At 44.2% G+C, this 140,962-nt stretch overlaps 7 protein-coding genes across 19 annotated transcripts in view; 5 read left to right on the forward strand and 2 right to left on the reverse strand.

Moving 5' to 3' along the window:
- Positions 1-542: 542 nt before the first annotated feature.
- LOC119700880 (T-cell surface glycoprotein CD8 alpha chain-like) lies at positions 543-7,472 on the forward strand. The gene is made up of 6 exons (XM_038136563.1): positions 543-1,161; positions 1,747-2,109; positions 2,686-2,775; positions 3,147-3,263; positions 4,231-4,261; positions 6,496-7,472. Exons 1-6 carry the CDS (start codon positions 1,116-1,118, stop codon positions 6,539-6,541), a joined length of 693 nt encoding a protein of 230 aa, XP_037992491.1. The 5' UTR covers positions 543-1,115; the 3' UTR covers positions 6,542-7,472.
- Positions 7,473-9,615: 2,143 nt separating this feature from the next.
- Positions 9,616-15,827, forward strand: LOC119700412. The gene is made up of 4 exons (XM_038135534.1): positions 9,616-10,107; positions 10,688-11,120; positions 11,429-11,724; positions 12,212-15,827. The coding sequence occupies exons 1-4, from the start codon at positions 10,062-10,064 to the stop codon at positions 12,370-12,372; spliced, it is 936 nt and encodes a 311-aa protein (XP_037991462.1). The 5' UTR covers positions 9,616-10,061; the 3' UTR covers positions 12,373-15,827.
- A 2,102-nt stretch (positions 15,828-17,929) lies between these two features.
- Positions 17,930-43,769, reverse strand: RMND5A (required for meiotic nuclear division 5 homolog A). 3 transcript variants are annotated; one of them, XM_038135626.1, is made up of 9 exons: positions 42,661-42,989; positions 38,876-39,018; positions 32,598-32,732; positions 32,339-32,439; positions 26,853-27,019; positions 26,013-26,178; positions 23,380-23,482; positions 21,175-21,329; positions 17,930-19,667 (listed from the first exon to the last, which is right to left on the reverse strand). In XM_038135626.1, exons 1-9 carry the CDS (start codon positions 42,842-42,844, stop codon positions 19,604-19,606), a joined length of 1,218 nt encoding a protein of 405 aa, XP_037991554.1. In that variant the 5' UTR covers positions 42,845-42,989; the 3' UTR covers positions 17,930-19,603. The 3 variants fall into 3 exon arrangements, with proteins under 3 accessions (XP_037991554.1, XP_037991556.1, XP_037991555.1); XM_038135628.1 differs by lacking the exon at positions 42,661-42,989 and adding an exon at positions 39,188-39,403; XM_038135627.1 differs by lacking the exon at positions 42,661-42,989 and adding an exon at positions 43,418-43,769 and having other exon boundaries at positions 18,815-19,667.
- A 5,959-nt stretch (positions 43,770-49,728) lies between these two features.
- RNF103 (ring finger protein 103) lies at positions 49,729-65,819 on the forward strand. The gene is made up of 4 exons (XM_038134851.1): positions 49,729-50,060; positions 52,150-52,289; positions 61,675-61,790; positions 63,801-65,819. The coding sequence occupies exons 1-4, from the start codon at positions 49,835-49,837 to the stop codon at positions 65,365-65,367; spliced, it is 2,049 nt and encodes a 682-aa protein (XP_037990779.1). The 5' UTR covers positions 49,729-49,834; the 3' UTR covers positions 65,368-65,819.
- A 3,398-nt stretch (positions 65,820-69,217) lies between these two features.
- On the forward strand, positions 69,218-84,291 carry CHMP3 (charged multivesicular body protein 3). The gene is made up of 6 exons (XM_038134852.1): positions 69,218-69,369; positions 74,050-74,110; positions 77,550-77,729; positions 80,854-80,975; positions 82,681-82,795; positions 83,764-84,291. Exons 1-6 carry the CDS (start codon positions 69,325-69,327, stop codon positions 83,898-83,900), a joined length of 660 nt encoding a protein of 219 aa, XP_037990780.1. The 5' UTR covers positions 69,218-69,324; the 3' UTR covers positions 83,901-84,291.
- A 1,783-nt stretch (positions 84,292-86,074) lies between these two features.
- On the reverse strand, positions 86,075-116,516 carry KDM3A (lysine demethylase 3A). 4 transcript variants are annotated; one of them, XM_038134849.1, is made up of 26 exons: positions 116,406-116,516; positions 115,683-115,871; positions 113,022-113,171; positions 110,738-110,848; positions 109,121-109,223; positions 108,384-108,508; positions 107,811-107,883; positions 107,642-107,730; positions 105,371-105,522; positions 103,800-104,371; positions 102,340-102,541; positions 100,719-100,933; positions 97,895-98,047; positions 97,586-97,681; positions 97,122-97,249; positions 95,295-95,481; positions 94,642-94,811; positions 93,661-93,897; positions 92,016-92,187; positions 90,990-91,080; positions 90,302-90,432; positions 89,381-89,500; positions 89,156-89,295; positions 87,250-87,426; positions 87,034-87,168; positions 86,077-86,820 (listed from the first exon to the last, which is right to left on the reverse strand). In XM_038134849.1, exons 2-26 carry the CDS (start codon positions 115,851-115,853, stop codon positions 86,740-86,742), a joined length of 3,981 nt encoding a protein of 1,326 aa, XP_037990777.1. In that variant the 5' UTR covers positions 115,854-115,871; positions 116,406-116,516; the 3' UTR covers positions 86,077-86,739. The 4 variants fall into 4 exon arrangements, with proteins under 4 accessions (XP_037990775.1, XP_037990777.1, XP_037990776.1 ...); XM_038134848.1 differs by lacking the exon at positions 116,406-116,516 and adding an exon at positions 116,266-116,390; XM_038134850.1 differs by lacking the exon at positions 116,406-116,516 and adding an exon at positions 116,123-116,215.
- A 17,993-nt stretch (positions 116,517-134,509) lies between these two features.
- The window catches only part of REEP1 (receptor accessory protein 1), a 64,589-nt gene continuing 58,136 nt past the window's right edge, over positions 134,510-140,962 (forward strand). For 3 of the 8 annotated variants that reach the window (XR_005256735.1, XR_005256736.1, XM_038135256.1), the window contains exon 1: positions 134,511-134,723. Coding sequence is in view for 4 of the 8 variants with exons in the window: in XM_038135256.1 (XP_037991184.1) it covers positions 134,692-134,723 (32 nt within the window). In the remaining 4 variants the exon portion in view is untranslated. The other 5 variants (XM_038135255.1, XM_038135259.1, XM_038135258.1 and 2 more) reach the window with 4 other exon arrangements.

Genomic DNA, 140,962 nt, shown 5'->3' on the forward strand with positions numbered 1-140,962 from the left:
TTTACACAAGAGGGTCCTGATGACGTCTCACATCCCCCCAAAGAGCAGCACAGCCTCCCAAGCCAAGTGACAAAGTTCATCTCAGCTGTGCTGCACTGTCCCCAAGGACAGACACTCCAGGAGAAGATGGCTGGGTCATCTCATGCTCTGAGTAGCAGCCCCTACAGCAACTGCATCAAACTCAGCAGCCCCTGGCTTCTGACAGATGAGGAAGAAACGGAGCTTCTTTGCAAAGTTGTAATAAAAAAAAAAACAGAAACAGAAATGCAATTACCAGGAAAGTTCAATCAAACACCAGCCCAGCCCCTTGCACTCTGGTGAAATTATTCTTTCTATGCATGCAAAGGTCCAGGAAGCATCACCCATCCCCATGTGCAAGTGGTCACTTGGAGGCAGCAGCAAGAGCCCTCTCTGGTGAACCATAAAAGGGTTTTTTTGAAGAGCAGAAGACCCTGTGGTTAAAGAAGAGAACCACGAGTTTTAAAAACAAAGAAAAGACAAAACACTTGTGCAAGGGGCAATCTCAACAGGTTCCAGCTCCTAAACCAACTACCTTTCATGAAAAGGCTTTTGCTGAGCAATAGCAAAGAAGAACTGAAGAAGTGCAACGAGAACAACAGAGAAGTACCCATCTGTGTGCCAGCAACCTGTGCTTGGAGATGAACAATACACATGGATCTACACCAGGAACACCCGTGTCACTGTGGGCCCTGCCAGGCACCTGGGATTCCATGAATGTGCTCAAGAGAAGGAGGCAGAATCCCCGCCAAGAAAAGGGTTCTAGAGTCTGCACCAAACAAAGGGTCTGATCCGTGTCTTCTGCACAGAAGCTGTGGGGAGGGAACAGCAGGCTGTGGTGGCTGATCCCACCTCAGCCATGAGCAGCATCACTCTGGATCTCTATGAAAGTCATCCAGAAAAAATCCTTGAGGCACTTCTAAGAAATGAAGAGGTTATAGGGACACAGATTCTGGACTTGAACTGAATTCATCCTGGTGTTGGGGTCCTGATGACATCACATCCTCCCCAAAGAGCGGCACAGCCTCCCAAGCCAAGTGAGAAAAACCATCTCAGCTGTGCTGCACCAGCCCCAAGCACCGACACGCCAGGACACGATGGACACGTCGCCTGCCCTGATCCTGCTGCTCACTCTGGGATTCTGTGAGTATGGACATGCGGTTGTGCAGCTCCTTCACTGGGAGAGGCAAGCAAAACCCTTCAACTGAATCAAAGGCATAGGACTAACAAATTAAAGGGAAGGAAAAATCAAACCAAAAACCACGGACCTTGAGGTGTGCTCAGTACTGGTGGGGGGAGAGGCAGAATCACCTCAGCCAGCAAAGGGCAGCCAGAGGGGTGGCTGCAGCACCACCTGCACTGGGAAGGGAGATTGATCCGATAAGGGGTTCCAGAGGGGAGGGAGAAGGGTGGGAAAAAAGAGATTTAAAAGTTAGTGTTCACAGGGAGCTTATACAGCTTATCACTTCAAAGAAGCAGGGAAGGTGTAACGTCCCTGAAAGGACACTGGAAGGGCAGCACCCATCTTTCAAGCCCAGGTGGCTGATTGCTGAACACCCTCCAGGCACCATCCCAGCAAGGACTCCAAGAAAACCTTCACATCACCAGACTGCAAGGTCTTCCTTTTCCATTTCTACTTCCAGCCCATGGACAGGGAGGGAGGGAAGTTTCCTCAGAGAAGCCTTTGACTCTACCCGAGTGGTTCCAGCAAGGATTTCTCTCCTGCAGGCTGCCCTGGGATTTATGGCCAGTCACTTGAGATAAAGGTCAGGTCTCCCAAGGACATCACCCAGCTCCGGCTGGGACAGAAGCTGGAGCTGGAATGTCACACTGACAAGAGCCATGGCGCATTCTGGATCCTCCGGGACAGCAGTGGGACCCTGCACTTCATTGCCTTCATCAGTTCTGTGTCCCGGGCCACATTTGAGGGGGGTCAGAGAACATCACCTCGCTTTGAGGCGAGCAAAGACAACACGATCTATCGGCTGGCAGTGAAATCTTTCACACCACAGGACGAGGGGAGCTATTTCTGCGTGATGAATTTGAACCAAATGCTGCACTTCAGCCCTGGCCAGCGTGCCTTCCTTCCAGGTCAGCGACACCTTCACCCAGCCTCACCCAGCCCTGCCAAAATGCCCAGCACCTCCAGCCCGTGCCCTTTGTAACCAGCCATCCCTCCCACAAACCCCATTGCCCTGCTTGCTTGCCCAAAGCATCCTCTGACCAATCCACTGCTCCTCCTGCCACAGCCTCCCTGCTTCCCACCTCTCCTCCTGCCACTGCTCCTGCCCAAAGGCAAACATGGCTGGGCATCACGTCCCCATCCCCACTTCCCCACCCATGGCTCTGAAGGGAGAGGGCTAAATCAAAGTCCACCACCACCCCCTCCTTCCTCAGCACACGCAGGTCCCAAAAGTGCCACCAAGCTCAGGGGGCTCAGGCTTTGTGAGGATGGTGTCAGAAAGTGAGAAACAAGGAAGCTGCAGCTCCCTCTTGGCTCTTGGGAGACCCTCCTTGGGGGAGTCCCCCTCCAAGATGGGCTCTATGAAGTTCTGGAGCTGAACTCAGGAGCACCTGTGCCTTGGCAGGGGTAAGACTGCAGAAAGGCAGGAGAGATGTGTTTTATTCTATTTCCCTACATGCTGAGTTCATCCATTTCACTTGTAGTCATCACCACCACGGTGGCATCCAGCACACCAGGATCCACCACCCAGCGTGGCATCACTGAGGACCCCAACCTCACAACTCCAGTTCCAGGTAACCTGAATGCAGGGAGGGAGAGGGGAAGGGCTGGACTCTGGTCCACTGATGCCAAGGGGGATCCTGCAGATATTTTGGGATTGGGAGGGAGAGTGAAAATCCAGAGAGTTTCTTTATCTTTAAGGCTTAAATTCTAATATTTCATTCAACCTAAGAAAGGCTAAATATGACATAAAAAGTCTGAGCATGCCTGGGCACACCAGGAATATGGGGAGGGGAGAGCCTTTGAGGCTGGGATTGCTTTTAGCCTCAGCAGGAAACATGAGAAAACTTTTGCCCACATGTCCTCCCTCGAGTCCCCAGGAAAATGCTGACACCAGAACTGTCTTGAACACTTGGTGGACATTCCATCTTCTCTCTTCCTGCAGAGGGAAGAATGCAGGAAGATCTGAATTTCTTCTGTCACATCTTCATCTGGGTCCCCTTGGCAGGGGCCTGCCTCCTGCTCCTCATTGCCCTGGTGATCACCATCGTGCTGTGTCAACGTAAGGCTCCCCACAACCCTCTCCAGATCCATCTCTGGCCTGAGCCCACAGCCCTGCCCTCAGGGGATGGATGTTCTGGCAATTTTGGGAGGCAGCTGATAATCAGAACACAGCCAATGCCAGACAAGGACCACTGTTAAAATCAGTGTCTGTATTTTAATCCTCATCAATAGGCTTAGAATGAGAAAGAATTATCAACTTAGAATCACACAGTCAGGAAATTATTTATGTGGGAAAAGACTTTCAAGGAAGAAAAATAGATTAGAAAGAGACAGTACTTACTCTATCAACCGTCTTGGCTTGTAAATTGGTGTGTCAGAGGTTAAAGTGCCAGGGCCTGAAACATTCTGACCTAACAGAGTAAACATGCTCCAGCAGATGCTGAGAGTAGCATCTCAAGCTGGAACCAGATCAGAAACTTCATTACATTATGATCAGTGAAAAGCCCTCAGCTGCAGTTAATTTCTGCAGCAATTTCCAAGCTCTTCAGGATGGATTTTTACCTTAGCCTAAAATTAATGGCTGGGCATTTTATTTGGCTGAATCTGCCCCAAAGTACCAACACAGAGGCTGAAATGGGGAAGAGCATCGTTCCCTTGGGTGCACGTGATGTGGCATCACTGCCACTCACCTGCTGCAGAAATTATTGCTGCTGAGGGATTTTCAGCAACGTGCCAAAGTCACTGGAGACAGCAGACAGAAATAATTCACCCTCAGTGTTCCAAGACTGACCCTGCTGCTGCTACTCACCCTAAAGATTAATTCATTAAAATATTTAAGTGGATTACTGGGGTAACATGAGCTGCAGCACCATTCCCTGGCATGGGTTTCCTCAAAAATAGGCTTGGTTTATCTGTTATTAAAGATATCAGCTGCAGGGGAGCACCAGCCCTACCTCACTGGAGTGTTTCTTTCCTGAGCTGTCACTTGGCACCTTTGAACCAAAACATTTTCTCTCTTTTCTTAGAAACCAGAAGACGAAGATGCAGGTGTAAGAGGTGAGTGACAGGCACTGGCATTTTCCTCTTCAACTTGGCAACATCTCACCCTCAAGAGATAAAGGAGGCAGGTGCCAAAAAAGCAACCTAAAAATTCTTCATCTGATAGAAGATGATTGGCAGGAGCCTGAGCAATGACTTAGGGGCAAAAACAGAACAGAAGGTTCTCTATTTTTGGTTTTGTTTGGGGTTTTTTGTCTATTTGGGCTTTTTGTTTGGTTTTACAACTATTAAGTCATTCAAATCATTGAGCTCTGACCCAGCAGCCAACACAAAACAGAAGGACAGGAGGTGTTTGTGGCAGCCCAAAAACTTTGTGCATTACCCAGTGCTCATAACTAACCCCATTGTGTGCTTCCAATGCACCATTCCAAACTTGAGCTTGGGAGTGACCATATTTCACCCTTCCCCTCCCCAAACCATTCATTTGATTTCATTGCTGCCTATTCAGATGTCCCCATGGTTTCCACGTAAGTTCCTGCACCCCAAATCCCCCTCTGCACCATGCTGGACCAGCAGCACCAGGGTTCCTGCCTCTGTTTCCCCACCAGGCATTGAGGAACAGCAGCAGGGAGGCTGTGCAGCCTCACAGGACTCTCCTGAGAAAGCCAGTGCAGCCAGGGATAGATTGAGGGGTAACCCAGCTTCTAGGGCACCATTTCTTCATGCTTTCCCTCCTGCCTCCCCAGCTCGCCCTGGGTGACCAGGAAAACACGATCAGAATGAGAATTGCCAAGTCCTGGTTTGGGAGAGGAAATGCTTTTTGCCCACACACATTTTGCTTCTGCAAATAGACCTCCCTGCAGCTGGTTTGCTCACTTCTCCTGCTCTGAAGGAAACCACTTCTGCAGGCTTTGTGCACCCTGGGGCTTGTGGCAAGAGAGGTATCAAAAAATCCCCAATACTGCTCAAAGGCAACCAGGGCTGGGCCAGTGCTTGGAACAGCTGGGTTGCCAAGAAACTTTGGAACAGCATGTTCACACCTCTGGAGCCTCATTCTTTGCCAATCAAAGCATCTTTTAAATCAGATAAATTCCTGTTCTTGTTATACATCCATGGGTTTTTTTAGTACAAGAGGTAATTGCCATTTAGTTCTCCAAATTATAATAGAGTCCCTCCCCAACATTAGCAGGAAATGGATCCCTATAAATTTATTTTTCTTTCAAAGGCAGGTTGAATTTTTTAAACTGTCTGTAAAATGGAACAGACTGTCATTTTCACAGGGGATATTTATCACACCCAGAGCTTTCCTGATCCTCGTCTGCCTTTCCAGGGGAGAAATGATAAGGAAGAGCTCTTCATGCAGCCTTGTTTAGGAGAATGTTTGCATTTTTCACTTATCTCAACCCCTGTTGCCAGCTCTGTGCAAGGATGTTCTGTCTCTGTGGGGAGAAAAACACCCTGCAGAGCTCTCCCACTTTGCCCCGATGCAGTGGGGAATCAGGAAATCACCTCCTCAAGGATGGCTCTCCTTCAGCAGCCCTAAGCTTGACAGAGCTCTGGTTTGAGCTATTGTACCATATTTCAGTTTTGATTTAGAGAGGAAATTCCTGCTGCTCTGAGCGGCTCCTGCTCAGTGAAAGGCAGCTCTGTGGAAGTTAACAGTGCAATTCACTCCCTTACAAAGCACCCCAGGATCTGGCCTGCCATCCTTGCTGGCAGCAGAAGGATTCATTTTCCACCACCAATGAATCTTCCCTGAAAAGGGGTACCAAATCCCCAACTCATTAGATCAGCATAAAACTCTCAGTTGATGGAGAGCAGTCATTTTTATCATTTTGGTTGCAATTTGGCTCCCTGGAAAGACTCCTTTCAAACTTCTCTGCAGGAAACCTGTTCCAACAAGAAAATAATCTCTCTAAAATTTTAACACCCTGTCTAACTCAAAAAAAAAAACCCACAAACCCTTAGCTCTTCCTTCTTCATTCTTTTCTGAATGTGGAGAAATGCTTAATGAGAGGACAGGAGTGTGCAGAAGTCAGAGGTAAATTTTAAAAGCCCACTTTATTTTTTAATTAATATAAGAATTGACCATCAGTGTATCTTGAGAATATCCTTCTGTTATCTGTCACTGCTTGAAATGGAGGCAGACCTTTCACTTGCACAAAGAGGATTCAGGAACACTTTGCAGCCTCCTCTTGGAGGTCCCTGGCTGCAGCCCAAGGCTAAAGGAGTCTGAATTTCCTTCTTGCTCGTCTCCCATCTGAGTGAACCAAACCTTCTTCTCTCTCCAGACCTGCAAACGGGAAGCCCCCCACGAAACCCAGGACACAAAACTAACACAGATCAGCTTCTGCTCCTCCTGGCTTCTGGATCTTCTCCTGAGAGCTGTCAGCACAGAAATCCATCTCCTACATTATCCACAAGGCCACTGCACCTCAGCCACTGTGCCCAGACAGGTTTGAGGGGACGAGAGGGAGCACAGACACACAGCCAAGGAGCAGCAGCTGCCTGTGAGCTGCAGGGTCAAGCACAGCTCCTTCCAACCCCTGAGCTCCTCTGGGCAATGCTGCACAGTCAAGCACAGCTCCTTCCAACCCCTGAGCTCCTCTGGGCAATGCTGCAGGGTCAAGCACAGCCCCTTCCAAGCCCTGAGCTCCTCTGGGCAATGCCAGGGGCCAAAGGCCACCTCTGCTCCCAGGGACAGGGCTCAGGCACTAGAGCCAGGCCAATCCTGATGCTGACACACCTCAGTGAGAAGCTGGTGAGAAATAAGGACATGATTTTCTCCCAAAATGCAGCCAGAGGTGGCATTTGCTACACAAAGCCTTAGAAATAATTATCCCCACTCAACACATCTTCTTGTTGTGGTGCCTCTCTCCTAGGGCTTTTGTTGTCTCATGTCATGGAATGCAAGACTGCATTGAGAAGTTAAATTTGCCTTACTTTTGAGGTTTTTACAGTCCTGGGGGCTAAGGTTCACTGCTCCCCTCACATTATCCTTGTTCTGCTGCTACCCCTGATCCACTTATTTCTGCAGGAGTTTGGCCTGAGTAAGGAAAGTGGGATTTGCTTTCTTTCTGAGGGAAATGCCTAAGTGATTAAAAAAAATTGTTTTGGTTAAGCAGGATGTTTAACGTGTTGATATTTTGGGGACATGTTGTGGACTACTGTAAGTTCTGTTTTTTCAGATCTGTATTTCATGTAAATACTTCCTTAGTATAGCTGCAATTTAAGAACTGAGATATAAAATAAAATTATTCTAGTCAGATTCATGACCATTATTTCTTTCTTTCTTCGGTTCCTAGTCTCAGAAAAGCTAAAATCCTTCAGGAAGATAATAAATAAAGGGTTGAAAAAGTCTTGGCTGAGGGAAAAGCCAGTGATTAGTACACCATCCTGAGCATTAGGGTGCAGACTTCAGCTTCCAGCTTACCTAAAACCTTACAGCCTAAAATCATCTAAAGGCATCTTCCCAGGGATTTGCTGATGGGCCCAGTAACACTCCCACATCCCAGGAAACTGCCAAGGTGCCTGAGATAAGGAGTCTGCGGATACTCTGGAATTCTTGTCACGGGGCTGATAAAAACCTGGCAAAAAAAAAGAGTGGAAGAAACCTTTTGATAGTCTCCTCTTCTGTAAACAAGATGGGAAGGAGAGAAATAAAAGAAAAACAAAGTTTTTCCAAACTTACTTGTTTGTAAGAATAAAAAAAAGAAAAGAAAGGACTAGATAAGTGTACATAAACAATAGCAAGCAAATACTGAATGGCAATTCCACAGAAGTACACACACTATGAAGATAAAAATAACAGAAAAGCCCCAACATTGAGGCTGTGAGATCAATTTAATTACTGGGTGGTTTCTTATTAAATTAGTGTGAGCTAAAAATTTTCACTTAAAAAGCTATAACTCAAAGTGTTTCTGCCAAAAAGCAATAGGTCTTTCCTCATTTTCTCATGACCACTTTTTCACATTACACATCACACCACGTTCCTGTAGCCCAGGCAGAAGGGCAGTGAGCTCCTGCTCTGGTACTGACCCCCACACCCAAATCCTCTTCCAACAGATGAAGAAATAGAAGCAGGATCTGTATGCTCTGGGAATTTTTATTTGTTTCAGAGGGGTTGTTTGTTATTTCAGAACACACCTATCACTTCTATGCCCAGTGCCAAACTCAGGAGGCTCTGGGAAGGCTCCTGCCTCCCTCAAGACATCTGCACACTGATCCTCCAACCCACACTCTGCTCACACAGCACCAGTGACCCTCACACATCCCAGCAGCAGCCTTCCCCACTCACCAACACACTTTGATGCCCAGTGATAGAACCACAGCTCCTAAACCACTTTCCATAACTCAGCTGGCAGCAGCAGCACAAAGAGCAGCACCTGTATTCTGACAGAGCCAGGAATCAAGAGGCTTCTTGGCAAAGGGTTAGTAAAAAAAAAAAATAAAAAAAAAATTAAACAAAAAGCCTTACACAGAAAGACAATGAACAGGAAAGCCTGTATGTGCAAAGCTCCAGGAAATATCAGCCATTGCCCTGTGCCAGTGGTGACCCAGAGGCAGCAGCAAGGGCTCTCTCCATGGGAGCACACAGCGAGCTTGGGGCAGGACAGAAGGAACCCGTGGTGAGCCAAAAGAACCACAAGCAGATAAAACAAAGAATAAGCAAATCACAAATTCTGGGCTAGAAACTAATTTCTTCAGAAATTCTTTTTTTCCTCAATGTTTTGTCACAGAGGCCAAGGATTGTCACTTTACACAAGAGGGTCCTGATGACGTCTCACATCCCCCCAAAGAGCAGCACAGCCTCCCAAGCCAAGTGACAAAGTTCATCTCAGCTGTGCTGCACTGTCCCCAAGGACAGACACTCCAGGAGAAGATGGCTGGGTCATCTCATGCTCTGAGTAGCAGCCCCTACAGCAACTGCATCAAACTCAGCAGCCCCTGGCTTCTGACAGATGAGGAAGAAACGGAGCTTCTTTGCAAAGGTGTAATAAAAAAAAAACCAGAAACAGAAAAGCAATTAACAGGAAAGTTCAATCAAACACCAGCCCAGCCCCTTGCACTCTGGTGAAATTATTCTTTCTATGCATGCAAAGGTCCAGGAAGCATCACCCATCCCCATGTGCCAGTGGTCACTTGGAGGCAGCAGCAAGAGCCCTCTCTGGTGAACCATAAAAGGGTTTTTTTGAAGAGCAGAAGACCCTGTGGTTAAAGAAGAGAACCACAAGTTTTAAAAACAAAGAAAAGACAAAACATTTGTGCAAGGGGCAATCTCAACAGGTTCCAGCTCCTAAACCAACTACCTTTCATGAAAAGGCTTTTGCTGAGCAATAGCAAAGAAGAACTGAAGAAGTGCAACGAGAACAGAGAAGTACCCATCTGTGTGCCAGCAACCTGTGCTTGGAGATGAACAATACACATGGATCTACACCAGGAACACCCGTGTCACTGTGGGCCCTGCCAGGCACCCGGGATTCCATGAATGTGCTCAAGAGAAGGAGGCAGAATCCCCGCCAAGAAAAGGGTTCTAGGGTCTGCACCAAACAAAGGGTCTGATCCGTGTCTTCTGCACAGAAGCTGTGGGGAGGGAACAGCAGGCTGTGGTGGCTGATCCCACCTCAGCCATGAGCAGCATTACTCTGGATCTCTCTGAAAGTCATCCAGAAAAAATCCTTGAGGCACTTCTAAGAAGTGAAGAGGTTATAGGGACACTTGGACTGATTTAATCCTGGTGTTGGGGTCCTGATGACATCATATCCTTCCCAAAGAGCGGCACACCCTCCCAAGCCAAGTCAGAAAAACCATCTCAGCTGTGCTGCACCAGCCCCAAGCACCGACACGCCAGGACACGATGGACACGTCTCCTGCCCTGCTCCTGCTGCTCACTCTGGGATTCTGTGAGTATGGACATGGGGTTGTCCTCTTCACTGGGAGAGGCAGGAAAAACCCTTCCACTGAATCCAAGGCATAGGACTAACTAGTTAAAGGGAAGGAAAAATCAAACCAAAAACCACGGACCTTGAGGTGTGCTCAGTACTGGTGGGGGGAGAGGCAGAATCACCTCAGCCAGCAAAGGGAGCCAGAGGGGTGGCTGCAGCACCACCTGCACTGGGAAGGGAGATTGATCCCATGAGGGGTTCCAGAGGGGAGGGAGAAGGGTGGGAAAAAAGAGATTTAAAAGTTAGTGTTCACAGGGAGCTTATACAGCTTATCACTTCAGAGAAGCAGGGAAGGTGTAACGTCCCTGAAAGGACACTGGAAGGGCAGCACCCATCTTTCAAGCCCGGGTGGCTGATTGCTGAGCACCCTCCAGGCACCATCCCAGCAGGGACTCCAAGAAAACCTTCACATCACCAGACTGCGAGGTCTTCCCTTTCCATTTCTACTTCCAGCCCATGGACAGGGAGGGAGGGAAGTTTCCTCAGAGAAGCCTTTGACTCTACCCGAGTGGTTCCAGCAAGGATTTCTCTCCTGCAGGCTGCCCTGGGATTTATGGCCAGTCACTTGAGATAAAGGTCAGGTCTCCCAAGGACATCACCCAGCTCCGGCTGGGACAGAAGCTGGAGCTGGAATGTCACACTGACAAGAGCCATGGCGCATCCTGGATCCTCCGGGACAGCAGTGGGACCCTTCGCTTCATTGCCTTCATCAGTTCCGTGTCCCGGGCCACATTTGAGGGGGGTCAGAGAACATCACCTCGCTTTGAGGCGAGCAAAGACAACACGATCTATCGGCTGGCAGTGAAATCTTTCACACCACAGGACGAGGGGAGCTATTTCTGCGTGATGAATTTGAACCAAATGCTGCACTTCAGCCCTGGCCAGCGTGCCTTCCTTCCAGGTCAGCAACACTTTCACCCAGCCTTACCCAGCCCTGCCAAAATGCCCAGCACCTCCAGCCCGTGCCCTTTGTAACCAGCCATCCCTCCCACAAACCCCATTGCCCTGCTTGCTTGCCCAAGGCATCCTCTGACCAATCCACTGCTCCTCCTGCCACAGCCTCCCTGCTTCCCACCTCTCCTCCTGCCACTGCTCCTGCCCAAAGGCAAACATGGCTGGGCATCACGTCCCCATCCCCACTTCCCCACCCATGGCTCTGAAGGGAGAGGGCTAAATCAAAGTCCACCACCACCCCCTCCTTCCTCAGCACACGCAGGTCCCAAAAGTGCCACCAAGCTCAGGGGGCTCAGGCTTTGTGAGGATGGTGTCAGAAAGTGAGAAACAAGCAGGCTGCAGCTCCCTCTTGGCTCTTGGGAGACCCCCTCTATGGAGACCCCATCCACACTGGGCTCTATGAAGCTCCCCCAGAGCTGAGGCCTTTTCTGTGCACAGGAACAGCCATGCCCAGCCAGGAGAGCAGAAAGGCAGGAGAGATGTGTTTTATTCTATTTCCCTACATGCTGAATCCATCCATTTCACTTGCAGCCACCACTGAAGTGGCACCCAGCACACCAGGACCCACCACTCAAGGGGGCATCACTGAAGGGGACTCCTGCCTGAAGACACCAGATCCAGGTAACCTGGCTGCAGGGAGGGAGAGGGGAGGAGCTGGACCCTTGTCCACTGATACCAAGGGGGATCCTGCAGATATTTTGGGCTGGGGGGGGGGGGGGAAGAGTGAAAATCCATACAGCTTTAGCAGAGTTGGAAGGATTAAAATCCATCATTTCCTCCCCCATAGGAAAGGCTATGGATGTAAAAAGCATGAGCATATCCCCTGCCTGAGAACACCAGGAACAGGGGGAGGGAAAAAGTTGGGCCTCAGGGCCCAGGTCTGCTTTTAGTCTCATCAAAGCACACAGGAAAACTTTTGGCCATGTGTCCCCCCTCCAGTTCTGAGGAAAATGCTGCCAGCAGTAGAACATCACTGCAGGCTTAGGGGAAGCTCTCTGCCTCAGGCACACCAGGCAGGGCCCTGGGCAGCTGCCTTGGCTCCACCAGAGCTGGCTGAAACACCAGCTGTGAGCACCTGGTAGACCTTCCCTCTTCTCCATTCCTGCAGACAGCAGAATGCAGGAAGACCTGGATTCCTCCTGTCTTGTCTTCCTCTGGCTCCGCTTGGCAGGCTTCTGTCTCCTGCTCCTCCAGCTCCTGGCCACCACCATCGTGCTGCATCAACTTAAGGCTCACCACGAACCCCCTCGAGGTGCACCTCTGGCCTGAAACCACAGCCCTGTCCCTGAGATGTGCTGGCTGCTTTGGGAGGCATGGGATAACCAGGACACAGTGCAGGAGAAGGGTCTCTGTTATAGTCACTGCCTGGATATCTTCCAACAAATCATCTTGACACTTCCTGAGTGCTCTTCCCTTCCCACTCCAGCTCTTTCCAGTGATTTTGTAGGAAGGAGGTGCAATGATCTGACTGCAGCATCAGGGTTTTTTTCCCAACAAAAGGCCATGTGTTCTGCATGGGAAGCATTGCCTTGAAAATGTATTTTCTCTATTAAATGTCATTGCACGTGACATGTGACACACAACAAAATTAAATGTATGAACACTGAACAGAAAGCTGTTCTGAAAACTGAGCAAAAGCATTCTTCTGCATTGCAATCCCTGTAAACTTTGTTGTTCTTCCAAATTAAATTACTACATCCTGACCCAGAGATTAATTATTTATTGCCTGTTCTAGTGCTTGGGAGCCTAGAGAGGACAATCCTGTGGGGAGAAACAGTACATGGGTATTTAAATTAAAACAAACATTTCAATAAGATAAGCACATGTACAACAAAGTCCTCGCTACTGCATGGAATGCTAACATAAGATAAACAGAGAAAAATAAAACCCCAAGCAATAAAAAGATATATTTGGGCATTAATACCTGACATTGCTAATAGTGATGCTCCACTGTGCAGTGCTGCACTAAGACCCCAGTCCTGAAGCAATGTTGATCCAGGCAAGATTGATGCAGTGAAGAACTGGGAGTAGGAAATCTTTGGCTTTGGGGTTTTGTTTTTTTGTCATTTTGTCAGGTTTGCTTGTTGGTGCTTTTTCTGCAGTCTTTCATTTGCACAGGAAATCAACCTCTAAAAAAGAATTACAATGCTGACAGTGGTAATTACCCCCCTGAACACAGCTCCAAATCCACTGCACAGTGGAATCTTCCCATTTTTGACCTCCAGTAGCACTGTAACAGATATCATAGCATAAGCCTGTAAAGAAAAGGAGTTGAAAAGCAAATCCAGCTCTCCAGCTGTGGATTTTCAGTGAGGTCCTGCATGTTCATGGACTGCTGTCCAGCCCAAGATACCCAGGGGGTAAAACTTCTCTCTTCTGTCTGTTCTTATGCAAGGTTTTCTATCACCAAGCTCCTTAAATTTTAGTTATGTTTTACAAATACACCCAATACACTGCACTGAACTGCTCTGATTCCACCTTGGCTGCAGAAGCAGCACCAGAAGGAGCACCTCTGCAGCAGGCCAGAAGGCTGAGAGGAGCAGAACAGCTTGGGGTGAGCACCAAAACAAACCCTTTGGTAGCCACTGCCCCATTTTCTCACTGAACACCCCAAAAACGACCGACTTCACCACAGAAGCCCCCAGCAGAGGCAGTGACCCAGCACAGCTCTCCAAAGCAACACTGACTTTCCTTTGCCAGCTCTTCCTTCCACACAGTCCCTTGATCAGCTTGTGTTCCAGCTCAGCTACACCGAGCACTGCACCTTGCATTTAAACCTAGGGCTCAAGAGAGCCTGTGAAGTTTTCCACCAACAGGTAGAGCTGAGGAACAATATTCTCTATAATCCATTTACAGTCTGGATTTTCTTTAGAAGACCTTTGTACCCCTACCAATAAGGTACCAGTAGAAGGCAAAACCAAAATCACATCTTTTGCACTAAAATGTTAAGAAGCAATTGCAAATATCAGTGCAGCAGTGAGAAGGGAAAGTGCCAAGAGCAACTCCAGCCCTGCATGCACACACCTCTAGCAAATCATACAAGTTCAGGGCAAACTGGCTGGGTTTGTGGTTGGGTGGCAACGTCTGGGCAAGGAGCCTGGACTGCTGCTTGCACTAATACAAAGAGGAGAACTGGCTGAGCTGGAGTGCAGAGAAGCAGCTCAAGGAAGCTTGTTAGTGCATGCAGGGACAGGCCCTACAGATCTGACAGCTTTTGGTTACAGCACATGGAAGAGGTTCCAGTTCCAGTGAGCTGGCTGAGAAAAGTGCAAGCTGGAAGCTGTCACAGGCTGACACAGGGCAAACTGCAGTCTGGCATAGAAGATGGCATTCAAAGAGGAGCAGAAGGAATGCATTTGTTCAGAGGTCAAGGCTACCTAACTGCACACTTGCTCCAAACTAATAATGGAGTAGCTCATAACTCAGAATCTGATGGGCTAAAGACAAACAAGCCAGGAGTTAACACTTCATGGTGGGGAGAGCAAGAACTGGTGCACAATTTAAGCATAACCTCAACTAATAAAGGAAAAAAAAGAGTACAAGATGGTTGCTGAAAGCCTATGAAGATGAGGAAGGCATCAGATGACCCCAAAACACAGAGCATCCAGAATTTGTTGACAGACCCCTGCTTTTACACCATACAGAGCTTCACTTATTCAGTGAACTTTTCTGAGTGAGAAAGGATTTTGATAAATAAACTCCAGATCCATAATACAGCCAAGATTACTCAACCAGAGCCAGTCCAAGAAAACTGACTGGTCAGTTAAAGTCAAAAAGCTTTGTCTGTCCAAGTATGTGACAGATGACCTGTCACAGGGAAGTAACCTAAGCTCTCTCCAGACTCCTCAGCTAATTCTGTGGTGCATTTTATGCAAATGCTTGGAAGCCACCCCCAAAACCATGCCCTTGCTGCTGCTTCTGCAGCATTCAACACAGAAAAGCAAATTAAGGCAGGAGAAAAAAGTACAGAAACCTCTGGAATAAAAGTAAATAGGCAGTGAAACACAACCTTCCTGTAAGTAGGTTTCTTCTGATTCATCTGACATCAAAACATGCAGGGTCAGCACTACCTATCCATCACCAGATTCCCATCCTGAGCTGTGCTGAATAAATTGAGTATGTGTAGATTTTTGTCACGGGAGATCAAACACATCTGTTTTGTGTTTCACAATCCTGGAAACTTCCCACATAACTTAGAAACCTTGAAAAATAGTGGATTTGCTCTCAGTTCTGAGGGGAAAGAACTGTCAGTCAAAATAGCTACATTCACAGATTTATTTCCTCTCCCCACAGGCCAATGTCTCATGGATGATGCTCAGGACTTGAACTAAAACATTATTTGCACCTTCCCCATCCCCTTTTTCTCTAGCCAAAGGAAAAGCCCTAGCCATAACCTGACACTTAGTAAGAAGAAAGAAACAGCAGTGTCACCAGGTCTGAAAATAAACACCAGGCAGAGGAAATGCAGGAGAAAAGGGGATCTCCTTTCAAAGACCAAACTCAGGGAAAGTTTGCTCACTACAACCCAGGTCCCAGCACCCACCAGTTTTTGTTGCAGTCTGCACTGCTGTTTTAAAACACCCTCTAGAAAGTGAAAAGTTCTGAGGTGGAACAGGAACTGGACAACATTTTATGGGCTTTTGCATTTGAAAACACAGATGCAGCTGTCCTGTAAAAATCAGTACATGTCAGTATGATCTGAAACCCCAGTTCCTACAAACAGACCCAGCTCAGTAAGAGCTTCCAGGAGGCTGTGAACAGCTCCAGTTCCTGTATTTCTCTACAGGACTGCTAACTCAATGCAAACTTGAAGTCATGAAGAAAGACTAAGTCACTCTCATCTCACATATGCACATTTTTGTAAACCACTCTTCCTTTTTACATATTAAGGTTTGAATTAAATTCAGAGTAGTGATGTAACACCACATTACAGCTTTACTCACGACAAATCATTGCTGCCAGACTCTTTTTCTTAAAATTTCATTTCAAAAGCTTCTTTTCCTACACTTCAGTCTTCTACTCACAAAAGGTAAGGAGCAAGGGTGGGGATGGATTAAGGACCATGTTAACCCTCCCTGCCCAAGAGACACATCAACCTCTGAAGTGATAAGCACAGAAAGAAAAACTGTACCTTGCAGTGGGCAAACAAACCTTGCAAGGAAAATCTAACCCAAACTTACTGCCTTTAGCTTGGCATGCTGGCTCTGAGTGATAACTTCAACCTTGAATTTCAGCAGCAGCCATCCTGTAAAGTGTCAAGAAGATTCAAAGCAACAGGATGGAGACAGGTCTAAGCTAACAGAGATCAGAGGCTCTGACTCATTACTGGGAACATACAGCATCCACTTCAGCTTCCCCACAGGAGGAGGCTGAAATCAATGTTTCCATAGAGGAACACTGCTTTTAGGAGGGAAGATTGTTAGTTCATCCATGCCTAGTTGCAATGTGCAGTGCTGAGGTCACAGCAGGAAAACACTTAATTAAAAAATACTTCAGAGAGCAGACACACATTCAGAGTACTAACAGTAGGTGAGAACATGAACTTTGTGTAAATGACAACCAAAAATGAACAATACCTGTGAAGTTTTAAAAGGCTATGTGCTGCTTTCCTTTCCTACTCTTTTGAAGTTTTTGATAATGCTTTATAACACAAGTCAGACCTGAAACACCACAAGAACACCTCGCAAAACATTTCCTATTTAAGGCATTTGCAAAAATTAAAATCCAAGTCTATAAATAGACATTGAACTGACACTACAAACAAGCAGCTGCTATGAAAATCAAGTTTATAAACATCCATTACTTTCAAAGCACCCATAAGTTAAAATTTATATAAGCATGTTAAAAAAATTCTTGACTGGATGCCCATCCACACCACTAACTTGGGTGCACTTGCTCAGGGCTGCTGTTCTGACAGCCTGCAAAGAGGAGGAGCAGCAGCTGCCATCCCAGAACAGCCCAAGGAGTGCCACGCTAATCTGGATACAGATACAAACACACTGAGTGTCTTTACTGCCATCCTGCAGCACTAAAAGGCACCTGGGACACACAGGGCTACTTCAGGGACTACACCAAGGCCTCACAATCTGGTCCAAAAGTGAAATGGAGACACATCACAGGTACCTGCAAAATCAAATACTTTTTTTACTGTGGATATTTCCACCCCACTAGGGACAATGCACCTGTACCAGATGCCAACTATACTTTAAGTATGGAAACCACAGGGTTTTATTCACTTTTCCATTGCAAACCTGCTCTCCAGTTACCAGAAGCATAGCAGGCAGTAGCAGGAGAGAACCCACATCACTTCACCACAGGACCAACTGGATTATTTGTGCCAACCAAACTGCAGAACTGCTTCCCAAATGCCCAGCACAGCCTCCCTGCAAGGTGAGCACACACGCTCTGGGTACTGAACCGTGAGCATCATCTGTTGGTGGAGCTGCACAACTGCAGGCAAGGATTTTTAAGTCAGGAAGGGAAAGAATGGCAATGATCTGATGAAAAGAGTTTTTGAATTAGCTATGGATCCATAACATGCCCTAGCTGATATTTAATAACCAAGGTGAATTTGTACCCTACTTCCATTTCATAGCTGTTCCATCCTTGAGCACTAAGCTATCAACATTTACTGGCATTCACACCAGTGCTACAATACCATCAGTGTAACACAGACAGACGCAGCACTCGTATTTCAGGCTGGTTGTGTGGGGGTTTGTCATTGTTGGGTTTGTTGGGTTTTTAATTACTTCACATAGATCCAAAGCACTAAGCAATTCCAGTCAAAAGAAAATATTCAAAGCAATTTCAGCAAGACTAGGAAGCCTACATGGAAAATAATATCCTCACCCGTTTATTGTTGATTTCACCACTTGGTAACGCGGCTGTTTGGAACTCAGTGTGAATACAACGTAAGTTTTGTGGAAAATCACACACCTGTATTTTTTCACACGTATCAAACACATCTGAAGTTTAAAATTTGTGTGCCTTGACTCGCTCCTCACTTTATAATGTCTCTGTAGGTTTGTCCATTGTCACTGATCCCACAAGAGTCCGACTCAGTCTCTCCAGTCAGGTGACAGACAAATTCAAAAGGTGTAGATTTCCCAAAGACGGTCTTCTCTGTAGTGCATTGTGCTAGTGCATTCAACCAGTGTGTCAGTGTTCAACCAGACAAGCTTGGGGTTGGTTGGTTGCTGTTTTTTTAACTACACAATACAGAAATATAATTTTACATGTAGCTTTGCATGCCTTATGGCTGCTTGCCCTACTATAGGACAGTGCAATAAATACAAATATATGCACACTAAAAAAGATTTAACTGCCGTGATCTACGTCTCCTTTATGAGTACAAATTTACCTAGTCAACAATATGACAAATTTAGCAGAGAAAGTGGCAATGGCAGTAATATTCTACTACAAAAACAAGGCTAGAAGCAAAGTGTTCTCAAGCTACAGAAAACTTGCTACCTCCTAATATATGATGTAGGGCCCACTTCTGCCAAGTGCAGAGTCGTGATCAGTAGATTGCATCAGAACATGCTTTTCCCCCCATTTAACAATGAATACTTCTACAATTTATTTGGTTTTGGTAACTGTTTATAAATAGCACACTATAATGACTATTAAACTATACAGCAACATGACATTTATAGCCTAATCCTGAATACAAAGTTCAAAGAACATGACTACAAAGGCCAGAGAGCAAATGTCATCAACTAAAAGCATTTCCACTTCAGAATTTATTGAATGTTCTCTTACACAAACGCTTCTCAATTGTGAAACCAGAGGAACAGGATTTCCTATTCCCTCTCTGCCCCAGTAGCAGTTTAGCCACACATCACCCTTACAAATTAGTGATGGATTTCAACAGGTAGCCCCTTGGGGCTATATATTTTATATACTTTATATATATGCACATTTACTTTGAATTCTATGTAAAAGTTGAAAAAATGTTTGAAAGAAAAACTCAGAATATATCACAGCATTTTCAGCGAAAAAAATACAAATTAGTTTTATAACGACTATTCAATTTATCAAACTTTTTTTTTCTGAAGTATTTACCTTTAATTATGTACACATTACAGGAAATAAAACTTTGTCCACAAACATTCTCTAAGATGACAGTTATCAATAAAATGATAGAATAATAGCAGGAAGAATATTAAACAAATGGGGGTGATCAATTTCTGCTTTTAAAAAGTAAAAAGTCACCTTATAATTAAGTACAAAAACCTGCATTGAATGACAACTGCTGGTGTAGTAACTTGATCAGGTATGGAGACCAAGAGTATAGTAGAGCCCTATGATAATAATATTTCTGTAGCATTTCCACTTGGTATGTATATACTAAATGTTGGCAAAGTTTCTGTAGCATTAGCTTATACAAACATAGGAGTCCTCAGTCTGCTGCATAAAAGGGAACAAGAGTGTTTTACTTCTCCTGAAATGCACCTGAAATCCAGAGTGTCACTTACAAACTGCATAATGTAACTTTTCTTCAGAAAAATATCTGTTTGGCATCTCCAGGGCTCTGTTCCATTGGACAATAGGGGCATTTTAATCTGGGGACAAAGACAACGTGTTAGAATTGGGGCAATGTGTGACAACAGAGCATTAAAGGTACTGAGTCTCCCCCCTGTAGCAGGAAACAACTGCACTCTTAAGCCATAACACTTTACTTGGCTCCATGAAAAGTCACCTTGAGCTGAGAGAGAACTTACCATGCTTCTCCTTCTAGTTACAGTCTCTCACCTTCCACCCACAAGCCCCTGAATTATTAGATTATATAAAGAGCAATTTCTCTGTAGTCATTATTTCTACTTGTGGATTTGCTTACTGCATTTTAGAATCACAGAATGGTTTGGGCTGGAAGGGATTTAAGGACCATCCCATTCCAACCCTGCTGCCATGGGCAGGGACACCTTCCACTAGACCAGGGTGCCTAGAGCCCCATCCAGCCTGGCCTTGCAGTAATTTTAAATCAGCTGGTACCTTTCACTGTGGCTTCCTCAATATCCAGTTCATTTTAGTGTCTGGTTCCCAAAATGCTGTGATTTTCCAACCCACTTAGATCAGCTCCTGCAGGCTCTGACTGAAGGGTCACCCTGGTCTCCCTGCTGAGGTCTCTCATACAATCCCACCCACTTACAGTACTTCTTCTTTTTGAAGAAATTGATTGTATTCTGAAGCATTGATCCATTCTGCCCCCCATCTCCTACGTTTGGGCATTTTACCTTCTCCCTCCACCCACCCCTCCAGAGTTAACAATATCAGAGCACTGCTGTCAGTAAAACTGATCAATGAAAGCACCAGGAATGAGTGATCAGGGACAGGAATGATGCAGCAGCAAGTTTACAGCTTAAAATGGCTAAAGCCACCCAAAGTCACCCACAAAGGCATCCCTTAAGGCTTTTCTAACAGGGCACAGAATGCAAACATCACTTGACATTTTCATTCATAGCCTCACTTATTTTCACACTGGATTTCCCAAAATGACTTAGAGCTCTAAATTAAGCTGACAGCCTCCACAGAAGCTGTATATATTCAATCCAAATAACCACTGTTCTTCCTCCAGAAAATCTGTAGAGATTTCTCTCTCCCATTTCCTGCTCCCCAAAAGCCTGAAGCACCCCACAGATATCTAAGGAGGAGTATTTCCACAGTTCTAATTCCCCTTCTCACTCAATTACTAAGCCATATTTCCCCTGGAGGTTTAATTTTATTTTTAAGAGATTTTTCATGCATTACTAACCTTGCTCCCAAGGAAAAACTGTGTGTGTAAAGCCTTCCAGTTGGAATTTAAGACAACACAATGGTGGCAACAATGTGAAAAATTACTTTGCTTGCTGCATTCCTTCATGCAAGCTCACTTTCAACAACATCAGAGGGTTTATAATGCTTTTCTCCAGGGCACCAACCCAGCTTATGCAGCTTTCAAGCCATTCTCCAAGATTAACAAGCTTCCACCAATCACATAATTATGGACTCAAATTTTCCCAAAACACAGGATTCTAGTTTTAAGATGTGTCCTTGTCTATATGTTGTTGGAAATAAAAGAATGGTACTTACTTGCTGCCATTAAACATTTTATTCAAAGCATCTCTGGATATAATATGACCACAGACTAATTTCATAGGTGGATTATTATCTGTTGTTTGCTGACGAAGAATGGGACAGGCAAATATTGAATGATACCAGCACTTTTTACCGAGGTCCACTTCAATCTGTGAAAGAAATTAACATAAAAATTCATCTCAGGAAATTACATTCCCAGATAAAATCCCTTTAGGTCGTGGCAGTTATTTAACGGATTTCACAATTCAGCTGTGAAAGCAACAAAATCCATTGTGTGGATGCCTGACAACTTCCCAGCCAAAATGACTTAATTGTAATCTTAAAATGGTGATTTATGTTGGGGATGGGGAGTAACAACAAAACAGCATATTCTGCCAAGGGACAAGTGTAAATTCTGTTGCAGATCTATGCCCTGGCAGGAAAACTGAGCTGGTAACCCATCAAGACTTTCTGGAAATCACTGGCTAGGAAATAAAAAGCAGTTTATAGATTTCATTTTAGGGGGAAATTAAAAAAGAGAAAAACCCTTGGATTGACTATATTCATGTTCTACAGCTTCTTGAAAGGCTCTGCCAACCCCTTGCTGTCATGTGAATAATGAAGTCTATCACAATCACTAATTTTCAGTACCAACACAGAGATACTTGGGCATCACAGCTCTTGCCATGAGTACAAAATTATTTCAAAAAGGAACGTGTAACAGAGAAGAACAGGTCCGTGGCTTCAGTAATTAACTGAGAACTGCAAAAATCACACCGGAGCTCACCTGGCTCTGAGCAGTCCTCTGTTCAAAGGTTTAACCTTCAACAAAACCCGACAATGTGACCTTTTCATGCTACTTAATCTGTCTTTGTACAAGGAAAATAAGGTTTCCCACCCCCATACTGCATTAGCAGAAGACACTAGAGACCCTTCAGTTTAGAAAATGCAAGGAGACACATGTGTATTATTAACTGATTTGCATCAGACAGGAATCTTTTTCCAAATGCTCCTTAGCTATTCATTCCTGGCTGGACAGCAAGGCAGGAATCTGTCACACTCAGAGGTTACACTCTCAGCATTACAGAAAACACAGCTGGGAGAAAACTCAGCACTCCTCCTTACTCTATAAATGAATCTCTTCCAGCTGCAGTGGAAGAGGCTAACTCAGTTCATGCCCAGTTTGCACTAAATAAGTTTCCTTTCCAAATCAGGAGCAGGTCACTGGAGAGCTGCACACGCTCGGCAAGAGCTATAAAGGGAAACTGGGGTTTCATAACAAGTGAACTTCATTTCAACTGATCTAAACGAGATGTGCTGGAAGCACAATGCACTGGATCCCAGCTCCTGTGTCCCCAGATGCAGCACTAATTCTTTCATCTCCTGTCTGCCTGATAAAGAGCCGGTGCAAAGCAAGCCCTGGACTGAGCTCAAGCCCAGCTAAGGGAAGTGAGTGTGTCTCTGTGGGATCCATTTTCTTTCTAGTTATACAGAAACATCTCTGGGTAAGTCGAAGGTGAGAGCATCAGTTTCTTTAAGGTCATTTATCAAAGACCCTTCCAATGTGAAAGGGGATAACAAGTGAAAGGGAGGGCAACAAAAAAAACTGAGAGGTACAAACCTGATGGACAAAAATAATGGAGATAATAACAAGAAACAACCTTGAGAGGTCATCAAGAAACTGCAACCAAACCTGGACTTTGCAACAGATACAAATCTAAACCTGAGGGTCTCTGAGGAGAGGGGGTCAGCAGAACTACACAAACTATAGGAGGAAAATGCAGGGGAAGAAGACTGAGGAGGAACAGCTGGAAAAGGGTGTCAAAGGGCTAGGAGGGCCATGCTGTAACTGAGGATCCATGAGCACGTGTCTGCCTGTGAGTCTGGAGCTTGTGCTTTCACTGGTGAATGGCAATCATTGCCAGCCAAGGAAGAGGAAGGGATCTTGGCTGTCTGTACTTATGTTTCAGGTGAGTCCTGTGTGGGAGCTGCTGAGGGCAGTGTTGTGTCTGGGGCAGCCTGTGTGGCTGGCTGGGTCAGTGTCTGGGTGTCTGGGGGGGTCTGTGAGCCCCAGGCCCTGTGCAGCAGAGAGCCCCAAGCCCCAGAGCTGCTGGAGGTGGTGGCCATGTAAAACATCCTGTAACATGCAGCACAAGAGAAACCTGAAAACAGCATTTGCCCTTAGAAATCTGCCCCAGGGGCAGCTCAGCCCTCACTCACCGGGAGTTCATCCTTCTGGTTCCAAACCCCTGTGCACTGCCTCTGCTCAATTACTGCCTTGATGTTGATTAGAGCCGGTAATGCTACACAACCTGCTGAAAAACTGCAGAAAAAGGACATGTTAATATGAGGTGTATGCTAGGAAACCAACACTTTTCACATTTCTATTTCAAAGGTTAACTGGGAGACAAGGTTTTTGTAATTTTTTCATTTACATCTTGTTATATCTGGAGGGAGCTTAGAAGTACAGACAAGCAAGAGTTTTGGAGCAGGTTAACAGTTATTAATGTATTTTAGGCTGGGCCCTCAGGTACTATATTCTGCACAGAAAACAACAGTTAATCCCTCCTCTAAGATTCATAATGAATTGATTTCTTCTACCACCTACTTTGATTTTGAGCTGTACAGGAGGAAGACATCACATTAGTTTATACAGGAGGCTGCTCTCAGCTATGGTGGAAAACGTGCAGCCTAAGAGTTTCCATGTAACCCACATGTTCACACAACCCATAATCCTTTAATTATATATAATTATCATGTAAAGAAACGTGTCTTTCCACCTTCACCTTAAACCAAGAAAAGAAATGTAGAAAAAGCAGGTAGGTAAGGAAAGGGAGGAAACCAGGGCCTGTAACAAGAACAGCAGTATAAAACTGCCCAAAGTCTGTGTCCCAAACAGCTCAGCTTCCTCTGGGATTTACCCACTACCAGAAATTAGCACATTATTTGGAAATATTTCAGTATTTTACAAAAGAAAGTATGACAGAGTTTTCCATGAGTTAACAGATGAGTTGATGGATTTAAGTCTAATGACAGTACTGGAAATCACCAGCAACAGAAACAGGATTTGACCTTGCTATCAGCCTGCTCTGTTTGGCAGATTATTTTACTATTTGTGCAAGTTTTATTGTCTACATAAGTCATGCCTTTACCTAAAACCTGTGGATCTCTTGCCTGAGCTAAATATATATATATATATATAAATAAATTATATCTCTCACCTCCAATTGGCCATTTTAACCCTTACACTTTGCTTTTTTGTTAATTCAGCCCTGTGTTAACCCTGTGAGAAGTCTAACAAATAGTATTTGTGTGAAAACATCTCTGATGAGCCCTTTCAGAATACAAAAACTCAGGTGAATAGTAAATTGAAATTCTTGTAGTCCTTCAAGACCCCAAACCACAACCTCCATAACACAGGAGTTTTTTTGCTGTCTCCACACAATAACTCAGACCAGGAGGCCTGTACAGGATTAGATAAACACTGGAGAAGCCAATCAGCATTGAGAAAGTGCCCACTACTCATGTTCAATAAAGCAAAATATTTTACAGCAGGGATTTCACTTCAAGCCTGTTTAAAGGGTCTGCAGCACTACAAGGTCACACCAGTTGAAACATTCTTGTTTATGACAAGAGCATCAACAGCACCTACACAGTAAATACATTTCAGCACAATCAATGCCACACCAGGAGCAGAGCAAACATCCCACCCCTCCAAACATCAGCAACAGGGATTTTCCACATCACTGAAAATCTCTTGGCCATTTGCTCTGAAAACTGCATTGCAGCATCAGTGCATGAGCAATGAAAATCTAAAGGACTGCTGGTTATTTGAATGAAACGAGAGGAAGATGAAAAAATAAACATTTAAACTCTAAATACCTATAAAGCACTCAAACTGAAACTTGAAAGTTTATTGTAGAAAAACAGTTAGTCTGAAGTGCTCCCTTTGTTGTTTCTGTTATATCTTGTGACTGAGGTACAAACAGGAAAAGCAGAAGGCTTAACAATGTGAGAGCTCTAAACCAAGCACAGAAGTCTAACAATAGTGAATGGAAACAGTAAAAAGAAAAAATAAAGCCAAAACAAACAAACAAACAAAAAAAAAAGACAAGCAGTGAAGTTTCTGCTAAGCACCAAATCCAGCCTAGAAAGATATATATAATTTATTTTCTGTATAACATTTTCAATGAAAATGAGAACATCAGGGGAGTGTACTGGAGCAATTGACATGCAAAGGCTAAATAGCAGCTGATCTGTTTTATCTTCAAAGAAGCTAGAAGGAGATTAGGTTGGGTTTTCTTCATATTTCCAACAGCCTCCTACAGATTTGCATTTTGTCAGATTAGCTACTGAGTTTAAGTGCCTCTTTCTTCTTTGCAAAAGAGGCCCAGCAGACAATTTAGAAATTTTAGCAGCTGAAACCACAACATAACTGTTAAGCATTCTTTTAAGAAGATGACTAGTAATGTACAGGGAAAAAAAATTATCAAATGCTGATGGAATCACGGCCCCATTTTCAGGGTTATTTTTCAGTTGAACAGCAGGGACAGCTGTCACACATTTGTTGTGGGAATAACTGGCTGATTGCCATCCTCATCTTCAGCAGTTATGTCTGAACTATGGAAGATAAATTCCATCCAGGCACGCTTCCTCTTGAGCTGCAGTGATGCAGGGTGAAGTCCAGCAGAAAGAAACCTCTGGTTTTTAATCTTTGCAGATTTTGTTTGTAATTGTAACTATACCCTGCATGTAAGGCAAGCTAATTAGAAGTAATTTCTTTTATCCTCAACAAGAAACAGGAACCAAACCACAAAGTACCTGGTCTCAAAAGCAAGAGCAAAGCAGCCTACCTAACACTGAGAGGGGATTCCACAGAGAGGCCCAGCAGAGCACAGGCATCCCTTGTGAAGATGTCACAGATGTCAGCCCACTGGTTGGCATCCAGGAGGTGAACGTACGGGGAGTTCTCGATGCCTTGCCGCAGGTACACCAGGCTGCCCATCAGAACCTGGATATCTGGGAGGGACCAGGAACAGCAGAGTTTGTACAACAAACAAGAGATTGTGTCTCCAGCTGGAGCTTTCACATGGAAAACAGGCAGATACACACAAACAATTACAGCCCTGACAGCCAGGAGAGCTCTACTCCTGCTACTTTTTGGCTGGGGAGTTGCCAGGGTGTGCTGCCTGGGAATTTGCTTCTAGCAGGTTCACTTTTTTTGTAAGCTTTCTGACACACACAGTACCCTAACAAAATAGGCTTTGTTGGATTCAGCTTGAGATGGTTCATTTAACTCACATGCTCTCCATTTTTCAAAAGTTTAATTTCTCTTTGTATTACCCCACGCAGCAGAAAATAGCAGATGACTATTCCAAGAACATTCCTCTGCATTTTTAGCACTTTACTTTGGCAGCAGGCCTATAGATGTAATCTACATTTCATTTAAAGAGTCAAAAACCTTAAATTTAAGCAAACGTGCAATCATTCAATATTCTTTTTGAGCCCTCTTAAAAAAGAAGAAAGAAGATAATTCTAATTGTAAGGATTAGGGTTATACATGATAAATCCAAAAAAGAAGAAGCCTTTAACAAACTGAAAATAGTGGAATAAAACATATTTGGAATATACGTTTTACTCCAAGGTGCCATATCCCAGTGCTTTAAATCCCCTTAATGTGACCAAAAATGTACCTTTCTGATGATTTAGGGCGAAGGGCTGGAAGTTTTTCGCATACTGAAGTGCTTCTCTTTGATTTGCTGTTCCACCCATCAATAAACTGATGAAATATAACCTGTGCAGTTTAAATTCCAACGAGCTGTTCTGTGCCATGAGCATCTCTCTGTTGGATACCGCCCACCTGGAAGAAGTGAGGAGGTACAATGGGACGTGACACGAGAGTAATTAATGTCAGCCCACACCACATGAAATCAGTGCAATTAGCTATTATCCACCATCTATTTCAAGGGAAGTGTGACTGTTCCCTGAACTTCTGAGAGCCTCTACAGAGCAATGAAAAATGAAAAAACCTCAGAAAATGGCAAGGCCCTTTACAAGTAATGGAGCTACACAGGGTGCACAAAACGTGGACGGTGTTAATTCTGGTGCTGCTGTAGAGGTTAAGCACTGCAAAATTCAACGTTCACTGGTTGAAAGACAGGACTAAATTAGGCACAATATAAGGCAGAAATAGCTCAAGTCTATTGTATTTCAATTAATAGCACTCTGAATCTTAACAATTACTGACAGTTCCTCAGCTGCACGTCAAGAAGTTTGACCAAGAACGTTTTCCAACGTCCTCATACACCAAACATGTTGTCCAAGCCACTGTGTTTGTGTGTGTGCATCTGTTGCCCTGGAGAGGGGAACTGCATCTATGGGACCTCAAAGACAGACATTATCAAGATCTCACAGTGGGGGAAGGAAAATCAGTTTAAATGTTATACTTTACCCTGCTTAAACTTTGCTTTCTGTGTTATTTTCCTACATGGACGATAAAAATATTTCTCATTTTTCTGTGTCTCTTTCACCATGACAACTCTTAATATCTGGCTCCTAAATAACATGGAAGAATTCTTAAACATACAGAGAGTAAAATGAACTGAAATTTTCAAAGCATTTTATACAAGTTTTTTTATTATTATTTAGAATTTATCCATGCCTTTCTTGTTTTTTTGGCACTGGTTTTTTTTTTCTTTGATTCCATTTAGTCAGGCCTAAATCAATCCAATCTTTTTCTTAAGAACCTCAAGTTTCAATGTCCTCCAGTACATCTGTTTCTCATTAGTGTTAATTAGTTCAACTATTTTCACTGTGGGGGCCCTATTAAGCAAAAAGCTTTTCACTTTTTAGCAAGGAAGTGAGGAAGTCTGCGTTCCTTAAAAAAACCAGGGTATGTGAGGCTTCTTTTCAATCAATACTAAAATGAGAAAATTAAGCATTCTTACTGTATTGGGAAGGCTTTCAAAGCAAGTCAGCCTTCTGCATTAGGATGTAGCATTAATGAGCAGTATCCACTTTCAATTTGTTGTGGTGGAAGTATCAGGAGTCTGACTTCACTGGCAAGGCTTTGTAAAGACACAGTAACCTTTCAGTAGGAAACAGTGAAAAATGGAGTCTTTGAACTAAAAACAAGCTCTACTGTCCCCAATTTCAGGCAGTTTCAGATTTTCCTGAATCTCCACCAGGAAGGAATGAAGAGCACACTCACTAACCATGGGTGCTGAGTGGGTTTTGGGGTGGTTTCATGAGTTGGGGGGGTATAATTGTATTTTTATGATCAGTGTGCTCAGTGTGATCAGCAGTTTAATCAGGATATTATGGCAAAAAAGTACAATCCCAGCTACAAAAACAAGAGCCTGAGGTTAACAACCATAGACTAATTAGCAGATGAAGGACAAAGAACTATCATAAATAAACACTAAGACTAGTCCACAGTGCCATCAATGAGATATTAATCTTTATTGCATCAAAAGAGCCTCCATCCTCTCCCTGCCAATATGTGCACCCACATGACAGAGTACTTCATCTTGCTGAGGTCAAGTCTATTTTTCCAAATTAGCTTTTAGGCAGGCTTTCCATTTTTAGGTCTTTGAGTGGCAGCACAAATTTGTATCAGAAGAAGCCAACCACAGAGGCAAGGCCTGAGGTGCTGGGTCTGGGACATGCTGATCCTATTTCCAACAGCAAAACTAAAAACCAGCAAGGGAGGTTTAAAACACTCAACCCACATATTCTTTACAACTGCCCAAAATTATTAGTAATCACATCACCTGTCTTCCTACCTCTTCTCAAAATGACACTCAGTGTTTCCACTTCTGAGACTCAAATCCATCTGAATTTTTTTGAAGTTTACACTGTACTTTGCCAGGATACCATGGGTACACAGGACTCCCTTCAGCTCCCACACAGGATTTAGATGTTAAAAGGAATTTAACAAAACCTACTAAAGATTAAATTAAGTTTAAATCACACCCCAAGGACCCAGCAAATACCAGGACCTGTGAAACTTGCTGTTTACAGGCAGAAGAGAGCATCTCTTTTCCAAATTACAGCCAAATCTTTGAACCCCCAAGTCATTTCCACCAGGACCTCACACAGAGGCCCAACCTGGGCTCTGAAGGGCCAGAATACACCCTGAAAAATAACTGGATTTCTTTTCCCAGCACCAAACTACAGTGAAAAAAGTCACTAAAGGTAATGGGATCTTGCAGGCATATAGAGATTACACAGCTCAGAGTGCAAGGCCAGACTAGGCCTCTACAAAAGTCAACTTCCACACCCCACAAGAGAAAACAAAAAAGTTATGGCCAGTCACATTCTATTTAAATCTGAAAGGTCGTATTTTTAAGTGTTGAAATTTGTATTAGAAAGAAAACCTGGATAACAAATACAGTTAGGGTCCTTTTTTTGAGACACAAATACTAATTTCCTTCACCTCAGCAGGGCTCAGAAAGTCTTTTTGAAAAGTCATTAATCTGACAATTCCCTTCCCACGGCAGTGACCAGGAGCCACCTGTGTTTGTTTTGTTTCCAGCACTGAGTGAAGCTGAGCACAAGCAGAGAGTGCTGGCAGAGCCAGAGAAACTGGTTGGCTTTTAATCCCAGCTTTTCACAATTTTGCATGGATAAAACCTGCTGTACTCCACTTCCTGGTTCAGGAGACTGTAATTAATCATCCTTGTGTGACTTTGCTTCAACACCACTGTCAGCAGCCTGACCCTGCAATGGGCCAGTCTGGGGCTGCTCCACGCTGAAGCTTTATTCACTGGGGCCAATTTTAGCCCAAGGAGCACAGTGCCACTTTCTTTCTCTGTCATATGGAGGCCATTCACACAGCAGTGGTTTCTATCCCTCCTCCTGAACATTTGTGTCTGCCAGGAAACAAAAGGGAAATACCTTCACAAGCATCAGCAGTTCTGAGGGCAGTTAATGCATTGGTTACCTCTGTCGGAATCCAGGACATCCCTCTGGGTGCCCTGGATGGCCAGAGCCGCTGGCAGGGGGCTCTGAGACCCTGGCATGCAGCCAAAGACACACGTGGGGTTTTGATCTTAGCCCGTGGAACAAATTACCAACTCTGTATGAAGAATTACAAGCCACACACACAAGTTTAGGTATTGTAGTAGAAGTAGTCACGGAGTGCAAGGAAGGATTTTTGAGTGCTGTACAGGGGGGCTTTAAGCCTTGTACACAGGGGTCCAAGTTTTGTACGTGGGGGTCAGGAGTTCTAAGATGGAGGGATTTGGGTGTGCCCTGTCCTCCTTCTTTCTCCTTCCTAGCCTCCATGTCTTTGGTGATGTTGGCACTCACAGATTGGTCTAGAGTAGAAAGTCACCATTCAATATAGATGATAGGCATTGGGGAAAAAGTATAAACATGTAACACGTAATGTGTGATATAAAAGATGGCACCAGCCCCCTGGGAGGGCAGTGAGTGCCTTTGTCTGACCTGCTGAACGGGCCACAGCAGTTCAGGGAGAAGAATCTTTTAGATAACCAACAATAAACAACCTTGAGACCAGACAACAGAAGACTACTGAGTCTTTCTTCGAAGGCACGGGTTGGAGGAGAGACTTTTCCATCTTTCGGGGTCACCCCAATCTGGGGCTGGAAACCCCACAACCTCCTCAGCCAGAGAGCTCAAACCACGACATTTTGTCACATGTTGGTCATGCTCCCCAAGAGCCACGGTTTTTACATCAGCAGCACCACTACAAATAAGGCCCCTCCGTGCCCAGCAGCAGCCAAGAGAGACAGACAGCTTTTGCACTGTCCAGTTCAAACAGAACAAACATTATACACAGAAATAAGATGGGGAGGGGTAGACCAACACAGAAACTGTGCTGACAATACACCCCACTGTCTGCCCATTCAGCTGGAAAATAAAAATTCCTTTGAGGGACAACCATGCCTTCTCCTTTGTTTGAAAAATATTTAACACATTGCAGAAACTACATGATACAACTCAGTAGCAATGAGAAAGGCCTAAAGCACTGCAAACTGGAGCTGAAATGAATTTAGAGATTTCAAGGGAACAGTCATAACAGCAAGTTACTGTTCCTCAGGGATTATCCTTCACAGCTCTGCTATTATTTGAACTACAAGATATATGTGGTGTAGCTGACAGTAAATCTTGTTTCAGTTGTAGTATCGGTGTTGCTTTCCTTCAATTAGCCAATTCAACAGCAATAAACCACCCCAGCTTTCCACCTGGGTAACAAGATTCAAAGACCAACTATTTAGGTCAAACTTTGCATGACCCAGAGGCATCACCCAGGATTTGGTCACTGAACACCACGGTTTGAATATCAGAGTGTCCTTGCACTTAGTTTGGATGCCAGTAAATGCTCAATTGACACACCTATTTTGGTTCATGTAAAAGGGAAAAGAAAATGTTGTTAATATAAAAATGTACTTAACTGAATAATGCAAAAAAATTCTATCTCAAGTATATGATCTATGCTCTGGAATGAAAGACAAATTTTGAATTTGTTTTGGTTTCACTGTTTTTATTTTTAAAAGATCACTTTAAAGTTGGTTAGGTTGTTTTGTTTGGTTGGTTGTTTTTTGTGTTTTGATTTTTTTTCTTACTTTTGAGAAAAATAAAAAAAAAAAAACCCAAAACAGGATGAGGGGGTTTTAGGGGTTTCTTATTGTTTTTTCAGGAGGAATCTCATTAACAAGTGCCACTGTCAGCCCCAGGCTCTTCCCACCCTTCCCTTGGTCCCTTGTCTGCAAAGGGAGGGTGACTGAAGGACAAGTGAGAACTTTGATCCAAGTCAAGTTCTGCTCACCCCAAAAGCTTCATGGTACCCAACACCTTTAATAAGTTCTGGTATCCTTCACAATGAGACCTCTTAAAATAAGGCTCACTAAGGATCCATCAGAAGGTCAAGCACCATTACTGGCCAACAACTTTTCCTCCAAGTGATGTTTCTTCCTCAAAGCAGAACCACAAGTGATTAAAGTGAGCCCTTCATCTAAGAAAGAGATCCATAGTTAATCACTTCCCATGGGGAGTGACACAGAGGGGATGAAAAAGGAAATATCCACTAACTACCCCTCTCAAAGGACAAGCAGGGACACATATACTAAAGAGAGTATTGGAAGTGAAAAAGCTAAAGAACTGTTAAAAGCATTCTTTAAAAAAGGTGAGGAAAAGAAATAAGTGGACTCACTCTAGTGCAGGTCTCAAAACTCTAACTTTTAATGCTTCCAATATTCGATTTAACTCCACAAATGGTTCTTTTTGACTTTGATCTATTGATAGACCAGATTCCTGAAAAGAAAAAAAAAAAAAGGGCACTTTTTAATTAAAGCATGAAAACCAATGAGTTATCTGACAGTTAAAATATTCATCTGAAACATTCAAATGAGGAAGCCAAGACAAAGCTTCATTTTCCTCAGTGGATAACCTTCAACATCCACACTTGTTACCTGACAAAGCTCCTCAGCTACATCCAGCATTCCCTGCCTGAAGAAGTGCTCCACCATCACCTCATTGAGGATCCTCTGGCTGTCAGCCTGCCAGCACCCATCTATCCCCACGCTGCTGATGTCCGAGTCAAAATTCTGAAACACACAAATTAACAGTTAATAGGCTTGAACAAATCACCCCACATCATTTCTCTTTAATCATGCAAGACACCTGTGTCTCCACCCTGATGCCTTCTGCCTATTACTCATTTGGCCCTCAATTATCTCCAAAGTGAAATAACTACATGTCAGCTTCCTTCATTACCTCCTGTGTAGGAAGAAGAAGAAATCTTTTAGCTTGCTCCTTTCAAGTCTGAATGTTATTCACTACAAGGAATAACACAAAGAAATTACAAGTTTAGCTGGAAAGTTAGAAATCTAGTTAGCTAATAAAGAGGTTTCCAGTCCATGATGGATTTCTGAAGGAAGTATCTGCAGAAATGGCTCTTTCCATATATGAAAACTGAAAATGTTTAGAGAACACAAAATCACCTACATTAGAATCAAGACAGAGTCATCAATGCATCTCTGTCAGTACAGCACACCAAATTGCAAGTAATGCTCTAACTTAAGGATTTTTTACATATCTGGGGACTAAACAATGCTGAAAAAGCAAAAAAGTCACTTCTCCCCATCCAAACAACGAAATTCAAATCTCTGATGACCTCAGCATCCCAACAACAGGATGAGCTTTGAAGATGCAGTAGGTATTTTTTAGAACTAACCCAGATGATCCCAGTGCCACGCAGTTTTAGGCCAGGGGCCTACGGACATATTCCAGGAATAACTAAAGAGATTGTCACGCTGACTCCTCGGTAACACTTGGCACTGCTTGGCACTTTGCCTCTTGGCAGCAGGAGAGCAACATTTATTCTAATCCAAGATACAGACCAGGATTTTTAACTGCTAACATGTTTTATGATCAGGGCAAGCAGGTTAATTTTAATAAAAATCATCACCCACTCCTTAAAACGAGCCTCTTGCAAAATAAAGAGTCTAGAAGCCAGTGCATTGCTTGCTGCCTGCTCTGATGACTACAGCTCTCCAAGAAGGAACTTCAGAGGAGCTGTGGTTCTGTGAGGATCCACAGCCCTGCACAACACGGGAACACCAGCCTCACACAAACACAGGCTTCTGTCACAGCAGGCAGGGCAGATAACACCCAGCTGGTACCAGCTATCTCCCCATGCACAGCTCAACTTCACACTACACCTTCCTGTTACTCACCACTTAGTAATTTCCTTCATCAGCACCTCTAAGTTCCCTTTGATGCTGCTCTGTGTCATCATGAAAAAGGGACAGCCTTTTCATCCCTGCCCACACAGCTCCAAAGCCACTGCTTCCTTCAGGGCTCTCAGCAAACTCTCAGTAAAACATTACCCTTAGTGTGGCAAACTGACTTTTCTACCTTTCTGAGGTGGTGGAGCAAGGTGAGCATTTAAATTATTGCCATTGATTCATGTCACACATTTAATAACATTTTCACTTGGGTGTCTTAATCTGTAAGCTCCTTGTCATGCTGTTCACCTCTAAGCTGTATCTTGAAAAACTTAAGCATCTTGAAGACTAAGTAATAATGTTCTTATTTGTGCCAACCATTTGAATCCTTAAAGGTTCACCACCATTGCTGACTCTGCTCTCTGTGTCCAACCACCACCAGGAGGTAACACAAATCCACTAACAAAGCACTGAAGGATATGGGGTAAGATTCAGGATGCACAAGCTTGCATTTGTTACTTAGATTCCAGGGTGTAGATCATCTTTAATCTAAAAATAATTGACTATAAGTTATTCTTCATGCAATTCCAAGTCCTAGCAATGATACAAGCCCCTAAGCAGAAACTGTACAGTTCTGGACAGTTACCAGCCAGTGAAGCTGCACCTATGCCTCAAAAATTATCACATCATTCTCACTGCTTGGGGGCAGAGATGGTGAAACTAATTAGCTCAGTGCTCTCACAAAATGCTCATTTTCTTTTGAAACAGCAAACCTTCCAGCCCTTACAAAACCCCACCATTAGATCTTTTCAAGTCACATAAAAGAAGTTATTAAGTTCCATCATTCAACCTGAGGACCTCAGTCACTCTCTGACCAACCCAGTCTTGATCAGGTTCTCATTCCAATAATCTTTTTTTAGTTTGTTTTAAACGATTCCGAGGTCTGTATTAAATGTGGGATTCTACAGCTCTGCTTCCTCTGGGTCCCGAGGAGCTTCAGGAACTGACTGCACAGATTACAGTGAGTGACTGCCACATGTCAGAGAAAATTATCACTTGCCTTTGGCTTATATATTTCACAACTGTCACACATGAAGGATCTGCTGGTGACTACAACCCTCAGTTTTGTTTTGTAAATGCTAACAGTATGCTAACTGACAGCACGTGGGGTTTAATAAGATTTCAATAGTTATAAGCATTTCTGCAAGTTAAAAACTCTAGGAAGCTTAAAACCCGAAAACCACAAAATAACCTATGTGTCAGTTAGTATTCCTGAGGACCACATCTTTTTTAAAAGCTTAATTTGCAAGCCTGGGGGGAAAATGTACAGTATTATGTGCTAAATACATGAATGACACAATCTACAGCACATTATCAATAACTGCTAGAACGTGATGACTTCAAGATGCTCACAAATACAAGATGGACCTTTTCAACCAACATACAACTCTCCATGTTATTCACAACAGGATATGAAGAAGGATGATGATTAAGGACAGTTTTCTTCTTCAGTTACTCACTTGAGATTACTTTGTGCATTCCTCCCTTCTGAATTCTTACCCAAAATACAAATAAAACATTTGTTTATCTTCTCTGTTCAATCTGTTTACGCATAAAAGAAAGTTCAACTTGCAAAGACTCTGTATTTAGGTAGCCCCATTCTTCACATCAACACAATTAAATGATGTTCAGTAAAGGTTTTTATTGTGTTCATATACAAGTTTTTACATGAAACGAACACTAACTTAGGCAAAAGGCTGCTTTCCCAAAACAAAGTCTGGATTAAAATGTTGGCCTTACAACAGATATAAAATTCAGGGGGAAAATGGAAGGACCTACCTTTTAGTCCACTTACTTTCCTAAATGAAGGCATTTAACCACTACTCAGATTGCTCCTAGAGGGAGAACATTTACCAGCCTATCAAACATGCTTTGAAATGAATTCAAATCATTCCAAAGAGTGACTGATTTACAGGGACACTGATGAATGAGCTACCTGATAACAACTTGCTGAACAACAGTGACATGCTGAGCTCTGGAAGCAGAGCAATTGCCAGTACAATACAGAAAAAAATGGATGCAAACATTTCCTTTCAAAGGAGAAAATGCTCTTTGGAAGACAGGGTAGCCTTTTGTGGATCAGAAGCATGCAATCCGCATAGGACTGCCATGAAGAGAGGTTCAGCTTATTAGATAAACTTATCAAACAACACACAAAGCTCTGGCATTTCAGATTTTAATGTATTTGATGACAAATTTGAACTTCATTTTTCTCTAAGGGTTTCTGTTCTCAGTGAACTCTGCAGGCAGACAAGTCTAGGGCCCAGCCAAGAGACTAAACTTTTTCTTTAGGTATAACCCTGCCCCAATATGGGGAAAAAAAGAAATTTAACCTGAAATTGCCACTGGCAGATAATAGTGCCAATGGTAGCGAGCTCTTTCACAATCCAAGCTTGCTAAATAGGAAGTCTATTGATTCTGCATGCAACAGCAGCTACCACTTGGCTGTGTCACACAAAATGAGTACCAGTATTAGCACATTTCCCAATCTTGAACCAGGCCGTTTATCTGTGCCTGAGCACGCAGGGTTAGTAAGACCATAAGCAGTGTTTTGGAGATGTTAATCTGACTGTAAAATAAGTGAGGACTTACATGTGACAGAAACAGAACTCCAGTCTCAGGAATCAAGGCAAGGGCTGTGCTTCCTTAAATTGTAATGACTGTTTTACTTTGGAAGCAGCAGGATTTTGACCAGAATGTGTTGAGAATCAATTCACTGCATCAATTACACTTAATTACTTCTACTGGTAAAAGCTTAAGTACATTATGGCGAAAGGATGAGGGAGGGCAATTCCAGTTTGGGACTCTGGTGCCAACAAAGACTTTGCTGGCAGGTTCCAAGTGTATTTTCCAGCAGCACAGAAAAATTGCATTAGGTACATATGGAAGATTTGCTTCAAATGTTACAGTTCAGGGAAATGCTGAATTTCACCTGGATTTAACCATTACACATATTCATCTGACAAAAAGGCCTAGACTTTGGGGTATATTTTAAAGTAGGCCCTTTAAGATACTACAGTTGGGGAAAATTAAGCCAAAAAATTCCACCAGGGACATATTTAAGGAGACAATCCTAAACTGTACTCTGAACTTCACAGAACAACATCCTTTGTTACAAGCAGAACTGGGGACTTGTGCAGCTCCCACTACTTTTAATTTTTAATGCAAACACCACAGACAATAAGTGAGATTGAAAATCCAGAGGAACAAGCACACTGCACACAGCCAGCTGAGCTCATTTTTGAAGACCTCACTGAAAAAAGCTGAAACTCAACAAGAATAGAGCAGATTAATGAGATCCTTTCTACTATTTTACCAAGCAACATATTTGAAATTTTTTTAAAATGTTTTTATTTACATCTATTATTTTTCAAATAAATACACTACATAAACTTAAAGCAGCAGGACAGAACACTGGAAAAACTATTCCCATGACAACTGAAGCAGTAATTTGGAGATTAGACTCAGGCCTAAGCTTCATTATGCTTGTAAGCATCTTCTTTGGCTTACAAGAAATACCATCACCAATTTCCACTGAACACTTACACCCTCTCCACACAACCTGGGGCTGTTCTACCTCAGAGGATTTAAATGAAGAAAGTATGGCTAAACCTGGAAGTGTATTTGTACACAGTCCACTTGCTAAAGCAGAATTGGAAAGTTTAAAAACTTAGGACAAGATTACATAGATTTATTTCAGGCTTCAAGCTGGTAATCAGGATGGAATTTTACTCTAGTTAATTGGTTTAGATGGAGCAGCAAGGATTTGAGACAGATGCATCCTTAAGCTTTGGATAACAGTGACGTGTGGATTAAAGCCATTAGTACAAAGTTTGAACTCTCCACGATGGTCAGTCAGATATAAACAAAAAATATAAGTTTCATGGATATTCTGCCTAATAATGCAGCATTGTATTATATTATATTTATCTCATTATTGTTACATGATGCTTTAGCAGATTATCATTACTACCAAAGCTTAAATGAGATTCCCAAAGGATAAATCAGGTGCTGTGTACTGAACAAATGTTTAGACCTTGTCAGAGCCACATTCTGATGTGAAGCTATCACAAAATGTCCATAACAGCAAGTATCAGACTCCCTGCACACAGAACTACTTTTATACAAGAGAACAGAGGGAGAAAAGCATGGCCTGAAAGTATACTATACATGTAGCACCATTTCAGTATAATTTCAAAGAACTGTTAATATTTACCTACAAAAACAGGTACAATAATCCTATCACAGCTGTTGTTGAACCTGCAATTCAGATGTCTCACATGTAAAGCACCAAAAATAAGCTGCCCTATCTTATATTTAGACACAGAGACTGTGAGATGCTGAATATCCTCTATTGCTCATTAAGAGCACTGCTATAAAATAAAGCTCCCAAAACCAGTAACATTCCTGTAAGAGGTACAAAATGCCCTTCTTAAAGAATTCTCTGGTCTTACAGGATCACAGAATGTTTTAGATTGGACCTTAAAGATATCTTGCTCAACTCCCTGCCACGTGCAGGGTCTTCCCATTGGACCAGATTGCTCAAAGTTGCCTTGAACACTTCCAGGGATGGGGCAGCCACTTACACAGCAAAATGGTACTTTAGAGTTACCTGCTGGTGACAATTCGCTAGAAATATATATACACACATACATAAAAACTAACAATATTTCTTACTGAGACACACATTGAAAAAAACATTTTGCTAAACTGATAAAACACAATATATTTCTACATGCTGTAGTTTGCATAGGGTATGTTCTATAAGAAATCAGGGGATTTGAGCTGTCCCAGAAGGAAGAAGAGGCTGTCTGCAGCGAGTTCTGAAAGCAAGTACTGTGCTGCTCACTGGCTTGCCTTTGCTTCTGCAGCTGACAGAATATTTAGTTCAGATTAATTGCAGCAAAAATCCAAATTTTGTGCTATAATGTGATAATGCAGTCAAAACACAAACCAAATACCTTATCAATGGCTTTTCCAACTCGGGATACACTGCTGTGAATGTCTTTGTGGTCCGAGGCCAGTTTTTGGACTGTGTCTTTTATTCTCTTACAACACTGGGTCATAACAAGTGAAATCGTCCCCGACAAGTCCCCATCTTGATCTAGACAAAACAGAGGAAAATTACCAACTTTGTACAGACAAATGCTAATATTAAATCTCTTAATATGCAACAACATCAACAGACAAAAAGTGGTATTAAAGAAATGCAATCTAGAGAGTATCTGCAAAGCAAGATCAGCTTAACTGAAGGCAGAGGCAGAGGAATTCACCTGTATGAAAATTCTCCTGTGGAATTAGGAATCCAGTTGGGTGCACAATAACATTGAACAAGTGCAACAGTTTAAAAATTTAATGTAAAGGTCTCATGTGTCTCAGTCACAGCAGATGAATAAACATCTCAAAGTAACATTCAGTTCACAAATCTCTAAGGACATAACAGAAGGATACCAAAGCTACAGCAGCATCAGTTTTCTTTTAGACAGCCCCTAAAGGTAAATGAGAACATCATGTTTAACTTCAACAGGGTGCAAGCAAAATGAGGGTGCAAGCAAATGTGGATTAATGATAGCCCAATTAATTCTTGCCTCACAAACCACTGCTATTGGACTCTGTGTTTGAGCTGTATGAAACTTCTGCTCCCTGACTGGTGGCAGTAGCTCTGAACAGTCTCCAATTCCCCTCAATGGATGAGAAGCAGTCCATGGAGGACCTGCAGACCTTGTTATGAGATTTATTCTCTAGAAACTGTGACATTTCTTAGCTGATGTCCAACAGGTTCACTGCTGTATGACCCACTCTGTGAAGAATATAATAAACAGGACAGGATTATAGGCCCCTGACCACATCACAGCTCACACCCTTTGTGCCTTGACTCAAACATCACTGAGAAGCTTGAGTCAGAAAAAAAATTACATTTTTTGGTGCTTTACTTCAGTTCTTTCTTCCTGCTTTTGATTAAAAAATACAAGAAAAAATATCCCTTCCAGTCTTACTTCTGAAGGTCTCTCTCAAAGTTGAAGATTTTTTTCTTTAGGGACACAGCAGCCTTCCACTGCATGGGAAGGCTAATTGAAGTGGAAGAGGAGCTTAGAAATGTCTCCCTAATATTCCAGACCCAAAGCCTTCATGTGAAAAAACAAAATCACCAAAATATCTCTTTAGAAGAAGGATTTTATGGAAAACGCGTTTGCTTTTTAAGTTTGTTCCTTTTTGATTTCATAGTTTAACACATCTTTGCTTTCAGCAGCGAGTTAAGAGCCCAGTTTCTGGAGAGAGCAAAGAGAATCCAGAAAAAAACTGCAATCATAGGGAGTAGATGATTTCACAGCCATTTTTCTAGGCCCCTTCCTTCTTGCACCCTCCGAAAGCTGCTGCTGACACTGCCACACACTGAGCCACCCCCCTGTGACCAGCAACAGCTCCTGCCCAGCCCCACAAGCCCCAGCTGGGAAAGTTTCCACAGCATTTTCCCAACAGCCACGCGGGTTCTAAGAACAAAAATAACCTTTACCACGCTTTTTTCTCCCTCCAGTCCCATGAAGCCAAGGATCATCTCCCGGGCAAAAGGCTAATGGGGCTCTGTAGTTTTTTCTAGGGGATGAGTGAGGAGTAACAGGGCTGAAACAGTCACTTCAGTGATTCTGCACATCCCAAATTAAAACTGAAAATTCCACTCAACTATTCCAAAAAGCTAATCTCCCACAATTATTTCAGGAATAATCACTATTTCTTAGTCGCTCTTTAATTTTTATGACAAACACTTAAAATAACATGAAGGATCTTTAACTGTCTCATGAATTTTGCCATGGCAAAATGACCAGCCAGAGATTATGCAACAAGCAAAATGGAAATAGTCATTCCCCAACAAACAGAAAGGCTAAAATGCACTTTCTGAAAGCCATTAAGCTAAAACCCAAACAACCCACATGGGTGCCTGCTTTTACCCCAAGCAAAGAATGAATTATTGGTCCCTGACATTGTAGCAGAAACCCAACTCCAGCAAAGCAATGAAAATGTCTACAGAGGAAAAGCCATCAGAGCTGTAGGTTTCCCCTCTGCACCCCTCTGTATCAGCTCCAATCAAACTATGAGCTACTTGCACTAAATCAGCAGGAGAAAGCCTGCAGCCATCCCTCCTGGTAATTCAGGACAGAAAGACAGCTTCTGTGATGTGCATGCACAGTCAAATTAAAAAAAAATTAAATATATTGGCCCACAAACACCGAGCACAGAGCAGAGCGCAATGCCAAGTTTACTCAGCCAGACACGCTTATACCATCCAAGAATATGCAATCCCTGGCTGCTCCAGGAAGACAGATTTATTAAGAGAGCAGAGAAGAAAAACAAATTTGTCTTCCCATTCACAGGCCTGAGCATAGAGCTGGTCTGCCTTTAGGCTTTAACGTGGAATCAGCTCAAGACATTTTAATACACTGTGCGAGGGGGAGAAGGAAACCAGTTTAGAGGTTAAGGCAATTTCTAAGTTTCTCCACCCACTTCCTTTTTGATCCGGTGCCTATTTAAGGTCTTTTCATACATCTTTGCTCTCAGATCCTGTCCTAACCTCTTCTTCAGCAGTGAGGGCTTTCATTTCTCTTTCTTTTTTCCTTTGAAATTACATCCAGGAGCCTATTTCTGCAGTTCATAGCCCTGAATTAGACTTTCACATTAAGATGTCTGGCTGCTTTCAATTCCATCCATTTTCAAAAATCCTCAAGACAGCATGTAAAAGCTGAAAATACCTGTTCTTTTCAGGAAGTTACAAATAACATGTTCAAGAAAAAAGAAAATAGTAAGAATTTTGACCCCTATGAATCCAGCTCACCCTCAGATGCCAAAATTGTAGTCCCTGGATGTCTGAGGGTGCATTAACAATGTACTGGCTTCATTCTAGAGTACTTACTAAAAGAAAGCCCAATTTGGGATGTGCTCTCTGGGACAGCATCACTTGGTAAGTGCTGACATTATTCACTGAACAGTGCCAAATCCAAGCTTGGATGGAAAACCCAACGAGGACCCTGAAGGAATCACACACTGGAACCTTCTAAATTCATTACAAAGAGAGTGAAAGCTCTGGAGCTGCAACGGGAACGTCACAGCCAAACCTTTACAGCCCAACGAAGACCAACGCAAGAGTGAGGGTCACACACAGCTCTCCAGCAAGGTCAGCACCTCGGTTTGTGAAGACACATATTTTAATGACTGTCCTCAATGCCCAAGCCCAGGCTGTTCCAAACAGCACAAGTAACAGTTACTGAAACGCAGTTCAAAACAATGCCAAAAGGACCAGGCTTTATTTCACCCCAAATAAACACCTCACAATCAGAATTCTCTGTTTGCTCTCTGTAGAAACTTCTGGGTGCACACAGAGCAGCTCCAGCACACTGGTGCTTGTGTTCCTGGAATTATCCACACTCCCGAGTGAGCTCCACACCTGTATTTGCACAGGACCACGGCAAACACGTTCTCCCCCGACAAAACAATAACAGAAGCAGAGCAGCAGCACAGTTGCTCTCAAGTTTGGTCTCAGGAGCTTGCAAGTTCCTATTTTTAATCCCTGAGCCATCACTCACTTCCTGCACGGCCTTGGGTAAATCACTTCAGCTGCTCCTCCACTCCCTCCCACTCCAACAAACAGGGCACTACCTCCATCTCCGCGATTTCGCAAGCTTCAAACGCCCCGTGTTTACAGCTCTGCCGAGCGCCCAGCATCAGCTGGGACACGGACACAAGGCTTGTTTACCTCCTGCCGAACCACCGCCAAAGCCAGCCACAGCAAAGGAACACAACTCAGGGACACAGGAAAAGAGAGACAAAAACAGCAAAGAACCGGGGGCGGGGAGTGGAGGGGGGAAGCAAAGAGGCCGGCTCTGCCGTATTTCCTCTGGATTTCCCCCGGGATGGCCGACCTGTTTGTAACCCGACATAAACCAGGGTCACGCCAGAGCTGCTGACCAGGAACAAACAAACCTCTCCAGCAGCACACACGGGGCGGGGGAGGCCCGAGATTGACCAGAGAATCATGGAATAATATGCTGAGTTGGAAGGGACCCACCAGGACCATCGAGTCCGGCTCCTGGCCCTGCACAGGACAACCCCAACAATCCCACCATGGGGCTGAGAGCATTGTCCCAATACTCCCTGAGCTCTGCCAGGCTGGTGACCACTGCCCTGGGCAGCCTGTGCAGTGCCCAGCCACCCTCAGGGTGAAAAACCTTTTTGTGACATCCAACCTGAGCCTCCCCTGCTCCCACCTTCAAATGCTCCCTGTCAACAACGCCCCGAAGCTCCGGGGGAACACCCCCGGCACAGAGCCCTCGGGGACGGGGGTCCCTGGAGCAGGGGCTCTCCTTAGGGGGGCTCCCAGCCCACAGAGCCCGAAGTTTTCAGGGGTGTCCGGCCCACAGCGCCCCAGATTTCGGGCTTCCCCTCCCCGGAGGGAAGAGCGGGGCCGCGTCCCCTCGGCAGAGGGGGGCGCGGGGGGGGGGGTCTCCACGTACTCTCGGTCTGCAGGATCTCCCTGCGCAGCCCTCCCGCGTACTGGATCAGCTCCTCCAGGCTGCGCTCGCAGAGCTGCCCGTATCCCGAGAACTTCTGCAGCACCTTCTCCAGCTCCCGCTCCACCGTCACGCACTGGTCCATCGCGCCCGGGCCGCGCTGCTCCTGCTCCTCCTCCTCCTCGTCCTGCTCGTCCTGCTGCCCCGCGGCCGGGCCCCCCGCGCCGCCCGGGCCCGCCGCCAGCCCCGGCCCTCGGGCGGCCCCGGCCCCGCTCCCGCGCGGCACCGTCGCTCCGGGCCGCCGCACTTCCGCGCAGGCAGCGCCGCGGGCACGCGGGGACCTCGCGGCGCTCCGCACAGGCAGCGCCGCGGACGCCTCAGCGAGGGACCTCGGCGCAGTGCGGGGCGGAGCGGTGATTTTCGGTCAGGCGGCGCGGCGGGCAGCCCGGGCGCGCCGCCGGCGGGGGTGGGCGGGCCGTCCCTTCCGGTGTCCCGGTGGGATCAGGAAGCGCTTCCCGGTCAGGTGGCGCGTAGGAGTCAGCCTAGGGAACGGGGAGCCTGTTGCGGGTCAGGCAGGGAGATGGGCAGCTCAGCGCGGGGGCCTGAGGGGCGCTGTTGCCATGGCGACGCCGAGGCCTGAGGGGCTCCGGGCCCGGGAGGCCTCGGGGGCCGGGACGGCTCCTCTGGATCCTGATCCCTCGGGATCCTGGCCCCTTGGGATACTCGTCTCTCGGGATCCTGGCCTCTCCGGATCCTGATCCCTCGGGATCCTGGCCCCTCCGGATCCTGGCCCCTCGGGATACTGGTCTCTCGGGATCCTGGCCTCTCCGGATCCTGATCCCTCGGGATCCTGGTCTCTCGGGATCCTGGCCCCTCCGGATCCTAGCCCCTCGGGATACTGGTCTCTCGGGATCCTAGCCCATCGGGATCTTGGTCCCTCTGGATCCTGCCCTCTCGGGATCCTGGCCCCTCCGGATCCTGCCCTCTCGGGATTCTGCCCTCTCGGGATCCTGGCCCCTTGGGATCCTGGCCTCTCAGGCCGGGGAGCGGTTCAGGGCCGTGGGGTGGGTGTGGTGTCACCACTGCGTGACCCCCCGGATGGTACAAAGGGTTCTCTCCCAGCCAGCTTGCAGGGAGTGCATCTCGCAGCTGCCCCAAACATCGCCCAAGTAACGCTGAGCAGCGCCAGGGCTGAGTTAAGGAGCCCTGCAAGGTGGAAAGGAAGCATTTAAGCTGTCGTTGAGTTGTTAATTCGTCGGTAAACTCTCTGCTGGGTGCTGTGTTGGCCGACAGGCTGAAGTGCATTGGACTGGCAGTGGCTTATAAAAATGTGCTCAAAGAGATGCCTCAGGTCGAATTGCACTTGGTTAACAGCAGCTCCAGGCAAATTTAGAGGAGATCACCAAGCTGATGAGAGAGATGAAGCACTTCTTCTGTGGGGAAAGGCTGAGAAAATTGGGATTGTTCAGCCTGGAAGAGAGAAAGCTTTGAGTGACCCAACTGTGACCTTCCTTACCTGAAGGGAACCTACAGAAAAGATGGGGCAAGACTTGACAAGGGCATGTAATGACAAGGACAAGGGGGAATGGCTACAAAGAGAGAGGTTTAGGTTGGATATTAGGAGAAAAATTCTTTACTGTGGGGGTGGGGAGGCCCTAGCACAGGCTGCCCAGGGAAGCTGTGGATGCCCCATCCCTGGAAGTGTTTGAGGCCAGGCTGGATAGGGCTCTGAGTGACCTGGGCTAGTGGAAAGTGTCCCTGCACACAGCAGGGACTTGGAACTAAATGGTCTTCAAGGTTTCTTCCAAGCCAAACCATTCTGTGATTTTATGCTGGTGGCTCTGTGAGCTTTGGTGTTTGGAGGCAGTAGCCCAGGACACACAGGACTCTGTGTTTTGTGTAGCACAGCACAAACAAAGCTCATGATAAATTTGGACAAAGTTAACTGGAAAACCAGCATTTGGTCTGAGCCTGAGGTAGTGTTGCCTCATCTGTGTCCACAGTGCTGGGCAGGACAGGAAAATCAAGAGTTCGGTGCTCTCACAAGAACAGAGGACTCGTGTGATGTGCAGTGTCAGTAATTGGTCACATTTTGGCCCAAACTGCTGCTTTTCTATGGTTTTGCTCTTTATTTAGTCATAAATTATGCTTAAACACAAGCACTATCTTCTGGTTTCTTAGGTCATCAGCACAGGGGTTTAATTGGTGAAGTTCTCCTCTGCTGTGGGCTCCTTGGTCATCTCAGCACACTCAAGCAAGGACTCCTTCCTTATTTATTTATTTTGCATGTTAAACAGAGCTAGTCTTCTCCAAGGGGGCAACAAATAGTTTTCCAGTGGTACAAAAACAGAAAACCCAAACTGCCTAGGAAAGAAGTGTCTTGATTTGAATTTTGAGTTATTTTATTCTGCTCCTGTAAGTTGGTTTGCCCTGGCAGATGTCAGTTTTTGTGCCATTCATCACTCTGTGTTCACAGCAGCTCACACTCCCGCAGGGGGTGACCGTGGCTGCAGAAAGCCCTGATCACCTGCCCGGGTGTCACAGCTGACCCTGAGCAGGGGGCTGGGATTCAGAGCCTCCCGTCCAACCCGAATTCCGGAGTGAATCAGCCCCAGATCGCCGGGACTGCCTCACCCCGATGGCGGGGGTGGAGCTGGATGGTCCCTGAGCTGCCTCCGAGCCACGCCAGGGTTCCACGGTTCAACAGGAGGGCTCCAGCCGAGCTGTCAGGAGTGTCACTGTGGTACAGTCACACCTCTGCTAAATCCGCTTCCCCTCGGCCACTCCTACAAAGCAGGAAGCATCTTCTGATTTAAAATTCCTCTGCCTACAACGCAATCGTGTCTGGGCTGCTGCAAGCTTGCTTTGAGACTCTCATAGAAGCTTCTGTTATTTATTCAATATCAATTACAAGGAGGCACAGTTTCCTATCACACCTAAAACAGGTCAAGATGCACCCATGTTGATAAAGAAGCACATCAAGAATTTCTGTGTTAGTGAATTCCCAGAAATTCACAGAATTGATGAATATCCTAGTTGCTAAGGAGCCCACAAGGATCATCGAGGTCCAGTTCCTGTCATCAAAGTAAATTGTATTTGCAGAGTTGGCTCTTGGGAAAAGTGTCTTTCAGGTTGTTTGACTATTAGTTTGCTGAGGTGTTGTCTTGATAAACTCATTTAAAAATGGTGTGATGTTAACATGGTAAAGGATTGAATTAAGATGTTTAATCCCCTGTTTTGTGGTTAATCCTCTGTTTTACTGATTTCAAAATGACAGTACTTTTCTTGTGTTCCCCCCAGAAGTCTGGAAAGTGGATTATTGTCTGTATTCCCAGGCTGCACAGTCAGCAACTGCCCGTAGGAGAGGATGGGGGAGGAGAGGGAATCCTTGCCATTTACCAAGGGGCAGCAGATAAAAACACTGCAGATTTGGCTGTCTGACAAGGAAAGGTGGCTGTCCCAGTTCTCAGGATTTCAGCTCATTAGCTCCTAAATTATAGTAATTTTTTTTTTTTGCTGCCAAAATTATTTAAAAGCAGATCCTTGCTTTGAGCTTTTGTTTAAAGGTGGAATTTTTATTCACCATTCTCTTCACATTTGTAATATTTGCTCTGTGAGCATAGGACTGACTGACTGATGACTGTTTAATGATGTTAATTAAGTAGTGTTAACCCTGGGGTCTTTAAAAATGCCAGCGTGTGTCATCTTTGTGTTCAGCCCCAATGAATTTCAATTCACTCTTAAGATATTTAGATTTTCCAGATAATTAAAACTCCCTGAAAGATTGTTTGCAGGTGACATGTCAAAGACATTCTGAGCTTCAACTGGAAACCAAATGACAGCTACATCTAGAAAACGGAACATTTCCTGGTAGGGTCAGCTTAGTGCATCAGGGATGCAGAGGTGGGGAGGGAAGAGAGGAGCAGAGAGCCCGGGGGAGGCACTGGATCCATTCAGGTTTGCTCTGCCAGGCCTTTGGTTAACTCCTCACTGCAGTTCTTGGGTTTACCCGCTCCTCATCCGGGTGCTTCAGTTTGGCAGCTGCTTTGTTTTGGGTTATTTTGGGAGGTTTTTGGTACTGGCTTGAAATATCATTTGTGCTTTCCTGAAACGACTCCAGGGCTTTGAGTTCTGGCAGAGGATTGGCTTTGTCTCTGCAGGGGCCTCATTTAGCTCAGCCCATGAGCACTAGGAAATGACACGCTGGTGACAGCCTCCCCAGCAGCTGGTGTCGCAAATAGTTCAGCTGTGAGCGAAGAGGAGTAATTGTTGTGAGGTGCCTTCCTGCCGGGGGAAGCCAGGGCACCCCGAAGAAATTACAGGGGAGAACCAAAGCAAACTACTGGAGTAGGGTCTGAGGTGCTCATGTAAAACAAAGTAACCAAACCAAATAAACCCCAAAACAAACCAAACAATGTTTTCTAACTAAAGTTAAATATACAAAGTCCTTCTTCAAACTCCCACACGGATGGGAGTTACTTCACACTCACTTGAAACAAAAGGTCCGGAGAAATCAGGCAACTTCTTGTATGTGTGACAGAAGAAAAGCTTTGCCTTCACAATGCTTCTGGAAAAGAACCCTGCTCCTGGGGCACTCCGGAGCTCAGAGCCTGCCTGAGGCCCTCTGACAGGTGATGGGAAATGTTTTATTGACTGTCCCTGGCTCCACCAGCTGCAGGGACAAAGCCACTCCCTTGGCTTTTGCCAAGGGCAAAGGATTCATCTTACGGATGCTTTGCCACCTGCTCATTAGGGAGATGGGCCCTGGCTTAGGCGGGACAAGTTTCCCAGGCTGCAGTGGCTGCGAAGGAGAGAGCAGCACTTGGCTCTGGGAGCCCCCTCCACCGGGCTGTGCCTCTGGGACCTTCGGTCCCACCTGGACCTGCCACCCGGGACTTGCTGCAAACCCAGCGGAGCTGCTGAAATCCCTTTATATTTAACAGAACAGCACCAGCAGATACAAGGTTTGCAGTCCACTTTTAGCTTTTCCAGATAAAAATGTTGAAGAATAAAGTTGTATATGACTCCCAGTGGAAGGGCACAATATTTACCAGCCCAGAAGAGCTTTGTGAGTGGCTACATGTGCAATCCCTCCACTCTTCCCCTTTCAAGAACCAAAAGGAGCCCATTCCTGAAGAACACACTGTCATGAATTTTCTTCTGGAAGAGGCTTGGTTGGCCATGTCACAGAACGAGATGAACATGGATTGTTGAGTTTTTTCCTTTTAAAATCATATCAACACACTGAGAAACCTTTAAATGTGTTTTAAAGGCTCTGAGGAGTACAGTGATTTAAATGCTTTTTTCCAATCAATATTAGTGTGCCTTTTTGAAAACTGATAGTACAGAATTACAGCACGTACACTCTGGGGGGTTCTCAGTGTTTTTAAATTTAAGCTGTGCTATTTTTGTGCTCATCTGTATGAGCTGCCAATTTTCATGCAAATTATAGATTCTTAAAATAACTGAATATACAGAAGCACTGTTGAGTTTCTTTCAGAGGAGAGCCTTCATCTCAAGGCAGTAGCTTGACTTTAGTACGTTTTTTTGTAGCAGGCTAAATTGTATCTTTGCAGGCCAACACTTCTTGTACAGCCCGGCATGGTTCTTCGAGGACGCAGCTCAGCGGGGATCCACGCTGTGCTCCAAAATGTGAGCTTCTTCAACCCAACCCCAACTTCAACCCTTGTCCGAGGTCGGGGTGCAGCTCACGCTCGCCCTCGGCTGTGGCTTTGGCACAAGCTCCCAGCGCCCGAGTGCCGAGGCCGAGCCGCAGAGCCCGAGTTGCGAGCCGCGCACATGAACCTCACTGTGGAATTTGCTTTCGCGCCAGCCAAGGGCCGGGAGCGGGGCTGGCGTGCGGGAATCAGGGGCGGAGGGATCATCCCTACACCCAGCAGCCCGAATCCAAATAATCCAAATAAACTGTGTCCACCAAGCTGCCCTAAAACTGCCCGAACAGATCGGCCCTGCAAATACCGGCCCCCAGTTCTGGCTCTGTAAATATTTTTCTTTTAATGAAAAGCGTCGGCCGAGTCGGATCCTGCCCTCTCCCTCCCCGATATCCGAGGCATTTATATATTATTTTTCTCGCGGCAAAGCGCAGCCGCAGGGTCCAAAGTTGCAGCGGGGCACAGGGACGCGGCCGCCCCCCGAGCCCGGCGGTGCGGGGTCGGGCCGCAGTGCTGAATCACGGCGGGGGGGAAGGAGAAGGGCAAGAAGGGGAAGGGGAGAAGGGGAAAGGGGCAGGGGGGCGGTGCCGGCTGCTCGCGTCACTGTTATGTCTCCGCGGCTCCGCCGGGGCGGGGACAGCGGCAGCGGCGGGCGGGAGGCGGGGGGGCCGCGGCCCCGCTCCCCTGACAGCCCCCGCTCCCCTCCCTCCCTCCCCAGCCCGGCCTCCGGCTCGGCGCTCCCGGGAAGATGTGGGTGAAGCTGTGCTGTTTGCTGCTCTACTTCCTGGCGCTCTTCGTGCTGGCCCGGGTGTTCGAGGCCGTGGCGTGGTACGAGAGCGGCTTCCTCGCCACGCAGCTGGTGGACCCGGTGGCGCTGAGCTTCAGGAAGCTGCGGACCATCCTGGAGTGCCGCGGGCTGGGGCACTCGGGGCTGCCCGAGAAGAAGGATGTGCGGGAGCTGGTGGAGAAGTCAGGTACGCGGAGCTGCCCCGTGACCCGGCGGGACGGACGGAGGTCGGCGCCCGGCCACCCCCCCGTGGGCTCCGGCCGCCCTTGGATGGAGAGGCGGGTGCTGCTTCCCTTGGCAGGGCGGGTCTAGGGAGCGAGCTGGCTGCCCCTAGCAAGGGGGTCCGTGTAGGGAGCGCGGGGACCTCGGGGGGTGACGGTCAAAGCCCGGCGGCGTTGGGAGCCCGAGCGGGTGAAAGGCCTGCGCTGGACGGGGCACCAGCAGCGGCCCTTCCCTTCCCGGCCCGGCCCTCCGCTTCCCCGGGAGCTCCGCTGCGGGCGGTCGGGTCAGTGCGGGTGGCACAGATGCGACCCGATGTCGTCTGCCGTGAAAAACGAGGAGGAGAGACTCCAGATAGCTGCAGTAGGCTACTGTTTACAGCTGGGGCCAGCTTGTTCCCGTGTGTTCCCAGCCGTTTGCTGGGTTTATTACAGGTACGGTTATCAAGATGGGCCCCGAGGAAAGCGATGATTTCATGGCTGAGGAGCACCAGGGATGGGTACCCAGGGTTGAGATGGTTTTATGCAAGGGGAGCAGAACTAGTTCCTGCATGCAAAAATCAGCTCGGAAAAAGGCGGGGAGGCATTTCAGAAGTGAGGAGAACCAGGTGAAGGAGATGGACTTCTCGGGGCTGATGAAGAGCAGTGGAGATGTAAGAATGGCAGAAGTGTCCTCAAAGTAAGGATGCTGCCTGGAGCAGTCGGAGGGAGCTGGCCCCAAGGACTGGGAGATGGGGCTGATGTAATAGCTGTAGTGCTAGCCAAGCAGGAAAATGTCAGTAGTTGCTTTTAAATCAATGATGGAAGGGCTGGTGATCCAGGCAAGAGAAATCCCAGCAGTTGGGATGGGCAGTGAGGGTCTCTAATGTCTGGACAGAGAGGGAGAAGGATTTGTATGGATGTAGTGCCTGCCATATAACCTTAAAAATGCTGGTTTAAATAATTTATATCAATTCTGGGCATTTAATGTATTTTGCTGTTACTGTTCATTGTTTATTTATGTTTTTATGTTGTTTATTGGCTTTGCTGTTCCAACAGCAAAAAGCATTAGGCACTTTCACTTTTGTTTCCAATCACTTTCACTCCTTGGCTGTCAGGTACTTTCATGATGTCATGATGTTTGGTTTGCATATGCTGCAAGGAAGTGTTTAACTCCAAACAAACTGTATTAACCAACTTCTTCAAATGTCATGGAAACACTTCTCATACCAACAGGCTTTGCAGCATTTTTCTGTGGTTGCATTTTAGTTGGGTTTTTTTTTTCCCCCTCTAAATTCTATGAATATTTTTGCAAACCCCTAAAGGGTTTCAGCTGTTGCACTTATTTTTATATTTTTAAGGAAACTGGTTTTGGACAAGACTTCATTTCTTAAAGCTTAGTGGATTAGTTACTAGAATGCAGGTTGTCATTAACAGTGTTTGTAATGGTTGTGAAACAAAACACGAGAAGGAAATGAGATTACGAAGGAAACATAATCAGATGATTTTACCGTGAGCCCTTTCTGTCGCTGCATTTGGAATTCACAGGAACTTTTCCCAACTGTGCAAACAAAAGCTAACAGCTAAATTATTCTGCCTGAGATTTTTACTTGCAACAGGACCACAAACATTGGGTTTTGGTCCAGAATTAATGATTGAAATTCTGAGTCTGTTTGAATTATCAGCGTTAAGAAATTGCTTGCTGCAAAATTGCAATCCTGTGAAACGAAAGCAAAGATGTATCAACTAAAATTGCTCTCAGCCGCTGAATGTTGTTATTTGCAGAGAATGAGCCTTAGAAGATGTTCTTTTATTCCTTTGTGTGCTGGTGCATCTGTGTAATCAGAAACAGAGCATTCATGTCTTCTGAGGTCTGACTGAAGTCAAATTGTTCACAGTCACGTCACCAGAGATAGAATTATATTAACAACGTAAGGTTTAGCTACCTTTGTACTGAAAAGGTTCTCTGAGCAACCATGCAAATATAATTAGTTAAACTGTTACTAGAATTCATGAAGTAATCTTTCTCCAGTGCCATTTAAATTGAATTTCTCCAATTGTCTTTTTTTTTTTTTTCAGGAGACCTCATGGAAGGAGAGCTTTATTCAGCTCTCAAGGAGGAAGAGGCCTCTGAATCTGTTTCCAGTACAAACTTCAGTGGTGAAATGCACTTCTATGAGCTTGTAGAAGACACAAAAGATGGGATCTGGCTGGTACAGGTATATAAATTTGACCTTTTGTTTTAATACGTATTGATCACACCCAAAATGTGTTTCAAAGGAGGAGTTTATGAGGGTAGCTAACTAGTTGTAAAAATGTGTAACAGGGAGATGGTGACAAAGATAAACTTCATCCAGGAAATGAGGAATAGAGAAATAAAACAAGAAAGGCTGGAAGTGCCAGAGTTCCTATACGGACAGGAGGAAGAAAAAAAAAAAAAGCTTGTTATTCTTAGGTTTGCTTTTTGAAAAGCAGGCATTTTAGAACCAGAAAACAAGCAGAGCAGCACACACTGAAACACACAGAGTGTGCAAGTCCTTGGCCCTGGGTTTGTGAGAGCTATGTGATGTGTGAAGTAGGTGCATCAGTACAGATGCTCCCAGCTGGCTCCTGGTGCTGCTCTTCCCTTTGGTTGCATTACATGCTCAGACCCAACCAGTTTAAGTTTCTGCTTGTCTAAGGGGCTTAGAGCACGTGTAAAATCTCTGTTGGCTCTTCACAAAGGCAGGAAGGATCTCTGTCTGCCAGCTTCCCCGACTAGCAGGCTGCTTCTGCGACATATTCCAGTGGCTTGGAGTTAACTTTCTCCCAAGCCTTTTGTGCCCAGCAGTTTTAGTCTGTTTTCCAAGAGATCATTTAGGAAAATAAAGACAGACTTTTTCCAACAGGATTCTGAAGCAATTAATCATCATTCCTGAGAACATAAGTAACCTAGACCAAAATGTAGAAGTTATTTTCCTGTGTCAACTTCTCTGTTGGTAAGAGGGTGTTTTTAAGGCATAAGTTTCCTCCTAACAGCCACATCAGGTGAATTCCTGACCAGGCAATAAATTGTTCCGTTGACAGCTCCTGCCTGGTTTGTCTGGTCTCACTTCATGTTTTCTATTTATCAGGAAGTCATTAAATCTTCATAGTCTATTTATTAGACCTGTACTGTCACCACATCAGATCTCATCCCAAAATAGACAGGAGGACAGATTGCCTTCAGACTCGGAATGGCATTTGTGTTTTGGGAAAGATACATTTGGAGTTTATTGAATCCAAGTTTGAGGTTTCAGTCATACAGGAGGGTATTCTTCAAGCAGAGGGAGAGTGTTGAAAGGCAGTTTACATGTCCACAAGCTAGCTGACAAATACAAGCATGAATATGCTGTGAAAAGCCTTCCCTCCTCCCTGTGCAGCTCAGAAGGGTGAAATATGATAGTTCTCTGTTGTCTCTTGCTTGCAGAATTTTATTTGTAATGTATTTTCCACTGGCATCCTAATAGCAGGTCAGATAGGCTGTGTTTTGATATCTCCAGTGTGATGAATGTTGTCATCGTTCTGGGAATATTTGCACAGCTATTCAGTTGGTCACAATAGCTGTGGAAAAAAAAATAGTGGAATTTACAGAATAATTTACTTGCTGAACACTATTTGTCTGTTTCTCTACAATAAAAACCACAAGAGATGTCGAATTTCTATTTTTCATTCTTGCTTTTCGAGTTTTCATCACTTTGAGTTTTCATTTGCTCTATTCCCTACCACAACTCCTGTCTGGATAACTCCTGTGCTGGATTCTTCATGTCCTTTTACACGTTTTCCCCACACTCTTTTCTTAGACCTCATCCCTGCAGAGCTGGTTTTTAGCATCACTTCCCAGTTCTAGCTCTTGATTCCCTTCCTTGCCCATCCTCCTTTGCTGTTTGGAATCCTGTGGAAACTTTCCAGCTAATTAACCAGCTCGATGCTCATGCAGGGGAGTCAGGATCCTCGTGGGTGGGTTTGGTGACCATGGGCAAGGGCAGAGATTCCCCTGCTCTGTTGCTGCTGGCTGGGAAGCAGAAGGCATCTCCAGATCCTTTTCAGTGTCCTGACCCCTGAATCCCTGTTCTCTGGGGGCTGCTGGAAAGGAGCAGAGGGAGAGGAGCAGTTCTGCCTCAGCTGGCACAGTGGCTGTTGCTTGAGTTGGTTTGAACACTTTGTGGTGATGTATGAGAGGACTGAGACTTTGAAGATGATTTTTATTTTCCAGTGCATATAAATGAAATTTCTGGTGTGGCACAGGCTGGGAGTGTGATAGCCATCACTGTCTGCAGAGAATCAAAGGAAAAAAGAGGAAACAATTACTGTTTCTTGATATGTTTGACAAAAATTAAGGTGCGAGTTTATTATTTAGAGTCAGCAAGATGAGTTCCTTGAAGAAAGTCAGAGTCAGTACACAAGGAATCAGTGTTTTGTGGCCTTGTTTATTTATTTTCTGCAAATCCACATGCAAAGCATCCTGGTCCAGTGGTAATTTGTTTACCAGTGTTTCACAGCTCCTGTGTGGCACTTCCATAGAGCCGCAGACAGCAGCATGTTCTTTCTCCTATTAGCTCATGATCTCATCACCTTTCCCTTTATGCTGTTCTTCTTGCTTGCCAGCTGCTGTTGTGCACTTCTTTGGCTGGCAAGGAGGGTGACTTTTAGTTTCTGGAGCTGCTTCTCTGGTTGGTTAGGGGAGTTATGTTTAATGTTCTTACTCTTCCAGGCTCCGGTTAGTCTCTAGAAGCCTGTCACATCCAATAGTATTGTAGTCATTATGGCTTTTGAAAATGATCTGCAGAAAAAAATCCTCTCTGAATAAAGTGAAAATCTAAATGAATGTATATTTTTATTTTAAAAGTCTCTACTATAACATAGTGGCAGAGGGAAGTCAAGGGAACTTTTTTCTTGGCATTGAAGTACGAGGTCAGACATTTTGATTGTGTCTGGTAGAGCTGCAAAGGCCATTATTATGGATATAAAATTCTGCAGTCTGTTCTGCATCTCAGTTTCTAGTTCAGGTGGTGTAGTCACAGGGCAAGGGATGTGCCTGTAGCATTTTGGTGGTGATGGTTTGTTTGTTCTTCCTTTTGCTTGCATGTAGGATGAGTGATTTTCATATTTATTTGCATTCTGAATTTTGCCAGGTGATCAGCTCTTCTTGCTAAAAAGAAACAAAGCAGAAACACTCAATTCTTTCAAAATACATCACTCAGTATTTGTGTCTTTTCCAACAGCCCTTCAGGATCATTTACCACAGGATGCCTGATTTTAAGTTTCAGTTTTCTTCTTGAGAGGCTTCATATCCAGTCAAGGGTGCAGAATACCATCAGCTGGAACGGAATAGTCCTTGTAGTACCTGTGTATCTGTGTTAACTCATTGCAGAAGCTCATTTATTCTCAATCTCTGACTTAACTGACAGCATAAGTGGCTGTCCAGATCAGTGCATAGGTCACCTCACCTCCCTGGAGAAACTGCACGTAAGTTTGAGGTGGGTAATTTTTGAGTGCTGTGATGGATGCAGTCCTTGCCTGTTTCGATGTGATTTCTCACAATCTCTTTCTCAGAAAAGAAAGGCAAAAAGTCTCCAGATATCTGCAGTCCATATGGGTGAATTCTGAATGAGTTGTGAATTCCTAGGAAAGAGAGTCTAAGTGGAAATTCAATTCCATTAACACATTGTCAGATAATAAACAGAAAGTGACATGTCTCAGAATTAATAGAAGTGCAGACATTCATGTAGAAACTTACTGACATTATCTGGAATAAGTGAGCTTTTTTCCAAGCTTCTAATGAGTAAATTACCAGTCCATTTATAATTAATTGTATTTTTACTTCTGTTTTAAATATAGAAGCAGAGTTTGCAGCATAGCTGTTGATGAAAAAGGCTTCTGTGACTAGAGTTTTGGAACCTTTTTATCTTTGTGGACCCCTAAAAATCTTCCAGGTCATGCTTGGAATCTTTACAGTAATACTGAGTTTCCTCTGCTCATTTACCCTCTGCAGGCACTGTGCAGAGTGCATGGATGTCTCAAACTGGAAACCACTGAACCAGACAGACAATTCTCATGTTCTCACAACCTTATTAGTTCATTACATGAGTTAGAAATCAGTTGTGTCTGCACAGGCTTTTTTCCATTCAAATGTCTGTATTCCTTATGTGGAGAGTGACTTTCTGAGGCTGGCTGAGGACTGACTGCTCCTGAGAGAACCACCTGGATGTGTGTGTGTGTGTGCAGCAGGGAATGGTGTCTCTTAATGGGTTTTGTTCTTCCTGATGGTGTAAAGTCTGTCACAGTGCCCTAGTACCCAGAGCTGAGGAGCACTTGGAGTCATTGTCTTTGTGGCTGAGCTGTAAAACCAAGTTGTCACTATTACTGTGAATTTGAAATTGTGTGCTGTTGGTATGAGCAGGTGTGCCTGACACTTGCTGTCCCAGCTAGAATTGGTTAAAATAATGAGAGCTGGAGCACATGAGGTGTTTGTTCTGCTTTTGCCCCTCTCTGACTCATTGTCATGCCTTGTGATATTCGAACGCTTTTAGTTGTGAGCAAACTTCAAAACTTCCTGAGAGCGAATCTTGTTCCTGTGACCTGCTTGGAGATCTCTGCATACCTGTCTGAAAGAAATTGAACAAAATCTGATTTAAATGCACAGAAAACAGGATCATGCTCAAGTGAGGTCATTATCATGTCGTGCTCAAGTACTTCAGGGGTATCAGAAAAGGAGTCTGTCTTTGCACACTGCATTGCTACAGCAAACTCTAACATCAGCTGTGCTTCCTCAAGCCTCTTCAATTCCAGTCATATTTTTACTTGTATTTTAAGAATCTATGTTTCATAAAATAATCTTTAAAAATGCTTAATGGTACTTGGAAATTAAGGAGCAGCTGGGTCTGTGATGGTTATAAAGTAGGTATTGCAATATTGATGCACCTGCCCAGTACACTTTAGGTTTGGATTAGGCAAGAGAGGCAAAGTGCCTTGCTGACTTAGTCCTCTTTTTCCAAGTGTTTGTATCTTTCTGGCTCTGGGATATTTGCTCTTTAAGTCTGTTCTTTAATGTCATAACTATGACTACTTTAACATACAGATAAAAATGTTTCTATTTTCCTAATTTACTGATTTTTAAAATTACTTTCTTGATTGAACTCTTTGAGGTTAATTCTCTGTAATTCAGAGTGTCATGAGAACTCTTCCAGTGCAAAAACTCCCTATTCAATTGTCTTTTGAAATCATCAGAATCTCAGCATTTACAGTATTACAGAGATGGTAATTCAGACCCTGCAGTCCGCTGACCCTCTGGCCTGGGTTAGGTGTGGGTTAGGGAGCAGATCCATCCTGTGGTGTGAACTTGTTAAATAGCAGGGTTACTGTAATCCTGTTGGATTCCCTTAGCCCATTAAGATGATTAATGGATTAATTGAGTTACCCTCATTGTCTTACTTGTCACTCTGACATGTGATATGTCACAGATTGTGAACATAGCTAATAATAAGCAAAGCTGAGAGGGTTTGTGCTTCTCCAGACGTGGTGTTTGTTTCCCATCTGTGTTAGCTGATCTCCTAAAAAGGTACCTTCTCCTAGGAGCTTGGGCTTTATTTCTGTTACATTAAATCGAGTGCATGACTGAAAGGGACCTTTCTGATGAGCTAGTTGAGCTTTCTGCTAGACTGTAGAATGTGCTTAGAAAATATTTTGCTGTCTCTCTTACACTGTAAATTGTTCAAATGCTCCTGTTGACTGTTTTCTTCTTGGAAATGTGTGTCTGACTTCTGGCTTGGGTGTATTCAGGGCTAATTTGTTCCTATTGGGCATAAATTGACATTGCCCTTTAGTTTCACCGAGTCCTGATGTCAGCCACACTCCTCCCAGTAAGTGAGGTCAATCACCCAGTTTGTTTTGTCAGGTCTGATACACCCTGGCCTTTGCTTGTTTTGCAGCCAGTTCACATTGATGGCTGGTGTTTCCTTGTGGAGCAGCGATAGCCCCAGGCGTTTCCTCCTGTCCCTGTTTCTAACTGATGAACTCCCCAAGTGTCCTGTTCATTACTGAATTCAATTTCATGTGTGACACTCTGCATTACAAGATTTGTGCAGCTCTTCCTGCATGGTGTTGTAATCCTCTTTCCCACATAGATGTGCTTCCCAGTTTTATGTCTTCTACAAATGGCTTTGGGAGATTTTAAGTTCCCACAGGAAGGGCATTAATGGGAATATATGCTGAACTGAGCTCTAAGGTAAATCTATTAGTCTGTTAGCACCTTTCTGGCATTTTGATGTCTTTTTGCTGTAGCCAATTTCTTGCTCATTTTAAAACTTTGTTTTTTTCTTTTCACTCACTATAAAAGCTTATCTGTAGCTCTCATAATTTTTCCATGTGGCATAATACATGATGCACTACCAAACTACAAACAGGGTACTACATTCCCTTTTTCTCTTGAAACTCAGTTCTTTTCCTTCAGGGAAAAGTTTCTCTCAATCAGGAATGATACGTCTTTAGTAGATGCATGCTGGAAAGAGGTGGAAAATGCAACTGTCTCTGCACCTTTAAAACTGCTTCTGCAGTTTTGCATCCTATTGAAATCAACCTGGTGGGATTTTTTTTTCATTTGCTCTTAAATATAGCTACAGACTTGTTACTGTCCTGTCAAAATGTGAATTGGTCTGACAGATGTTTGCAAGAAGTTTTCACAGGTTCGCCTGTGATCCTGTGTGCTTGTGCTACAGTTCTAGGATGGAGATATCCTGCTGACTCTGATTTAAGTGCATTAAGTTATTTGAGTTCTGCTTTCACCTTTGGATGATGTGGTTTCTTCCCATAAATTTGCTAACTTGTCCATGGCCAGCCACCTCTCCCCTTCACTGAAAACTGAGTCACGGTATTAATTTACTATAAAAAGAAAATTGTTTTACATTTCTGTCCTATCTTCATTGTTTGGTGATCCTGCTGCTTCTCCCCCTCTTCTATTCTTATTCAGATGACTGAAAAACTTTTTGGTACAGCTTGTAATAGTCTTTGTGTGGCCTAACTTGAATAGCTCATTTTTCCTTACTTTTTTTTCCTTGCATATCTTTCTTTGATAGCTCTTCTTTTTGACCTTTATTTCAATCCTTGATGATTGTCAAACTATTTCTAACTTCTCTTTGGAAGTGATTGCTAGGAAGAAGTGCAGGACTTGGCAGCCTTTTTTTTTTTTTTCTTACTTGAAATATAAAATCCTGATAGCTTTAACACCATGGGCTTGAAGAACTTCCAGGCCTCTTCCACATTCAAATTCCCAGTCTCCTCAGTCACAGGTTTTTAAGCTAAATTTCTTAACTTACCAAAATTCACACTTTTAAAATAAAATCTGTTACAAGTGTTTGCAGGTTATTTTTATTTTAAGCTGAAGCACATTTTGATTGCTTAACCTGCAGTATTTTCTTGGACTCCCTCATGCACAGAGGTGGTGACTGCTTTCCAAAATACAAAGCCTTGCTTTGGCATGGTGAACTCCCAGTGCTGTAAGTGGGTGTTGTCTGCAAGGAGCAGCTGAAGTGGACATGTTTATTTGGATTTTTTTTCCCATAATGACATTAAAAAGCACGAGCCCAAAATATTTTATGAAGCTTCAGTGTGCAAAACCATAGCAGGGTTCCTCTATGTAGTTACAAAATACAGAGTGCTACTTAGGTCATTGTTCTTCAGTATAAATAACTTTCTCCAGGAGGAAAGACTTCTTCATAGGAAATGAATTAAGCTGGTGTTAAAAATTCCATCAGTACAGGCAGGTGACAGTAAAATATAATGGTGACTGCATTTGCAACAAATTTTTGTCTTGACACTTAGAGTGTTGTGGTGCCAGGCAGAAGAAACAGTGAGCAGGATCTGTCCTCCTGCACACATTAACGTTCTCTCATCACTGTTTCACAACATGCACACAGAGTTTTAGAAGAAGCCAATCTCTGAGTAGTTGTACCAAAGAGTAATCCAGTCACCAAAGTTTTACTTCTGTGCTTACTAATAAAACACAGTGGTTTCTTGCCACGTTGGATGCATTTATCATGCCACAGTAGCTCTGAGGATATTTTAAGGATAATATACAGCTTTAGGGTGTCTTTAGGAATTTGGTCTCCCTTGATTGAAGTGCATGAAAGGAAGAAATTTAAGATACCCAAAGCTTCAGTCCCATTGGGTGATGTAATACAGTAGTAGAGTAGATTTCCCAGCTGGTTGTCTCAGTGTGTGATGGTTACATTTATCTAATCAAAAAGGCTTTTCTATGTGATGCGTGTGTTTTAAGAATAACTTGAAGGATTCTTACCTAGATTTTCACCTCCAGTGTTATTTAAACATTTTGGGCTTAGTGGAATAGGAATGTAATCTGTGACTTGAGTTTGTTTTCCTATGTAGAGCATTCTGCTTGGTGAATTCTTCTATTTTAAGATTCTGTGAGGCTGCTACTTACCACAAAGCAGATAATATTTATGAGTCTCAAAGGCTGGACACACTTTCTAGGTTGAATCTCAGCATGTCCACAGAGAGCTGTTAATCATGGTGACAGCCCGGCTTCCAGGGGCAAGCTGACATTTGAGGTTATTAAGTCAGAAAACGATTGAGAGAGGTTTAATGACGGGTAAACAAATATCTAACAAATGGAAGTTTCAATATTTAATTTAAAAATATATTTTAAGTGGCTGCCAGTAAGCCTGCAGAAGCATGTGAGTCATTTCTAAAATAGAAAATGCGATGGCTTGTGGAATAGTGCATGATCAGTCATGTCATTCAAAATTACCTGTCAGCTGGCAGCAGGCAGAGTTTTCTTCTCCTTGTGGGTTTTCCCCCCCTCCCTGTACAGTTGTAAGTCAGAGGATGAATGCTGCTTCTTCATCATCTGTGTCAGAAGAAGCTTACAGTGAGGTAACCTGAAGTACAGCTTTAATATACTGGGTTAGAACAAGTTAAACCTTGGGATATATCACAGCAGGTGATTGTCCTGAAATGGCAGATGGGACACTGGAGTTGGTGGAACAGTCACATAAAGTTGCAGAGTGAGTCACAAGCAAAGCTGGAAGGAGTCAAGATCCTTAGGCATTATCTGGGAGTTTAATCAGTAGTTGCCACTGCTCAGGAATGGCTGTTGGCAGTTTAATCTGGTGCCTGGTACATGCATTCCCACTCATTCTGCTTGCTCTGAGACCAGGTTTCTTTGGTATGTTGTAAGTTCTGAGGGAGAATTGTAATAAAATGATGGTTCTTTTTTTTATTGCAAAGAGGAACCTGCTGCACCCCTCTCCTTTCTCCCCCACTATGAACTGGTTAATGATAGTTTTGTTATTTTACCAGTTTTGGTTAACTGCCACTGATTTTAGTATTTTAACATGTATTTAACATGATGATGCACTTCTTTCTCTCTGCAGAACCACATTTCTGTCTTAGTGCTTCACTTTCTGAAGACATTTACCATGACTCCCACTTGTACATTCATACTCTGTGCCCTAAAAGAAGAGGAAGGACTATCAAGCATGACCAGCACTCTGTTTTCTTGAAACTTGCTCTTTATTTCAGGAACCAAACTGACTGTGATACTAAACCAGTATTTCCTTTTGGCAATAGGTCATAGCAAACGACAGAAGCCCACTGGTGGGTAAAGTCCACTGGGAGAAAATGGTGAAGAAAGTCTCAAGATTCGGCATACGAACTGGCACTTTCAACTGTTCCAGTGACCCCAGGTATATCCTTAAAGGATTATCTAAATCCCAAGAGTATCTTAAGGCTCAGCTGTGTTCTAGCAGCAGGGCTTGCTGTGTTGTAAAAGTAGCTGTGACAGAAGGTGGCTTTATTCGTGTTTTTATCTCTCCTAAAGTCTGCTCAGAATGCTCCATTACATTATTTATCAGCTCTGCAGCTTCCTAAAGCGTCGTGGTGGAAATGCATGATTAGGCTGTGGAGAGCATAATACAGCAGTGGAGAGGAATGAGCAGAAGAGTCTGGCCTTCCAGTTTAGGCATTCAGGGAAGGGAGCTGTGCTTGCTTAGGACAAAGCTGAATAGATCAGTTTTAGAGTCATTATGTCACCATCTGGAAGGGGAAAGCACAGGTTAGCATGAACCTTGCGTACAGTGCCTGCCTCCCAGAATTACTGACAAATCCTGTTCCCTGACAAATGTATGTTTATAGATAAACTGGCACACACCCTTGGACAACACACAGTGTGCTGTGCAGGAGTCACTGTGTTTGCATATGATTTCTAACAAGGAAGAAGAGCAGAGCCAAAGAAGCTATTAATAATTCTCTGCTGCTGTAAAAAGAGGCTTTTTTTAAACATTTTGTTGGAGGCGTTTGCTTTACATGACAGGAGACTTTGTCTAGAATTCCAGTGGCATGTATGGATACGCACATCTTATGCAGCTTAAGTCCTAAATGTTTACAGAAATCTCAGTGTTAATCATAAGAGGAAATTCTTAGGCTTTGTAGTGCTTATGCAAAATAATCTTGTATTTGAACATCTTAAAAATTTGGCAGTGTTTCTCTTTGCATATCTCCTAAGTAGCCTTAATGTTCTGATCAAATACCGTGTTTTAAATTAATTCATTTCTTTAATACAAGAAATGTTTTATCGAGTAAACCCTTGTGAATAGTTTTCATCAGGTTGCAGCTGAAATTCAGGAGAATACTACATGCTGCAGTAATCAGCATACCTTTATTAGCAGGGTAACATCTCATGGCTCTTTCTAAAAATGCTGCATTCAGATTCCTGGGAAGGGGAATTGTAATTGTCTAAATACATGTTGACAGAGCAGAACCACAGAGGAGCTATGTAAAATGGCTGGTGAATGAGGCTGGTGGTCCCAATGTGCAGGGTTTTCAGACATTGCATGCCTGTTGGCTCTGTCATATTTTTATTGTTGAAGCTTGCCAGATATTTCCTTAAAGGAGGACTAGATAATTGGGTGTAGTGATATTGGTGGGAAAGATGCATGAGAGAAGGGATCTTGTGAGAGTTACTGTGCTCTGGACCATGACTCAGGGTTCAGCCATGAAGAGCCTCTTCTTTTAGTTACAGATTTGGGGTTCATCCTATCTGCCAGCCAGACAGTGTGTGTATTTTTTTAGCCCAAATCATCCAGCACCATGTGTGTGCTTCCTGCTCTGCTGGTTTTGTGGCCAGCTCTCTCACCTCACCCCTTAGCCTGTCTGCATCTTGATAAAATTGTCCCAGTAGGAAATGGACGCTTGTCAGCCTCATTAAAGCAACTGCAAACAGACCAGTGTCTGCTCAACTTCACCCCACAGCTGTTTGGCAAAACCAGGATGGAAGAAAGCACTGTGGGATATTTAGTTACACTGGAGTGGTTTTCTTCTTGCCTGGAAGGCCAAGGAAAAGTAGCTTCCAACACTAAAGCTTTAAAGCAAAGAGTCAGCTTCTGTACTATTCAAATCCAGTTACAAAGCATCAATGGCTGCATGGCCTGGTTTACTTTAATGACCTGTGAAAATTAACACTGCTCCTCTTCCTGTTTTATGAATGCAAATCTCTTTACAATATTCCTGTAAGATATAAAGGTATTGTAAGAATAAATACGCTTTGGCAGAGAATATTGGGTACCCTTATTTCCTGCTTTTGTACTATAAGGGTTCCCAGGTGCTCAGCATGTCTCACTTTTGGGTTTAGACTAGAAATGTCAGGACTCAGTTCTGGGGTTATGAAACTGGAGTCTAACCTAGTGTTTTCTTTGTAGATACTGCAAGAGGAGGGGTTGGCTGAAATCCACCCTCATTATGTCGGTTCCACAAACCAGTACCTCCAAGGGAAAAGTCATGCTGAAGGAATACAGCGGGCGCAAGATTGAAGTGGAGCACATCTTCAAGTGGATCACAGCCCACGCTGCCTCTCGGATCAAAACCATCTACAACTCTGAGCATTTGAAAGAAGAATGGAACAAAAGTGACCAGTACCGGGTGAAAATATACCTGTTTGCCAACCTGGACCAGCCTCCGGCGTTCTTCTCTGCACTAAGTGTAAAGTTTACTGGAAGAGTAGAGTTTATTTTTGTCAACGTGGAAAACTGGGACAATAAAAGTTACATGGCAGAAATTGGTATCTACAAGACACCATCATACATACTGAGGACTCCTGAGGGGATTTACAGGTATGGAAATAACACCGGTGAATTTATATCACTACGTGCCATGGATTCCTTTTTGCGCTCGTTGCAGCCAGAAGTTAACGATTTATTTGTTTTAAGTTTAGTTTTGGTGAATCTGATGGCTTGGATGGACCTGTTTATTACACAAGGCGCCACTATAAAGCGTTTTGTGGTTCTTATAAGCACTTTAGGGACGTATAATTCACTATTAATTATTTCCTGGCTACCAGTGTTAGGTTTTTTGCAACTCCCCTACTTAGACAGCTTTTATGAGTACAGTTTAAAACTCTTCAGGTACTCTAACACAACTACTTTGGCTTCTTGGGTGAGGGCAGATTGGATGTTCTACTCTTCTCATCCAGCCCTCTTCCTCAGCACGTACCTTGGCCATGGTTTACTAATTGATTACTTTGAGAAGAAGCGAAGGCGCAATAACAACACGGATGAAGTAAATGCTAATAATCTGGAGTGGCTGTCGAGCCTGTGGGACTGGTACACCAGCTACCTGTTTCATCCCATTGCTTCTTTTCAACACTTCCCTTTTGACTCAGATTGGGATGAAGACCCGGATTTGTTCTTGGAGCGGTTGGCCTTCCCCGATCTCTGGCTTCACCCTCTGATACCAACTGATTATATAAAAAACTTACCCATGTGGAGGTTTCAGTGCCTCGGCGCCCATTCTGACGAGGAAATGCTGGAAACCTTTCCAGACAGCGAAAGTGACTCTGACAGTGAGAGCAAAGAGGTCTTCAGTAGCGACAGGGAAGTCTCGGAGGACGATGAGCTGAGCACGTGTCACAGGTGCAGCGAAGGAGGCGTGGATGCCTGTTCCTGTGCCAGTCACTCTTGTCACCACGAGCCGTGCGAACGCAAAGCCAGCTCCCGCAGCTCGTACAGCTCCGCGGGTGACCTGGAGCCAGACTGGTCAGCCTGGCCCTCCGACATGTTGCACTGTACGGAATGTGTGGTGTGTCTAGAAAATTTTGCAAAGGGCTGCCTGCTGATGGGCTTGCCCTGCGGCCACGTGTTCCACCAGAATTGCATCATGAAGTGGCTGGCGGGCGGGCGGCACTGCTGTCCCGTCTGCAGGTGGGCGTCCTACAAAAAAAAGCAGCCATACACACACCCGCAGCCTTTGTCAAGTGAGCCCCCGTCTTAGCTGTGTGCCCCTGTCTTTTGTAAGCTTTCAGGATATTACTGCTTGCCTTTTAAATGTTAGTCACTTAAAAGATTACGTGGTTTGAAGTTTTAGTTTAAATGTTAGTGCAGTGAACTAAAATATACATGATGCTAACGTTAATGACAGAATCATTTGGTTGCCTTGTATGTTGAACTGAATGCAAACTTACCTTACAAATAATTTGTTCTCTTCAACATCTGGAAACTTGATGCTGTTTTTGTAAGCACAAAAATCAAGCCTACAAGAGAAGCATATTCCAGCAAACATTTACAAGTTGGGATGTGGGGGAAATTGAAATTCTAATCGGAGACAATTGCTTAATTTAAGTGTTTCTTATTTTAGAGTCTGTTCTGCACATCTTTGTTGAATAATGTATGTTGTAAGAAGTACCATTTAAAAAGAAATTGGTGAAATAAATTATTTTAAAAGGAGATTTGTAATGTTAATTGTTTTGATAAATATTTTGTGTGTATGGTTATGGATGTCTTGCTGGCCTGATTTATCTGTGAAGACAATAAAAATATAACACAACTCCTGTGACTAATAAATCATCTCCTAGGGATGCAGGAATTCAGTGCTCTGAGCCACTGGCCAAGGAGAAGGCAGTGGTGTTTCACTGGGAGCTCTTTCCTTCATAAGTCTGCTGTGTTGAGGTGCTTCTCTGCTGGATGTGGTTTTCCAGTTGATTACAAGCTGCTTTTCCAGATGGAGACCCTCTTCTAGCAGCTGTCTCTCCAGCACCCTCATCTACAGACATTTAGGAAGACTTTAGGGTAGCTCCATCTACAGCCTCAAAGTAAAGTGCTGAGAAGGAGCAGAATATTGTCATGCAGTGACAAAAGTGGCTTGTAAAGGTACAAATTGCCAGCTTCCAACTGTGCTGGTATTCTGAAGTGATTTCTGGTTTCTTTGATAGTTCTTTGGAGCCATAAAAAAGGAGTCTGTTGTTTTCTTTATATTTCCATATGAAACTCTGATTTTGGTTGTACCTTTCAGAAATCATTTGGCTGAAACTAGAGAGGAGTTGTTGATTGGAAAGAAGGAAGAGCGGGGGAAGAGCAGGAGATTGTATGAGTAGAGGAAAAGACTAAACTAGAAAGATATTTTCAATTGTCTCATTTCTTTCCTAAATCTTGCCTATGTGATATGAAAGGAGGATAATGCCATAAAGATGATGATAGAAAATACAAACACATCTCCCCATTGCAGTTACAATCCATCTCCCAGTGTCTTTGTAGAGTTGGGAGGCTGGTGCTTACGGAGCTGTTGCCATTGTTTCATCTGTTCAGGGTACCTGGGCATGCTCTTTTTTATTAACAAATGTTTCAGGGCTCTGTCACCAGGTGTGTTCCCAAGAGGATATTCATGTAATTAGCAGAAGAGCTGTTTTTAATTTACTGAGTCCTTTTTTCTCTCTCATTTCCTTTTTCCCAGGGCAGTACTGAAGCAGAGAGGTGCAAGGGGCACAACATCAGCAACTCTCCCGTGGTCCAGAAAGTAATTTTTATTCCAGTTGAGACCTGCTAGTACATGTCCTGTCTGTGTCATTACAGCCTCAGCAGAGCAGCAGAGAGGCATAATGAGGGCAAAGATCATTTCTGCTTCCAATTTGTGCAGCAGCACGGCGTATGTGCTTGTCATAAGTAGCTGAAATCCACATTGTTTCAGGACTGGTTTGAAATCTGCACTGAACCGAGGCCTTGCCCAGGCAAAGGAGAAGTTTTGTGAGTATAAATAAGGCTGTAGCTGAGGTGCTGACACACACAAGTGAGGTGCTGTATCCCAGCCCTTTCACTGGTACCTTGGCAATTTGCCAAATGCTGTGAGTGCTAAGCTGGAGCAATGCTGTGTCCTTGGAGCACTGAGCGCTCCTGGAGTGCAGCTCTGCTGCTGAAGGCTGACCTCCTCATCCTCACACACAGCCCCAGCAGCTCTGCTCCCGTGCACTGGCTCAGCCTTGTTTGCAAACCTTTGTGCACACCTGTTTCAGCTGAAGGCTTCTTTTAATGGCCTCAGTTGCTCTACTCATCCTGTTCTTTTGATGGATGACCCAAACTGCTGTTTAATTAGCAGGAGAGCCACTGAGGGCACATCCACAGGAGCAGGTAATTATGACCAGTAGGTAGCTGTGGAGGAAGGTTTAGTCCCCTCGTGTCCGGGTTATATAAATTGTTGTGATGCAGTTCCCGGCAACGCATCTGTTACAGAATCTTGAGCAGCTGGCCTAGTGTATTGAGAGTCCCAGCAGGACAGAAAAAGCAGTTGGATGTGTTTATTTTATGAAATGCTGTGTCAGTAGCAGCAGAAGCATCCAAGTAACATTGTTTTCTAGCCCGTGCAGGATCTCAGACAGCCCTTCCCTGACGTGTTGACAGCTGAACATCCGGAGAAGGGAGCAAAGGAGCAAAGACTGTGCCTGTAACAAGGTCAGCGGTTTCACTGCTCACATGTTTTGCCTCGCAGGGCTGGGTTGTGCTAATGCTTGTGAAGTGTCTTAACTGAGATGCTAAACATTCCCAAAGCGTTGTTTTATTCTCTGATGTCTCGTGCCTGGAAGCTGGAGAGCAATTGTAAACAGCAAATGTCAAACCACTGAGGTGAGGGTATTCACTTGTTTGTTAGGTTTAATAAAGGCAATGGATGTTTTGTGCTGCTATTACAAGGGATGGATTTAAATAATCTCTAAAGCTCTTTGTCACTCTCGATTTCATCAATTATTGTTTTATTAGCACTGGCCTTCCCACTGCTGGTGCTCAGTCCAAAAGGAGAGCTCTCTTTTCCAAAGCTTGTTTAGATCTTTTTTCTGCAGTAGATTTTGGAGGGAAAGATGACCAAGGTGAAACTGTACATTTTTGTAACTCATTAAAAAGTCTGTCTCTGGTAATTAAATAATGAGGATAAACATAATCAAATGTATTAAAGAGTTAGATTAAGTTAATAGCACCTTTTTCTTCCTAAGCTTTTGCACTCTGTGCATCACTGATTTATTTCTGACGCTCTCAGTCTCGGGTTGTGCACCGGGGCGTGAAGAGATGGACTGACTCGCTGGAGCTCCAGCAGAGCGGCTCCAAGCTGTCCCTTCATTTCAGCCAGGTGACCCTGTGGAGAGGAGGGTGAGGATGAGCCAGGCTTGGCCAGCAGGATTTCTCCGAAAGAGCCGCGGCAGCTGGGGCCATGGGGTGGCCACTGTGTGAGCCCTGCCTGGCGTGTCCCGCGGGCCGCGCCGGGGGAAGGCCGGAGTGGGAGTCAGCCCTTGCACCAAGAAGCTACCGAGATGCTGGTGTTCCAGAGAGGGGAGCGGAGCTGGGGACGGCTCTGCAGCACAGGGATGAGCAGCTGAGGGAGCTGGGGGGCTCAGCTCAGGGGCTCCTTATTGCTCTCTGGAGCTCCCTCACAGGAGGGGCAGCCGGGTGGGGATCAGGCTCTGATCCCAGGAAACCAGCGACAGGACCAGAGGGCGCAGTCTTAAGCTGGACCGGTGGAGTTTAGGTTGCGCCTTAGGAGGATTTTCTTCACGGGGTGATTGGACATTGGAATGGGCTGCCCAAGGCGCTGGTGGAGTCCCTGTCCCTGGAGGTGTTTAAGCAATAACTGGACGTGGCACCCAGTGCCATAGCGGTGTTCGGTCATGGTCGGAATCAATAATCTCAGGAGTCTTTCCCAACCGGGCTGACCCTTGAATGAGTTACGAACACGCCCAGCGTGCGGGGCCGCGGCTCCCTCAGCGCCCCTCAGCGCCTCCCCGCCCCTCCGAGGGGGCGGGGCCGTGCGCAGCGCCACGTGACTGGCGGGGAGCCGCGAGGGGCGGGGCGAACCCGTTCTGGCCCCGCCCCCGCACGTTGAGGGCGGGGTGCGCGCAGCCGGCGGCGCAGGCGCAGTGCGCGCTCCGGCCGGCCCGGCTGCGGGAAGCCGGAAGCGCCGGGCGGGGCGGCCGCCATGGGGCTCTTCGGGAAGACCCCCGAGAAGCCGCCCAAGGAGCTGGTGAGGGGCCCGAGCCGCCGAGCGGGCCCGGGAGTCTGAGGGGGGAGTGGCGGCAGGGCCGTGTGGCGTTGCTATGGCGTCGGAAGGGGCCGGGCTCGGCCTGGCCCTGGCGCAGGCTACACCCGGTCCCAGAGCGGGCCTGTGGACGCCTCACAGAACCTTCGGTGTCTGGAGGGGCCTGCAGGGAGCCCGAGAGGGGCTCTTTGTGAGGAAGGGGAGTGGCGGGACGAGGGGGAATGGGTACAAGTTGACAGAGGGGACATTTGGGTTGAATACTAAGAAGAAATTTTTCCCTGTGAGCGTGGTGAGACACTGGAACAGGTTATCCTGGAAGCTGGGGCTGCCCCATCCCTGGAAATGTTCGAAGCCAAGCTGGATAAGGCCTTGAGGAACCTGGTCTAGTGGAAGGTGTCCCTGCCCGGGGCAGAGGTGGTTGGAGCTATATGGTCTGTAAGGCTCCTTCCAACCCCCTGACATTCTATGATTCTCTGATTCTAGCTCCTCTTGCAGACACAACCTTGAAATTATGTAGGAAATTATCTATTTCATGTAGGAAACTGAAATGTTGGGGCTTGTAGGAGGAAGATGAGTCTGTGGACAAACTGTGTTTCCATGAACAGCTTTCTGCTGCCACAGTGCAGTGAACTGGTGGGATTCTCTGTTGCCTTTCACAGGTAGCGACAAATGTGTTAAAAAAACTGCTGTTGGCTGAGAGGAAGATCAAATGCATTAGAGGTACTGGAAAAGCAGCAGGGAGAAGAAGGACAGGCACACAAGCTGAAGGCTTAGACAAGCTGCAGTGTCACAGATGTTCCCTGGTGCTTGCTGGCAGCTCAGTACCAGGGAAGCAGTTGTGGTTGTTGCTTGTGGGGTGAGAGAATCAGATGAGGAATGTGCCTTTGGGAGTGTCCTTCCCCTTCCTCCTGTGCCTGTGTCAGAGCACTGTGTGGGCTGGGTCAGCCTGCTGAGTCCTTGAGTGTGGTACTCACAGGGAGAGCTGGGGCTGGGGGCTGCTGCTCTCAGGGGTGGGGGGCACATCTGACAACTGTGGAACCCCCACGTGTGGTCGTGCTGCACTCAGGAGTTCTTACCTCCTGCCTGAGGGCCACTCTTGCTCTTTTGCCTTCCCTAACTGATGAGCTTGCCCTGTTTTCCAGTAGCACAGAGTCTGTGGGGCATCTTGGAGCTCTTGGAGGATGGTGCCAGCCACCTTGAACCTTCTTTTGGTGCACAGCAACAGGACAAGGAGCAGTGGCCACAAACTAAACCACAATAACTTCCACCTTTGCATGAGGAAAAGCTTCTTTATGCTGAGGGTGGCAGAGCCCTGGGACAGCTGCCCTGGAAGGTTGTGGAGTCTCCCTCTCTGGAGCCATTCCAAACACACCTGGACACGTTCCTGGGTCACCTGCTCTGGGTGACCCTGCCTTGGCAGGGGGTTTGGACTGGCTGATCTCCAGAGATCCCTTCCTAAGCCGGTGATTCTGTGATTCTTTGCAGAAAACCCTGCACGGGCAGTATGGGACAGGTGTCCAAGAGGTGACAAGAGTTCTCTTGCTGTCATGAGCCCTCCCTGGGGCATGGTGACTGGCTGGCATGGTGACTTCACAGGCCTAACACTGATACTGAGACACCCGTTAGGAGTTAAAAATTCCTTTCCTCCTGTACCTACCTGCAGCTTTAGAAGGAAAAAGCAGTAGCTGCTTCTGCATCCTAGCTGATGGGGAAACAGCACAGCTTAGCTGGTGTCTGCCAGCAGCTGTGCTCAGGATGCAGTCCCTGAGCAGGGCCAGAGGGAGCCATCCAAGCACTGCAGGAGGTGCATGGTGATGGGGAGGGGCTGAGATTTTTGTGATGGCAATGATTTGCCTTCCTGTCTATGTGAGGTAATTTATTTATGATCAATACGAGGCAAATACCTTCAGCCCTTGTGAAGAGCTGGTGATACATTTCAGCCCGTCTAAAGCTGGGGATTTGTTGTACTTCTAATGCCATGTCTGGATCGTTTGTACTTAAAAAGTGGGGTTTCCTCCAGTGCAGTGTGAGCTGGCTCTTTTCAGCTCGAGTGCTTGGCTGGCTGACTCTGCCATGATGCAGTGCTGTGCGAGTGATGTTTTTGTTTAGATCAGGAGTGGAACAGAATTGCTTCATGAGCATGGAGTTGTGCTCAGGGAAATTCTCTCTGCTCAGCTGGACCACGGGCTCCTGTTCCCAGCATTGCTGCTTTGTGCCATGGTCTGTATCCATGTCCCTGTGTGCTGTGTGAGATGGGAGGTGTGGCTTCTTTACAGCTCAAGAAATTGCTGTCTCATGTAGCTGGGAGCATGGACTGGCCTGGATAAGAGTCAGTGGGATTTCCTCCTCCTCTTACACAAACAGGAGGTGAGTTTGGAGCACCAGGGAAGGCATAAGCACCCAGCTGTGCCTTTAGGACAATCCTGTCAGACCCCTGGCAGTGCTAGGGATGAGCTGTGAAAGAGTTTTCTGCTGTCAGAGTAAGCAGGTTTTGATGACAACACACAGCCGGTCTTGATTCAATGGTGTCTTTGTGCTGGGCTGTGCACCCCAGAGACAGAAGCTGCAAATCCTGCTGTGGTTCACGTGACAGTGCTGATTGTGCTTGTACATGAAGACTTGTTGTGTGTTGGCTTGTTCTGGAATACAAGTTGTGGAGCAGATCTCTGGCAGGTGTTACATTTGAGACAGGACAGGTGGCCAGCCAGAGCTCTGTCATGTTTCTCTCAGTCTCTTCCCCCTGCTTTTTTCCTCTCATGTAGTCCATACTCAAAAAAGGGACCTTCTTGGCTTTCTGACAGGGAGAGGAATGACTCTCCAGGACATTATCTCCTCTGCTCTGAAGAACAAGAGAGGAGGCTGCAGTCAGTTCTGGGTTTGGGGGGATGCTGCAGTCAGTTCTGGGTTTGGGGGTTTTTTGCTTGTAAATCCAGGGTTTAACTAAAGATACAGGAGCTTTCTGAAACCTGTTACAAACTTCTGCCCCTCTGCAGGGCTTTGAGTTGTATGTGAGGGTTTTTAAGCTGATTTTGTGCTTGGACACCTCAAATGGTGGCTTTTGTCTGCAGTCAAACATAGTCCTGTTCACCATGACCAAGAGAAAGTCTTTTGAGACCAGTGAAAATCTAAATCTGTTTTTCTTCTGGGCTTGTGCACCAAAGAGAACTTGCTTTACGAGTTTTCATTGCACAAGTTCTCTTCACTCTGCTTCCCTAGAGGGATGGTCGGGGCAGGTGGAGCTCCCCACCTCCTGGGTGAGCCAGAGGATCTGGAACAGGGAGATCTTGGCAAGTGCCAGGAGGGAGCTGCTAAAGGAGCAGCTGTGTTTGAACACCGCCAAAGGCTTGGGAAGTGAGGCTGGAGGGCAGAGAGACCTGAGCAAGTGGGAGGAACCCAGCAGGAACCTCACAATGTTGAGCAATGCCAGACTGGGCCAACCATCCCTGCACACAGGCATGTGCAGCCTGGAGCTGGCTGGGCACCAGCTCTGCAGGACAGGATCTGGTTTCCCATGGATAATAGACGAGTTCCCAGCGCACCTTTGCAGCAGTGAAGGCAAGCAGGGCTGTGTTGGGGAGCTGTAGTCACAGCGCTGAGCGTTCAGTCACTGTGCTGCTCAGCAGTAAAGAGGCCACACCTGCAGAAGTGTCCCAGTGTGGGCACCCAGCTCAGGAAGGATCTCAGCAAGCTGGGGAAGTGTGGCAGAGGCCATCAGGATGGAGGAGGGCTGGAGCCTGTGATGCAGGAGGAGTGGCTGTGGGAACTGGGCTCATTTTGGCTTGGGGAAGGTGAAGGAGCAGGGGTCTAAAGCCCCTCACTGCCTCTGGTGGGGCTGTAGGCAAGACACAGACAGGTATTTTTGAGGTGTGTGCAGTGACAGGAGGGGGGCTACAGCCACAGCTGGCCAGAGGAGAGTTTTGAATTGAACCTGAAAGGCCAGGCTGGATGGAGCTCTAAGCAATCTGGTTTAGTGGAAGGTGGCCCTGCCAACAGCAGGGCACTGGAAATAGATGGTCTTCAAGGTCCCTTCCAACCCAAACCATTCCAGGATTCCGTGTGGAAAAGTCTTCACCACACAGGAGAAATTTAAGTGCATTTGCTCAGAGTGGCTGTGAAATCTCTGCCCTCAAACAGTATCAAAACTCAGTGGATGAGACCTGAACAACATGTCTGAGCTCTGAACTTGATCCTGCTTTGACTAGGGGTTGGCTTGGAGACCTCCTGGAGATCCTCCTGACTGAAATGGGCAGTAGCACTCTTGGGGCTGTCATCCTGTGCCAAAGTCTGTCCCTTCTGCTGAAACCCCCTGTGGCAAGTTCCCTCTGCACAGTGACAGGGCTGTGATGGGGGAAGTTAGCCAGGCAGTGAGCATCTGACTCACAAACCACATCATGGAGTCACTTCAGAGTTTGGGTTGGAAAGGATCTGTAAAGGTCCTCCTTAACTCCTGTCTGAACATTAGGAGCAGTGCAGTAATTGATGGTATCTCTGCAATGTTTGGGGGTTTTATTATTTGAATAATGAAATATTTTAGCATCACTCATAACTTGCAGCTCATGCATTTTGAAGTGCTGCTTTTGATACTGAACGTTTAAGTTACATGAAAGTATGAAAGCATAGTTTTGAAGTTGGAATTTCAAGTAACTCTCGCTTTCTCTTTTTAAGGTCAATGAATGGTCCTTGAAGATAAGGAAAGAGATGAGAGTGATTGATAGACAGATCAGAGGTTTGTACTTGTGTCTCATTTTTTGTTTTTACTCTCCTTGTGTGTCTTCAAGGTTTTTTTGCTTTAATTGAGGCGGGCTGTGAAATTTAATAGCTTGGGGTAGTCTATCACATCTGGAGTAAAGGAAGATAAATGTGATCCTGGGGCAGACTTAGTCTATGTTACAAAATGATGTCGCTGTGAAGTTATCCTAGTAAAATTTTCAAAAGAACATGAATATTTCATGCTCCCAGTAAGACCTGATGCTCTTAAATCCCTTTGGATAACATGTATTAGACCTATTATCCAGAATTTCAGCCATGTTGATGTAATGAGTGGTATAAGTGTGGTATATAAATCCACATGTAGACAGTTCCATGGCATGCACCAGTGTGAAGGTGCACATGCCAAGCAAAACTAGCTTGCTGTCAGCTTGGAAAAATTACAAACAGAAGAGAGAAAGGTAAAAAAAGTATTTTCTCAGTGAGTGGGTGTCTTGCTGTTAAATAATGAGCTGCTGAGTGTGTCTTGAAAAGCAGAGGAGTTGCTTAACACTGCACTGCTGTTAGTTCAGAATTTGTTCTACCTGCCTTCCCTGAACCTGAAAATAGGTTTGGGCCTAGGTTTTGTTTTCCCCTTCTTTGTCTTCTGCTCTGTCCCTGGGATTTGTCCCTGGCAGGTGCTGGTGAAGGATATTTTGTGTCAGCATCTGGTTCCTGGCAGGAACCTGTTTGGAGTGACACCCTGAGGAGCACATCCTGCATTGCCCATCCTTCCCCAGCCATGTGCCTCTGGAGTGACCTGGCAGGATTTGTGTCTTCTCCCTCTTGCAGACTTGTAGCAGCTGGTTTGAGAAGGCTGCTTGTGCAGTACAAAGTGTGTCTTTGTCCCTGTCTACAGTATGAGGAGCAGAGTTTGTGTCTTTCCCAGGAAAACTGTTGTACAGGGGTGTGAATTCTTTTACTTTCTCCAGGGCACTTTGTGTGGCTGTATCAGGCTCAGAGGAGCTGCAGCTCTGATCTTACTAGCAAAATATGTTTCAGAGGCTGCATCTTCCACAGAAGCAAAGTACCCACGTGTTCACTACTGATGTTTCTTGAAATTTTGAGTTTCTCTTAACTTTTTACGTGCTATAATGCCTTTAATGGCCTACACAGATATTAGGTTACATGGCAGTGTGATATTTTGATGTAGATGCAAATCTAATTATTTTAGCAGCTCTAAACCTGTCTGTGTTTCAGAGTCCTACATTCAGAGAAATACAGTTCAGCTCTAACCACCAACCATCTGCTCCACTGATAATTGCCCTTAAAATAAAGTACATCATATCTTGGTGCCAGGATTTCACATTTTACCAAGGGTCACCTATGGAAGTACACGATTCTGCTGGACACTTCCCAGGCTAGCAGGCTGCTCCTGAAGGATGGCAGCCAAGTGCCACTGAAGGTTTCCTCAGAAGTTACCCACTGTGGTAGGATTCTGCCACGCTCTCTTGTTTCACCTGGGCCTTCCACAGGAAATCACTGCAATCTTTAGGGAAGGATGCTAAGCTGGAACCTATCTAAGTTTCCTTGGGCAAGGCTGTGCTGGATGTGTTTGAGCAAGGCAACACTAGATCCACCTGGGATGAACTGAGTGGGCTTGGATCACTTGAGCGCTTGGCTTGCCCAGTCAGCAGAGTCACTAAAATAGCAGCACACTCTTTGAAACCATCTGTTGTTGGACTCTTGCTGCTGTAGTGATTTCTCTGTGGGGTAGGTTGTTTTTCAGGGCTTGGAAGGTTTGGAGAAATGAAAGGTATCCTTGTTCCTTCTGAATTGAATTTTTTGAGTTGATAGAGTTGCAGTAATAGAGTAACTTTGTGTTTTGCTGAGCTTGTGAGTCCCTCTCATGGATGCTTTGGGCTGCTTTGTGCCTCTTGTGCTTGACAGTGCTGCGGAGGCAGTGGAGAGGTGACTTTGGCTCCCTTGAGGAGTGTAGCTGGCACTGACCTTCAGAGCTGGAGTTGACTGTTCCTGCACGCTTGTGCCACTGATCTCATACTCAGCAGCTGATGCCAGTGAGAGCATTCCCCCGGGTGCCGGCTGCCCTGCACTGGCCTGGGTGCAGTAACACAATGCTTGTGGTTGTTTCCAGCCTGACAGTGAATGTTGTAATTCCTCAGTGCTGCTGGGTTCCTCAGGTGCTTTCTGTTTCCTGCTGGAGCTCTTCAGCTCTTTCTTACCTGCTCTGATATGCTGGGACTTGGCTCCCATGTCTGACATACAAATGTCTTCAAGTTTGTGGTGTTTCTGAAAATAGTAGTGGGAAAGCAGCAAAGGTGTGTTTTTCTGATTATAATCCTACAGCTTTCTGCCAGTCCTTTAAGGTAATCACCTCAGTGAATTACTGAGAGAATTACTGGTCTTGAGTACAGGGTTCATTAACTCCCACCTGAGAAGCTGTGTGGAAGTCTCCAAGTTAGCCTGTGCCAGAAGGTGTGTGTTGATGCCTTTGTTTTTATAAAAGGGTGGCTTCTGATTCTTCCAGTGTGTAACTTTGTCTGGCATAAATCAAGAAGACTCAAAGCTAAATTGGAACAGAGGCTCTCTTTGAAAAAATTGTTCTTGTGGTCATTTCAATCAACTCTTTGCAGGAAGGTGAGGAACCCTTACTATCTGAATTCTTTATTTACTTTAGGATAATTTTTCTTGTGGACTCTGAGATCCACATTTCATCAGTGGCTAATTTATTGCTGAGTCTGGAAAAGAAAGGAGGTTGCTATTCTCCCTTTTTACTCTTGCATTTTTTATTCTGGGCTTTTTGGAGTACCTGGCTCCTGCTGTTCACAGCCAGTGTTACCTGGCAGGGCAGAACTGTCAACAGTCACATCAGATTTGCTGGAGAAACCAATGGTATTTAAGAAGGCCTTTTTAGTGTTTAATAGTCCAACCAACTCTTTGCTCATGCTTAGTTCAGTATTCCCACTTAAGCACACTCTTAAAAAAGCTGTTGAACAAAGCTGGATGCCAGGAGAGTTTGAACAGGATGTTTCAAGTTAGATGTATATTTTGTGTATAGATATTTGTATCAGGCCAGTTTAATAGTCAGGAAGTTATTTTGAAGTTGTGAGTCAAGTCATCTTCTCAGAGTGCTTTGTTCTTTCAGGACCTTTTTTTGCTTTGTAAGCTCTTAGCTCGGCATCATGGACTAATATTCTCAGACAGTCTTTTAGGGTACTCTTGACTGCAAAGGAAATTACAGAGCTGGATGTTCAATAATGAGAATTTTCCTATTAAGATTTAGCTGAATTAATCAGCTGACATGTAAATCAGCCTAGAACAAGGTCCGAGTAACAGAGGGAATCTGAAATCAAGCAGAAACAATTCTTTGCATTGGAAACACACCTCAACAAATGACTGATTTCTCTTCTATATCCGTAGGAGTTGGTCACTGTTTGCTGTGTTTTTCTGTGCTCCAGATATCCAGAGGGAAGAGGAGAAGGTGAAGAGATCAATAAAGGATGCTGCCAAAAAGAATCAGAGAGATGTGTGCGTGATCTTGGCAAAGGAGCTGGTCCGCTCTCGGAGGGCTGTAAGCAAACTCTATGCATCCAAAGCTCACATGAACTCTGTTCTCATGGGGATGAAGAACCAGCTTGGTAAGAGCAAGTTCTGGGCCCAAGCACTGCTCTGACAGTAGTAGTGAGGTCTGAGGTTTCTTTGTCCAGAACCAAAATCAAATGCAGGCAGAGCTGGAATGTGGGAGCAGCCATGCTCCTGTGAAAAGCAGATGATTCCAGTGGGCTTCAGGGGCCTGGGGAGATGCTCCCATAGCAGGACCAGAGCTGTGAGGCTGCTGAAGTTCTACCCCCTAATCCCAGCAGGCACATGCACCCACTCTGTCAGAGCAGAGCCTTTGCCACCACCCCATAAACACACACAGCTTTCACACACTCTGACCAGCTCCATCCTGCTCTTCCTCTTCAGCTCATGAGGACTGAGGTGCACTAGTAGAGCACATGTGTACACAATAGATCAGTTGTTCCAGGAGCTGCTCTCAGATGTTCTGTCCAAGCTGGCCAGATATCTGGTGCCTGCCCCACATCTCCTTCTATGCCTGAACTGCTGGGACCTGGGTCCTGCAGGCCCCTGAGGTTTGTGTGTTCCCTGATCCACTTCAATCCTTCCCCAAACTGCCTTTGGTCATTCCCCTGAGATTCAGTTATGTTCCTGTAATCTCCTTAAAATACCCATTGTAAGTTTTCCCTGTGTCCAAACATGCTCTTTTCCCCTAATCCCTGTAAGGAGTCCTGCATCCCTGTAGGCAATAACCCCCCTTGGTCTGCAGGGTGTTCTGAGGCTGTTTCTCCAGTGCCCTGCCTGGATGGGTGTCCCACCCTGGGTTCTGAAGAAGTCAGGGAGCTCCCAGTTTTGGTTTCTTGGGGTTCCTGCCCCTCATTGTTCCCTGCATCCTTGCTGGTTCCCTGTTTCCTGTGACAAGCTGCTCAGCAGATGATGTAACACCTCTCCTCAGAGCCTGAGGGTTCCGGTGGTGTGAGAATCACATGCTCTGAAGCTGAACTCACAGCAGTTTGGAGCACATTCTTAGTGTGCATTTCTAAAGAGTTTGAATGCATTCCTAATACCCCTGTGTCCTGGTGGAGCCCGTGTCACTGATTTTGACAGGACCTGTCACAGGAGTAGAATTCTGTTCATCTTGTAGGTGGTTGCTTCCCTAGCAAGAGTCTGGGGGCATTTACCAACACCTGCATGGGGATGGGGGAGCAGTGCTTGATTTCTTAGTGGATGAATCCTTTTGCCCCTTGGCTTAACACCCATGTTCTGTACACCTTCCTTGGACCTTTGTGTTCCTGCAGAACCAGCATATTTCCCTCGTTCCTTATCCACATCAGAAATCTGTTGTAATACACTTCCTGCAGAGTTTTCCATAGCTGGAAACAGTCCAGCCTGTAAGAAGCAGAGCAGAAAGCTTTAAAGAAAGGAGAAGACTCAGTGGAGGTCAACAAGCTGCTGAAATGTCAAAGCATTTCCCCCACTCCAGCATCATCCAAGTAGATTTTAACATTGGATAAGTGATGAAACAGGAAGTCACACTGCGAACCTGAAGTGTAATTTTATGATGGTTCAAATGTGGCTCCCTATGCATCTCACTCAGGGAAGGAAAGTAGGACCATCCTTGCACCTTAAGGTGTCCATTAAAAGGAAAAAAAACCTCAAAACAGCCTCCTCCTTATTAGCACTGCCTTCATCTTCATCTTCCTGGGAATGTTCTGATACCCTTAGGAAATATGGAGGAGTCTAGAATTCAGTCTGGGGTTTGTTTGAGAAATGACTGCTCAAGGCAAGGTTTCTGTTAGTTTGTTACAAGTGTAGGGCTCTTAAAAGAAATTATTAAAATGAAAAATAATATGTGCTGTACCTCCATTTTGCTTCGTTAAGGAGTGACCATTTTTATATACAAACAGGTAAGTTCTCCATGTCCAGGAAGCTGCAAAGCTAGATGGCAGAATTCAAACATCTTCAAAGTACCCTTAATTGCAGCTTTTTGATCTTGGTATATCAATACATATGAGGAGAGCTTATAAGTTAGAATAGCCTCTGGAAAGAGTATTGTTGAATTCAGTTTCAACAAGCTTATTTTTGGCTTGTCTGCTTGAGTATTAATGTTGTAGCTTACTCTTTGCTGTGGGGCTGTTGCAGCAGACCTGCCAGGGTTGGTCTCCAGTACCTGGTGTCAGGCAGGAGATCCCTGGTTCAGCACTCACTGCAGCTCTGCTGCTGAGACCCCAGCACCCCTCTGGGCTGAGGGGCTGGGCAGGAGCAACTCTCTCCCAGTCTTTAGTGGACTGGGTGCAGGTGGGTTGAAATCTCTCTGCAGACTGTCGGAACTCAGAATGTCCCGCAGACATTCCTGGATGTTCCAGACCCAGGTCAGAAGCATCTGAGACCCTGGCATGCAGCCAGAAACCCCTGTGGCTTTGAATCTGACCCATGGAACAATTTACCAACTTTGCAGGAAGAACAAGAAGTCACAAAAGTTTAGGTATTGTAGTAGAAGTAGTCACGAAGTGCAAGGAAGGATTTTTGAGTGCTGTACAGGGGGGTTTTAAGCCTTGTACACAGGGGTCCAAGTTTTGTACATGGGGGTAAGGAGGTCTAAGATGGAGGGATTTGGGTGTGCCCTGTCCTCCTTCTTTCTCCTTCCTAGCCTCCATGTCTTTGGTGATGTTGGCACTCACAGATTGGTTTAGAGTAGAAAGTCACTGTTCAATATAGATGATAGGCATTGGGGAAAAGGTATAAACATGTAACACATAATGTGTGATATAAAAGATGGCACCAGCCCCTGGGAGGGCAGTGTGCCTTTGTCTGAGCTGCTGAACGGGCCACAGCAGCTCAGGAAAAGAATCTTTTAGATAACCAACAATAAACAACCTTGAGACCGGACAAGAGAGGACTACTGAGTCTTTCTTTGAAGGCACGGGTTGGAAGAGGGACTTTTCCATTTTTCAGGGTCACCCCAATCCGGGGGTGAGACCCGACAGCAGACCACCTGGGCTCCTCCTTGTACAGGACATTGTGACTTTTCCAATGTGGGTATAAGTTGGGCTTTTCCAGGAATTTAGTCAAGAGTGAAGAAATTCAATGCCTGTTTATTTTTTAAATTGAATTGCCTCAATGTAAACAGATTTCAGTATAGGGAGGATATAATTTCTCTGCTTTCAGCAGTTGTTCAAACTGTTCTGTGCCTCTCCTTCACAGCTGTCCTCAGAGTAGCAGGTTCATTGCAGAAGAGCACAGAAGTCATGAAAGCTATGCAAAATCTAGTAAAAATCCCAGAAATCCAAGCAACGATGAGGGACTTGTCCAAAGAGATGATGAAGGTAAGGTCTGGCACATAAATCAGACTTGGGTGAACACAGTGTGGCTGTCACTGAGCTGTGCAGTCACTTGGGTGGCCCCTTTGTCACAGGGCTGGTGTGAGCTCAGGACACTCTGACTCCATGGCCAGTCTGATGCTGGTGATACAAAGAGTTTTAGATCTAACAGCAAAAAGCTGTCAGACCAACATTCCTAATAACAATTTTGAGTCAAAATTGGCAACATATGGGGAATTTATTCACCATAGGCATGTTCAATGAAACAACAATTTTCAGGCATTTATATACACTATAACAGTGTCTATTTTTAATAGACCCTCCTAAAAATCTGCCCAATTTATTGCATCATGGTAGAGGTGTTGTGTTTCTTTTAATTATACCAGAACATCTCATCTGTCTTTGTTTAATGGATAACCTGAGTTTTATCCAGATAACAGTGCTTTATTAAATTTGCTGTCCTACTCAGACAACTACTATTGATTCAATCTTCTGGGGAGTACAGGCCTGTGAAGTGGCTCCCTTACTACACCTGCAATGTTTTAATCAAGCTTTCTGGGATGTATAGGCCTTTGACTCCTTAACTCTCTCAAGATACTATTGTTCTATGACATCTAATTAATCTCTAGTTATATGATAACCATTAAACAATTATTTATTGAATTTTGTTCTTCAGCTATAGATTCTCTAAGGGGTATGGGTCCACAGAGTTCCTTTGCTGCAGGTGCAGGGAGGTAATTTCTCAGGGTTTCCTACTGACACTTAGCCAATACAGATTTAAACCAATACCAGCCAAAATAACACAACCGAATATTCCTTAACTAATTACATTCATTACAAAAATTTTAAAGAACCACAAAACTCCTGGCTAATTCAGATATAACTCACTGTCACTGGTTTAAAGCATCTATCACATGTCTCCATGTGATGGAAGTGCTCTGATTTGAAAGCATACTAAGTCTCTGTTATGACTTATATTTTCACCTACCAAAGTTATTTTGCTTTTTCCCTTCTTAGCACTCTAGACTGTTTAGTTCAAGTAAGTTTATTTCTAAATAATTTTATCATTGTGCACCAGCATGGTTTGGCCATATCTGGGTTGCAGGGCCTGCAAAGGAATGTTTTCAAATGCAGATTAAAAAAACCAAGCTGTGCCAAAGAGCAGTTTTACAGTGTGCTACACAATTCATGCTGCATGACTGAAATTTACACTTCTATTTCACATGCTGGAGCAGGCTGGGTTCTTGGTTTAGACATGCAACAGCAATAAATGACCACAGAATCATAGAATGGTTTGGGTTGGAAGGGATCTTAGAAGATCATGTAATTCCAGCCCCCCTGCCATGGACAGGGATATCTGCCACTGGACCAGGTTGCTCAGAGCCCCATCTAACCTGGCTGGGAGCACTTCCAGGCATTGGGCATCCACAGCTTCTCTGGGGAGCCTGTTCCAGCTCACAGGGAAGAATTTCTTCCTAATATCTAATTTAAATCTCTCCTCTTTTAGTTTAAATATCTTGAGGTTTTCCAAGTGAGAACAGGTGCCTTTAATCCTCAGTTTTCTTCCTGCTTTTCCTGTGCAGTTGTAGAGATGTGTGCTCCTGTTACATGCCTGGGTAGGCATAACCTCATCTCCCAAGCAGAAATGAGTTTTCTTACTCTGCTGTTTCCAAGGGCATCACAAGCTGCCTTGTTGTTTTTTTTCTGCTAGGCTGGAATTATAGAGGAAATGCTGGAGGACACCTTTGAAGGCCTGGAGGATCAGGAGGAGATGGAGGAGGAAGCTGAGGCAGAAATTGACAAAATCCTTTTTGAAATTACAGCTGGTGAGTTTGTGGGTGCTGCTGAGAGCCAGGTCCCTGCTCTGTTCTGTAAGATGCAGCAACTGGAATCTTCATCTACTCTGTGCTCTCCCAGTGGCATCTCTTCCTCTGGTGATGGGCAGAGAGCTCTGACGAGCTGGTTTCTCAGGGAATACTGCCTGAGAAGGCCAGTGGGGCTCAGCAGGGCAGAACTAATATCCATCAGCTGCTGTCTGTGCAGTTATGTAACTGAGACTCTAACAGATCTGTGTTTGGCTGTGCAGTGAATCCTCTTAGCAAGGTGAAACTTAGATGATTGGCTAGGTATTGTTACTAATGAAACCAAGAAATAAACTCTGTTGCACTGCCTTGAGTCACAGGCTCTGTTGTGAGCCCTGGCAGTAACATGCTGTGTCTTGTTTGGGAGGCAAAAAACCCAAACAAACACAAAAACCCTCTTAAAACCAAAAGCACAACTTCTGCCTTCCAGCTCGTGAAGTAATGATTTACTGGTTCAGTTATTTGACTTGGAGAATGCTTAGAATGTTCCTGCCACCTGGATTGCTTGTGATGTGGTGTGACAAAAACAAGCAGCGGGGCTGCGTTCAGCTGTACCACGCTGGAAGCGCAGGGCCCACCCTGCTGGCACCGTGTGCTCAGTGCCTGGCACATTGCCCTGTTCTTTCTCACATCCTAATTTGCTTTTTCCATCCTGTTTTCCTGGCTGGAGCAGCTCCCCTCCTCCCGAGCAGGCAGGGGGAGCTCCCAGACCAGCAGCAAGGCTTGTGGGGAGCTGGGAGCCTCCTCCCAGAAGGCTCAGAGGGGCAGGTCAGTGCTGCAGGGCAGCCATCACCCCTGGGCTGGCCCTGTCCCGGCTCAGGGGTGTGACCTCCATGGGAAATGACTGGTTGGGTTATTTTAGTTGTCCCCAAAAGCCAGTAATTATTAAATGAAGAGTTGACACTCACTAACGAGCGTGTTTGTTGTTGCAGGGGCCTTGGGTAAAGCACCCAGTAAAGTCACAGATGCTCTGCCAGAGCCTGAGCCCATGGGAGCAGCAGCTGCTGCTGTGGATGAGGAGGAGGACATCGAGGCCATGCAGTCACGGTTGGCCACCCTGAGGAGCTAGGGCCAGCATGGATCTGTACAGTTGGCTTGACTTTATTTTGTCCTACCTTCAAAATGCAAAACTTAATGTATTCTCACTTATGTAATATATATATATTTTTTTTTTTCTTCCTGAGGAATTTTTCCTCCAAGACACTACTGTAATATACTTCTTGGGGAGTGCAGTCTCTTCCAGTTTTCTGTTCAGCCCATGGTTCCTGTGGTGACATGGCAAGGGTGGTGTAATGTTATGTATTTTTAGACATAAAGTCCTGAAATATATTCTCATCTTCAAGCAGCATTTCTCTCTAACAGGCACTTTGGTTTAATCTGCTACCAAAAACCTACAGCACTGTCAGATCTGTGTTTTCCTGAATCAAGACAAATTTTATTAAAGCTGCTTCTAACAGTCACTGCCGTGGCAGCAGTTTAGTTTGCATCATTTTGGCCTCTTTCACAAACAATACCCACCTCTTAACACTTCCCTTTTAGTTTTGTGACACCTTTAGGGCCTTCACTGCATCGTTAAAGGGAAGTTTTCAGTCGATTCCAGCTCTGTATGGTCACGGGAGGGCCTGGCTTAGCCAAGGCTGTGGCACAGTGGGGACAGGTCAGGTGGCAGCAGTGGCAGGGGAGCCCTGACTCATCACGCTGTTGGCAAAGCTTCCCAAGGCCGTGCCAAGGCCTCGCTGCTGCTCCAGTAGCACATTCCAGGGGCACAGGAGAGTCTCCTCCCAAGGAAAAGCTTCAGGCAAAACGGATGTCATGGCTCACAAAAGGCTGTTTGGAAACCAAAAATCTCTGCCCCAAACCTGTCACTGCCGCAGCACCTCCCCAGCAAAGGCCAGAGCTCTTCATTTTAAGGAAGCCAAGTCTCTAAATAATTGTACCCTAATAGCAAAGGTAGAAAACCACACAAGGCACACAGAGAGCTGGATGGAGTCCAACACCTCCCAATTTCAGCCATAAAAGCGTGGGGAGGGCCAAGCACTGTTCACCTTTGTGCCGGGGGAGGCAGAGTACCCCCATGCTTCAGGGCTCTGCAATTCAAGCGTTCATCTCCACCCCAAATGCAACAAAAACAGGCAAGAGGAACAGCTTGTTTCTTGTGGTCTTAAAAAATCCAGAAAGGACACATCAGAAACAAAGTGGGTGAGAGCTGCAATAAAACAAGACTGAACAACAGCACAGTGGTAAGAGCTCAAAATGCAGTTTGAACAATGAGTCTTTTCAGATCTATGTGCACAGACGCAGGGCGGGTAAGAGCAGTGTGACTCAGCTCCCTGGGAGGTACCTGGACTCCAGCTGCCCACAAATACTCCAGCTGGTTCTAAGGAAAGCAATTAACCTGCTTACTGTCATCTCCTTCAGCTTGATAGTGCAGTGCAGGTAAGCGTTGTTTTTAAGCATACTTGACAAGTTCAAGCACAAAATGCCAAATCAGGGCACCTGAAGTGACTAGAACAAGTTATTTACTGTCAAGCTTGTGTCAGCAAGGGAAGGTGGAGGAAAGCCCTCAGTGAATACACTGAAGGGCTGGTGTGCAGGCAAACCTTCTGTAAATCCACTCTTCCAAGAGGCTCCTGCTCCCTGCACAGCACTGCAGCTTGTCCCCACTCCTGAGGCAGCAATCAGAGGAAATTTCTCTGAAGAAGAGCCCTGCCACCCAAGCCAGACTGAACAGCTGCTGCTGATCACAAACAGCAGGTCACGTACTACAGGGAGAATTTTCAGAGTTCAATCTGTTGCATGAGCTCAGAAAAGTGAACTTGGAGGCAATCCTGCAACTTGCAGTGCTGGGAAGGAACTGAAAGGTTAATTTTGTCTCAGAGAGATGAATGAGAGATTCACTTTTCCATTCATAGCCTCTCTTCCTGTTTTAAGTTTTGGGATGCTTTCAGTGTTTCTCCAAACAACCCTGAGTTCTGTGTGTACCATTTCAGACTGAAGCTGCAAAGCTCATGTGACACAGAGCACAGCACTGGCAGCAGTAGTGTCAGCTAAGCCATGCTTGGGTTAACCAAAAATAACTATAAACAGGTCTGCTGCTGAATTCCATAACCTAAGCCTTCAAATTCTTCAATAAACAGTATGAACCACTTAGGATACACAGGGGGTTTTTTGCATTTCAAAGTACTGCATCAAATTAATTACATTTTAAACAGTCAACTGAAGAAGACAAGGCAAGGAACAGTATCTGAAATAGAAGAATTTTTATGTAACCATTCAGTGTTAAAAACAAGAGAATCAAACATCAGTTCAAATTAAAGAGCAGTTTTGAACAGAAGACATTTGATTAAAAGTTTCTCTTAACATTTAGAAATTTAAATACATTTACCTAAAGATGGTTAACTCCCATCTCTATGTTACTATACAATAGCTTAAAGCTAATTTAAATGCTAGTTCTATGTTAATGTGAATTCCAGAACTGCATTCTTAACTTTTTATGTAAATTGGTTATTAAACTGAGTGATTCCATACTTCCTCCCACCCCAAAATAAATTTTAAAAATTGAAGCTTTACAATGCCTTGAATAATATTTTTCAAACAGAGTAATTTGGAACAGTTCCCAACAGTTCTAGAGGAGGTATTTTGTACAGTTTGGAGAGCAACTCCGTATAAAGTTCTATTGCAACTGAGCATTCACAGTATGCCACAGTCCATACATATTACTACATATACATATCAGGTTTGTAAACATTGGAAGAATACACAGAACATAGTACCACGATCCTCTGGTACTGCTGAAAGGAAGATGAGGTAACATTCATATAATCTCAAAGTCCACAGAGGTCCTGACTGAGAAGGTAAAACAGCTGCCAACGCTTCTGTTTCATAGTGTGTGGTTAAGGCGCTCTACGTCACGGTCTGCTAAGGCTGGATTCGTTAGCTCTCAGTATCCCAACTGCATCTTTAACAGCGTGGTATATGACATTCTTCACCTGCAGGAGCAAAGGAAAAGGTGCTTGGTTTTACAAGCAAACAGCACAGAGAGTTTTCCAGCTTTCCCACTTACTTCCCCTCACCCTGCGCAGGCCAGTTTGGACACGCTCACCTGCCCGACCTTTATGCAAATCACAAACTTGGGAAAACATCTGTTGTGTTTTAGTGGGTTTTTGGTAAAGGGTCAAGAGCACTGAGCACTGGGAAGTTACCTGCAGTTTATCTTCATGGTTCGTATGCGTATGTGACAGATATCTGAATTCCTGAGTGAGCCAGAAGCAGTGTTTGACATGCTCTGGGGATACAAAGTCTTCTGCAACTTTAATACAACTGTACAAATTATGAACCTAGAGAGAACAAACAAGCATTAGGCACACGCTCAAAGGGCTGCCCAAGCAGTCAGGCCATTCCATGTCCCTGGTGCTTGCCTGGTGTGGAGCTCCTGCTGGGATGAAAACTACATCTCCTAGAAACTGTACAATAGCCCAGCCTTGAACTCCGTACTCCTGATGAAGGCGTTTCCTCAGCGACCGGTCCAGGTACCAACTCTGGTCATGAATGGGATCGTGATCCACAGGGTTTTCTTGGCCTTGCTCTTCTGCAACCTGGGAAAGTCACAAGACAAGAGGCATTGTAACACACCAGTCTGACTGGACAGTCAAGTTGTACCTCTGGTATTCCACACAAACGTGCGCCAGAGGGACTTGCACCATGTGCTCAGGTAGGAGAGTTACACAAGGGAAGTTTGGATCTTTACTCAGACCCTTGTCAAGGTTTTAGCATTGCTCAGGTCCCACTGGCTTCAAAAGTCACATTGCAAACGTGGATATGGAAAACACAAGTAATCCCAGCTGACAGTGGCACGTGAAGCTGCCTGTGTTCACAGTGGGAACCACTGTCCTACATGGAACCAGTGTTCTGACACTACTCACACTGGAGAGGGACCGTGGAGAAGGGCGTGAAGTGACAGGACAGGGACAATGGCTTTAACCTGAAGGACAGTAGGTTTAGATCAGAAGTAATTCTTTCTGGTGAGGGCAGTGTGGCCCTGGCACAGGGTGCCCAGAGAAGCTGTCCCTGCCCCATCCTTGGAAGTGTTCCAGGCCAGGTTGGACAGGGCTCTGAGCATCCTGGTCCAGGGGAAGGTGTCCCTGCCCACTGCAAGGCGTTGGAATGAGATGTTCTTAAAGCTCCCTTCCAACCCCAACCATTCTGAGATCCTGTGACTGGAAGACACTACCAAGTGTGGAAGTCAGCAGGTGCCTGCCTTGAGGCCACAATCAGTCTGTGCTCACTGCCCCAGAGGATGCAAACCAGATTTTCAGGAGACATGAGACTGGGAGACAACAAACACTTCAGGACAGAAATTTGAGGGCTGTGGGGAGAGAACTTCTGCAAGAAGTTGCTGTATAAATCCAACTTGCTGCAGCAGCCATTTACACCCAGAACACCAAAAACTCATTTGGGAGGGGATAAACAGCTTGATTCTACTCCACTAAGAGCTGCTGAAAGCCCCAGCAAATGTGATACAAAGGGCTGAGGTGTGAGACACAGATGTCAAGACTCCAAGTGCTAATGCTTATCAAACCCACTATCATGTTTTACCAACCATAAGATTTGTTCTTTGTTAATATGAAATCAGTCTGTTGCAGCCTCTCCCAGCTTCCACCAAGAAAGCCATAAGTCTGAGCAGGCCAACAGTTGTTCAGATCATCCCATTTATCCTTTTAAACATCAGCATATTGGCTCTTTCTGCTTTTAGAGCACCAAAGAAGTTTCACCATTAAGACCACCAAGAACTCTGGAGTATCTGAGGTGAAGCTGAACACTGAAACAAGCCCTTCTGGATGTGGAAGCACATCTCTACTAAACCCTTAACTCCTATGAAAACGGGACACAAAATACCACCCTTAATTCAGACCTCATCAAGACAGGGAGGAAAAAAAAAGGTAGTAAGAGAGAGGACAAGGAAGAGTGTTATGTATCATGTACTGCTCTGACACTTCTCAAAAACATCTCACACTCTTTGAAAAAGGATCAAATTAAACTGCTTTTCCTTAAATCTAAACCAGCTATTTCCTTTCACTATGTCACATTACTGATCTATGAGAGGAGTGGGCAGAAGGAATATCTGCATACAAGGTAACTGCAAGCTTCAATTCCCCCCCTTTTCAGGTCCTACAAGACTCATGGCATAGGAGAAGTTCTGTCTTGGGTACAACTCCAGTTATTTGTTTCCACAGTAACTGGGATATGAAGGAGGAGAAAAGCTCCAAGACAGGGACTTGCAAGCCTCCACAGCCAGAAGATCAGTTTTTAAGATTACCAGCTCACCTTCTTAAGGAACTCCCGGATTTTCTCTGTATCTTTGGCAGCATAAATGTGCCACAGAGCTCCGGGCTTTTCTCGGCTTTCAGTGAAACGCTTAATTGTCAGCTCATCAGAGTCACCATCCTGGATGGTCTTGAGCACTTCTGTGGAAAGCAACACCAGCAGTTACACTACAGGATCTTCCCTCTGGCCACAGAAATATCCCCTCAGACACCACTGAAATTTTACCTTCTTCTTGATCAGCCTGGCCTTTGGGGATGCCCACGTAAACCATGACGTTGGCTGCGTCAGACACATCCAAGTGGAGGTTTGTTGTGCCATATTTTCTGTCCTCCGGTGTTATTAAGCCTGGGGGAGGAGTCAAAGGGGGGAAAAAGGAGTAGCAGATCCATTAGTAAGACAAAGAAATGTTACACCACTGTCAGAAGCACTTTCTGAGAAGATTATAGTGCTTTTACTTCTACCAACAAATGCCTCCAGAACAGCAATGTGCTTTCTATCCAGGACCTTGCTCCATCTTGTGGTTTCCCAAGTGATCTGCTGACAGGCTGATACAGATCAATCTGTCTAGCCTGTATGATATATGAAAGCCATGTTTAAGTCCTGCTAGAAAAGGGTTTCCACAGCAGTTTAGGATAAAGCATTTTGAGAAACAGTCTCTTTTTCACTCTAAACAGCAGCTGATACAGGATTTACTATCCACCATCTCTCTACTGGCCATGATGCTGCTCCATTTTAAATGTCTTTTGAGTGACAGCAGATGAACCAGACATGGAAAAAAACTGCTCAAGGAGAGATTAAAAGCTAAATGATACAGTCCAAAAAGGAGAACAACAAAAGCAATACAGCCAGAAGCAGCAAAACAACAAATGCATGTTGCCAGCTACAGGAAAGAGGCTGTGGAGCAAGTTGATTGGAAGCCTGGGAATAACTACTATTGGCTTGAAACCACCTGGAAAAAAAGATGTCCAATAAAATGAATCATATCATGCTCTGGACATCACTGATACCTAGAGATGAGCCAAAGTCAGGTTTTCTGATCCATGGGATTAATCAGTTTGTCTACAACAGCAAGGATTCACATAATCTACAATAAACTTCAATAGGAACATGTGGTCAATGTGACCTTTAGAGTGAAAAATTCCTTACCATAGGCATTGTACATCTTGGGGCCCAAATCTGGTCGCACAAAATAGTTGGGAAGTCGAGAGGCAAGGTTGAGTTTGCCACCTCTCCTGGTATATTCTGGCAATGGGATATTTTTCATCAAATCATCAAACCTAAGGTAATGCAGCAGAATTTAACATTAGGTAGTGATAAAACCAAAACCAAACCGAAACAGACTGCAACAAAAGCTCTCTCCAGCTGAGGAAGTGTACTCTTTCCCTCAGGGGGTTTGCTGGACACCATGAAAAGGAACCAAAGAAGCAAGACACAAAAATACAGAAAATAAATTTAACTGCTCTGGAGTAATGCTATTTCATTGTGTACTCAAGCTATTTTATATTTGTTGAGATAAGTCCAAATATTTTAAAATGTTTGGCAAAAAAATAAGCTTCAACTGAACTTCAGATTCCAAAGTGATCCAGGTTTTTAGGAGCAGTTTTAGGTGCTCACTTTACTTAGCAACAAACACAATGAACCACATAACAATTTACCATTAAACTTGTGCGGGATTTTCATTTATGTCAGGCATCTCAGAGAAACAGAACTGTTCATGTGTCACCAACTGCTGCTCAAAGCTGAGGCAGGTATCAAAACACAAGAATATTGCTACAGTCCATTGTTTTGGGGGTGTGCCACAGAAACAATGAACATTTCCTCTGGAAATTCATACCTAGAGGGCATCATGTCTCTGAAGTCTTCTCCTGGAGGCCAGTCCTTAAGCTTCAGTACCATTGGCTCTCCCTCTTCTGTTCTCAGGCGACCTAATTTGAAATATTAACAAGTCTTAGTTTTTAACAGTTGGACAACTCAGAATATGAAGAATTAAGATAAAGAAATCCTTATCCCAGTCTAAAATCATGTTCATTCCACTACTTTTCATGTAGAACCAAAGACATACAATTTCCTCTGACACCACAGTAGGGTATCACTCCCATGACAAACGTGTTACAACAGGAGATGTCAGACAGACAAGCAGCCCTCACTGCTCTCCTGCCCAAGCACTTCCTACAATTTAGCTCAGGAACTGGTTTGAGGCCAAAAGCAGCTGATGAAGCCAAACCTCTTCAAAGATAAGTAACAGAAAAGAAAGGTGTGAGTCCTCCACCTCCCACTCTTCTTGCCCTAAGTACGAAACTCCCTAAGCTTACAACTGATTTAAACAGTAAAGCAGATCCTTAGATAAGGATGTGTAACAGACACAAAGTAGAAACCCAGATGCAATGGCAACTGTTAATTCTCCTGGAAAACCTCAAGCTCACCTCCCCTGAATCTATTTTTATATAAAGTAACTTCAGTTCCTCAGAACAAAGTAGTACCTTCAAGTTAAAACAGCAGCACCCATTTAACCTGCGAGCACCACCCCTACATGTGCTCTTCTGTTTCATTCAACTGGAAAAAAAAAAGCTGGCAGATACCCACTTGCTAAGAAGATTTTAAATCTCCTTAGAATGTTTCCCCAAAAGACAAAAGGCAGCCACACATACTCCTGCAGGAGAGTACTTCATGGGAATAAGTTTTTATCCAGTTCACAATCCTTTGAGCATAAATGTCTGCAGTGCATCCTCACCAAACTGCCCAAGGTGAGGAGAAATCCTTCAACATCTTGTACACCGTTTATGGACCACAAATCTGTGCCAGGACAGAATTATTGCTGCTGAGTGTTTTACCTACTGGAACAAAGATTCACAGTGCTTACTTGAAATATCTTCAAAACCATCCCAGAAATCCCCTACAGTAGCTCCAGTGATGATTTCATTGGTCCTGCAGTTAACCAGATCCACTTCCTGTTGGCCAAATTCCTTCCTAAAGGACTCCGGTCTCCAGAGGTCTGCATTTAACTTGTGATGCACTCCTGACACCATCACAGGCTAGAAAGCAAAAGAACATATTCTGAAGAATTATTAAACATCAAAAATTCTATCTCCAACAGGGTAATACATAAAATACACTGAGCATTTGAATGCAGGCATTTTGCAAACTAAATGCTCAGTATGCCCTACCAGAATTCTGCCTTACCATGGGTCACCATGATATTTTTATGAAAATCCTTTGCTAGGATTTTTCTCTTATTCAGCTGAGAAGCCTCAGAAAGGAAATGTAAACAATAACTATCTGATGGCTGTGGAATGTGGTCTGGAGGTTTGTGGGAACCCAGGACATCCCTCTGGGTGCCCTGGATGGCCAGAGCTGCTGGCAGGGGGCTCTGAGACCCTGGCATGCAGCCAAAGACACACGTGGGGTTTTGATCTTAGCCCGTGGAGCAAATTACCAACTCTGTAGGAAGAATTACAAGCCACACACACAAGTTTAGATAGAATAGTAGAGATAATCACAAAGTGCAAGGAAGGATTTTTGAGTGCTGTACAGGGGGGTTTTAAGCCTTGTACGCAGGGGTTTGGATTTTGTACATGGGGGTCAGGAGATCTAAGATGGAGGGATTTGGGTGTGCCCTGTCCTCCTTCTTTCTCCTTCCTAACCTCCATGTCTTTGGTGATGCTGGCACTCACAGATTGGTTTAGAGTAGAAAGTCACCATTCAATATAGATGATAGGCATTGGGGAAAAAGTATAAACATGTAACACGTAATGTGTGATATAAAAGATGGCACCAGCCCCCTGGGAGGGCAGTGTGCCTTTGTCTGACCTGCTGAACGGGCCACAGCAGTTCAGGAGAAGAATCTTTTAGATAACCAACAACAAACAACCTTGAGAACAGACAACAGAGGACTACTGAGTCTCTTTGAAAGCACGGGTTGGAGCAAAGACTTTTCCATCTTTCGGGGTCACCCCAGTCTGGGGCACAAGACCCCACAGAGGTTGTTTGCCAACAGGTGCATCTTTGATTGGCCTCACATGAATTGTTTCTACTTAATGACCAACTATGGTTCAGCTATGTCAACTCAGAGTCACAGGTTTTTGTTATTCATTCCATTCTATTCCTTGCTAGCCTTCTGTCTGTATCATTTCTTCTATTCTTTTAGTATAGATTTTTAATATATATTATATCACAATATAATAAATCAGCCTTCTGAAAAATGGAGTCAGGATTCTCATCTCTTCCCTCATCCTGGGACCCCTCAAACACAGCCACAACCATGCATCTGAGCACTCTCTGTTTCAAACTGAGGCAGCTTTTTATACAGAGCCATAATTGCATCTCTGTGCTTAGAAACAGATTTAAACAATAAAAAGAGATCCTTAGATAAGGAAATGTAACAGCGCCCATGTCACACATTTGATGAAGGTTTACTGTTGCTTATCACTACAGCAGTTGTAGCTGTGCTTCAGCTGAAGGACAAAGCACATGAATTGCAAATGGAAAAGGCAGGAGGATGAGAATACCTGTCCCTGCTTCCAGCACTCCCTGAAGACATTCCAGTTGCTCTCGTTGTTGGGATCCTGCAGGCACAGCAGGCGGTTGTCACACAGCCAGTAGTGGGGTGTGTCAAAGCCCATGATTGTGGGCTTTATGGTCAGCCCTTGAGGTTTCTTAGGCAGGTCTGTAATGGCTCTGTTTTGCACCAGGGAAGCAAAAATGTCATCAAGGATTTTGGGTGTACTCTTCAGTCCATTGTCTGTCTGATAAAACACATGAAAGAACAACAAAAAATTAGTGCTCTTTTCTGTTGCCTTATCCTGCAGGCTTTGAAGAAACTATTTGCCACTCCTAAAATTTTTTACTTGAGATCCAATCATGCAGAGAAACCAACAGCTGCAGAATTCTGCTGTCTAGAAATGCACCGTCATTAAATGCCAGTGCCATTTCTTACTTTGTCTACAGAATTCTGGCACAACAATTTCTGCTCTGATTTGCATCCCAGCAACACTGCAGAAACCCAGAGCAGGACTTGCTTTATATCAAAGAGCAGAAATTGAGTTTTAGCAAAGAACTCTCAAAGCCAGTCTTTTTCCCCACTACTCTGAAGTCACATCTGTAAGATCAGACAAATCTCAGAAACATCTGAAGTGAACCAGGCTGTGAGGTAAGGGGAAGACACCACAGGAGGTTCTTCCCTCCATCTGCAAGTTCATTGGTGCTTCTTTTCTGAGTCTAAAGGACATCCCAATCAACACAGCTGCCAGACTCTACCCTAAGGAAGTTACTCTGCTTTATTCCTTAGTTCCCAGTTCCTCACCAAGACTTAGTACCACTAAGCTACTCCTAACTGAGCACTGAAATGGAATGAGTCGTTTTTCCCAAACAAAGACAATTTTACTTACTGTGACCACAAAGTAAACTGCCTGTGGCAGTTGTTCACAGGTTTAGAACAGAACCTAAGCCCGAGATCAACTCAAACTCGTAGGACAGAATTTTTCCTGTACCTTTGCTGCAGAAGAGTTCAACAGGTTCCGCAAGAAGCCCGTGTTGTTGTTGCTCACAGGGGTTAATATTGCACTGTTGAATGTCTGCAGGGCTGCAGCTGGCTTGGCTAAGCTAGGGAGTGTCTGAAGAGGTTTATTTTCATTCTTTGAAATTGGTATGAGAAGTTTCTCTGATATGAAGAAAGGAAAAATGTGAGAACACTTCAAAACTGAAAATACTTTTAATTTTTTTTCAAGACAATATCCTCCTACATGCAAACACAAATATACAAATGTACAAATATATGTACATGTATATACATATATAAAAATCTCCTCCCAATACATGCAGATAAAATATTTCTGTCACTTAACTTTCTTCAGTAAACCAACATTTTTAAAATCCCACATTCTAAAAAAAAAAACAAACCCCAAAAACCAAAACCCCCAAACAACAAGAATTCTCAAACTGAATTTTCAAGAATACTTGCATCAATGAGATTTTAACCCAGTTTTTGAAACAGAATATGCTAACTCTGCTAGGCTTTACTCCAAGCCACTGAACACTCATCCCAGCAGGCCAATGACATCACTCTCAGCACAAGATATTGCTGGGTGTGACCTATATTCTCCTGACAAACAGCCACAAAGGGGTTACTCTTCACTGCACATACCTTTGTTTTCTTTATTCACGTTTCCACTGGTTAGGTTTGAAAACCAATTTAATGAAGGAGAAGTATTTACAGAAGCAGTTTGTTTGCTTCCAAGTGCTGACTTTAGAGGAGGATCGTGTGTAGTGCCTTGTGGGCTCAGGACAAAGCTGTTGTGTTGAAGGCCAGGCCTGTCCCCGGATGCCAAGTGCTGAAAAAGCAAAGCAAGAGCTCGTTTAGATACATTCTACACAAAGGGAATACAAGCAAGAGCATGTCCAAACTCATTCTTTGAAAAGTAAAATGGTTTGGCCCTCAAAACGTGTGATCTCCACCAGAGGTCAGCACTGCAGCTCAGGATCAGGACATGGCAGCTCAGCAGGATTTGGGATCTCCCGAATTTAGGAGCAGCCAGAGTCCATCACCCCCCAAGACAAGCACAGAGAGCCAAGTTTCCCAGGTGCCTTTTCTGGGATTGCTTTGGGAATCAAGTGCAGTTTAACAGCAGTTCTCACGTTTCTAGTCACAGCTGATGCTCCCAGGGCTAAGATGGAGCTCCAGTTCAGAGGACTAAAACAGATATAGAGCATTCCTAAAGTTTTCTCTTAAGGTGGCAGCAAATGTACACTCATCTGCCAGGTGTGAGCTACAGAACTGTCCATCTCCTGTGCAGATGATTTATCTGGTCATTTGGAGGAACAGACTAACCAGAAACACAGCTTTGCCTTGGGATTCCTGCATGACTGATGACATTTCCTCTCTCTGCTCAAACAATTTTCAGCTAAGAAATTATTCTGCTCTTTTGTCTGCCTGTGACTACATTCTCTATTTCACCTCTCACTGACTGCTGATGCTTGGCAAGGATTCTAAACATGACATCATACAGAGTATTTCAACCTTTAATGAGCTTATCCTCACACAACCAGTGCAGTAACTAATTCTATAAAGATGTGTAGATAAATTTAATGTAGCTCTTTGTCCAGAATCACAGGAAATCTTGATTTAGAAGACTGAAGCCAAGTCAGTTGAATGCTAACTTTTGATTCACCTATCTTCCACACTTGTAACAACTGAAATAGTTTTTTGTATCTCCTTTTCATTGCTTACACTGAAATCAACTCCAACCTGCTTCTTACACTTAAGGTAATATTTATTTTAAAGATAAGGCTATGAATAAGCATCTAACAAAATTAAAATCACCCCATTTCTTGTGAGATACTTCCAAACAATGCTATTAATTTGTTCTGTTTTCAAAAGTGAAAATATACTACATCCACTTATAAATATATGTCTAACATACTACATCCACTTATATATGTCTCTTGTGGGGTTTCCTTTTTTTTGTTTTTTTATAATACAGAGAAGCAAACCAACCAGATTGCCAGATAAATCAGTGATTCTCTACACTCCTCTAAATCTCAATTTTTTTCATGTTTAGTTCTTCTATGAATCCCAGTGCTGTTCCATCTTACTCTTTTAGATGCTGCATGTATTATACCTCCAGGACCCAAGGAACAGCCTACACTTCACTACCACTCCCATTCATCTGCTCTTCCCATTCTTCTCTTAAGGGATCTCTCAATCTAATCCCATTTTTGCTCTAAAAAATCCTCACTGAGCCTTTTTTAAGGATAGGTCAAGTAGTAAGGGCTCAGTGTCAAAGGGACACAAGTGAGATTTCCCCAAAAACTCAAAGAAAAGATGAACAGTGAATACCAACTGTCCCTGTGTGCTGGAGTTATCACAGAGGTCAGGGCTGGCGACCTACAAAGTCAAATTAGCAGTGGCTTCAAGAATGTGCAATAGACTGACACAAACTCAACTGCACAGACACAGAGGCAGTAACAATACCTGTTTGGAATCCTCCTTTAGAGCTGGCTTTGATAGTGCTTTGAACTGCTTATTTGCACAAGGACAATTTGCCTTTATTCCCCATTTTGTTCTTATGGAGTGAACGATGTCACCAACATCATAGAGAGCTGAGGGGAGAGAACCAGCAGTGAGCTCACGTGTAATCACAACACCCAGCAGTCACCAAGACTTTTTAAGAAATTGTGTGTGTGTTGTGCAGCTAAACACTAATATGTGAATACTGTTCATCGTTAAACAAGAAGTTCTGCTACTTCTTTGTAAAGGTCAAAGATAAAATAGTATTAAACACACATGCTATTCCTGTCTTTGGATAATAAATGTTAAGCTAAGCTTTTACTAACCTTATTATTAAAATCAAACCTCACTCAGTACAATATCAACAACACACAAAAGACACCAAAACCCTACAGCACATTTTTATGTTAATCAAATATTTCCAATACCTTTTCCAGGAATTATTTGTGTAGGCATTAGATTCTCTGGTTCATGTGCCTGCCCCTTCACACATTTAAACCAGGAGAAAGTATCCGAGTCATCATCTGTAAAACAAAACCATTGCAGTTTTTTGTTACTGCTCTGGAAAGCCATGTTTTTTGCTATTATTGATACATCCAAGCACAGGCCTACAACATGTCCTTTTGGTCGGGAAAGCTTTTTTCAGCTCGTTTAAGGTTGTCATTGACTTCCAAGTCCACCACAGATTTTATTTCCCCTCTGCCCCCTTTGTTTCAGGTAGTAGTAGGCACTCCTACCTTCACGTGAGCTTTTTTTCCTCATTCTGTAGCAATCCACACACACCCCAAAGCCACACTTGGAGCAGACCCAGTGCAGGTTGAAGATGGTGGTGTCGCACACGTCGCACATCTCGCGAACGCCGCGCACCGCGCGCTTCCAGGCCACCTGTCCTGCAGGCAACAACGGGACAGTCCAAGTGTTAGTGCCAACAAATTCAGTGTTTGCATGCTAACTACAGCCACTTAAACTACAGTGATGTGACTCAGACTTGGTCTTGTATTGGAACTCCAAAAAGTGCTTTTGTTTTTACACAACAGTCCGAGCAATTGAGATCAGTTTGCTTCCTCCTGTGCAGCACCAAGCACAGCTTTCATCCCTGACATTTGTCTGTCCATGTTAACAAGCACATTCCTGACATCCTCTAAGTGGAAATCCCACAGCTACTCCAGGAAATAAATTCAGGTACTGCTAGCAAGCTAAATTTACGTGCAGCTTGCCACAACCAGCTTATCCTTGTTCTCTATTCAGCAGCATGGTGGGCAAGTAGCTGCCTTAGTTTTGGGAGGTTTTAGATGTTTGTGTTTATCTGACCTCAGAATGGTGAATTTTCTTCTCTGAAGCACTGACTGCTGCTGTTCAGGTTTCCTATGTACCCACTATATTCACCTTTCCTCATCCCAAGCCACCTCTTCAGTTCTCTCAAAACATCCCAAAAATGGACACTATCATGCAAAAAATTACAAGCTCTTCCAGGGCTGTATTATTTTTCAGTGAATCTGTGATTATGCAAGAATTATTTTAGTCTGATCTCCACTTATGTTGCCAGCTAGAAAACCAGACAAGACAAAAAGCACACACCTGCCTCCTCCTACCACCTTCCACACTTGTAACTTCTCTGGAACTTTCCTGCCCACAATGTTTCTTAATTTTAAAAGCAAGTTATGTGAGACCACGTCCTAATGCATGCCAAGAAAACCATACCAGCATCCAAGACATTTGCTGCTCTTGTTCTGAATAATGCCCACTGACTATGTATGGAACAACACTGGAACAGCTTAGGACAATTTGTTCTTAAGTAGGAGGTAAAAATTGTTTGCCTACTTGCTTCAGAATTCTTCCAAGAGACACAGGTCTAAATATCACCAGCTCCATTCTCCTCTGCCTTTAAAAAATATGCACTATATTTATCATTTTCTAGGTCAACTCTCCAATTTCCCCCAAACAGGATGAAGGTTTTTTCTTATCTTTTGAATGCCCTTTCCTATCTTTTCTGAATCCTCTTTCTACCCCTCCTATTCTTTTAGTTCCTCTCTGCAGTTTAATCCTGTTTCCTTTTGGCATTTGGTAGCCAAGGAACAACGTTACCTAACAAGCTGTTCTTTTCTACACTAGTCAGTCTTTTACTTCACAGGGATAATACATTTAAATTTACCATAACTTAAAGCCTGGTGGCAGAAGAATCTCCCTTTTTCCTGTGCTGACTGAGCACTCTCCCACTGCACCGTTCAATGAACACCACATATTCAGACTGTAAATTACTTCTTTCCTGCCCAGGGCATTCAAAATAACCTCCATATTAATGAAAGTGAGTTCCCTTACTCTCACCAGTCAGGGCAATAAAATCAAAGATGAATTAATGACATTTTGCTCCTTTCAAGCCAATTCCAGAATTCACACATGTCTGTGTTTTTTAAGCAGGGGATGTTTCTGGTAGCTATGCCAACAGATGCATCCTCTGCTATTAAGAAACACCACACCTTCCCTTTGTTTCATGAATTCACCCAAAGCTTCTCTCTCCCAAAAGTGTTTCTGTATTCCTGTCTATACATCTCACTCTGGCTACAGATAATTTGGTTCCATAGGCCTGAACATGCTGCAGGTCAAGAGAAGAGCAAAGTCTGCAGATTCCAAGCAGCCCAAGGTAAGACCCCACAGCAAGTATTTCTGGAATATCTCCCCCCCACCACCACTTTTGAAGGGCATTCAAGCTTGTTCAGCTTTTTTTCTTCTTTCAGAACAGGAGAGTGACTGCTAAACTGAGAGGATCTTTATCTAATGTCAACACTCCACAAACACAGCAGACAGTGGCAAGCTCCTGAACTGTGCTGTACCCCAGTCGTGCACTTAAAATCCAGAAAACAAACAGTTTGAGGAGTCATTCTGCTCCGAGAAGGGATTATGCAAGTTTGCAGACTTCCCTATTTGTCTGCTCTCATTTGCTACAGAAGTATTTTGATGTGGCCAAACCCCTGTGCTTGGGGGTGCCAAGTTTGCCCTGTCTACCCTAATTAACCTCCCCAGTCAGTTACCCCATCACCAGCACTCCTCTGGTCTATGCCCAGTAGGGCTGCACACAATCACTTCTAAAAGTGCTACTGGAAACTTGCAGGGGGAGAAAAGAAAATCTCTTTTTCTGACAGACAGCACTAAGTCCATGATGCAGTTATAATAAAACAGGACCAAAGCAATCTAACAGAACCCTGTGCAAAGTAAAATATTTATTTCATTTTCACGCCAAGAAATAGATTTTTTAGTCAGATACCTGGTAGCTTACTTATTTTTTTTACCACTTTTGTAACAGGAAAAGTAATTTGATAAATTGAGAAACAACTTCTGATGAAGAAGGGTGGAATCACCCTTCCCTTTCCCCCTCCCTGTGAGGAACAAAGAGTTGTTGACACTAGCTCATGGTAGCTCTTAACTATTCCCTCTCTGCAAAGAGAGAGACACTCAATTTTTACATGATATTTCCAAATACATGCAAATAATTTTCACACAGAAGCTTAGAGCCTCACATGAAGCTGTGAAAACACAGATTATTTCAGAGCAAGTTGATCTTACTGTGTGGTTCAATCGTTGACATGACTTCCTTTTCAGAGATCACCAGCTGGCAGAAGTGGTCTCCAATGTTGGCGAGGATGTACTTTGCTGTGTCCAGATCCAGACCCACAACATTTTTGGATAAAGGCAGCCACAGGCTAATAGCCTCAGGGTCATACTTGTTTGGAGTTAAGAAACCTTCCTCACGCAGTATTCCATGCTTATTGAACTGCAGCCTGATGAAAAAGGGGGAAAAGGAGAAAAAAAGCTCTCATCACCTCAAGTGCTGTACTGCTTTACATTCACTGCAGCCAGTCAATGCTTGAGCTGCAAGTGTGTGTACTGTATGCCAATGAATTTACTCAAAGGTTACAATGGACATGGGTAAACATACTGGTCACTAGCATTAGCACATTCAATACATTGCTTGTTTTAAAGTAAAAAAAACTGAAAACATTCAGGTTTTTAGTTAGGAAATCTACCTTACAACAAATGGTTCTTAATTCACACAAAACCAAATCAGATCTACAATTTTTAAAATGCACTGGTATTAAGGCCACATCTAGAGATGGCAACAGCATTAATTTTATCTAGGACTACATACAACTCTCAAGAGAAGTTAGAATGCCTTAAATATAGAATATATTTCAGTAACAATTCACTTGGAAGCAGCTGTCAAAAAGCATCAAGCAAAATTTGAGTAAGATATATTCTTGATTCTGAGTAGGTGGAAAGAATGAGATCTGTATTATTAGTAGTGTCTTAAACAGAAAACATGAAGAGTTCTGCTCAGGAACCTTTTTCCCTAAATGCTGAAGGAGGAAGGTGACTTCTGATGACAACGCGTGCTCCCTGTAGTGTTAGGTGTGCCATGAGAACACGTGCTGGCAGCTGCTGTCAGACAAATGCCATCTCCAGACTTGGCAGATTGCACACTCAATGAAAAGGGGTAATTCCATCAGTCTCAAGTTCTAAACCAAAGGATTCATGTGATTTGAACTGCACTGGATTGCTACCCTGAGAGGAGGAATTAGCAGAGTCTGTTGTTACTTTGGTCTCACACATCAGATTATACAAAGATTTACTATAGTAAAATCTCTAATCTGAGGATAAATAACAGATTAGTAACACATTTGTATTTTAAGATGTTTAGCAACAAAACTAAATTCCAGTGGGTGCACAGATTAAACATTACCATGAGAAGCTTAAATGTCCCCAGCTGGAAGTCCATAGCCACTTACAGCAACTCTTCCACGGCTGTGGGCTCATGGCTAACATTTCAGGTGTCCAACCACTAAACTTTGGGAAACCTGCATGGAATCCACCCTCTCATTAGTATCTCCAATTTTACTGAGCTGTAGCACTCAAACTAAACTCATGTTATCCTACTGGCAATCAGCCCAGAACAGCAAAATAAAGAGCTCTAAGTCCTGCCAAAATATTTTCTGCTCAAACGAAGCACTTGTACAATTTCTAAGGGCTAAAACACCACTGGCAGCCACTCATTAGTTGGGTATATTGGTCTTATAGCTACACACCAGCATTAAACAGCTTTGAAACAGAGGCCTCCATGAGACTATTCTGGCCACACAACTGGGGTTTTTTTCACCTTTCACAGGGTGCTGATGGGAATTGTTCTCACCTCCTGAAGTGGAAGAAGCGGCAGAAGACGGTGGAGTCTCTCTGCTCCTTGTTCTTGCGGTAGCTGTCCAGGCGGCACTCGCGGCACTTGTGCAGGTGCGGGGCGATGTTATTGCAGGAGCCGTCCTGCACGAACGCCTCCCCGCTCTGCTGCAGCTTCTTCACCTTGGCAGCATCGGCCAAAATGGACTTGCGAACAATTACTGCAGGGGAGAGCAGCCAGCATTAGAAAAGCCTCCGTTTGTCTCACAGAAGCGCCAGCAAATGTATTTTAGCGAAAGATTCGCATCAACTTTTCCGGTAAGTTTCACGTTACGCTGAAACTAAGCTATGCTAAAAATATTTGCAGTTGGCAGAAACCTCTTCTCCAGTCAGCAGGAACTGTCTCAAGCTGTAGTTCCAGTGAAGTCACACAGACTCTGTGGAACCAAGAGCTCCTTTCACTTCTTCACAGAGGAGCGTTTTGAAAGAACATCTTTTAAAGGAAGTTCTTCAGCCAGAGTTGGAGCCCTGAGCAGATCGGGGCATGCAGCAACCATATTTCACAAGAAATGGGGACAAAGTACAACCTGGCCATTTCTCAGTCCTGTTTTCCTCCTTCATGATGCAACAGCTTTCAGCATCTTACTGTAACAGATGCCAAACATTTCCCTTCCTCCTACACTGCCAGTGAGGCCTTGCAGGGGACACAACAGGGGCTGCTTGGCTGGCTGTGTATCCATGCTAATTATGGAACAGCACATGGTAATCCAAGACCAAGCAACAAGAGATAGGGAAAAAAAAATCAAAAAAAGATAGGGGTATGTAGGGGGATCCCCAGAATCCTGAACAACCAGCAACACCACCTGAAGCACAGCAGGACACATGACACCAGGAGTCCAGCTCCTTAAACAACCACAGCCTTTGCCCTCCTGTCCCATGTGAAAACCTGAAGAGCTGGCCAAATGGAAAAGAGGAACAAGGTAGACAAGGTAGGTGGTTTTGGGGCTGAATGGGTTTTAATTTTGGTGCTGGTGGGTGGGTTTTTGCTTGTTTTGCTCTTATGACAGTTTTTAAATCAAAACAATCAAATCTTGAACAGATCTTTGTTGAGGACAAATTTCATCCCAAACCATGTTTGTAAAATTTAGGACCATTGCTAAAAGGTAGTCTCATTATGCCATCAGCATCTGTATTCCAAAAGAACCTTGATTTTGTAACCTCTTTTGCCATTCTGTTCTTGCATATATTTTGTAACAACTTATTTCTAAAAATTAATGGTTAATCCTTTTCCTTTATCAGGAAAAGGTGTTTCTCCAGTTTGTTGCATTCCTGTCTTAAAATAATATTCAAATGAATCAAATTCCTGATTTACTCACACAATTTAAATTTCTAATTTTGCAAATGTAACAAATTACCTACTTCTAAGTAGTTCGAAATTACAAGCACTTCCAAATCACAGGAAATTTTAGGAACACTTACTATTATCCTGGACCTTGGCACTTCCAGTCCAAAAGCTTTCACTTTCACTTTTGTCACAAAGAATCTCGTTTGAATTTCTTCTAATAAAAAACTCCATGTCTGCAAGTTCATCAATCTTGTTTCCTTTGTGGCTGCCGTGGCTGTTGCAGCTGCTTTGTGATTTAACCCCACACTCGCTGAAGGACAGAAGATGAGCATCTGAGGTTGAGGGTCTGCAATCTAAAGTTCTCTGCAGTTCAACAGTGCCACTGCCTCTGGGTATTGCTATGGAAGGGTTGGGATGCTGCAACTGTTTTACAGAAATGCATTCCTTGGGAAAGTTTGTTGTGGCCTTCATAAAAGGTTCATTAGTATTCTTCAGGTTGGTTCCTTTTTCATTAGCTGAATCAGGCAAAGATGAAGATCTTGAGGTTTTCAAAGAGGTATATTTACCATTTTGCTCACTGGGATTTTGTGTTTGTTCTTTAGACATAAAGCCCACTTTAGGAAAGGCTGTCAGCTCTTCTGTTAATGGTTTCACTCCAGTATTGAGACAGGAAGGATGAGTTTCTGGTAGGCTTCGTCTACACGTGCTGAAACACAACATGCAATAATTAGGAAAAAACCCCCCACAAACGTGTCAAACAAATCAGAGCATCAGCTGCTCAATCTAGCCACACTTAAAGCTTGAAAGAAGAAATGTAGTTATTTAATTATGTGCTTTCAGTTCTGATGTGTGAGTACTTCACATTTTGTGTGAGGCGAAATGGGTTTGTGTTTTTCAGGTGTTTCGCCTGGTTTGATTTTTGTAGGAGTTAGAACAATAAAACTCTACACCCATGTAGGCACACACAAATTTGGGTATTTGCTGCTACTCCACTTCCTTCTCTCACAAATAAATAGTTGCTTTCTCATTTCCTCCAGGCAACTGCTGAATAACCAAATGCATTTCATTTGCATGTCTGTGGCAAGATTCTCAAGGAGCTTCTGACTGGCACCACAAGTCAGTATGTTGGAGACTATAAAACCTCTCTCACAAAAAACCTTTTAAAAATCATATTTTCCATATTCAGCGTGTGAGACACAAAACTAGCAGAAAAAACCCTATTAGCACTTCAAACTTGGGTTCTCCTGTCACACTGTTTGTACCATTACATCCATTTTATGACAGAACTGGGGGTAACAAAAGTGCAAAGGCACTGGTGTTCAGCAGAAGTGCAACAGAGGACCTGTAGTTGATCTGCAAGAAAGCAGACACCTGCCTGAACATGTTCTTGTTTTCTTGGGGGCAGGGAAGGAATGCCTTTGACAAAGCAGGCACCACACCTGTGTATCCTTTTACAGATGGGGACAATGAGACAATGACACTAGCCTGGGACATTGAAGGGCCACTTCCTTGAAGTTAAGTAAGAACATGGCATTAGGAAGTAAATTACATACCCAGGGCAAGCAAAGCTAACACTTTCCTATGCTGGTACTACAGAAGAGTAGTTACTACAGCTCTTGAAAATGACCTCAAAGTTTGTTGTGCTAAGAATCAGAATCCCTTTTGGAGGTAAAATGCTTGTGTAAGCAGAAAACTGCTTCCTTACCCCTGAGGAGTCTCTGCACCAAGGTTGGGTGGTGAGTTGGCTGGCAGGGGCAGGCCTGGGTGCCTTTGGTCTTTATTTGCAGGAGTGCAGCCCAGCAGTGCTTCACCCAGCACAGTTGGTACTGACTGCACGTGTCCCTGACTGGGAGAAACCTGTAAGGGAGATTGTAACAGTTAGGAAAATTCAGGATAAATTATGGCTTTGCAGGGTTCAGCCTGAAAGAAAAAATATAGTAATACTCTTCTTACCATGTTTAATAAAGTCAATTAAAGAGTCACTCATTTCATGAGGTGGAAAGAGTTTAAAATGTCCTTTTAAACCTTATAGGTTCCATGAAAGAGACTGTTCATGTTAATTAATTTCCCTCCAATCAACAACTAACTTCTTGGGGGAAGTGTATTAAGAAAGTGGGGAAAAAAGACAGAAAGCTCTGCTCTTTGTTTGCCAGTGCAACAATGTTTCTAAAGTAACTGCAGTAATTGGCAGTCAAAAATAGATTTCTAAGCTCAGCTGAAAATCCCAGAGAAAATCAAAACTATGAAGTCTGACAGCATTATCAAAGATCTAGATGTGAACTTTCTTATAGCAAGAAAATGTTTGCACCAGAGTTCTAGAAAGTGTTAAGTACAGAAACCCTACATTGATTAAATCACCATCCTAAGAAATCTGTAGATCATTTAGGAATACAGCAGGCCTACCAAATCAGCAAGTGTCTTTAGAACAGCAGCTTTTCTGTGGGGGTCCTTTCCCAGCTGGGAAGTTACACTACAGGCTTGCTAGCATCAGCTCCAAAATATTTCCTTTTTGCTTTGGTATTACACAGCTGTCAGGCACCAAGTCAAGCTCTCAGAAAAATGCTGCAGATAATTAACTCCAAACAAGAAATCAGTACTATCACATACTTATTAACAAAAAATATGGCTTCAGCTACTCACTCCCACATACTAATATTCACCAAAATCAGAGTAACAAATAGCTTCTGGTTTCCTTACTAGAAAGCACACTCACTGTAACCACTTTGAAAAAATGGTTGCAAGGCATTTCCTAAAGAGTGCAAAAATGAAAAATGATCCAGTCCTCTGAAGGAAGGTAGACTGGAAAATGAGAAGCAAGTAACTTCATTACTTTAAGGAAAAACTATGGCAAAACAAGTTATGAATTCAGATGGTGGTAACTCTTCAGCAGGGCATTTGGAATGTAGAATACAGCCCAGCTTTGTGTGTATTAAGAAAAAATTATGCAGAAAACTGAAGAAAGGCAAACTGAGCACCAAAAGCTGCTACAGGTACCCAAGCACAAGCTGTGGAAACCCAAGACTGCAAACCTTTGCTCCTCCATGCTGCCCTGCTGCACACTCTTCCTCAGAAGTAAATACAGGACAGGATACTCTCCTCATTGAGGCATCTTACCCTGTGCTTGGTACCTCAGACTGGCTCTTTGTCAGGTTGTTGAAGATTGCTAATGACTTTATCAGCCACTAGCCAGATCTGCACAGCTGACTCCACACAGGACTGACTGCACAGAAGCAACACAACCCTCTCCCTTCTATTCCAGAGCTTCCCAAAGACTGGCTACTCCTGCCTAAAATGCAGATTTTGGTCTAAACAACGGGGTAAAATTACTGGGCAAGCTTTCTTCAGCCACGCCATGATTTTTCATTTTTGCATTTCTACACTGAAGTTACAAGACTGTCTTTTGACCTTTGAGAGTTTATTTATCTCTCAGTGATACCTGGCAGGTCACTCACAAAAGAAATAAAAGTAGACATGAGAGTACCAGAAAAGTCACATTTCCTTTCTGTACTGGAACAACCTTCAACTGCTGCTTTGCAGCTTGAATCCTCAAAGCATCCAACTGCAGATGAAGGTTTTGGGTTCAAGTACAAAACAGTTAAAGAAAGAACATGAAAAGCAAAGGTTATGAACCTCAGAACTCCTTTGTGTTTTCTCCTACTGCAAGAATACATGACCAGGCAGACCAACTCTTAAGCAGAAGGAGGGGGCAAAAAGCAAAACAAGTAAAAAAAAACCTCAAAAATTGAACAAACAAAAACCCCAACAAACCACCAACACTGAAGGCTTAGTAGCTTTCGCTCCAATTATCACAAGGCAAGATGTTCAATTCATGCCCAGACAAGTTTGAAAGAACTCAACACACCCTCCAAGGGATTATATTTGTCATTCTACTTTCCAATCTAATCCTTATTTAAGATGTTTTGAGAAGTGACATAATCATTATGTAACAGCCATATATAACAGAGCAAGACATTACCTCAGGAGAAGATTTTGTGTGTTTAGCATCAACGCTTCCACTGCTGTCAGATGACTTTCTTTTCACACCCCCAATTCTTTTTGATTTATCTGGAAGAGAAGGTGATCGAGATTAGTCTATCACAAATAACCTACTTAGTGTTTGAAGGACAAAAAGTAATAGGTCTTACCACATTTTCCATTGTTGTCATATATGATTTCAACATGAATTAATTCTGGATCAAGAGTTTTTAAAGCTGGAATCTTGAAAAGGACAGGAAACAGAGAAGCAGCCATTTAGAGAGGTGAAACTCTATTTTAATATCTTTATCTCATATGTGGTGGTATGGACTAAGCTTAGACACTTCTAGGTTCTTTGAATACCAAGCTGAATTTAACAACACACTATGTGACAGTGTCTCTGCATAAAAACACAAACTGGTGCTTGAGAACACAAACTTGTGCTGTCTGCACAGCAGAGAGAGCAAAGAAACCAAGATCATGTTTGCTTCACTCTTAGAACAAAAATTCCTGGTCTCCCTCATTTTTCACAGAAGGACATTTGTTATTCAGTAATCTACCAGCAGCATAAAGAAACACTTTGGGTTACATTGTTCTGCACTACTACTACTACTACTACTGACTGACACCCATGTTTAAAGACTACTGTAAAGACAGCAATAAAAATGGTACTGGTGGAGACATAAATAAAATTTGCACTTATTCCCCATATCCATTTGTAAACCACTGCAACTGCTTCCTACCTCCTGACAGTTGACTTCTAGAGTTCTTGTAGCTGGATTACCATTGACAACAACTGCTGTGAACCACTGAGTAGAAGGGTCCAGGCTATAAATCCTAATTTTTGAACCAATGATATTTTTTCCACCTACAAAATTGGAAAAAAAAAGAGCTTAAGACAAACAAGGCATGAAGATGACCACAGTTATCAAAATGAATTCTTCCTGTCCTTACAGTATGGGAAATCAAAACTGTAAGATGCAATATCTACCTTTTCAAAAAGGTCACTCCCTGCATGTGAAGGCACATAAGTACAAACATGCTGGTAAGAACCCAGTAATTAGGAATTTGAAGCTGGCAAACAAAGGACCAATTTTAAATTTGACTTTAAAAGGAAGCCTCTATACAACACCCTGGAAGTTTTCATAAAGAAGCAACAAACTGGAAAAAAAAATCAAGTTGCTTGAAAAACGAAGTAACTCAATTTTTGACAATTGCTACAAGTTTATCTATTTCACAAGTACCAGGCCATCTATATGTGCCTAAATTAGATATTCACTCTTTCAAAAGAAATACTTGAAACTTAAACATACACAATCCTTCACATTTTGCATTCACTGCCGTGAGAGTAAAATCAGTATTTTTAAAAGAGCTTTTATCCCCTAGAACAGATTACCAATTAATTCAACCAACACTGCAAGGATTTCCCTTTGGACCTGGGCATTTATTGCCAGTGTTCTGCTCCACAGTATGCTTGTACCTTGGACCAAGCGTGTCTCATCAAGGTGTTTCTTAACCAAAGCCTGAATTTCTTCATTTACATTTTGATCATCTTTAAGAGAAAGCCTGGAACCATCCACATCCTATTTCAGGAAAAAAGAACAGAAGTTTGCATTCAGGATAATGCTTTTAACAAAATCCCACAATATTTAAAAACAAGATGGCAGCAATTGCCACAAATCCAGTTCTCATTAATCCGTTCCCCATCAGTTCTAAGATGCTGGACTGGAGGCAGGTAATTTTTTATCACTAATTCACAACAAGCATCTACAAGAGAGTCTGAAGAGAGCTCTCCAGGTCTACTCTAATATTGTTCTGAAAATAACCCAGCTTTGTAGTACTACATTGCTAATGAGCAGTAAGTTTAATTGAACTGTCCATTCCTAACTTAGAATTTTAAGTTCTCAGAAGCAGCAGCAGATTTGTCCTGAGCAGATGCAAATGAAAATATTTTATGTTTCTATTTATGATAATGCCAGGATCCAGTCTGTGTCAAGACACCATTATAAAATGTTTATATGAATGAAAACAGAGTCAGCTACATCTAAATTATTCATAATTCTCCAGCATAATGTACATGTATTATTTTTTCCTCTCAAATTCTTGAATGAGAATTGATTCTGAAATGGAAAGGTCACAGCAAGTTTCCACCCAAGGCTCAAAGAGTGCAAATAAGAAAAGAATTTGGCGTTGGGTTTTATCTTTTTGTCCCAGGTACTGCTCTGATATTTGTAACAGGCAGAAGACTGAAGAACTAGAAGTCAATAAACTGTTATTCAAGATGTCAGTAAAGCAATCTTTTCCACTGCAGTGCTGAGATAAGGCTTCTGCATAAAGAGATCTCGACCCTGCTGTTCAGCCAACATAAGCAAGACAACCATCTACAACTCAAATTTGGCTGTTAGTGACTCTCTTGTCAGTTTCTCTAAAGGACCTGTGTATTTGCTGACTGTTAACAAGTCAAAGTAGAACATGAATGATGGCACTACTTGCAGTCTCAACACAGGACAACCATCACTACTTTTATTTCAGATTATTTACAGCTCTTTAGAATAATTTCCTAAAAAGGCTAAATCCTTTATCTTCAGCAAATACTGTTCTTCCAAACACCTGCCCAGGGACAATCGTTTCAACCCCCTGTACCTAATTTTCACTAATAAACTTTGCTCTGGTGCTCAATAATTCAACCATCTCATTTACATTCTGCCCAATTCCTCATTTGTTTAGGATTAGCAGTGATGTCCTTCTGTTAAATAGACAGATTTATGCCAGACATTCCTGAAACTCCTTGCACAAAATTCATGTTCAAAAGAAAGGGAAACTATTCCAGTTTATCCCCAAAATCAACATGAAGCTGCTGTCACCTGAGCTGAATAACTGTCCCAGCACACTCCCTCATCCAGCTCCCCTAAGTGCCCCTGTCCTGAATCAGCTCCAGAGGGCTTTTAACCAGACATGTTACAATCAGAACTGAGATTTACGAGTTACAGAAATAAACACCTACTGCAAGTTTTTAGCCATCTGAAGTTTGCATTGATTACATTACCCTGATGTATCAAGACAAGAGTTTCATCTCTACAAAGCCAGTCAAGGTTACCTGGATGGGTGTCAAGAGGTCTTTAGAGAGGAAAACACATTTCTCTTCCCCCAGGTAGCGCACTGAAACCAGTGATCCCATTCCAGCTTTGTCCACTAAGGACTTGTAGGTCTAAAAAAAAGTGATAAACATTCTCAGAAACAGAGCAAGAATACTTCATCATTCATCATTTGCATTTAAAAAATTAATTTTGCTCCTATTTCTCTGTTAAGTTACCACATCTACGTGCAACTCTTGAAAACAAAGCTAGTTTCCAACAAAACTTCTAATACACACCTAATGAAAGATACTGGACTCCACTTGAAATTAATTTCATATATCAGCATGAATTAGGAATTCAATGCAGGTGGCCATCATTAGCAATTAATCATTCATGTCCACATGAAAAATTTATTAATGTAATAATTCTAATTGCAGATATATTACTAATAAACCCCTTTATGGCAGACTGGGGAAATAGCAAATCGATTTATGTCTGCAGCATAGTTAACATTAAAGTTCTCAAAACTTGTGCACCCCTGATAACACACTGAAACCTTTATTTAGGCACATGAGATGATTTGGACAGCCTCACAGTTGTTGTAACACTGCAGTGCAATGATGAAGTTGTATTCAGGTATACCAAAAGCTTTAACAACAGACAAGAAACAAAGATTTCCTTTAAAAGCTTCTGAACACCTCCTAATGTGCTCAAAATTAAATTTTGTCTAGTGACAGTACCAGATCTGAGAGAACAGGCACCAGGAGCCTGGAACAACAGAAGAGGCAAGAGTAACTCCTCCCTACCTGAAAGGTGCAATTGTGCCCTATTCGAAAAAAGGAAACCATTCTGACAGGAGAAAGCCTTGAAGGCCTTTTTTTAATCAGTCCTCCAAAAACCCAACCAGAGATTCCTTGTCTTCACCTCAGGACAGCACTGGCAGAGGGAAAAGATCCCCACAGGAGGGACAAGAGTCTCTACAGGAGTACCTGGGCACTACAATAGCTCTACAGAGCTACTCCATTTGTCACTAACACACTCTCCCATATCCCTGAACCAGTAAGCTGTGACTCAGTTTCAAATAAATTAATTCACACACCTCCTTTGTGACCTCTGCTCTTCTGCCCTGTGTGATGATAAAGGGAGAGAAAGTCTTTTTTTGCCAAGGCAAGATCCAGGACTGGCCTACATTTGCTCCTACATCTTTCCTTTGCTAAATGAGCTTTGGAACATGTACCCTGCATGAACTGACACGTCAAACACCTCAGGAGGAAAACCTTATACCAAAACTTAAGACAAGTATCCAGTAAGAACTATTCAGATACTTGGAAATGGACAATAGCTAAGTTTAAATACTAAGGTTTTCAGAACAAGCTGTCAGCCAAATCTACCAGAGGAACTGCTGATATTAATGCACAGCCCAGGAAATAAAATTAAGGATTTATATTTCCATTTCCTCTCCCATTCTATTGGGTCCTACTTCCAATAAGCAGCTGCTTAGATTGGCTTTGCTTAAGAAAAAAAGACCAGCTAAAATGCAGCAATATGAATTACAATGCACACTTTATACTTAGCAAAGTTAACAGTATTAAAACACAGACTACAGCTTCAGCATAATTCATGTTCAGCAAGTTCACATGTTTGCATTTTCACTTATCTCACTACTTTCTCGAGCAGCAATATCCAAAGTAGTCAAGCACAACTACGCTGGCTGAATACATTGAGAAATGTTCCCTGTTCACCTCCCCTGGCTAATTTGCCTATTCAGCCATGCATGGCAGGTACAGAAAGCTTAGTTCTCTCCTTGTACAGTTAGATCAGCTTTTTGTATGCAGAAAATCTAAATCTCACAAGTCATTTGTGCCAGGCAGGCATCACATAACAGTAATCGGAATTATTTTTGTCTCAGGATCGAGAATCACCATAGCATTAACTCGAGGCAGAGTCAAAAACTTAAAATAAAAACACAAGATATCCTCAGAAACCTTTCATTTACACTTTTTCTCTCTATTTTTAAGAGGAATTTAATGGAAGAAGAAATAAAACACAATACTAGAGGGAGAATGAATTAACAATGTACAGAACAGTGGTTTGGGAGAGAAGCAAAGTCATAAAAACACATCCTTGTGTCCACTAACTTCAAATGCTGCTGAGCTCTGTCAGCTTGAGCTGCACCAAGAGATTTTCTCCCTTCCCAAAACACCCAGGAGTGAGGCTGCACTGGAGGAATTCACACTGGTGACAACACAGCCCCAGAAGGTGGAACTGCACAACCCAAGTGACTCCAGCCAAGAATGTACTTGCCATTGCAGGCCACTGGACAGGAGGCATGGACTGGGTTTTTCTTTCAGCCAGCACCAGCTTTTGCTCCACCAGGAATGCTATCATCATCCTGCTGTAGACTTCTATCCATCTTCGTTTCTCCCATGATTCATCATCAAATTCTACACAAATCTACAGAGAGGAAGCAAAAGTGAGAGAGTGACTATCTATAACATTCAGACACATTCAACATGGAAAAGATAAACCCATCAATTTACTCAAAAATTTAAAAAAATCATTAAATGTACTTATAATTCCAGCATGATTATTGCCTGTCACATCATCAAGCAATCACTAAAGCATCCAAGGATGACCCAGTATTTTAAAAGTGACAGCCAATGTTAATTGGTTTATCATCATTACTGTCATATAAATAATAGTAGTTACATTTAACTTTACAACTTCCCATCTCAAAAAGTTTTATGCTGCTCAAAGATAGTTAAATAGGTTAGTAGTGTCGCTGGTGTTTACAAGCAGGGAGAAATACACATCCCACCCACTTTCACTGAAAGAGTCTACCAAAGCTAAAGGACTGCCTACAGCAGGGGCACATGGATTTTCCACAAACTCTAGAGCACTGGAATAAACAAGCTGGTTTCTTTCCAGAATTATTTCAAAAATACCCATCCCAAAGAATAACTTCAGCCAACTGACTGAAAGCACAAATGACAGTAGGACAGTAAAGGTGATCAAGTTCTGTAATGTGACAGTCACTTCTTGACTGCTTTTAACTGCTATTTATTCTTGTGAATTTCAGAAACAACTAAGCAGATTTTTCAAGAGGAAAGCAATTTCGTGGCAAAAATATGATGGCTTGACCAATGTCTTTGGGATAGCATTACCCCGATTTCAAAGGCAACATGGGAGATCAGCAAGTTATTGGGAAAGACCAGAAAGACAACTTGGCCTGAATACAGGAATTGGAACATCTTGGTAGAGGACTCTTCTCTTGAAAAAATCATTTTCTCTTCCCAAAGAATACAGTCATCCAACCTAACTGCATTTAACAAACAGCACAGAAATCTCAACTGAGGGAATCTCAGAAACATTTCCTGGAGTTTTATCATCCCTCTCAGGGGAAAGGCAAGTGAAAACACGCACACAAACAGCATTACCACAGCCAGGAGTCATCGAACTAATGGGTGCAGAAACGAACTTGGTAATTTTGAGGTGCGTAGAAACAATGAAAGAGATAAGCAAATAACAACCAGAACCAGAATGGCTTGTTTTGTCTACTGCATCAACACTGCACACACAGGAAAACACAGCTGAGAAAATCATTTCAACAGCAGTTGACAGTCCTTCTGTACAAAATAAAAATTGAAATAAATACTTCTACCATTTTACAGAAGAAATACTTAACCCCCTCTCAGTCATTTATTTTTTTCGGGTCTATCATGCTTGTACAGAACTCCAAGAGGAAAGGAGATGGGATGTGTTCTGATACAAAGCTCTTCACACCCCCATTGCCCATTCTGCAACTTCTTTACATTTCAACCGCAGAACACATCAAGTCAATCGCTTCTGGCAGAACCGTAACCAGCTGCAAAGCTCACAATAGAGACCCCATCGGCACCTGCTTCTTCTCCTTCGCGAACCACGGCCCCAGGAGTTTTCTGCACCAAGAACCTCCTCCTCGCCACCAGCCCGGCACAGGGCACAGCCCCGCGCCCAAAAATGGACAAAGCTCCACCCCTGCCGCAGAGCCACAACAACAAAACGACAACAAAGTTTACGCTTTCAAGAAAAGAGTTAGAAACATCCAAAGTTTCGTTTTGTTTGACAAGTAAGTCAGTTAATCAGACGTCACTAAGTTCTCATCACCAAGAAAGAGGAAAGGAGACAGTTAAAATGGGAAGATGGTGCTGCTCTTGCTGTCACTGGACAGCCACCGAGGTCTTCTGCAGAAACAAGCACAGGATGCCGCTGCTACAATGGAGTTTTGTCCTTGGGGAGCAAGCACTCAGTTTATTCTCTAGTAAGTGTCCAGACACGGCTGGATACTTCTGAGGTCTACAGTTGCCAAATAAAGCCCCTTAATAACTTCACAGCCAAACCATAAACTTAGCTTGACTCCCACACAAAATACACAGCTAGCCAATTACAGCACGCTTGCAGTAACTATGCGTTCAAAAGCCCACTTGGTAATCATTAATAAGAAGAGGCCACCCTGCAAGGAGAGTCCCAGAGACCTCCAGCACCAGGCATGAATTTGGTGTGACTTCAAAACCCAAGCAGCTCCTCATGACCCGCTGCTCCAAGGAGCAGGAAAGGAAAAGTCACCAACCCCAACAGCATTGGAGGGTTTCGGTTTCAATTCTGGGGGCAAAAACCTGTTCACAGCTGGCAAGACCTTAAATTACCTTTAGGAAATAAACCACAGGCACAGTGGGTGCGGTAAAAACCTGATTTTCAAAATGCCGGTGGAAGAAAGCACCTTTATAATTAGTGAGAGATAATTTGCGGCATTAGTACAAGCACATCGGGGACTGGGGCAGGGGTGCACGTTTCCAAACGCGTCGGCCAAGCCGCCGTGTGCCGTGCCCCCCAGAGCAGCATGTGCACACACGTGTACTCACAGCCACACCAACTTCCCCCGTCACACTCTCCATTTAGCAGGGCTCTCGGAAAGTTCCCGGTTACCTTCAGGTCTTGTTTGGATATGTCCGTGTGTGACACAGCCCGGATCCTGCCCGACTTCCAGGGCCATTCCGAGATGAGGTTGGCGTCCCACGTCCTGTCCTCCTCTTCCGACAGGCAGAGGAACCTCTTCCCTACGAGCAGCGACCAGCTCCCCTCGAGCCTCAGCACCATTTTAACTCATCGGGAGGCCTTCAGCGAGGAAAGCGACGGAAGGAGGAGAGAAACACACAGGGCAGGGCGGTGAGCGCTTCCTCCTTCCTCTCCCGGCCGCCCCCCCCGCTTCTCCAAGCGGCTCCAGCCGGACCCCCGGACACCCACAGGTCGCCCCCCCGCCCACGGTCCTGTTAATCACTACTCGGCGGGGGCGGCTGGAAGGAAACACCAGAAGGTCTTTCCAGAATGGCTGCAGCGCAGCTCCCGGCCATTCCCACCCCCGCCACCTCTTTGTTTCCTCCTCCAAGGAGTCAGAGCGCCGGGCGGCAACCGAAGGGAGAGAGCAGGCGACCAGGCCAAGCTCCTTCCGCCTCACCACCACCCCGGCCTGCCCACCCGGGCAGACCTCCAGCCCTGCCCCTGCCCTCACCTGCTCCCCCCCCGGCCCCGCTGCCGGCGCGCCCCGCAGTCACACCGGGCACGGATCCCGCTCCCCTCCACCCCCCCGCGCCGACCGCCGCCGCGGCCAAGCGACACTGTCGGAGCCGCGCCGCGCACACGCCCCCTCACCCGTGCGCGCGCCCCCGTCCCGCGCTCCTATTGGCTGCGCCGCGCCAGCGGGGCGGGGCCGGCAGCGAGCCTCCGGCCGCGATTGGCCCGGAGGGGCGGGGCCCGCGCGCGTGGCCACACCCCCGAAACCGTTGCTCAGCAGATGGCGGATAAAAAAATAAAAACTATATATCCTTCCGCTTGAGCTTCGAGGGAAGGAGTCCCTTGGGGCCAGCCCGCGCAGCGCCCGCAGCCGAGCCCCAGGGGAGGCACGAACGCGCTCGGGAGGGCCGGGGCGCCTCTCTAGGTCCGTGTTCCCGCCTCGGGAAGGCCGAGCCTCCAGCTTTTGGAACTGCCTTTAGAGACGGCGGAGGGATCGAAGCGAGGCCAGAGGGCGTGATACGGCCCCTTATACGTGCGGCTCGCGGCGTACTCAGATATAGCACAGGGGGCGGTGGCACCTGCGGGGCATCTCTGCGCATGCGCACGGGGCGGGACCAGCACCTGTGGGTGCCCCACGGGCCGCCATCTTGTCATGCTGAGGGGAATGGGGACAGGTGGGCCCTAGGGGGCAGGGGACGGGGAACAGGGTGAAATATCATAAAATAACAATGCGCCCGAGGTTCCTGGGGAGGACCGCAGGCCGTGGAGGCACTCCAGTTGTGGTTGATGGAGGTTGTGTAGTTGCATCTAAAAGCAAATGGCTTCCACCAGCCCATGCTTTTAACATGAGACCTGTGTGTTCTTACAAGTAACAAGGCAAGATGACAGAATCATAATTGGTTTGGTTTCGAAGGGTTCTAGTGCCTTGCTGCCCTCCTAGGGAAGAATTTCTTCCTTATATCTAATCTAAACCTATTGCCTTTCAATTTAAAGCCATCCCAATGAGAACCAAGGAGTTAAACAGAGAATATGACATGATCTGGGTGGTGGTGTTCAGCAGTGACCCAAAAAGACACACGTACTCCTCTACTGTAAGACTTTCCCACCAGAGCATGTGGGACGAAAAGACCAAAAGTGCAGAAAGTAGCCAAGGCAAAGAAGCTGTTGACTCATCCAGTTTACTTAAGTCTCACGGTGCTCAGCCTGTGTTATCTCCAGGGTTCCTTCCATCACCAGAGATGTATGAGCTTCAAAAACCCCCATCAGAGAGCACTGCGACATTCCTGCCATGTTGTGGTCTCATCCTCCATTTTCTCCAAGAATCCATTTTCACACTTAGGTTAAATGTATTTTTAAAGCCTTTCCCACCAATTTGCTTTCACTGATCATTTGCTTACTGCATTTAAACAAACACATTCATGTATGAAATCAAAAGGCACAAAAAAATTCCTCGTGTGCCATGATAAGGGAATTGCTGTCTACTCCACGGAAATCGGACAATTTCTTTTACAACTGTTGGGAATCTCCAATGATTTCTATCAGTGAAATAGACTTAGTAATTGCTACAACTTTCAGTGGGGAGAAACAAAAGAAATAAAAGTGAATAATAAAAAAATGATAGATCAGCAACTGTGTGCAATCTGAAGAGCCACTCATTAGCTGGCACTGAAAGAAAAACCAGGTATGTTTGCTTCTCAGATTTAAATGTTTACCATATAAACCAGACCTGCAAGATAGAATTTATGGTATCATATAAAGCAAGCTAGATGTGAAACTACCAAATTATTTGTTTCATTGTATACTTTAGGCTCGTGTAGCAGCGGCTGTACAATTGACACATCACACCATGTAGGTGTTGCATAACCTCATTATTTAAAGCCCTTGGATTTGCTGCAGAGAGAACACTTTGCCTCAAAGAGGAGATGATTAATACATGCAGGAAGAGGGATGTCAGGCTATAATGAAGCAATATTAGTCAATGTAATAGATCAAGCTGTTGGTAACACTCCAGTTGCCTAATAGTATTTTTTTCCCATTAGCATCAGAATAAAGGAAGGCTTTAAGTAGAGATTTGAACAATAACAATGTGAGTTTAGGGAATGAGCAGCTCCCATGCGCAAAGAGTGGCATGGAGGTTGGTCAAAGGTGTTTTAAATTTAATGTTTTGGGTAGGTCCTGGCCTGGAAGGCTGAGAGTACAGGGTGACATGAATGCCCTTGGAAATGAACTTACATAGGAAAGGATGCTAAAAGATGATGTGATCAAAAAGCAGCGTTCTGCATGTATAAAATAAAATAAAATGAATTGGCAGAGACCAGAAGAGAAGATGGGGAAGCAAACAGAGCACAACTTGACAGAAGCCTGGGCAAAACTCAATCATCCATGGTACAAACAAGCTTTCAAAGTCCTGAAAAAGTAGAGGTATTCAAACCCTAGAGGAGGTAAGTAGAAGCCACACAACTGAAGAGTTTTTGCTTTTGAAACAGAGAAGTTAATTAGCTACTTGTTTCCTTTCCCTAGGATTCTTCATTTCTTGAAATTAAATAACGACCAAATCTTTTTCTTAAATTATCTTGCTTTTTTAGAAGTTATAAGTTAAAGGTAACTAGTAAAGCCTTGGGTCAAAAAGTGAAACACATAAAATTTAAAATTATTACTCTAAACATCTCTGAATTTGCTGCATCGTTTAAGAACTTGTTTCTCAGTATGATAACCATACAATACGGGAAAAAGTACTGTAATTGTAATTGTAATGTTTGTAATTGTTTTTCTTAACTGGTTATTTTATCAACACTCGCAATAATCTCCACAAAAACTAATGTCTTTTATGTGTATTTGCCCACCTCCAGTGTGTCAAGAGAAACATCAAAATGTTCATGAATAAGTTTCAGGCTAGCCCTATGATAATGGCACAGGTTCAATTGTCTCACTCTGGATTTTTTTACCTCTGGAAAACTCAATGTCTGTTGAAGTACCTGCAAAACAAAGCAGTGTAGTAAATAAGCAGAACTGATTGAACCTCAAAACAGCAGGTTTCAGCCTGTTCTTCTGCCTGCATGAAGTCTTGAGCGTAATTTTTTCCAGCTGGCCCTACCTACTGGGTTGAACTGGTAATAGGTAAGCCTTTAGCTCCTATGTGAGAAAGAAATAATCTCTGCAAACAGGAGCTCTTTAAACAGTAACTTCAGAGCACACTTCAATACATTCTTCCTTTCAGCCACCATTAAGTACAGAAAATTTCTCTTATGTGGGGTATCACTAGGCAAAAAAGCAGAAGAAGCTTTGAGATTTGAATTTAATGATTTGAATTTAGCAGTTCAGTTTAAATTGGAATTTAGCAATAAAACTCAATAGCCAATTTTATGCCTAAACAATTGCACATTCGGGCATTTACGCCTACCTCTCTGCATATAAAATCTGAATGTGCTATTCAAATATTTGTGCTTGAAAATTGGCCTCCTAGTACCTAGAAGTATTTGATGCCACAAACCCTTTAGAAGAAAGGGACATTTCAGTCAGAGAAGGGGCTGTGGATTACATTAACTGTCCTGGCACTGTGTTCTCCAAAGATGTTTTCCATACAAGCAGATTGTTTTTCAGGGCTCTCCTGCATTTCCAGGTTAAACCCACCAGTGTGTGTGCAGCTACAACAAGCAATAATCAGTGCAGGACATTATGGACCTGGATTTTAAAATCTCTACTGTGGTGACATTTAAGGGTCTCCATTCTCAATCAAAAGCCCTCTGAATAGAGGGCTTACAAGCACAGAAGAGGAACATGGAGTCCTTTATATTCTAGTGATTAATGATGGAATTGTAAGGATGTGTAATTAAAGGTGGAAGTGCTTATTATGGTCAGGCCATGAAACCACCAGCTGCGCTGACAGCATGGTGCCAATAGCACCAGGGCTGTGGGTTTGATCCCTGTACGGGACATTCACTTAAGAGCTTGGTGATTCTTTTGGGTCCCTTCCAACCCAGAATATTCTGTGAACTGGAAACAGAGCTTTGGGAGATAACCCATTAGCTCATTTCTCCAGTATATCTTGAGATGTGGTGCTCAAGATTGAGCGAAAACTATCAGAAACTTTCTTATTCAGTAGCACCAAACTGATGCAGTTAAATGACTCCTTCAGTAGCTAATGTAGATCAGTCACTGCTCATATCCAACCTGCCTCTGGTTATAGCAGGAAAAGATAAAAGCTCCTTACTCAGGTACAGCCTCGTTACCTCAGCACACCTCACCTGGACCAGCTTTGCAAGAGTGGCAAGACTGGTTCCAGGTCCTTTTTTTCAGTCATTATCTCTTTACCATAACTTAAAATAATTCATGTCATACACTAGTTAATATTTTCTCACTGTCTGAAGCTGAAGGAAGCGCATATTTTGATACAAAGTACATTTTAATTTTATGCAATCAAGTTGACTTGCTGAAGGAAAAACTGTGAGAAATGCTGACCTACTCTTTTCCACTCCCCTGCCTGTTCTGCAGTGGGGACTGTCTTTTGCTAGTGATCAGTTAGTAGGACTTCGATTTTTTTATCCCAACTGTAGAAACAGGAAATCATAAGAGGACTCTTAGGATGATAAATCAGGATCAATTACTAAATTTTAATTGACTATTAATTTAACTTTTAATTATTTAATTCTGTGTTAAGTATTATCTGGGGATTGGAATTAGATATTGAATTTTGCAGATTAATTCTAAAGTTAAATTAGTATTTATAGATAGAGTGATGCAATAACCTTTACAAAATAACCATGAGCAAACATTATACATGAAGTGTGGTGAGTAATTCTGTGCTGATTATGTTTTTCCTTGACTGACAGAGGAAGAAGGCCTGTTGTGGAAGAAAAAAGCCTTTTCCCCTCAGGTAATAATGCATTATCAGTTAATAATTCAAAGAGTTTGGGGTATCATCCTTTAATAAAAGAATGCAAATCAGTATTATCTTGATGGATATATTTGAACCACGTTGCAGAAACCACCACCACAGCAGCAATGTCTTGGTGGTGTACAAAAGGAGACACTGAAAGTGGGTAAAGAGATACACAGTGAAATTAAGCAACACTGTTTAATGATCTGAGGAGAGTTGTTCTTTGTTAATTAGCCTAACCTCCAGAAGCCTCACACCAGAACTGCAAACAGAACATGTTGCTCATATTTTGCTCCTTAATAATGTCCAGGCTCTTCCATAATTGAAACAACATAACCTGGCTTTGGCAAAGTTAGACTTCACACCATTGCCTGCCAGTGCCAGAGAGAGTCTTTTAGCTTATTTCAAGTCCGTCCTGCTCTTTATTTTAAACAGATCTGTTTTGTGATAGAGTGTCCTCCCTTGGAAGAAAACTTACGCCTTTCTCTTGTGGATCTGACAGATTTCAGCAGCTTGGGCTGCTGGGCATGTGCAGGTGTCAGGTCAGTAAGTCCTAGACCGGGGATAGTAATTGTTGTAATTTTAAACTAAAACTAAACTACCCTCCTACATACTTTTCTAAGAACATTTGGACTAAATTCACACTGCTGTTTTTGATTATTCAAATCCACATCTTGGAAGTTCTCTTTCAGCCTCTGTAATTTAATGCAGTTTTTGACAAAATAGTGAACATTTGAGAAGTGGTGACCCTCAAGTTACGAGTGTGTGCAATTTGGACAAGAACTTTGACTGCTCTTGAATGTGTATTCACTTAAAAAGAGTTTCAGCCTTTTGACTGAAGGGAGGACACACTGGAGAGTGATCTCAGGGGATGGTTGTACATGCATGAATCTTATTGATGGACTGCAAATCCTTCCACCCCCTGCAGAGAACACCAGCTCTCTTGGCTCTGGTTCTTCTGTCCTGTCACTTACCAACTCGCCCTTGAACTGGAGCAATACATGTGTTGTGTGGTTTTCCTGCTACTGCAGTAGCTGAGTCCAGTGGAAAAAATGCAGTATCTTTTCACAAAGGTCAACTGAAAAATAATTCCCTATTTTTTTTTTAATTCTGTATATTGTGCTGATATAATGTTAACAAAGCTTAAGCTTAAAGCTGAAGCTAAAAATAAATTGAAATATTAAGAAATATTAAGATACCAGATATTGTTGAATATAGAACTGGGAATATTTAGAAGTTAGATATTGCTAAATGTGACCTAGTTGGTACAGCACAGAACTGGGAGCCAGATCTGGAATCTAACACTATGTGTGTCATAAGGCAGATCATTGATCTGCCTTATGACACACATAGTGTTAGATTCCAGATGTGTTTAATTCACCTCATTTCTCTGTAAATGGGGATAACAATAATCGTTCTTATGAATTGCTTTGTGTTGTGCAGCTGAAAGATGATGAGTTATAGCTACTAATTAAACATTATTTTAATCTTCAAATTTACTTTCCCTGTTAAACTTTAATAAGTGTTTATGCTCTCTTAATGCCAGAGAGGAAAAAAAGCATGACTGTGAAGCAGCTGCTAAGAACTTCTCCCAGAAGATATTTAGTATTAAATTGGGATTGAGTCATCTGTTTTAGATAAAGGAGCAAGCAAGAAATAATATGTGAGAGTTGAAATTTTGAGTAAAATATATTCAAGCAGAATCAGCTGATGCCCCAGTTCCATCAAACTGGCTCCCACCCCCAGTACCCTCTGTCCAGAAAATGGAAAAAGGCATTGCAATTTCTCTTTAGCTTACAGAAAATGTAACAGTATTGCTTAAAAATAGTTACAGCTGTAGGTTACAGATTGTTCCTGATGTTCTCTCAGTGTCAGCTCTCTGCCGTGTGCAGAGGTCTCTGCATCTCCACCCAGCCTGGGAGAAGGGGGCACTGGGCAGTTCTGGGATTGCAGTTCTGGGATTGCAGCGGCCTGCCCGCAGTGCAGCTGGGCATTGGCACTGGTGATTATCTCACTCACTGTATTTGTCATTATAAACCACATAGTGATTTTCTAGCCCTCTCTATAAAGTTCTCTAAGTCAACTACACGTCAGTGAAACTTTAGAGTGTCTTTTCCCTGGTCTCTGTTCACAGCTGTCAGAGACTAATGGCTGCTCTCCAAATCCTGGGCTTTGATGGTAGAGGTTGGTGTCTAAAATTAAAACAGTGGTTCTAAAGCAGATTCCTAACTCCAGTGAAACTAGGAATTTCATCCACTGGTTTAAGAGATCATATGTCAGCCCTGTCTCCTTGTAAGAGGAAGGTTGCAATCTGTCCTGTCTCTTGTCTCTCCTGAAAAGCATAAGAAGGTAAATTTGAACTTTTCCTACTTCCCAATATCTACTGCCCTAAATAGCATAATTGCAGGGTTTTTTTTTTTCAAAAATGGAAATGACATTTCCCAGTTTCCTATGCAGAGGAACTTCTGCTGTAGCATAGATTTCTATTGCTGCTTTTTACTCTTATTTCCTATACACAGTTTATCACATAATGAAATTTACAGCTGCAGTTTTCTAATGAGAATATAAGAAACACAACCAAGCTACTCCAGGCTGTCTTTGTTGTTTGACAAACTTGGACACATAAACAGTGAGGAGTAGCTTAAAACCTGTATGTCTACAGGCTGGGGTAACTGGAGACAGATTTGTTTCAAAAGCAAATAGGGAAATATTGGAGGTGATTTAAATAATTAGCAAGGCTGAAAATGATTTTATAAATGCAGTATTGGAAAAAAAAACATAGCAGATCATTGGAGGACTGAATTTTAGCAGGCGTGGTTGTATGTCGGGTGTTGGGTTCCCTGCCTCACTCCATGAGATGATTAGCATTGTGCCTCTGGTTGCAGCAGAGGTTGGATGTATCTCACTTTGTATAACATGTAGGTCACAGTCTGCCAGCACAGAAAATATGCATTTAATGAACTTCATCCACCAGCAGGCATCTCATTGTCTAAGCCTACTCTGCAGAGAGCGAAGAGAAGCATCTCCAGAAGGAGATTAATGCTAAAATAGATGTCTAGAATAAGTGGGACAACTTATCCCTCAGAGATGTCTGATCTTCCTCATTTGCTTTAGAGGTCTCTAATCATTGGTTTACGTTCTACCCTTTCTGCTAGAGTAAATGCTGAACTAGATACAAACATGGAGTGGGGTGGTGTCTGTGCTACTCTGGTTTACACATTGTTGCCCAAATTAGGCAGGCATTGAAGTTCTGGTTTTTTTTCCTTTGTCAAAAGCTACTGCAATGGATGCTGGTATGGGGCACTAATGAGCTAATGAGGAGTACAGTGTATGCTCAGCTCTCACAGATTTCCTGTGGTACAGGTGACCTTGTGATCATTAGAAGAATAATGTCCATAGACAGGAATCACAGGAATTGATTGTGGGTTTAAAGGGTCTTTTAAAAAGGGAGAAAAATGAAAGCTTTATTCTTCAAGTTCATTATTTTATCTGACTCTTTTAAACACATGTAATGTTTTTGCACAAAGAATGCAAAATCATGACCCCAGGCTATAAAAGATACATATAAAAGTTTACAGATGGTTCAGAATGTTTACTTTTGACTATTCCATAGCAGTGTGTTAGACATGCCACAGTGCAAAGGAAAGCACTGTGGGCTTTTTTTGCTCCCCAAATGTATTTGTGTAAAGTCTTTCAAAGTCAGCAAAACATAAGTAGTGAAAATGAAGCTTTAACTGGCCATAGAAATGTTGCTTTGTAGGCAGCCTGTTGGCATGGGAGAACAGGATGTGCTGTGATTTTTAGGGCTTCATGAGCAGGTTGTACCAGCCTGTGGCTCAAGGAATGCTGTGTTGAAGCATGTCTGGGAATAGTGCTACTGGTTCACTGTGTGGAACCAGTGTTATTACTTAACCTCTCTGCACTTACATATTCATCTCTGGGATTAACAAATATTTACCCACCTTTGAAAAGTACCTTCTTTTCTTCAGAGTAGTGCTGAATAAACAGAGGCTAGTATTACCCTCATCAGCAGGTAATCCTGTTAATCTAACATACACTCTCTGTCCATGTTGAATATGTTCCAGGCTACTTGATCATTGTAGTTAGATTAACAAAGGATATTACAGGGATTAACTCTTACGTAGTGGCTGCAGCTGCCCACCATGTGTGTTTTCTATAGCCCAAAGCCAAGGTTTGAAATCCTCTTGCCTATAGCTAATAGAAGGAATGCACTTGACTTTTGGAGAACCAGTTTTCCACCCAAAAGAACAATGTCCTGACCTAAGAGGTTGTAACACAACCTGTTGCACAGTGCTCTGAAAGCTGCTGTGCTGCTGGCACCAAGTGAGACAGCTTCAGTGCTAAAGACTATTGCCACGCTTGGGGTCACCATTTATTACCGTGGGTCTTCTGGGCAGTCTGGACTTGGTGAAGTGAAGGAGAGATCTTGACTCCATTTCAGAAGGCTGGTTTATTATATTATGATATATATTACATTAAAAAAGACCACACTATAACTATACTACAAAGAACAGAGAGAAAGATTCATCAGAAAACGAGACAGGAATAGAAAGGAATGAAAAACAAAGTTCTGTGACTCCCAGAGAGTCCGAGAGCTGCTGCCTCCTCGATTGGCCACCAAGCAGAAACATCCCACACTGACCAATCGAGAAAGCACCTGCTGCATTCCACAGCAGCAGATAACAAATTGTTTACACTTGAAGCTGAGGCCCTTCAGCTTCTCAGGAGAAGAAAATCCTAGCAAAGGGATTTTCATAAAATATCACAACCACAAAAGACAGCTTCAGATCTCTGCCCAACACACCAGTTTTACAAAGTTGTTGTAAGGGTAAAACTGTCTCATTCTTCACTGCACTGTAACTGCTACAGGTCACAGATTCACGTCTAGACTACTTAATAAAATATTATTGGAGATGAGGTCCTCCCCAGTGTCATGCGGGCTCAGAGTTGGCCCCGCTTTGAGCTGAAAGTTGGACACAATGACCTCCATTGGCCACTCGTAACTCAGTTGTTGTACAAAGTCAGGTGTAGCCTCAGCAGCATGGAGCTTGGCGTGAGTTGGAAATCATCCCCAGGGCTCCTGAGGACATTCCTGTGCAGCTGCCTCAGAGTAGGCTCTGTGTTGCTACAGCAACACCTTCATCAGCAGCACGCTGGCTGGTGTCAGGGTAGTTCTGGGAGGACTGTGTGATGTGCTGGCACACTTCCCTTGGGATAGAGAGACACCTTCACTGCTGCTGGCCACTGGCTCTATTTTGTCCATTTCATTTCAGTGGCACTTGGAGAATCTCTGGGCTCTTGGAGATCTGGAAAGTATTTTCAACAGAGGATGACTGGGCTGGTGTCTGAGGCAGAGGAGAGCACAGAAAACACTGCATCACCTGCATGCATTGCAATTATGAGTATCTTACTGGAGTATGGAGGGAGAACATGTATTTGCAAATGCTTCATTTAGCAGTTTGAGAGGTTGGAACTTGCAGTTTTCTGGCTGGAGACTGCTATGAAAATGGGGGTTGAGCACAAATGCTATTTTAAAAAGATGATGATGCTGATTTTTTAAAGCAGTTCTCTGTTATCTTTTTTTTTCTCTTTGTTAGAGTACATTGTGATATTTAAGTATAGACTGCTAGGAGTCCAAATTTCAATTTCAGGTGTAGCCTTTTCAAATTTTGTGCTAAGCAGATGTACTGGATCACTGTTTGTGGGGAAAAACTACGATTGCTTTCTTCAGTCAGGCATGCATGGTTCAGAAATGTGTTAGAATACTTTCAGTAGCCATATGAAGTGTTGGGAGCTCTCTAAATGCAATGCCCACAGCACTCACTTTGACCTCTGTGAGCTGTAAGCAAGTATCAAGCCAAGGAACCATTATCTGGTCTCATTAATTGTGGCATTGAAGTGAGATATTGTAAGGCTTTAGAAGGGAGTAAAGTTTGTAGGGATGGGGGGCCTCTATAAATAGCCTGTAGAAGGTAACTTGAAAACTCTTATCACAATGGATGAAGTTTTCCTTTGTTTTTTTGTTTTTGGGGTTTGTTTTGTTTTGTTTTGTTTGTTTGTTTTGGTTTTTTGGTTTTGTTTTGTTTTGTTTTTGGGATTTTTTTTTTCCTGAAGCCTCTAATTGTTTGGTTTGCATCCTCCTTTTTTTTTTTCTGTTTCCGTTTTGGAATGCAGCCTTTTTTGTCCCTGGGAAGACAATTAATTCTTCTTCCTACTGCCACATAATGAGAGAGAGAGAAGCAGGATGATGCTGCAAGTTTTTCATGTATCCTGACTGCAGAGAAAAAATTTAGTTATATAACTTGTCCATAAAAATAGCTCTCTTTTCCCTATCATCCTTTTTACTCTTTCCAGAATGGAGTAAAATGAAAGTAGCTTAGTGTGGTGGAGTATCATGTTCATGAATACACAGTGTATGAGAGTTCATGTCTTTGATATGCTCTGTACTTTCACACTCAGCATTTCTCTTTGCATTTATAACTGAGGATAAAACAGTTAAAAGGCAGTGAGTGGTTTCCACACCTTGAGAGGAACAGAACAGGACACACATGGGGGATGCAGGTGTATTCTGGTGTACAGGAGGAAGAGAAAAATCCTGGCAGAAGTCTGAGAAAACCCCTGGAGAAATGAGTGCACTCACAGCGAGGTTGCTGCTCACCTGCAGGTACCTTGAGCAGCTCCTATGGGAAGGCATCTTTGCCAGCTGTGCCAGGGCAGCTCGTTTCCATCTGCTTCCCTCAGGGCTCTACACAGAATTGAAACCATATCCTGGTTTGTGCTGGGATTTAAACTGATCCAGAAGGTCAACAGCAGCCTTTGAGTAAAACTTACCATTAAGTAGTATTTATACAGTTATTAAAACATGTTTTTGTGCTGGCATGTTAGCCTAGTAATTGCTTGGGGGATTTCATCTATGTGCAGGATGCTGCGAAACAGAGCAGTGCTTGTGGTAGTTGGTTAAAGGTAGTTCAGCAAGGGATGGTGAAGAAGCCCACTTTGCTTTCCTCTTTTATTGCCTTCAGTTCTTTTATTACATCAGTCTGTGAAGACAGTCTCTAGAAACTGCTAAGACCCATCTGCAGCAATCTCCTGACATAATTAGGGCTATAGGTAGCCTCCTGCACATTCCTCCTGTTTCCTTGAAGGAAACCTCTCTTCTGCTCATCAGAGGGGCCCCTTTTGTTATTTACAGCCTCTTGTTGTTGTTTGCATGGCGTGGCACCTCAGTGAAACCTCAAGGCTGTGCACTGACCGTATTTCTCTCAATATCTCTCTTGAACAAATGTCATGTTCACACTGGCACTTAATTGCCTGCCTCCTATTACTGTGGGTCTGCAGGGCAGTCAGGACTTCCTGAAGGGAAGGAGAGATCTTGACTCCATTTCAGAAGGCTGGTTTATTATATTATGACATATATTACATTAAAAAAGACCACACTATAACTACAAAGAACAGAGAGAAAGATTCATCAGAAGGCGAGACAGGAATAGAAAGGAATGAATAACAAAGTTCTGTGACTCCCAGAGAGTCCGAGAGCTGCTGCCTCCTGGACTGGCCACCAAGTAGAAACATCCCATACTGACCAATCGAGGAAGCACCTGCTGCATTCCACAGCAGCAGATAACAAATTGTTTACACTTGAAGCTGAGGCCCTTCAGCTTCTCAGGAGAAGAAAATCCTAGCAAAGGGATTTTCACAAAATATCACAACAACAGCCTCCTTTCTCTCTGTGTCTCCTTTAAGGTCAAGAGCATGGTCAAGTCATCCTTCAGCACATTCAATATTGTTACCATTGTTAAACACTGCACAGTAATAAAATTCAGAGCAATCCATCCTTCCAGAGCAAGAATGTAAGGACTGACCCACTGGACCAAACCAAAGCTCTGCACATCTCAGTATCTCCTTCCTGGAGGTAGCTGATAATAAAGGCCCACACAAGCAAATTTGAAGAGAAACCTTCCCTAGTCTTGACTCAGTGTGCATCATCCACAGAAGCTTGCACATCCATTAAATGTCCTGTTTTAAACTAAGCTAGGCTTGGTCTTCACACTGGTTTCAAGTTTTGACAGTATGCCTAATTATTCAAAGTCACTATTGAAGGATTTTTGGTTGATTTTTTTGTTGTTGTTGTTTGGGGTGGGTTTTTTGCTTATATGTGTGGGGAGGAGGTTTATTGAACTGTTTCCATTCTTTGTACATTTCAGTTGTTCACTGTTCATAGCAGGGTGTTTAAGAGGTAAAAAATGGCAGGTAGCAGTTAGCAAGGAGCCAGGAATCTAACCTGAGTGTCAGAAGTACTGTAATAACAGTGGTAACTTATTAATGTCTTTATTGACTTTTAAGATTGAAAAAGTAATTCCCAGTCTAAAATACTCTTTCATCAATTTATAAAATGCTGTAAATCAAGCATTTTCTTTGTTCCTTATGTGTCCCTTTTATCTCAGGATATTCCATGATTCTAGGATTCTGATCAGTATAATGGAAAATATGCTGAACTAGGATAATTTCTCATGGAGCTTGAGGGTCTGCAGATACCTCAGAACCACTAATGAGTTAATATAAAACACAGGGTTTTATTCCAAGGCAGAGGAAGCATCTTGTAGCATGTAAGTTACAGAAGAGGATATGGAAAGTATAGAACAGACTTCTCAGAAGACACTTTTGATGCCCACCTGAGGTATTCAGAGCTTAATATCTGAGATACTGAGTATCAGTGGCTGAGCTCTGGGCTGCAGAGTTTTGTATTTGGGTAATGGGGCTAAGCCCTCCCATTTTGTTTATGTAAAGCCAAATGATACATGCAGACATGCTGGTCTCCATGTTTTCCCCAAACTCTGGTAGTGAGTCACTGAAATCAAGAGTGTTTCTCAGAAATCGCAATTCCCGGTGCAAATGTCAGACCACACCACCACTTTGGAGACAAAATAGGCATTTATTAATCCCTCTTTGCTAATGGCCGTAGCTCTGAAGCAGTTAATTCAATAGTAAAGATGGAAATAGCAGCCAGGATATGCTGAATGTCTCCCCATGCTGTAACAATTCTCCCCCATGGGTGGGATTAACCTTTTCCTGTCTACTCCATATTTGTTAGCAAAGCTGTCATTTCAGAAAGGGGCATTTCTCATCACTGTGTTCAGGAGCTGCATTCTTCTTGGATTTTTGCTCTAATTGCCCATGTTACCCCATTAGGTTTTCATTTATTTGTTTCTTTTGTTTTGCTTCCCAAGTTGAAGTCAGGAGATAAATGCAAGGAACCACCCATTCTATTCCAGTGGGTGGAACACCAAACATTTCTCTTTCAAGAGGCTGAATATATTTATCTATATGTGTGTGTGTGTGTGTGTGTGCATTCCTTGATGGGATGCAGACTATTTATTCCTGATGAAACTATCTTTCTTCTCCTGATACTTTTTAGGTGCTTTTTAGGTAATAATACTGCATGATATATGTGTGCACTATGGTTACATGTAGTTTATTTATTTTTATATTAATTTTTGGTTTTGCCACATGAACTTCAGCACCCAGCTATCACAGATTTTTCTGTCTGATATTTTTCTCTATTCCTGGCTGCATTTCTTGGCTGGGTTATCCGCACTTCAGCTGTTCTTAAATGCCTCTGGTGTGGGTTTGATTCATTGGAGGACACAAGAGTTGTCTGCACTTGCTGCTGCCTGACCTTTTCTGGATTTGGTAACAGTGCCCTGTGCATGTATGTCAGTGACGCTTTTGTTCTAAGAAGCCCTGGCTTGGCAGTTGTTGTTCAGCTGTGAGGCAGAGATCCCCTTTCCCTGAGAGGAATGAGTCTGATTATAGTAGAGCTGTTGGGGGGTCTGACTTTTCCATGGCTGTGAACTTCTTGGAAAAAGTAGTTGCTAGGAGAAGACTTTACAGCAAGGGTGGTGGCTCTGTCTTCAGTAACAAAGCTGATTTGTTTTATATTTTGGGAAACAGAAATCAGACCATCTAATGGTGCAATCTGTGTAGGATTTTTCACTGCCAAACCTTCTACTGCTAAGGCAGTTCCAAAATGTTCCATGAGCATTGGATGGCATTTCTGCTGAGCTGGCTGTATAAATTAATTCATATCTGTTCCTATGCTTTAACTCTTCTGTTTTTTGGGAATCTTTTTGTTTGTTCAGTTTGGTTTGGTTTTTTAGGGACTGGATGAGGTGGTTTAACAGCAAAGGGAAGACTTTCTTCAAGCAAAGCCTCTTTCCAGGATGCTTGGGATGTCACATGCAGAGCTCATAGGCACAGAGCTGTGTGACTTGTCCTAAGACAGAGCCCACGAGGAGTAGGTAGGGGGCATTGTCACCCTTCCACTGGTGACTCAGGGGAGCTGAATGTCTTTCCTTCACCCTCTGTTTACCAAACAGCTGTTTCAGTAAAGCTCCCTGCGTTTACACTCAGGCTCCTAAGGTTTGCCATCACCAGACTGCCTTGTTAACTATCTGTGTACATTTGGGGCTTCAGATCAGTCATCAGGTAGTGATTGTGCCAGTTGTGTACAAAGCAGCAGCACAAGAAGGGTCCATGTCCTGCTTACCCCTATCAGAGATGCTGCCAGCCAGAAAAAAAAAAAAATCCTCAAACCTTTTTGAGGTTTTCTACCCAGAAAAGAGCAGTGGGGTCAGCAGAGATGGCAACTGGCAGGAGTTGCAGTGAACATGGTGAACTGGAAGAGGCTGGAAGGAGGCAAGAGTGAAAGAAGTTGATTACTCATGAGTTAACTATTAAAAGTCAACAAATACTAATCACAAACCCAAGAAACAGGATTCACCTTAGCCTTGTCAAGATAAGAGAAGCAGAATGCACCTTGCCAAGATAAGAGAAACAAAACCTATTGTCAGCAGAAAACGCTGAGCCAGCCATCACCATCGAAGGACTGTGCATGCTTCAGAAAGAAAGGTGAAAAGGGCAGGGTGAGGAAGACTCCTGGCCTTCATCAAAATGAGCCCCGAGGAAGACTCACTTGGAGCCTTCCTCAGTGCAACCACCAGAGTACACTGCACTTGTGTGTCACATATGCTAATGCTGTTAATGATTTCTGGGAAGTAATTTGTATAAACACTCCTATCCCAAGGAATGTAATGAATATGCATGAAATTCAACCATAAATTGTGCTGTGTAAAAGTGCTGGATGTGCTTGTTGGGAGGAGCGAACCCCCAAATACCCATCTCACTGAGTCGGTCTCTGAGATTACTCTTAGCTCAGCGTTGGAGGAAATCAAGAGGACATGAGGCTGAGTTATGATTTGAGCACTGAAACGTTTTGCTGCAGCTTTGGGTGTTGTCCTCTGTGTTATCTGTCTTTATGATCCGGTATCGTCTCTTGTTGGTCCAGGAAATGTGCAAGAAGTGCTAAGTGGCAAGTTTTATGTACTTTGGTGATAACACAAATATTCTTGCAGAGAGATCTGAGCCTTGTACTTGATAACATCCCATCATTAATTGTAACAATGTTGTGGATTGTCTGCCAACATGCAGTCTAAAAGCTCACACCAAATAATCCTGACGCAGGAAAAATCTCGGATAACAGATTTCCAAGTACTTATTTGGCTACGATATACAAGCAAGACAGCCACAGGATGATTCACTGCTTAAAGAATTTGGGCTGGATGACCTAATGGCTTCTTATGGAGAGAAAGCAGTTCTTGCTTAGAGCAAGCATGCCTGGAGAGGACGGCTAATTTACACTTGCTTACTGCAGCGCACCGCCCAGCCCTGCCTTTGTGGTGCCTGCACAGCAGTCAGTGCTGGCTGGAGCGATGCTGCTGCTCTCGGCCCTTAGAGTCCCTGAGGGAAGAGTGTGTGGTGGCCCTATACCTGCAGCCGTGGCTCGCAGCCCGTCCGTGACCCAGCGTTCCGGCGCTGGGAGCAGAAGCGCTGCCGTGGCGGTGCGGGTCACAGGCGGGGTGGAAGTTCCCCCTGCTGGACGAGCAGACCCACTGCGGCCAGCGGAGCCGGGCAGCCGCGCGCATCTTCCCCGAAATTTAATTTCTAGAGGTGCTCAACTTTAATAACTTTAATTACGTGTCTCTCTGTGCCTGCAGCTTTACCTGAAGGCAATGGGTTTTTGGTCTGGCTGTCCCGCGACGTATTTGTTTTCTGGGAACCAGATCCAGAGAGGCAACATGAGAAAAGATGATCCTGTTCTGGAGGACTTTTGAGCTCAGCAGAAGAAAGGTGAGGTGTAAGGTCAGGCTGGATGGGGCTCTGAGCAATCTGGTCTAGTGGGAGGTGTTCCTGCCCATGGCAGGGAGCTGGAAGGAGAAGACTTTTAAGTTCTCTTTCAACCAAACCATTCTATGATAAGGGCTGGATACGGTGGACAGAGCTGTGAAGATGTCTGTGGTAACCTGGGGCTGGAGAAGCCTGTGATCAGCTCCTAGAACTGCTGCCTCTGGTTTGAAACGTTCAGTCTCTCCTTGCAAGAGTTCTTCCCAGGTTACTCACACTACATGAGAGATTTTCAGCATTTTTCAGCTATGCTGTTCCAGAATGACGGGGACACTTTGCTGTAGCTGCCCAGTCTTCAGAAAGAGCAATGTGGCATGGAGGTGAGTGCACCCAGGGACAGGGGTGGCCAGAGCCCTGGACCTAATGCCAGAAACAGGCCAGCTGCTCCACAGACCAACCTCCAAGTAAAGCTTGGGGCAGCTCTGTCTGCTCTGGTGGCAAGCTTGAGATCTCAGGATTACTACAAGGCAAAACCTCATTATGAATTGCCATGGGCACGTGTGCTTCCGGGTAGAAGGGAAAAACCAAAGCAGGGGAGATGATTTCAGGCAATCTAACCACATTTGGCATGTGTCAGTGAAAGAAAGGAAAAGAACCCAAAGGAAACTTAAAGAGAACAACCTGCAGGTCAAGCCAGCATATGTTGTTTTGTGTATGGGCAGCTGTTCCTCATGGAAATTTGACTTGACAGCCGTGAGACCCGCTAATGAAAAGTGATGTCGAGGAGAGATTCCTGCTTATCATCACTGACGATGCTGGGAATTTACCTGGATCCTGTGGCCAATACCCTTGTCCGTTGTGCCTGGACACTCTGGGGAGTGTGGGAAAACGGGGGAAATCCTTCTCTTTCTATTGATCGAAGGCACCCCTCGACCCCGAGCCTTCGCTTTGCCTTTCCTTTGATGTGAACAGTCCGTAGGGTTTCCTTCGGGTCCAGGAGCGCCCGCGTACCTGCCCGGAGCCGCGGCTGGGGCAGGGACCCCTTCCGCAGGCAAAAGCTCCGCGCACACCCCGGGGTCTCCCTCTGGGGAATCCGGCGGGAGCGGGGAGCGCGGGGGGCTCCTCCTCCTGCCGCGGGGGGCGGCTGCGGGCCCTGCCCAGCGTGGGCGGCCGGGCCCGGCTGCGCGTTGGCTGCGGGCGGTGCCGCCAGTGAGGCTGCGCTGAGGCTGCGGGGCCGGATGGCCGAGCCGCCCGCCCCGCGCACTCGGGCGGCGGCCGGCAGCGGGCGAGGACACCGGGCGAGCCCTCCCTGCCGGGAGAGCCAGCCCTGCGGCACACGGCAGCGCCATGGTCTCATGGATCATCTCCAGGCTAGTGGTGTGAGTAGCTGCCGCTCGGCACCTGCGGCGTGTGCCCGCGCGTGTGTGTGTGCGCCGTGTCCCGCTCGCCCCTGCCGTGGATACCGGGCTAAATTTAGCAGGTTGTTGTCGGGGCCGGGGCGCCCGGCTGCCCGGCGGGTGAGGCAGGAGGTAGGTGGGTCAGATGGGTTTTTCCAGCCTGAGAAAATCGCCGTGGGGGGGTGGAGGGTAAAGAGCTGCACAGCGCAAGGTGACAGGGGAGAAGGAGAGCGAGTGACATCGCCCGGCGCTCGGCGATGGACGGGCTCGGGCTCCGGAGGGGCAATGGAGCATCCGCGGGTGGGAAAATGGACACGGGTTTGGGCTCGGCGCTTTGTTACCGGGCTCGGCGCGGCTGGGGTTCGAGAGGGGGCGTGGGAGAGGCGGCCGCGGGGTCTCCCAGCCGCCGCCACCGCTTTCTTCTGTCTGTTTTGCAAAAAAGAAATATCAAATATTGCTTTCCTCTTCGCAACTTGCCGCCCATCCTCTCAAAAGACGATCTCGCTCTCCCTTTAACCTGTCAGCCTGGGAGAGGAAGCGTGTGGCTCTTTGCGCTTGTCCTACAGCTTTTCCATGGCTGGAACTGCTCTAGGTGGGAATACATATAAAAATTCCCTGGAAATTCTTCCCAGGCAACAGGGGAAAACGGATCAAGCCCAAGGTATAGGTTTACCTGCCCCATCTGAGAAGAGGTTTAGGGAGAAAAAGGCATTTTTGATGTAATTTGGAAAATTCCTGGAGGAGGGAGATCACAGGCTTAAGGTGGGGCAGCAGGATGGCTGATCTCCCTTTTGGAAATGTGACTGAGGAAGTCCAATATATGGCATCAGGTGAATAATTTGCCTGTTTTCTCCATCATATACCTACAGACGCCTCTCCTGCAGATTCAGGAGGACATCTGTAGTGCTCTTAAGTTATTTTAGAGCGTTTATGAGGGCCTGTCACTTTCTTTGTCTGAAAGAAGCATGCCATGATGTTGCACCATCAGCATGTTCCCAGAAAAACATTTTCAAGGTCTCTTTTGCTATATAAGATGAAATACTAAAAGGAAAATTCACCTTCATCTTAGTTATGTCTCTGTATCAGTAAGACATTAAGTGTCAGATATGAAGATTTTAGGGGGCTCTAGTGTTGAATTTAGCCCCTGGAGGTCTGTGTCTGGATTCAGCTGCAGCTAGCCATTATTTGGCTTGCACTTCATTCTGGGAAAGAGTGTTAAATATTTAAAAGATTTGATTTGAACAGTATAACTGTGCAGATAGCTCTGCCAGCAATGTGAGATGTAGCATGTATTGTCTAAGGTTACTTTCTTCTCTACTAGACTAATTTCCACTTTGAAAAAACCCACATTATCGTGTAATCCAGCTAATCCTCAAGAACAAAGAACAGAGATGGTAGTTTAACTTGTCTCAGCATATGCACATCTACACAGATGATTTCATCTAAGACACATGGACTGGGTAAAAATCTGATAGGGGCAGGACCTGGAGCAGTTGACCAGTCAGGTAATTAGCTGAGCACACAGACCTTCCTGTTCTCTTCAGCGTTATCTGAATAACATGTCACAGCCTGGAGTCAGCTGTGCAGAAGGCAGTACCAGTTATTTGTTATGCTGCATTTTCAGTAGCAAATAATGAATGTGCAGTGTAAATATTAATTATTTATAGTCATAGTAATAAGTAAGAATTTTGCAAGGAAACCTAGGGCACGCCAAGCTTGGTCACCACTTTCTTTCCACTGCTGAGTGTACATCTATCCTTTAAGACTACTTTGCACCAGGAATTGCTGGTTTGTTATGATCCCAGTAAGAAACTTGGAACTCTTCAGAGTATTGCTTAAAACACCATTTGCTAGAGGTAGCATTGCATAAAAAAAAAAGAGGAAAGTATAAATAATTTTACATTCCATCAGATCCCAGAAACCTCAAGGTGTCTTGCATGGAGGAGCCCTCCAGTCTGACACAGCACACCATGCAGATCTGTCTGTGGAAAGGTTCCCTTACACTTTGATCTTTTCAACTCTCAGAGCATTTTCTTTTTGTTTCTAAAGACATTTCCATTCATCACTCCTACTGCCAGATGAAACTGATGTTCACAAGAGAGCTTGTTGCTACACTTAGGTGAAGACAAAGATGGGCAGGTGGCTTAATGGCAGGTGATGAGCAAGTTGCTCCTGTATCCAAGAGGTATGTGCATCCCACCACAGGCCAGACAACCAGGATCCACCTGCAGCACAGCACAGACCATTCAGGGTGACTGGGATCCCTGACTCCTTGGTGTACAGCGGTCTTCAGATTAGAATCATATCAAAGATTTAATCTATTTAATCCAATTTCCCCATCTCATTATGAATCACTAGTTGATCCATCAGTTCAGATAGCTGTGCTTAAATAGAATGGCCACCCGGGTGGGCTTTTTTTCCCTCTGCTTGTGCCTATGTAGTTGTTTTTTCATTAAATCTTATTGACTGATGAGGATTATTAAGAAAGTGCTGTGGTGTGGTTTAGTCACACTGTAAATGTTGATTTGTGCTCTTATGACTTCTGCTGATCTCCACAGGGGCTATGTCTGATATGACTCAGCTAACAGAAAGGGCTTTAAACAAAAGCAAGCCTTTGCTTTGTCTCTTTGGTGCTTTGCTGCTTGCACTGTCTCTGATTTGCTTGTTACTGGTTGTGTCCTGGCAGTTTGTATTTCTAAAACATCGCTGAAGGAGAAGAACCTGTGAGCACTTCTCACCTTTTTCAGCAGGAGTCCAGGCAGTTCATTGCAAACCTTCTCTTACCTCATTTCACCTTCAGGGTTTGGGCTTTGTGTCCAGAGTGCTGGCTGGTTCTGTTCTGCCTGCAGAGCTGTGTGCTGGGAACCCTCAGAAGAGAAATGATCTTCAGAGCAGCATCTGTGCCATAGCTGTGTGTTAAAGTTAAGGATATTATGTTCAGAATCTGCCCTAGGTACTGTATGAATGTGAAACAAAAAGATAATCATGTCCCTGGATGTCTTTTCCCTCTAAGAGCTCAATTCTCATTCTCCTGTGGTATTATTCCCAGGTAGTTTTTTCACTCATCTCAGTGAGAACAAAATCAGGATATTTCTTTTCTCATGGCAGTGGATTACAGATGACTTTTCCACCAAGGGATGCCTGTGATTCTGGAATTGCAGTTGTTGCATCTTGGAGTGACTTGTTCCTATGTCTCTCACAGTAACTGGAATGGGATAACATCATTATTTGTGGGTTAATTACAGCCTTTTTTTATTCTTCTCCTCTGAGTACATCTCAAAGGACATCCCGGAGCACCTGTATCTCAGTTTCCTCATCTGTGAAGTGTAATGAACTGTTGTAAATTTATCTTCCCTGAGGCAGACCAGAAGGGACCATTGGTCTGCCTTAGCAGCTACAGGTTATTGCTGTTCATTTCAAAGGGGATTCAGTTTCCCTCAAAAGGTAGAGGCCTCTCTAGGAGAAGGACTTGGGATCTGTCTTCGTTATTGCAGACCAGTTCAGCCACAGTGCACAGCACTGGCACTCCTGGATAGCTGCTTTTGGCTGTTGTCTACAGGCCCTTTGAAGTTAAAAATGGTGTATATAAATGCAGCCTATTGTATTGGCATGGGAGTCCTGTCCTTTCTCAGAAACATGAGACTTGGTTTATGTGCTTGGGATCACACAGAACAGAAATAAAGGGTTTTGGCTCCCATTCTGAAAGTTAGACACATCACGCTGCCTGTTGAAAGACTTTCAATCTGGAACACGTGGCAGAGGAAGGAAATGTCAGTAGAAACAAAGCTGGGTTAGACAGGTTATCAGTAGATGATGTGATGCTATGTGATGACTTGGGCATTTGAACTCCTTCTGTGAGAAGCTTAGAAGTGAATTGCAAATTAATATAAAACGGTTAAATGTGTTCTTCATGGTGAAAATCCACAGTCTTAATTATGCTTTTTTTTGCCTGCATTTATTTTCTTTTAAATCAAAATACCATTAATGGCCTCTCTGATCTCTCTCACATGTTTTGATGTGAAAGAGAATGACAACTTTAGGTATGTTCACTGGGAATTCCGATCCCTGTGTGCTGGCTGTCCCTGGAAGTAGTTGGATTCTGAACAAAATCAAAGGGGAACCAAAGAATTCTTTAACCTGATGTGTGAGATTTCCTTCCCCATCACAGTTTGTAAGCTTTCTCTTTCTTGGTCATTGTGATGCTGTTTTAGTAAGGCTGTGAGATTGGCCACCCCATCCTCATCTGGTGTCAGTTCATAGTGCTACTGAGTCAGACCTTGATTTCATCTTTGTATCTGTAAAGAATTTCCATTTTAGAGAAACTGAGCAGATCCTTCCTCCTCCCACTTTTCATGTGTATGGGAAGCCTGAAGAAATTTATGAATGAAACAAAACTTGAAAAGTCAGAGCATGGATATTGTCTGAAGGTAGAAAATGATAACTTGTGTCTTCTTTATGAGAGGCAGAGACAGGATCCACTCAAGCAGGCAGGGACTGCTCTCATAAAAGCAGAGCACAGCTTCGAGCTGTTGGTTATTGATACATCAGCATTAGCATTTCAGCTGATGTTACCCTTGATCTATATCATGTACTGGTTATTGATACATCAGCATTAGCATTTCAGCTGATGTTACCCTTGATCTATATCATGTACTGGTTATTGATACATCTGCATTTGCATTTCAGCTGATGTTACCCTTGATATACATCATGTATTGGTTATTGATACATCTGCATTTGCATTTTAGTTGACACACATCCTGTATGTGAAGGTCCTTCGCAGCCTGCTTTATTTACTTGGTGCTGGCAGGTGACACGAGGGATTCAGGTGTTTGTTGCTCTCTACAGGCCTCACACCAGCAGTGTAAAATTACCTGAAAATACAGCAAAGGACCCAAAGTGCAGCTTGAGCTCCCAGCCAAGGCTGTGGGATGAGTTTGCAGTAGCCTCTTTGTGCTCTGGAGCTGGGAAGTGGGAAGGGCAGACCCCCTGCCGTACTGTCAGAGTTTACTGATAAACCTCACCTATATAAAAAGTGGTGTAATGCCTCCAAAACAGAAGCTGCAGGTTTGCACTGCAGCGTGAAGAGCACATGGTCTCAGTGGCTGCCAGCTCACTCCATGTGCATCCCTGCTGCAGCCTTTGGCTCTGCTGAGGGGGCAGAACCTGTTGGTGACAGCAAGTGACAGAGGAGCAGCCAGCGCAGGTGCGACATTTGCCGTGCCCTTGGTAGGAAATGTGACCGTGTGATCACGCTGCAGGGGACAGCCCTGCCTGCTGCTCTGGCAGCCCTGACCCAGATTCTCCTGCCCAGCACAGATGTGCTGGGAATGCTCCTGGTCCCAACGGGGAAGGTTTGCTGGTGTGCACATCACAGATCTTACTGGCTCTGGGAGGATGTTTTACTAGCCTGGCAGCTATGGGATATAGCCAAGGGGCTTGGCCTTTGCAGCTGCCTTTGTACAGTATTTTGCCTTTGTGGGACCCTTTCTATTCACTCTATTAAAGCACCTTGAGGCATTAATTTATTGTTGTGTCATTAGAGGGATTTTTACTGCCATTGTATGAGTAAGGGCATCAAGACACACAGAGATCAAGTGATGTGTACAGTATTCCACAGGATAACAGGTAACATATTTCTTCCAGACTCCTTGCTCAATACATTAATAAAAGGGAACCTGATAAAGGGAATTGGGAAATGTGTGTGTGGCTTTTGTATGGATTTTTGATGGTGTGAGAGGGATAGAGCAAAACTACAGACTTAAATAGATGCTACTGAGGCAGTCAAACAACCAAAGGCCAAAGTATTTGGAATCATGACCTGTTCCCTTTCAGATCCTCAGTGCTGTCCTCAGGGTAACAATCAGCAGAAGGCAAGAGCCAGACTGCTTAATACAGGCTACTAAATCAGGCATTACACTGCCTAAAATTGGTTTCCTAATCACAGGAGGGAGATTTAGATCCAAGGTACTTGAGCTGTGGTCCACAGATGGCTGGCAGTCCACAGAACATCAGTCAGTCAGTGTTTCAGCTCTAAACCAGAAACCCTCATACAGGCAGTTATGTCCTAACTGATTTAGATAGAAAATGCCACTTTTTACTCTTTTTTTTAGTTACAAGTTTTGTAATTATATCTATTGAATTACACTTTTGTAAAATATTTATATTTCAACATTTTGCCCATTCCATGTGACTTATTATTCATCATCTATCCTTAAGGA

Source organism: Motacilla alba, chromosome 4 (assembly GCF_015832195.1).
Source record: "Motacilla alba alba isolate MOTALB_02 chromosome 4, Motacilla_alba_V1.0_pri, whole genome shotgun sequence".
NCBI classification, from domain to species: Eukaryota; Metazoa; Chordata; class Aves; order Passeriformes; family Motacillidae; genus Motacilla; species Motacilla alba.

Coding starts and splice junctions, on each gene's coding strand:
- RNF103 (XM_038134851.1), top strand. CDS start 49,835: ATGTGGGTGAAGCTGTGCTGTTTGCTGCTCTACTTCCTGGCGCTCTTC. Junction 50,061..52,149: donor GGAGCTGGTGGAGAAGTCAG/GTACGCGGAGCT, acceptor TTTTTTTTTCAG/GAGACCTCATGGAAGGAGAG. Junction 61,791..63,800: donor AACTGTTCCAGTGACCCCAG/GTATATCCTTAA, acceptor TTTTCTTTGTAG/ATACTGCAAGAGGAGGGGTT.
- CHMP3 (XM_038134852.1), top strand. CDS start 69,325: ATGGGGCTCTTCGGGAAGACCCCCGAGAAGCCGCCCAAGGAGCTG. Junction 69,370..74,049: donor AGAAGCCGCCCAAGGAGCTG/GTGAGGGGCCCG, acceptor TCTCTTTTTAAG/GTCAATGAATGGTCCTTGAA. Junction 82,796..83,763: donor CCTTTTTGAAATTACAGCTG/GTGAGTTTGTGG, acceptor TTGTTGTTGCAG/GGGCCTTGGGTAAAGCACCC.
- LOC119700880 (XM_038136563.1), top strand. CDS start 1,116: ATGGACACGTCGCCTGCCCTGATCCTGCTGCTCACTCTGGGATTCT. Junction 1,162..1,746: donor GCTGCTCACTCTGGGATTCT/GTGAGTATGGAC, acceptor TCTCTCCTGCAG/GCTGCCCTGGGATTTATGGC. Junction 2,776..3,146: donor CCTCACAACTCCAGTTCCAG/GTAACCTGAATG, acceptor CTCTTCCTGCAG/AGGGAAGAATGCAGGAAGAT.
- RMND5A (XM_038135626.1), bottom strand. CDS start 42,844: ATGTCGGGTTACAAACAGGTCGGCCATCCCGGGGGAAATCCAGAGGAA. Junction 39,019..42,660: donor TGGCGGTGGTTCGGCAGGAG/GTAAACAAGCCT, acceptor TGTTTTGTCTAG/ATCAAGATGGGGACTTGTCG. Junction 21,330..23,379: donor ACCAGAAGGATGAACTCCCG/GTGAGTGAGGGC, acceptor TTTCTTTCACAG/ATTGAAGTGGACCTCGGTAA.
- KDM3A (XM_038134847.1), bottom strand. CDS start 115,853: ATGGTGCTGAGGCTCGAGGGGAGCTGGTCGCTGCTCGTAGGGAAGAGG. Junction 104,372..105,370: donor GGTGCAGAGACTCCTCAGGG/GTAAGGAAGCAG, acceptor GTTGTGTTTCAG/CACGTGTAGACGAAGCCTAC. Junction 92,188..93,660: donor AGTGCTGGAAGCAGGGACAG/GTATTCTCATCC, acceptor TTTGCTTTCTAG/CCTGTGATGGTGTCAGGAGT.
- LOC119700412 (XM_038135534.1), top strand. CDS start 10,062: ATGGACACGTCTCCTGCCCTGCTCCTGCTGCTCACTCTGGGATTCT. Junction 10,108..10,687: donor GCTGCTCACTCTGGGATTCT/GTGAGTATGGAC, acceptor TCTCTCCTGCAG/GCTGCCCTGGGATTTATGGC. Junction 11,121..11,428: donor ACCTCCAGCCCGTGCCCTTT/GTAACCAGCCAT, acceptor TCAGAAAGTGAG/AAACAAGCAGGCTGCAGCTC.